The sequence below is a fragment of the Dromiciops gliroides genome, chromosome 1 (genome assembly GCF_019393635.1).
Source record: "Dromiciops gliroides isolate mDroGli1 chromosome 1, mDroGli1.pri, whole genome shotgun sequence".
NCBI lineage: Eukaryota > Metazoa > Chordata > Mammalia > Microbiotheria > Microbiotheriidae > Dromiciops > Dromiciops gliroides.
This window is the reverse complement of record NC_057861.1, coordinates 355,190,253-355,334,431: the sequence shown is the minus strand read 5'-3', so window position 1 is coordinate 355,334,431 and position 144,179 is coordinate 355,190,253. Positions and strand designations below refer to the sequence as shown.

The window sequence follows — 144,179 nt, the reverse complement described above, 5'->3', positions numbered from 1 at the left end:
TTATATATCAGGCCAGCTAGGCCACACAGTGGATAGAGTTCTGAGCCTGAAGTCAGAAAGACTTCTTGAATTCAAATTTGGTTTCTGATATTTATTAGCTGTGTGACACTGGGCAAGTTTCTGTTTGCCTCAGTTATTCATCTGTAAAATAATCTGGAGAAGGCAACCACTATAGTATCGTTGACAAGAAAACCCAAAAATGGATCCATGAAGAGTCAAAAACTGAAACAATGGACCAACAACAAAATTTTATCTACCAGTAAGATTAGTCAGACTCATAAGCTCTACTACCTCTTCATAGATATTCATAGCTCAGTAGCATAAAGTTTCAGTTAAAGAGAAAAAGCAAATGTTATGATAAAAACCAGAACAGTAGACTTTGTCACAAATAATCAGAACAGGAGACAGCTGGTAATTTAATTGCAAAGTCCAGAATAAATAGACTTTATAAATGGTCTATTGATGTCCATCTTTCTCCTAATAGAAGAAACAGTGCTATTCAAGTTTGTGCATGTAAGGAGAACAAATTAATTTTCCAAAAGAAGCATATGCCTAGGGAAGAGGGATAAACTAAAGTATCCATGACATTCTATATCGGTTAGTTATGAAATGGACCACATTGCATACAAAAGTTTCACATAAAACCAAACAAATTTTGGAATGAAGAAATATGGCATTTACAATAATCCAAATATATTTAGATTATTGATAAGTGTTTTTGCTATTCAAATTTTTCAGTTTTTCAATATTGATTTTATCTTTCATTTGTGCATGTCATAGCCAAAACTAAAAAATTATGCTTCAATCTTTATTCATATACCATCAGTTCTTTCTCTGGAGATGGATTGCATTGTTCATAAGTCTGTCAGAGTTGTCTTGGTTCATTGCCTTGCTGAAAACATCTAAGTCATTTATAGCTGATCATCTTACAATATTGTTGTTACTTTATTTCCCATACATTTCAATTTGAATCAGATCATGTAAGTCTTTCCAAGTTTTTCTGATAGTATCTTGCTCATCATTTCTTTTTTTTTCTTTTTTTTTTTTTAGTGAGGCAATTGGGGTTAAGTGACTTGCCCAAGGTCACACAGCTAGTAAATGTTAAGTGTCTGAGGCTGGATTTGAACTCAGGTACTCCTGACTCCAGGGCCGGTGCTCTATCCACTGCGCCACCTAGCTGCCCTGCTCATCATTTCTTATAGCACAATAGTATTCCATCATAATCTCATCCCACAATTTGTTAAGACATTCCCCAATTGATGGGCATCTCCTTAATTTCAAATTCTACTTTTTGTTTTTTAATTTCTTTATGCATACTGACCTAGAAGTGGTATTACTAGGTCAAAGGGCGGGTATGGTTTTATAGCCCTTTGACCGTAGCTTCAAATTGATTTATGGAATTTTTGAATCAGTCTACAACTTTAGCAAGAGTGCATTAATGTTTGATTTTCCCCATATCCCCCACAACATCTGTTATTTCCCTCTGCTGTCCCATAATCCAACCCAATATGTATGAGGCAGTATCCCAGAATTGTTTTGACCTGCATTTCTCCAATCAATAGTGAGTCAGAGCATATTTTTTTTTAATATGGCCATATGTAACTTTGATTATTTCATCAGAAAACGTCATATCTTTTGAACATCTATCATTTAGGGAATGACCATTATTTTAACAAATTTTACTCAGTTCTCTATATTTTTGAGAAATGAGGCCTGTCAGACAAACTTGCTTTATTTTGTCACATTTAATATTGCTAATTCAATTGCTCTCCATCTTATTCCCTCCCCATGAAATTTACTCTACATCCTATCTTCTTTCACCCTGTTCCTCCTCAAAAGTGTTTTGCTTCTAAGTGTTCCTTCCTCCAATCTGCCCTCCCTTCAATCACCCCTACTCTTATCCCCTTCCCCTCCTACTTTCCTTCAGGGTATGGTAGATTACTATACCCAATTGATTGTGTATGTTATTCCCCACTTGAGCCAGTTCTGATTAGAATAAGGTTCACTCACTCCCCAACACCTCTCCCATCTTCCCCTCCACTGTATAAGTTTTTTCCTTGTTTCTTTTATGTGAGATACTTCACCACCATTCCACCTCTCCCTTTCCCTTTCTCCCAGTGCATCCTTGTATTACTTTGTGATATTTTTTAAAGACCTGGCAAAACAATCTGTCAGCACATGGTATGGACTCCCCAGGAGATTTATGAGGGCACATGGCCAAAAATCACACAGATGAGTCATGAGCTGCCCAAGGGAATGCTCATGAAATCTAAATTTTATCTTGAGAGACATAGAAATGTATTTTTCTTTATTTTACACTTTAAAGAGATTAGAGTTCATAGAGGTTTAATGACTGTACCAGTCACTCAGTTAGTAGCTATACCACCAGACCTCCGACTAAGGTCTCTAAACTATTGGTTTTTTCGTTCTTTCAACTATTCCATGCTGTCCAATTCTTCTTTCTGACAGTGCTGAATATCTTCAAAGGATTCTAGATCAGAAATATTTGGAGAAACAACAGAAAGTAGAAGAGGGCAGTCCCTCACATTCACACAGTTCAAATAGTAACTATGTTCCAATTCCTGAAGTCGATAGTTTAATATCACTTAAAACAACTCAACTTAGTCTAATCAAGTTATAGAAATTATTACTAACAAATGCAATCATCCTGTTTTCCTAAATCATTAAAAATAAAGTCATTAATGAAACAAAGTTCTTCTAGTCAGTATTAGAAGGAGGGCAGAACACTGTGGGAATATAGATTAAGAGGATGCTTTAAGTAGAACTTCATCCTTTGCTAGGCTGCTTCTTCTGAGACCATGTTGACTGCTACAGGAGATGGCTGAACTGAATGACAGCCATTTGGCAGGGGTGGGGTGGGGCAAATGGTGTAAAGCAGGAGTTCTTAACCTTTCTGTGTGTCATTGTTCCATCTGTCAGTCTGGAAAAGCCTATGGGCTCTACCTCGAAACAATGTTGTATTAACCTATATTCATAACTCAAGAGAATGCTAAAACCCAAGTTAAGAAGCTATTGGTTAAATTAATCAGATAAGCTTTTACTGATTGATTAATTGAGAAATATTGTGAACTTGGCAGTGTCCACAATTTTTAGTTCTAGTAACTCCAAGTAAGCCCTTGTACTAAGTATTGAGAGTCATTATTTCTTTTACAGAGATTTGAAGATTAATGTATAAAAAGAATGTACTTAAGTTAAAATGTACAATTTAAGCTATAACAATATGATTATTGTCATATATGAATATATGAATATGCAAATAGAATAGTGTCTAATTTAGTAGTACTCTTTTCCTCTTTTTGCTATCTTTATTTCTAAAGGAAGCCATGGATACATGAAATAAACATTTTCTAATCAAACTATAGTTGAGGCACCTAAATGTTGTAATACAGCAGCTAGGCACTATGAAATTGTCAAGCTTTGAGTCAGGAAGACTCACCTTGCTGAGTTCAAATCTGGTCTCAGATCTTTACTAGCTGTGTGATGCTGGACAAGACACTTAACTCTATTTGCCTCGGTTTTCTAATCTATATAATGAGATGGATAGGAAAATGACAAACTATTCCAGTATCTTTGTCAAGAAAATCCTCTAAGATTTATGTACAACTAAAAATGACTCGACAATAACAATAAATATTCTGTTGGATATTTTTACACTCTTTCCATTACAAAATGAAAATGTGCTGCATTGCCTTGATCTAATGAATTAATTGGATAACCTTGTCATGACAACTCAAATAGGCCAGAGATGGGCACCTTATAAGATGAAATTCATCAAATTGGATCAAATTCATCACTAGGCTTGACTTCTGATGCCTCTTCTTGATTCCTTGTTGGTTGTTCATAGCCAGAATTGTTCTTCCATGAGCCATATATTTCTCTCTTGCATCTCTAGGCTATTACCAGAAAGTAGAACACCCTTCATTTCTCTTTATCTTTCAGGATAAAGATGTCCACAGACAATTTTCCTGCTTCATTCACTCCGATTTCAGTAATGGATGACAGGCATCACTTGTCACACAGGCAAGATTCATAGAAGACACGCATCAATCAGCATGTACTTACAAAAGAAAGGGTGAACACTCAGAAACATAAAATCATGAAATGTTTGCAGCTGCAAAAGAGCCCAGATATCACTTAGTCCACTGAGCCCTAGAGAATGTAAGTGACTTGCACATAGCTACAGCAGCTTAGAAAAATTGCAAGGATAAAATCATAGATCTTCTTACTTCCACTGCAGTGTTCTTTTCATTAATGACAAACAATATAAAGCATATTCACAATATATGAAGTAATTATTTTGGCTGGTAATCTCTCAAGGTAACAAAATATATCATTCTGAATGAAATCATAAGGATTTTTGAGAATATATTTCCACCATTAGGACACAGACTCTCCCATCTAAGCACATGCTTTATTTTAGAAGAAATAAACCATTTTGTCTAATATGAAGCAAAACATAGGTAATATAATTGACATATTGATGCTAAGTTGCATGAAACCATTTCCTCTACAAAAAAGAGCAAAATGGAAAAAAAATCAATTTGCATTTAAGATAGAAAATTGTATAGTGAAAAAAAATACTATAGTACCTTAAGTAGTAAAAAAAAAAGTTGTTAAAGGTGCCTTAAGTTGAACACTTTGATAAAATATAGAGCTTGCCTATATCATAAGTCCAAGGGAGAACTAAGACCTGGTTACTCAGCTCATGGAAAATTACCATCTGCTCTAAGGTATTGACATTTGAAAACAATAAAGCATCCTGAACAGATAGAAGCTCTGACATTTTCACACTTCCTCACCTCTTTCCCAATATCCAGCCTGCATGGATTCAGTTAAGACAACTGACACTAAAGTTTGATGCTGATGTTACTTGACTTTTGTTTCAGAAGTCATCTTGTCTGCAAAGGGGAAGGAAAAAAAAATGGAAATCATGACAGCAATTCTCCAGTTTAACCTGAATTACAATTGATCCTTGGAAGAATTTGCTTCATGGTGTTCTAATAAGCAATTACTGAAACTAGAGTGCTTTATTACTAATGGTGAGGTGTACTTCTTACAATCTCATGGAGATTTTAAAGTTGCTAGCCTGTATGTCTTATACTAGCATGCATGAGTGTCCAACATTATACTTAGTAAAAGGGTCATGTCTCTTCTGCTTCCCTCTCAAGCCCCTCAAAATACTTACAGTGTTAGATACTTTGTCTTTTCAATTTAAAACAAAGTTAATAAGAAGTGGTGAATTTATTCTTTTTTTATTTTTGTGAAGGATTAAACATTTCTCTAGAACAACCAAAGTGACAGTTTGCTTTAAAGGAATTTCAGTGCTAACAAAAATCAAATAACCTTCTGAATTGGCATCACTCATATTTAGATTTTAAAAGAAAAATGTATTTCTAACAATAAATTGATAATTCATCTAATTTAAAATAAAAATTGTTCATAGCTTTCATGTTTTAGAGTTAGGAATAGCATCAAAGATATTCACTTATATAGGTGTTCCTTTAAGAATCAGCAATCAATGGGCAGCTAGGTGGTGCAGTGGATAGAGCACCGGCCCTGGAGTCAGGAGTACCTGAGTTAAAATCTGGCCTCAGACACTTAACACTTACTGGCTGTGTGACCCTGGGAAAGTCACTTAACCCCAATTCCCTCACTAAAAAAAAATCAGCAATCAATACACACTTCTCATGTGTCTATGATGTGCTACATTCTGCATTAGGTGTAACAGAACTGTCAAGAGTCTTCAACACTTTTTATCAAAGTCCTTCATACATCATATATGTATATATGCACATACATGTGTATATATAATGTTTTATAAATATTAGAGTGATACATAAATATCTGTTGTCATTATCATCAGACTCATCATTAATAATAATATCTCTGTCTCATCCATTTCAGTGTGAGTCATATATAAATAGTACTGGGGTAAGTTGCTATTTTGCTTTTTATTTGCTTGCTTACTTGCTTGTGTTTATTAAAACTGAGTCTTCTATGTAATCCAAACTGAATGTTCAGAGGCCACTTAAGATCAATCCCAACATTGATTAGCATGAAAACTAGAAACCACTCTGTTTCTTCACCCCTTTCTTTCAGCAGAATGGTTTACTCATACTTGGCTCTCCATTTCCAGTGTTCACCACATTTGTCCTAGAGTTAGTGAATATATGCAATCAGCTTTATCATTACCTCTGTATAGGTAACCTCCAAATTACAGAAAGGCATCAGAATAGAATTTAGTACTGGGTCACAGATGAACAAGTAATTGAAGAAGATCAATCATTACTGATAACTATTTATTTATTTATCTATCATCTATCTATCTATCTATTTAATTGCTTGGCAATAAGTGACTTGCCCAGGTTCACATAGCTAGTGTAAGGTCTAAAATTCTAGTCCCAGAACCCCCCTGTGAAACAGTAAGCAGGGCTATCTACACACACACACACACACACACACACCCACACACACACACACACACAGCTCCAATCTAATTGATTGGTAGCACTGATTGACACAACTAACAGGTGGTAACTTCTGGATGCCAGTCTGACCTTCTGGATGCTAAGTAATATGTGTTCTTTTTTCATGGTGGAGCTTCCCTGCTCAACCTTCTCAACAGGTTGGTAGTGCTCTAATTCTCACACTAGTAAGTGTCAAGTGTCTGAAGTCAGATTTGAACTCAGATCCTCCTGAATCCAGGGCTTTCCAGGTACCCTGAATTTATTCCAGAAAAAATATGTAGTTCACATTATACTGAACAATGATCAAGAAATCCAATGAGAAATTTTAGTAAGTGACTTCTTCTACTCCATAAATGCATCAAAAGTTAGCCAGTAGTCCATGAGAGATACAAATGGGAATAACTAGCAAAGTAGGTGCCAACATTCACGAAAAAGCCCATAGCATCCTGAAATGACCAGAGAAGGGCCAGAGAAATACACACACACACACACACATGTATATATCCTTCATGACTGTCCTGTCTTTTGCCAGCAAGGACTGATAATTACAAAAAACAAACCAAAACAATACCCTGATTAGATATAAAAATATGGAAGTAGAGGTATGGAAGTAGCCACCAGTAACTGGCATGGCAATTGTGGAATAAAGGGCAAATTCTGTAACACCAAATGCAGAACACCCTAGTCATAGGGGGCCCTAAATAACTGATGCTTTAAATGTCAAAGATAGAAGGGAAAGTTAGGGGGAGGATTCAATACAAGAACAAAATAGTCCCTGTAAGACTCTAATCAGAACTGATGCTCCTACTCAAAAGCAAGAGTCAAGAAATACCTAGAAAAGAAAATGTATTTGAATAATATAGTATTATATAAGTTATACTCCAAAAATCCTCATAGAAAAAAATAAGTATTGCTTCAGAACTTTAATTCTCCACAGGTTGTTGAGGGAATTAAGTTAGGGGGAAAAACACCTCCAAGGGGACCCATTCTATTCCTGAGTCATTGAAGGGGAAAAGGAGAAGCAAACAATATGCTAAAATAGAATAGAGGAAGAAGAATGGGCAACTTGCTATTTTTCAAATCTGGAATGCATAAAAAGAAGAATATACAAACATGGAGAATAGGATGGTGATATCAGGCATCAAATGGACCATCTGAAACACACAATGGAAGATTGAAAGCACACACATAAACACATACAGTGTGGGATAGAAATATATCATACTCAACAAAGGGGGTAAAAAGCAAGGATTATGGTGTGGGGAGGCACTTATTATATTACAGGTGTGGTGGTAAATTCTGAGTATTAAAAAAGAAGCAAAAGACTGTCCCTGCTATCAATCAGATAATTTAAAGGAGATAAATATGCACAAATGAGATATCTACAAGAAAATAGGAAATAATTAAATGAGGAAAGGCACTGGAATTAAGAGGGATTGGGAAACATTTTTTCTGTGGAATTTTAGTTGATACTCGAAGGAAGTCAGGAAAGTCAACAGACAGAGATGAAGAGTTAAATAGTGTTCCAAGTATGGGGAGTTTCAAAAAAAATATGCAAGTACAAGAAATGGAGAATCTTGTAAATGAAACAGCAAGGTGAACAAAGTAACCAAATATCAAGTGGCAGAGAGTAAGATGTAAGAAAACAGGGAATGGCGAGGGAGGAGGGATGGGCTAGGTTATAATGGACTTTGAATACAAAGTAAATTTATTTGATCCTGTCAGCAATAGGGAGCTAATGGAATTTATTGAGTGAGGGGCTTTGACAAGGAAGGACCTGTGCTTTAGAAAAAAAAACAAACAATAATTTGTTGGCTGAATGGGGATCAGACTGGGAAGAGATGAACATATTCAAGAAAAAGTATATATCTAAAAATCCAAGAATAGTATATTAAGAAAAACAACTTTGAAAGATGTTTTCAAAAGACTGATGATGAAAATGTTACCCACTTCCTGACAGGTGAGAGACTCAAATTGAATAAAGAGACATCCATTTTTTGACCCAGCCAGATTTTTATCCTTGACAGTACTTATTGGTTGGTTACAAGGGTTTTCTTCCCCCCACCCTTTCTCAGATTTTTTTTTTCTTTTTTCAGTGTACAGAGACTAAAGTGGGAAGGGGTAGCATAAAAAAAAAGGTCCTTGAATTCAGAAGTCAGCAGAGATAAGCAAGAAAGTCTTAAAAGTTAGTTCTGGGATTTGTCATAAATCATATACATGAAATTCAAGTGTTTTAAAAGTTTCAAAAGTAATTTCCTGTCTCTGCATCAGCATGTTTTTTTTTGTCCTTACTCCATCACATAGCTGAATGTATATTAACATTTTAATCTAATAGCAGATACTTGAGCAGATAATGAAACAAACTAACATTTCATAAATGCTACTGAAACCAGTTGCTTGTATTCAGAAGCATTTCAAGACTTATGCAAGGTAGAGGTAAAGTTGTGTGTCTGTGTATGCCTGGCTTTTCTTTTGCAGAAACTCAAGGCTTTAAGGGCAATTTCATTATTCTTCATGAGCATGAATTTTAAATAAAAAACTTTTTTTTATTAGTGGGCTGATTTTACATCTTAATTCATGATTATTAATTTATCACGTGGAGATGATTTTATCAAACTTCTTCATAGTCAAGCTAATTTCATGGTCTATAAATCAATGAGTAAGAAGTCTAGACTGGCTGATTAGCATTGATGAACATTCTGTGTGTAAGATTATATGTGTATTCATACGTGCTCACATTCATGAAACGGAGAGAGGCTGAGACAGAGGGAAAAAAGAGAGACAAAAAGAGAGACAGAAAGATGAGAAAAATGCAAGACGAACAAAAAACATTTCTTTCATTTATTCAGAAAGACAACTTATAAAAGCTCTGAAAATTGTTGCTATTGATGATATTGGTCATTAGGTTTCCATTAGATTTTGCTAACTACTTATTCCCTGCACTTGGACAAGTTGTGGCTTTATGATGCAGTATAACAGAAAAAATATATAAAAGTTAGAATTGTGGCATGAAAGTATATTACCAATGGAAAGCAAGGACTACAAAGATCATCTAGTTAAAATTCTTGGTGAAGAAACTAAGATCCCAAGAAATTAAAGGAGTTTTATAAAGCCATATAGTGGTAGAAGTAGGTCTATGCTTACAGAGGCTCCCAAAATACCACCACAGCACATTACAGATCATATTACACTTATTTTCCATGTAATGATGTGAATTTGTATCCTTGCCTCCATCATTTTATACACATAATGATCAGACTCCAAGATCCAATAAACAAAGCAAAAGTTTAAACTCAGGAGGCAGCTAGGTGGCACAGTAGATAAAGCACCGGTCCTGGATTCAGGAGGACCTGAGTTCAAATTTGACTTCAGACACTTTACACTTATTAACTGTGTGACCTTGGGCAAGTCACTTAACCCTCATTGCCCCCCCCCCAAAAAAAAAAGAGGTTAAACTAGGTGCAATAAATTCTTAATCATTTTGAGAGGAGTCAAGTACTTGGATTATTGCATGAAAGCAAGACCACACAGGAAATATTCTGTGATTGACCGAGAGGTTTATACTACATGAGGTCCTTTGTATAATACAGTAAGCTAATTTAGAAGCTCACAGCACAATAACGTAGTCAGTCTTTGAGACCTTCCAGGATCTTGAGCTCCTTGAGGAGGCAATCCCTAGTAGCTAATTTAAAAGGAAGCCAGGAAGGAAGAGAATGAGTCCAGAAGGAGTTTTTCTCTCTTTCTCTCTGTCTCAGTCTCTGTCTCTCTCTGGCTTGCACCTACCACACCATTGACCATGTCATCAATTCTAGAGATAAGAGGCAGAACAGTGCCAGTAATCTTCAGGATTCTTTAAGGGCATTGACACCCAGAGATTATAAAGAAGAAAGGGCAAGCAGCTAGGTGATACAGTGGATAAAGCACCAGCCCTGGATTCAGGAGGACCTGAGTTCAAATCTGACCTCAGACACTTGACACTTATTAGCTGTGTCACCCTGGGCAAGTCACTTAACCCTCATTGCCCCACCAAAAATAGAAGAAAGAGAATAAGTATTTATATAGCACCTACTAATTATCAGGCACTGTGCTATTATCACTACAACCCTATGAGGTAGCTGCTGTTACAACCCCATTTTATGGTCAAGGATAGTGAGACAAACATAGTGGATGCCCCAGGATCATAGAGTTGTAAAATCTGGCCTATGTTTGAATTGAGATTTTTACACAGGGATTCTTGACTCTAGGCCCAGCACTCTATGCAATACTCTACCTAGCTACCTCCCAAGAGAAGAGAGTTATAACTAATGGTTTCATGAGAAATCTAGAAAAAGAAATAGACTCCCAGTAATGAGAAACTGCAGGTTACCCCTTTACTATGTGTGCCCTACAAGGATGCCTCATCACCTTTTTTATTCTATTGTGCAGAATTCTCCCTATGTATCTATTTGTACGTGTAGGACTGTGCTCTTCTAGATTGGGGGAGGGAGTGGAAACTAATGTAATAACAGTTCTTCCATATATAGTACATTAATAAATATCTTTCCAGGGGCAGCTAGGTGGTGCAGTGGATGAAGCACCAGTCCTGGATTCAGGAGTACCTGAGTTCAGATCCGGCCTCAGACACTTAACACTTACTAGCTGTGTGATCCTGGGCAAGTCACTTAAACCCAATTGCCTGACTAAAAATAAAAATAAATAAATAAATAAACAAACAAACAAACAAATAAATAGATAGATAGATAGATAGATAGTTAAATGAATGAATGAATAAATAAATAAATAAATGAATGAATGAATGAATGAATAAACAAACAAACAAATAAATAAATAAATAAATAAATACCTTTCCTAAAGTCTTCTGGCTGCCTATAAGGAACACACCAGTGGTAAGATATGAAGTAATATTACTAAAAATCCATTGCCCTTGTGGTTTACTTTTAAAAGTTGGAGAAGTAGCTACCCTGTGAGAATGCATGTAGGCAATATCAAGGGGAGTTGGGAAAGTAGCCCCAGAAGGGATGCTACATTCATTTGATGTCCACAGTGGGGGGATAAAATGAAACTGTGTCTATATAGCACAGTCATTTGCAAACAAACTGCATAATTGCTGCTAAACCAGATTTCTCAAGGAATCAACAATGCCAAAAATATAAATCATGAAAAGAACAGATTGCTGTCTAGATGGCTGAATCTAACAGCTGAAAGCAGTTCCCTTTTTAATTCCAACTTTCCTCAGGACAGATGATAAGAATAAGCAAGCATGGTATCCTAGGCTCCTTACTAATGGATAATACTTGTTTTCTATCCAACCATAAAAAGGACAAGAATTAAATAACCTTTCCCTGTAATCTTGACCTTTTTCTAATACCCAAACAAAAGCTAACTCACAGGGTAGATGAAGCTTTCTAGCTGTCTTTATAGTTGACAAAATATTAGTTAATGCATCAGGTAAGTTAGGTGATAGCCCAGTTTGGGATGTATGTTGTTCTAATGGAGAAATGGGTATAAATAATAGGTATCAAAAGGTAGGAAGTAAAGGTTATTCACAGAAAGTGAACTTAGGAAGTATAAAGCCCCAAAATGTATTCATTTGGCCAATAAACATATAACAGTCATATTAGTAATGGGGAAGAGTTTGAGTGGTTCAATCATCTCCATGCTTTTCTTGACCAGAGGTAGTATAGTGATGCAGATCAAAAACTGGGCTGAGCATCACGAAGACTGACATGGGTTCAAGTCCTGCCAGTGATCCACTTAGCTTCTCATTGCCCAAGGAAATTCTCTAAGATTTTAAGTTGTGGAGCAAGTGCCAACATGCATTAGTGGATGGGATCTTCTCTTCAGGAGCTCATTATATTGATGAAATTATCATTCAGATAAAAAAGATTGAACACAGTATAATCTTAAATGCTATAGTATGTGGCAAAATTACTTCTTCAATATGTTTTCTTTAAAAGGTTAATAGATATGTAAATGTACAAATATATCATATAATATCTCAGATTCATGAGAATACTCACATTTTAATAATTTTCATATGTATACATTTATGTAATACATATACATATATTCATGAATATAAAATCAGTGGTGATGATGACACATTGTTATAGTGTTTTAAAGTTGAAAAGTTTTATGACCATTGTGAAGTATAAAATCTAACTGTGTGTCTAAAAATCTAATGTGTGGTCACAAATTAGAAACTCATAGAAGCAGTCTTTGGGGCATTAAGCATTTATTAAAGTATAATAGGGGTTAGTAAAGAGAACACGTGGTGAAAGAAAGAACCTAGATCCATGCACCTCCTGTTCCTATCATGACCTCCAACCTAAAAGAAAAAAACCTCAGTCTCATAAAGCGAAAGCTCCCTGCAGGACCAGAAGAGAAACAGTTCTCACACACAGTTCCAAGCTAATTGGCTGCTAGCATTGATTGACATGACTTACAGGTGGTTCTATGAATAGATGTAATTTCCAGATGCCAGTCAGGTTCCTGAGGCTAGTTGCATGCCTTCTTCTGGGAGAGGTTGTGAAGGGTTTGCCCTGGTTCTCACAATGTGTTTCTTAGCAGGGGGGTGGCACTCTGATTCTCACACCATTCAGAAATCTGATCTAAGTATATGTATTTTTAACTTAAGAAATATTTCTCAATAATTAGAGTTGTCCAAAAGTAAATGGACTGTCTGGATTAAAAAAAAAAAAGTAAGTTTCCCATCAGAATAATTTTTCAAAGGGTGTTTTTTGTTTGTTTGTTTTTTGTTGCTGTTTTTTTGTTTGTTTTTCGGTGGGACAGTGAAGGTTAAGTGACTTGCCCAGGGTCACACAGATAGTAAGTGTCACATGTCTGAAGCTAGATTTGAACTCAGACCCTCCTCAACCCAGGACCAGTGCTTTATCCACTGTGCCACCAAGCTTCCCCCTCAAAAGGTGTTTTTATGAAAAATTGTCAGGGAGATTCCTGCCCAGGTTTGAACTGGATGACATAACTTCTTATTTTTTCTAGCTCTATAAAACAATTTTTAGGTAGTCTGATTGGTATGGCACTGAAAAGGTAAATTAATTTAGGTAGAATTCTCATTTTTATTATATTAGCTCAGCCTATCCATGAGCAATTGATAGTTTTCCAATTATTTAGATCTGATTTTATTTGTGTGAAAAGTGTTTTGTATTTGTGTTCATAAGTTCCTGGGTTTATCTTGGCAGGGAGACTCCCAGATATTTTATATTTTCTACAGTTACTGGAATTTCTCTTTCTATCTCTTTCTGTTGAGCTTTGTTGGTTATGTATAGAAATGCTGAGGATTTATGTGGGTTTATTTATATTCTACAGCTTTGTTCAAGTTGTTATTTGTTTCAAGGAGTTGTTTCATTCAATTCAGCTCACTAGTTTATTTACATCTGATGCTTTTAAAGAATTTTATTCTAAAATGCATCATGGTCTATCATGTCACCACAGAGATTACAATATTTATCAGCAGTCAGTTCCACTCTCCAATAAAATTCAAATTTCAGTAATGCCGGCAAGTTGTAAATATCTACTTTATATAAACAATTAAAAGGCATCAAGTGATTCCATTTTCTGAGCTATAATCTTCGTGGTCAAGATCAAGACATAGGCTACAAATGGACATAAGAATTCAAAGCACTATACAGCAAATTTTATTAAAGGAAATTTATGGAAGCATTTTCTTTACCAGTTTCACTGGTAGAAATTATGTCTAAATAAGAAAGAACATTATGTCCAAATAAGAAAGGCTGACCTGACCCCCAGAATCAATAGCATGAAGAAATGCAGGTGTTTAGCCTAGAGAAAAGATAATTCTAGAGGAACATCATGGCAATTCAAGCATATGAAGACTGCCAAAAGTACCAGAGATTAGAATTGTTTTATTTGTCCCCATAGGGCAGAAGTTGTGAAGGGGCAAATTTAGGCATCGTATCAGGGAATATTTAGATGGCTGCGCTGGTTCAGTCATGTGCACTGCATGCAAGACAGGCACATTCCTATGCTATGGTGAGTTAGCCTCAGGCCAAAGACCTGCTGGATGCCCCCAGCTTTGCTACAGAGATGTATGCAATCGAGACTAGAGGGCTCTTGGAAGGAGATGGCCAAGGAACGCGCCAGATGGAGTTCAGTACTCAGGAGCAGCTTGTGCACAGCTGAGATGGGCCCCCAAGCTCTGGAGGAAGAAAAATGAATGAGACGCAGGAACAGAATAGAGAGCACAGTTTTCTGATGTCCTCCTTGCAGCAGGAGCTGCAGCTCCCGTGTAGGACTGCACAGCCACACTGTGGCCTGTGGCTCTTCAAGGCGCTGATCCATGTTCGTCCTCGACTGGTGGAAGCCTACTACTTTAGAATTAACCAAGAGTGGAATGGACTATCCAGAAAAATGAATGTGTCCTTTTCCTAGGAGGTCTTGAAAAAATTTGGATGAGGAACTTGTCAGATATATTAGAGAAAGAATTATTTTTCAGTTATAGGATGGAATAGATGGGCATTGGAGTCCTTTTTAAATATAAAATTTGAGATGTTACAGACCTTGGAAGAAGAAATTGACTTATGTTCTTCAAGTTCTTTTCCTGAAAATAAATAGAATCATATAACGAGTCCAACATTTCGAGAATACTGTCTTCTTTAAAAGTCACACAAGACATTTTTTAAAGTTTACAAATTGTTCAAATAAATGATGTGAAATTAATTTCTGACATATTTTTGATTTTGTATTTTATGTATGCTATTTTCAGGGTTCTAGAAATAAACTTGAGGGTAAAAGTTTTAAGTATAGTTATGTTGAAGTTGTATCTTGTTCTGGTCTCCCTGACAAGCTCTCTGCTTTATAGAGGGTGGGCCAAAAGTCATGAAAATTAATCATCTCTTTTTTTGTTGTTTTTAATTTACAATACCATCACATCCTATATAGCATATATAGGAAATTAATTTAAATTATGTGTGAAAAATCAAATTTCATAAATGGTGAAAAATAATTTTTTCAAAAGTTATTAAAAAATCAGACCCCTACATGAATTTTGACCAACCCTGTATAATAGTAAGTTTATAAGTAGACAGTATAAAGTAATATCAGGAAGTTAGATTCCAAAGAGGCACCTAAAATCACTAGACTGTCCCATAGATTAAGAGTACAATTTGCAAATTATATCATATGTTAACCATGTTCACATCCTATGACTTTGTCCTAGATCAGAGGAAAATAGCTAGGCCTTGCTGTCAGAACCTTTTTGGTCCTTTAATTTAAAACCTCAGATAAATGACAGAACTTCCCAGTAAGTACAAAAGAACACTAAATGTTGCTGATAACTCTCACATGCTGTGGATATGTTAACAAACTAACTCCAAGGTGGCACAGATAAGAGTCTTTCCCCCACCAAAATTCTATTAAAAATGAGATGTCTAAAGCCAGTCCCTTCCCTGAGCATTCTAGATTCATGCTGCTGAGTGCTGCCAACGATAAGTGATGCTCTGTATTTCTCCCCCTTCCCATTCTTTTCCCCACCATATCTACCTTCCTCCACTACCCCATATATTTGTACTGTGCTATATAAGCTGTACTCTTTCAAGACCCATAGTTTACACATCTTTCCCTCTGGAAAGTTAAAGTTGCCACAATTATTTCCTCCCAGAATTGACTACGCTCCTGTATAAATTCAGGCAGGAATATCTCATATTATATATGATTTTTTTAAAAATCATGTATCATATACAACAAAGAAATGTTGTGTAGTCAAAAGCTTTGGTTTCAAAACACCTTGGTTCTAGGCTTGGTGGTACCACTTAATAGGTATGTCTTAGTCTTTCAGCCAACCACAACTTTTTGTTTTGTGTGTGTGTGTGTGTGTGTGTATGTTTAATCAATAACGAATCATTTTAATTATTTCATGTTGATTAAGAAATTATTGCTATCTACTTTATATTTTTGATTAATGAACCAGGCCAACATTCTATGAGTTTATTAATTGAACTGGGATGGAAGAAGAAGATGGAGGAAGATGAAGAGGAGGAGGAGGAGGAGAAATTATTGTTTATTAAAAAAAAAACCTACATGGGTTATCTTTTGATCCTCATAAAAATGTTCAAGGAAGGAAGGTGCTATTGTTATTTTCATTTTGTAGATTAGGAAACCAAGATAGAAAGAATTAATGTAACTTGCCTCAAATTATACAGTTAATAATTGCCTGAAGCAGGCTTTGAATTCACATCTTCCTGAATCCAAATCTAATATTTCCTTACACAAACATACAGACTCAACCTTCATGCCTTGCTTCTCTTTTCAGCTTTCCATTCCTTGAATGCTACCTCCCATCTCCTGCTTCCCAGTATTTGTTTACCTCATACTTCAGTAATGAAACCTATTCATTATCCCTTCCTCCAACAGCTGTCCAGCTCTAATGATGCTACTCTCATGAAACAGTCCCTTGATGTTTCCCCACTTTGAATTGGAAAAGTAGTTATAGTATCAGGATAAAAATAGTAAACTTTGATTCAGGAAACCTGGGTCTAAGTAATATGTCCTTCCTTGTAAAAGGACTTTGCACCCTTTGGGCCTTAGTTTCTTCACCTGTAAAATTAGTTTTTAGACTTGATGACTTCTAGGGTCCTTTCTTTTTCTGATATTCTGTGACCCCTCATTTAATTTTGTACTTCACTTCTTCAATTACCATTTGTTATCTTGTAATATTTAAATAAACCTTACCTTTATTAATAAAGAATTAACTCCTTGAGAACAACCACCCTTTATTATTCATCTTATTACTTACCATGGTGTAGATAATAATATCATGGACTTGAGAGAAGCTCAAAGAAATTTTTGTTGAATTGAAATTAACTAAAAGCTGAGCTTAAATTTCCTCTTTCTCCATTAGATTCCCCAGAAAACTCCAACAGATACTTATCTGTCTTTATATACTCTGGATTGCATTATTTAACATCATATTCCTCAGTAATGTTACACTCCAAAATGAGACTAAGAATAAGAACATTTTGATAATTTTGCATTTGTTGTTCTTATTGTTTTTCGGGGGCGGGGGGTTGTTGCTGTTTAATTTAAGCCACTACAAGTCAGTAAATTAAATGGAATATTTTCTTCTAAGCAAACCTTGGCATCCAGGGTACAAGATACCATTCAGGGAACAGTTATCTTCAAGCAATTAAAATTCTTTGGCAAGGTCAGATTTAATATTTAATGAGTCAGGTATATTATTCCACTCTATGTTTTCAAAGTTCTTTGGAGTTACTATGTTATTCAAACATATGTTATTCAGGCAAAGTGAGATCCAGATAAAACCCCAAACAGGATTTTATTGTTAATGTACCTATGAGCAAATGGGACACTAAGAATTTATTGCATTTTAATGCAACAAAATGCATATATATTTGTTTTTGTTTTTGTTTGTTTGTTTGGTGAGGCAATTTGGGTTAAGTGATTTGCCTAGGGTCACACAGCTAGTAAGTGTCAAGTGTCTGAGGCCAAATTTGAACTCAGGTCCTCCTGAATCCAGGGCGGGTGCTCTATACACTGTACCACCTAGCTGCCCCAGAACAGGTCTTGGATCATTGTATAGTGAAAATAGTTAAGTCATTCACAGCTGATTATGCTACAATATATTTTTTACTCTGTATATAGTACATTTCACTTTGCATCAGTTCATGTAAGTCTTTCCAGGTTTTTCTGATAGCATCCTGCTCATGATTTCTTATTGCAGAATAATATTTCAACATAATCTCATCCCATAATTTGTTCAGCCATTTCCCAGAAGGTAGGTGTCTCCTCGATTTTGAATTCAACTATTAGGGTTTTTTTTATCTTTATGGAAACATAGGAGCACATCATTTTCGTAGAAACAGTTATCTTCAAGCAATCAAAATTCTTTGGCAAAGTCAGATTTAATATTTAATGAGTCAGGTATATTATTCCACTCTATGTTTTCAAAGTTCTTTGGAGTGACTATGTTATTCAAACATATGTTATTCAGGCAAAGGGAGATCCAGATAAAACCCCAAACAGGATTTTATTGTTAATATTTTCAGAAAATGAATTTTTTAAATGCTTCCTTATTTGTATGATGTTATGATTATGAAAATTACTATTAATTACCTCTTACATAGGGTCTTTATGAATAAGTATAGGAAATGATGCTGGTAATTTCATCAGTATAGGTAATTCTCAGATGAGGAATCTTTATAAATGCCAGTCATCAGCTTCTATGTAATATAGCATTACAGAGATGTCTAGGACACTGAGAAATTGCATGACATGCCAGAATCACACAGTCAGTTAATATCAGAGCTGGGACTTGAATGCAGATCAAGAATAGCTTCCTAAATTCCTGCTACCTAATTGTATTATGTTTTAGAGTAGAATGGTTCTTCAGAATCTCTTAATCTGTCAGATTTATTACAATCTAAGTCAAGGGTTCTTTCTTTTTTTTTTCTTTTTTTTTTTTTTTTTAGTGAGGCAATTGGGGTTAAGTGACTTGCCCAGGGTCACACAGCTAGCAAGTGTTAAGTGTCTGAGGCCGGATTTGAATTCAGGTACTCCTGACTCCAGGACCCGTGCTCTATCCACTGTACCACCTAGCTGCCCTAAAGGTTCTTTCAATGACACTGTGATATTTGAAAACATTGAAAGAAAGCTTTCCTGACATTTTTCTCACTTTCATAAATCCACAATTTTTAAATAATGAAAGTACCTCATTTATTGCTTTGTAGTATACAAATAACTTTTTTTCCAACAACCTTAGAAGGTAAGATTTGTAAGTCATATTTTGATTTCATGGATATGGAAACTAAAAGTCAGATATTAACTGATTAACCAATGTTAACATATAATAAGTTGTATTTTAAGGTAATTTTTCTGAATTGGTTTTATGACTCCCATTTCCTTAAGACATCAAGTCACATCTTTAGCAAGAGTTTGCAGACTTTAGCTGAGACAACAAATTTTAGATCAGATGATTAACTGATTAGTGATGAGAAAATTTCTGGTTCAGGTTTACTACCTTTATTTACTTAAGATGATCATGTCAAGTAACTGGGTATAACTTCTTTTAATGCTGAGTCTGAAAATTCTAACTTTATTCCTATTGTCGACTGACTGGTTATAATATTACCTGATTCAGATCTATCCCTTCAGCTATCCATTCTTTGATGTGATGTTTAAATCTTTAACTTCCCCATCTGTAAAATTCCATTTCATCCAACCTGTTTAATAACTATATCTTATATCTGTTTGGTGAAAACAGCACTTTAGGACCCATAGTGTTGCTTTTGTTTGTCTTGTTCTTATTCCTGTTGTTATCCACCAAACACATTCTTCTTGCCAAGTGGAGAGACATGACGGCCAATGACAATATCTTTTTAGAATATAAGGAGAGTAATGGAAAAACACATGTACCATTGCTTTATAAAATAAGAGAAGGGGTATAGCAAATCTTTAGAAAGTTTGGTATGAGAATCCCTTAAGTCATATAGTCCCAAAAGTATTCCTATATCTGTAAACAGGACCAAAGGGATAGAAAAGAGAGCTGAGGAGTTGCAACTTTGCTTAACTGGATATTCGGTTCCTTTGAGAACACCCTTATTTAAGTCTTATATAATGTACACCTTCCAAAGCCTGGGAAGAGAGAGCCATTTCTATTTTCTTGCTAACAAATTTCCTTCTAAATCTATTTCAGGTTTTTGGATTGGTTTTATTCAACAAAAGAACAGATACTAGATAGATAAATAGAAAGATACATACATACACACATACGCACACATATATACATACATAAGTGTGTGTGTGTGTGTGTGTGTGTGTGGTGTATACAGTGTGTGGGTATATGTAGCCTTTAAAATTTCACCCAGTGAGAAAAAAATCTTTATTGTTTACTAGGTACAAACAAGGTCTAGACATTCTTTTAAATCAATGACATTTCAATCAGATATGACAGGAAGAATGTTTTCATTGGTTTTAGAGCCTTGGGAATACCATGAGAAACCGACATAAATCCAAGAAGCAAGTTTAGAAACCAAGATATTTGAGAAAAAGATAAAAGAGAGGACATTTCAACTAAACCCCCTAAGAAATATTTGCTTGATAGGAAAGCACTTCAACCGCCATCTTAGTGTCACTTGGTCTCTCTCTCTCTCTCTCTCTCTCTCTCTCTCTCTCTCTCTCTCTCTCTCACACACACACACACACACACACACGCACAGTAACACTCACACACCCATATGAATACACATGCAGAGAGCCTGAAAAAATTCCAGAGATCTTTAAAGGTTTAGGGAATTTTGAATTCCCCATATGCCCATGGCAGCATAACAATACAAGACAAGGATATCAATAGGGACTGAAGGCATCATCTAAATGGGCATGCGAGAGAAGACAAAATGAAATGAAGACAATGCTCAAATAGGAGCCCAACAGTATAAAAATACATCACACTTAAAAAGAATATGTATAGAACTCCAGGAAAAGAATTTCCAGGAGCTATCAATTAAGTTAGCTTTCAGTCATATGTTCTCTAGGCTTTAAACAACTTGCCTTTGGATGCTATATGTACCTGTGGGAAGAGCATGTTATACACTTGTGAGACTTATTTTAACAATAAACTTATATACCATGGTAAAACTTGGATCCAAAATTATTAATTTGTGTAATATTTCTTGATAACATTCAAGGAACATGGTGGTCTGGCTTGAGTCAATCAGATCAGAGTACCCTCCCCCTTTATTTTTGTTTTTTGGGTTTTTTTGGGGGGTTTTTTGCAGGGCAATGGGGCTTAAGTGACTTGCCCAGGGTCACACAGCTAGTAAGTGTCAAGTGCCTGAGGCCAGATTTGAACTCAGGTATTCCTGAATCCAGGACATTGTGCTTTATACACTGTGCCACCTAGCTGCCCCTCCCCTCCTTTATTTTTAATCATAAGGAATATAAGATACCACTTGGGAGCTACTCATAATTTAGATAAGCCATTCAGAACTATTACCATGCCTTCAAGATATCTAAGCCGCCTGCTAATACCAAGGTCACACAGGTAGCTAACAGAAGAGCTATTACACAAACTCAATCTTCTAACATCATAAAAATTGTATATTTCCCTTCACTTTATTGAATGCCATGCTTTCTCAGTACCAGTCAAGATGTTAGGCAGGCTGTAACAGTAGATAAACATACCACAAGTAAGGCTTTAGAAAGGATTTTACACATGTTAAAGTATTTCATTCAAGTCAAGAAAGATGAAGTAGGAAAAATGATAGACTTTGGTTCAAAGAATCTTGATTTAAATACTGCTGATATTTAGTGGCCAGATAATGTTTAAGAAATCAAATAACCTTTCTCTGGGCCTAAGTTTCTTCATTTGTAAAATGCAGGGACTAGCCTATATAGTATTCAGTTATCTTCCAGTTCTAAAAAAAAAAAAAAATGATGATATTAACATCTCTGTGAGATAAATTGTCCAAATATTTGCTACCACAAAGAGATCTGCTATAAAATATTTTTGTACAATTCGTTCCTTTTCCCTCTCCTATGATCTCTTTGGAATATAGACCTACCCGTGGTACCACTGGATCAAAAGGTAAGAACAGTCCCATAGCCCTTTGGCCATAGTTCCAAATTGTTCTCCGGAATGGTTGGATCAGGTCACAGATCCGCCAACAATACATTAGTTTTCCATTTTTTCAACATTTATTATATTCCTTTTTTTGTCATGTAAGCCAATCTAATAGGTGTGAGGTGGTACCTCAGAGTTGTTTTAATTTTCTTTTCTCTAATCAATAGTGATTTAGAGCATTTTTTCATATGGCAATAGATAGCTTTGATTTCTTCATCTGAAAACTACTGGTTCATATCCCTTTAACATTTTTCAAGTGTGGAATGACTTAAATTCTTTTAAATTTGATTTAGTTGCCTGTATATTTTAGAAATGAGGCCATTATCAGAAATACTGACTATAAAAATTGTTTCCCAGCTTTCTGCCTCCCTTCTAATTTTGGCAGCATTGCTTCTGTTTGTACAAAACCTTTTTAACTTAATGTAATCAAGCTCATTCTTCTTACATTTCATAATATTCTCTATCTCTTGTTTGGACATAAACTGTTTAACTCTCCATAGATCTGAGATATAAATTACTCCTTCATCTCCTAATTTATCTTTGGTATCAACCTTTATGTCTAAATCTTGTCCTCATTGTGACCTTATTTTTGGTATACAGTGTAAGATGTTGGTCCATGCCTAATTTTTGCCATACTATCTTCCAGTTTTCCCAGACATTTTTGTGAAATACTGAGTCCCTATACCAGAAGCTGAAGTCTTTGGGTTTATCAAATAGTAGATTGCTATATTCATTTGCCACTGTGTCTCCTGTGCCTAACCTATTCCATTGATCCACCATTTTATTTCCTAGCCAGTACCAAATAATTTTGATGACTGATGCTTTATAATATAGATTCAAATTTGGTAAACCTAGCTCACCTTCTTGCGCATTTTTTTCATTAGTTCCCCTGATATTCTTGACTTTTTGTTCTTCCAAATGAATTTTGTAATTTTTTTCTAACTCTATAAAATAAGTTTAGGTATTCTGATTACATTGAACAAGTAAAATAATTTAGGTAGAATTGTCAATTTTCTTATATTAGTTTGGCCTATCCATGAACAATTGATCCTTTTCCGATTACATAGATCTGATTTTATTTGTGTGATACAGGTTTTGTAAGTGTGTTCATACAGTTCCTGGGTTTGTTTTGGCAGGTAGATTCCCAAGTATTTTATATTGTTTATAGTTACTTTAAACAGAATTTCTTTTTCTGTTTCTTGCTGCTGAGGTTTGCTTGTCATTTATAGAAATGCTGATGATTTATGTGGATTTATTTTATATCCTGCAAATTTGCTAAAGTTGTTAATTGTTTCAAGTAGTTTATTAGTTGATTCTCTAGAATTCTCTAAGTATACCATCATATCATTTGCAAAGAGTGAAAGTTTTGTTTCATCCTTGAATACTGTAATTCCTTTAATTGCTTTATTTCTTCCCTTGTTGCTAAAACTAACATTTATAGTACATTATTAAATAGAACAGGTGCTAATGGATATCTCTGTTTCACCCCTGATCTTATTGGGAATGTCTCTAACTTATACCCATTACATATAAAGTATGCTTGTGGTTATAGGTAGATACTACTTATCATTTTAAGTAAAGCTCCACTTATTCCTATGCTCTCTAGTGTTTTTAAAAGGAATGAGTGTTGTATTTTTTCAAATGCTTTCTCTGCATCAATTGAGATAATCATGTGATTTTGTTTAGTTTTGTTATTGATCTGGTTGATAATGATGATAGTTTTCATAATGTTGAACCAGCCTTGAATTCCTGGTAAAAAAAACCACCTGGTCATAGTGTATTATCCTGGTGATCACTTGCTATAAACTCCTTACTAATATTTCATTTAAGATTTTTGCAGTAATATTCATTAGTGAAATTGGTATATAATTGTCTTTCTCTGTTTTGGCTTTGCCTGGTTTAGGTATCAATACCATATTTGTGTCATAAAAGGAATTTGGCCAAATGGCAGAATAAATTGGCCAAATGGAAAAGAGGGTTCAAAAGCTTACTGAGGATAATAATGCCCTAATTTTTTTTAATTGTCCAGAAGGAACCTAACAACTCCATGAAACACCAAGAATCTGTCATGCAGAATAAAAATACTGAGAAAATAGAAGAAAATATGAAATACCTCATTGGGAAGACAATTGCCCTGGAAAATATATTCAGGAGAGATAATCTAAGAATTATTGTACTACCTGAAAGCCATGATCAATAAAAGAGCCTAGACACCATATTCCAGGAAATTATCAAGGAGAACTGCTCTGAAATTGTAGAATCAGAGGATAAAACCATCTTTGAAAGAATTCAAAGAATCACTTCTTGAAAGAGACCCCAAAAGGAAAACTTCAAGAAATATTGTAACCAAACTCCTTAATTATCAGGTGAAGGAGAAAATACTCCAAGCATTGAGAAACAAACAGTTTAAATATCATGGAGCCACAGTCAGGATTGTATAGGACCTTGCACCTTCAACATTAAAGGATCACAAGGGTTGAAATATGTTATTCTGGGAAGGCAAAGGAGCTTGGATTACAACCAATAATCAACTTCCCAGCAAAACTGTGCATTTTCTTGCAGGGGAAAAGATGGACATCCATTTAAATAGGGGATTTCCAAGGTTTCCTGAAAAAAAAAATACAAGAATTGAACAGAAAATTTGATTTCCAAATAAAATACTCAAGAGAAGTATAAGGAGGTAATTGGGGGTGGGGGGTAACAATGAGGTTAAACTGTTTACATCCCTATGAGGGAGGATAATACTTTTAACTCTTGGGATCTGTATCTCTATTAAGGTATTGCTATTAAATTGATTTTGATGTGATGTTATAAAACACTTAAGTGGCAGAATAAAAGGAGACAGGGAGGAGAGGAAGGGAGAGCTTTAATAGGGTTAATGACATCATATGAAGAGGCACAAAAAGAACCCATTACAATAGAGGGAAAGAAGGGAGGGGTGAGCATTGTTTCAACCTTACTCTCATCAGATTTGGTTCAGGGAGGGAACAATATACACTCCCATTTGTATAAAGAAACTTAGCTTCTTTTTACTGTCAGTGCAAGATGGAGGTGCAAATCTCCAAGAAGAAGGAGTTTTTGCTGATGGCATCTTGAAAGCTGAAATTTATGAGTTTCTCACCAGGGAGCTGGCTGAGGGTGGCTATTCTGGGGTGGAGGTGTGAGTTAAGCAAACCAGAACAGAAATCATCATCTTGGCTATCAGGACTCAGAATGTCCTTTGGGGAGAAGGGTCACTAGATTCATGAGCTGACAACTGTAGTGCAGAAGAATTTTGGCTTCCCTGAATGAAGTGTCGAGCTGTACACTAAGAAGGTGGACTCCAGAGCTCTCTGTGCTATTGCTCAGGCTGAGTCCCTGCATTACAAGGTCCTGAGAGGCCTTGCTGTATGGAGAGTGGAGCAAAGGGCTGTGAGGTGGTGATGTCTCATAAACTCAGAGGCCAGAGAGCCAAGTCCATGAAGTTTGTGGATGGCCTTTTGATACACAGTAGAGATCCCATAAACTGCTACATCAACACAGCTGTGTACCACATCCTCTTCAGACAGGGTGTATTAGGAATTAATGTGAAAATCATGTTGCCCTGGGACCCATGTGGCAAGAATGGCCCCAAGAAGCCCCTGCCTGACCATATGAGCATCATAGAGCCCAAGGATGATATTCTTCCTACCATCCCCATAACAGAGCAGAAGAGTGGGAAGGCAGAGTGACCCGCTATTCTCCATCCAGTCCTCGTTTCATAACAGTACTCTGTGACATCTAGAATGGCATGCCCAAAGCTCTTCTGTAAGCATCTTTAATAAGATCTTTTTCAAAACAAACTAAAAGAAACTTAGCTTACTCTTTAAGGAAGCAAAAGGGGAAGGGGAAAAGGGTGGTATTGATAGAAGGGAAGGCAGGAGCAGGGGGGAAAAGGGTAAAGAAAAGGAAGGGCATCTGATAAAAGGGAGGGAAGATTGGGGAAGGCAGTGCTCAGAAGCAAAACACTCCTCAGGAGGAATAGGGTGAAAGAAGGAAAAGTACAAAGGGGAAAAGAGGATGGAAGGAAAGAAACAGTAATCTTAACAGTCAATGCGAATGGGATGGACTCTCCAATAAAACAGAAGCAAATAGCAGAGTGTATTACAAATCAGAATCCTACGATACATTGTTTACAAGAAACACATTTGAAGCAGAGAGATACACAGAGTAAAGGTAAAAAGTTGTAGCAGAGTATATTATGCTTCGGCTAAAGTAAAAATGCAGGGGTAGCAATTATTATCTCAGACAAAGCAAAAGCAAAAATAGATCTAATTGATAGAGAAAAGGAAGGATACTACATCTTGCTAAAAGTTATGATAGATAATGAAATAATACCAGTACTAAACATATATGTACGAAGTGGTATAGAATCCAAATTCTTAGAGAAGTTAAATGAGTTACAAGAGGAAATAGACAGAAAAACTATACTAATGGGGGATCTGAACCTTCCCCTCTCAAAACTGGATAGATCTAACCACAAAATGAATAAGAAAAAAGTCAAAGAGGTGAATAGAATGTTAGAAAAGTTAGATATGATAGATGTCTGGAGAAAATTGAATGGGGATAGAAAGGAATATGCCTTTTTCTCAGTGGTACATATCACATATTCAAAAATTGACCATGCAATAGGAATACAAAATCCTCATAGTCAAATGTAGAAAAACAGAAATAGTAAATGCATCCTTCTCTGATCATAATATAATAAAAAATAACCTGTAATAAAGAGCCATGGAAAGGTAGACTGAAAATTAATTGGAAATTAAGTAAAAGTAGTGTTTTTTGAGAATGCTTTTGGAATAGTTGGACATTCTAGAAGTAAATACTATGCATAGTTATCTGAGCAATTTTATTATTATTCACTTGTTTCTGTTGTTTCTGACTCTACACCAACTCATTTGGGGTTTTCTCTGAGCAAACCTGAAAATTCCATTTCTGCAAAAAACAAAATCCCTGAAAGGAACTGAAGTCAGGAAATCTACAATGCCCGAGAACTCAAAAATGATATCAGTGATTCATCATCTAGGTTTCAGGAAAGGTTCTACCTGTTCTTCCAGCACTGTCCTCTGTTGTTAAATAAATTTCTTTATGAAACATCAGAGTTCCCACTTAATTTTTTCAAACATTGCAATTATTTTAGTCAAAGCTCCTATGATGCCCAGAGGAATGGGTCTGCGGAGAGTCAGAGGCTCTTGTTTAATTAAAATTTAATATTTCTTTGTGGAGCTAAGGATGAATTAGCCCACAGATAGGGGCAATCTGAAATAGCATGTGTCTAGCCTTATGGGAAATCTTATAAGTTTGAGAGGTTCAGAGATCTTGGGTCCATTGATTGAAACTAACTAAGCCCAAGGGAGTTTTCTTCATTGAAAAAGACCACTAACAAAAGGAGGAGTCTAAGCTCCTGTTTTAGCCTGTCATGACATCAGCTATAAGCATCATATTCCTCCTTTCCCCAGGGTGCTGGAGTAGCAGCTTAATAAGAAAAACATATAAGAAAAATAAATTAAATACATTTCATTAGATGTTGGGCTCTCCTAAGACTGAAATTAGCATAGACAGAATATCTGGGTTCAAAGCAGAGGGGGGAGAGACAGACAGACAGACAGAAGGTAAACTGTTTAGACCAAAATGACCTCACTATGTCAGGGTCAATGTACAGCATGCCCCAATGTGGCCCATCAGAACAATATGAGGTCAGAAAGCTCTAGCACATATTAGGGATGATAGTCAATATGAACATTTAGAAGGGAAATATCTCCAAATTTGCACATATCACACTTCTTTTAAGCTACTGCAATTCTACTTTGCAGACCCTTTGATAGCGCAATGATTTCTTGTTTTTTGGATTTATGTTTTATGTACCTAGCATAATAACTTACAGAAATCAGCTATACCAATAAATAGAAAGGCAGATAAGTAGATAGAAGGATAGATAGATAGGTAGGTAGGTAGATAGATAGATAGATAGATAGATAGATAGATAGATAGATAGATTGATAGATTGATAGATAGATAGACTTGATTGATTTTGGATTCAACATTAAGTTTTATTTTCCCTATATTTATACTTTGAATGGAAAGTCCCAATTTGTTTATGTCTCCTTGTCACACTGACTTACTGTAAATGCAGTCCAAGAAGAAAATCATTATATATTTAGAGATGGAAGGGGATTGAAAAGTCAACAAATCTACCTTCTTTTTACAGATGAGGCAATCGAGGCCCAGATAGGTTATGTAATTTATTCAAAATCACATAGGTATTAAGTAATAGACTTAAGATTCATACTCAGGTCCTCTAATTCCAAACCCAGTACTCTTTTACCTGTCTAAATGGTCTTTCCAAATAATGCTGTATTTAAAAATACCTCTTTTAAACTAGCTTGAAATATATGCCCCATTGGGTTTTGAAAAGATCAGGTTCTAATCACTTGTATCTCATTACTAACATATTGCATTCTTTGTGTTTAATAGTAATTCAGAGAATCAAGACTGATAAAATGAAAATAATTAGTTGTAAAATTAGTGAGAAAATAAAATATAAGCAAGTCTCTACATACAAATAACCAGAAGATGATATATAATGCAACTTGACTCTCAAAACACTGGCTAAAACTCAACTTTTTATTATTATTTTTATTTGCTGCTAGTTATTGTTATTGTTTAACAGCTGTACAGAAGACAGTGGGGAAGTAATTGGTTTCTAGAACCTGCCAACTTTATTTCCAGTGAATAGTTACCCACATTATAAAAACAGTTACCATAATTACTTCACCCATGGGTATTCTTATCTAAAAGGTAAAGCAGAATTGTGTTTTCATATTAAGCACTGAAAGAAATGCTGCCAAACCAAAGGTGCCTAAACTGGGGAAAATAATGTATTTTTCTAAATCAGTGGAGCTCAAAATATTTAGTCACCAGGTTCCCACTAAATGTTTGCACAAGTTTAAGTTAAATTATAAAGAACTAACAAAAAAGAAATAAACTTTAATGGAGATAAACTTTTGGGGATTAAAAAAAATGAAAATAATACCTAGGCTTGACTCTTGTCATTAATTTCTTGTTTAATTTCTGGACTGCTCTCAATTCTCTGCTTGACTTCTGGTATCTGTCTTTACATTTAGTCCTAATTTATGTCTTGGTTTCTGGGCCCCAGTTTTTACCTGGCACATACCCATATAACCTGTTCTTATCCCTGATTCATGCCTTTCCTTTCCCCCTTCCCCCATCTCCCAGCCTTCCACTGGCTTTCCTATATTTGGCTACACATCTTGTTTCAAAATTTACTGGCCTTTACTTATCAAATTAAAATATTATTAGGGAATCTAAAATTTTAAGTTTAACATTTTTATTTTGCAGGTTTTTGTTTAACATATTTAAGCTCATTTTGCCCCTAGGCAAAGATTGCACCTTTTATTTAAGATATGATACAATTATTATAATTTACTTATAAATTACATATGTAGTTGAAGTTAATTTGCATGTAATTTAGAATAAATTTTATTTCCTTGGCTTCATTTGTCCAGTGATTTGGACCGTGGCTAACACGGAAGATTTTAAAAGGGGTACATTTGTCAATTTTAGTTTACCTTACTGATAATGTAGGTTAAATTGGATTTTTTATAAATCTAAAGATTAACTATCAGACCTAAAATATCTAGTAATATGTTTTTTCTTTTGATTTAATATATAGCTGCTAAATCTTTCTCCTTATCACTTGTTACATTATTACTGTTGATATGTATATTCCTCCTCACTTTTTTTTTTACTCAATATCAGTGGCTTTGATGATCTGTACCTGATGGTCATTTAATTTGGCTTCTCAAAATATGTTTTCTTATTTTTCTCGTGCCTGTATGTGTGCATGTGCACATGCATATATGTGTGTATTTTTTCCACTTAAGATAGGAATAAGGTTCTTATTTCTTGTTTTGGTGGGGAAAGTACACACACATATGTAAATATGTATTTCTTTAAAATGTCAGCTTTATTGGCATATGGCTGGAAAAAGACTTCCTTTTTTTTCTTTTATTTCTTATATAAGTAAAATGTATGCCTTAACTCAAAATTTCACTTACTACATAGTTTCCTAGCATACATGCTATAACAAATATTTGTCATGGATCAAATTCCCCACAACAGTAATTTGTTAATTATCGTATCTAATATAACATGTGAGGCATTGAAGACCTTATGAAAATACATGTGATTTTCCCAGAGATTCTGCAATCTAGTATGGTAAATAAAGCAAATACAATTATAAACATGAAATGGATGTGAGTTAAAATGTGCTATGGGGATAGATAATTTAACTTACTATACTGATATCTTGCCATTAAAGTTTAAAGCAAACCTGGAACACCCAATTGTGATGTTTTTCACCCCTTGTAGTGAGTATCTTGATTTGCCACTTGTTTCCAACTTTTCAAATGTTCTAGTTCACTAGGGCAACATTTTTTTTCTGGACTCACTCTCCTAAAAGTAGCTACTGTATTTGCCACTCAATGTTCTAGAGTGCATGAGGTATGTGTAGGATTCATGCTTGTCTACTGCTATTGAATCAAAGCCCAACTAGCTCTTAGAGGCCTGTTAACTCACACCTCAGTTCTGTTTACCTATATAAAATCAATTAGCTTTACAAAGAGATATGTACTAACAAGCATTTCCAGCCAAATCCTTTGGGAAATACTCTCTCCTATACTATCTCAGTTTCTACAAGAGTGAGTTCAAAACCACTCGGTTTTTACATAATAATGATCCTACCATGTGCATGTCTTAGATGTGATCTGACTGCAGATTAAGTCCCTTCTTCAACCTTTACTGGTCTGATCCTAGATCATCATTCTTCACTCCAGCAGGCACTGATGAGGCACTAACTGCAATGGTCACCCTAAAACTAAGGTTCTGGAATGCTAAGATTCTAGTATACCTTAATGAAATTTTTTAAATCCCAAGATCAGAAACACAACTACCTTTACCTAAAAAAAGAAAAGAATAGGCAAAAATACCAAAGACCTAGGCCTATTTCTTCTGTCCCAAGAAAGGAGAAGGCTTGTTCTTTTACATAATGGTATCTTAGCAGGTGCTGTGGGGAATAGAGTCAATCCACTAGGAACAGATTACCCAGAAATATCAAGGCAGGGGTTATGGTGGAATCCGACCAAAGGAATTTTAATGCCTCCATATCCATTAAATAAGCTTCCTCTTCAACATGTAGTTAGAAGGTGTAAAACAGTCATAGAACATCTGCTAATGTTCTGTTTTTTCTAAAGTACTTTCCTTACTCATGCCTCTCCCAGAAACAAGTTTTTCAGTGTCCTCCACATGGAAAGATTTTACACTAATTTATATCTAAATATTTTAAGTAACTCTGTGTGTGTGTATCTGTTTGAAGTTGTGTTCATATAGTTTGTCTCTGTGTCTTGGCAGGTAGACGTTTATACAACCTATAGTTATTTGATTTTGTTTAGTTTTTGTTTTTGTTTTAATTTTTTTTTCAGGGCAATGAGGGTTAAGTGACTTGCCTAGGGTCACACAGCTAGTAAGTGTCAAGTGTCTGAGGCCATATTTGAACTCAGTTGCTCCTGAATACAGGGCTGGTACTTTATCCACTGAGCCACCTAACTGCCGGTCAACCTATAGTTATTTGAAATGGAATATCTCACTCTAGCTCTTCCTGCTGGATGTTGTTGGTAACATATAAAAATATTAATGATATGTGTAGGTTCATTTTATTGATCTATAATTTTCTTTATTTTGGTTCTCCCTAGTGTACATATTAAGATCGTATTTATATCATAGAAGGAATTCCTTAGGACCCCTTCTTTTCCTATTTTTTTCAGAGTTTATATAGTATTGAGATTAATTTATCTTTAAGTGTATGATAGAATTCACTTGTAAAAACACTTGATCTGAAACTTTTCTTCTCCCCCACCATGAGGTTCATTTATGGATTTGTTCAACATAATTTTTCTCTTGACAAAAATAAATTCCCAATTTCTTATTTTTGGGGTATACCCCCACATATAATATATATGTGTGTATATAAATATTTATGCATTTGATTTAAAATGTCAGTTTTATTGGCATATGCCTGGACAAAATACTTCCTATTATTTTCTTTTTTCTTATTCCTAAGTGTGAATTCACCTTTTGCATTTTTTAGTCTAGTAATTTGGTTTTCTCCTTTTATTTAACATTAATTAGGCTAATAACATGTGTATTTTAAAGCCCTTAGTTTTGCTATCAATTTTGTAAATATATCCTTTGTTTTTTGGGATTTCTATTTTGTTATTGATTTTTAAAAATTTATTGATTTGATAGTGTTTGTTTTGTTTTTAGTTGCATAGCCAATTAATTGAACTATTCTTTCTCTCTTGCATTATGAAATTGTTTGGAATCTTAAATATTGTTCTAGGTGGTGCTTTCCCTAAATACCCCAAATCATAATATATTGTCTCATTGTTGCTATTACTGTCAATGAAATTATTTACTATTTCCCCATTTTCAGGATCAAGATATTTAAAATTCAATTAAATTTTAACATCTCCTGAAAAGGCCCTTTGTATAACATTATTTTTATTGTATTATGGTGTCTGCTTTTAAAAATAATGATTAGGAGTTTTTTAGTTCCTGATATATGATCAGTTTTTGTGAAGGTCCAATTTACAGCTCTAAACAAGCATATTCCTTGCTATTTTATTTGAATATTATCCAAGGGTATATCATATCTAACTCTTCTAAGGTTATTTTCAGTTCTTTAATTCCCTTTATTGTTGTAGTCTTGGTTAGCTTTATTTAGCTCTGACTGTGGCAAATTGAGTTCTTCCACTATTATAGTGGAAATTATTATATCTTTTTATATAATAATTTAAATGCTATGTATAATAATGTTTTTGATTGATATTAATTAATTATAACTTTTTATACCACCACCCCACTTCCTCTACTCCTTTTGAGATTCAATTTACATATTATCACCCCCCATTATTATAAAGTTTTTGAGGATAGGGACTATCTTTTTGTTTTTATTTATATTCCCAGTTCTCAGCACTGTTTCTTGCACAAATATGCATTTAATATGTATTTATTTTATTGTACTGTATTGGTAAAATTTTCCCATTTTGTTCATTGTTCATTGTTTTAAAATTAAAACAAAAACTAAAACTAAACAAAATCAAATAACTATAGGTTTATAAATGTCTACCTGCCAAGACACAGAGACAAACTATATGAATACAACTTCAAACAGATACACACAAATTTTCCCATTTTGTTCATTGTTCATTCACATCCAAACCTATTTTCATTTTGAATTTGTTTATTTAGAAATATTTTCAATGTGATCAATCATGTTTTGTTAATGATTCTGTCATTGTTCTGTATTCTCTTGGCATTTAGCAGGAGTTTGGATTTCATAAGCAATTGATTCATTTTGTCATGTATTGATAAACTAACTTTATATTTTCTTTGAAGATTTATCTATCAGGATATCTCTGATTAATGCACTTTCTGATTAGTATACTTTCTATTTAAATTTTATATCCTACTAATTTTTGTATTTTTATTTTTATTTATAGAATAAAACCAGAATTTATTTATGATTTTCCTTGAAACTTTTGTTTCACCCTTTATATGTTTTCTCAACCCTTTCCTTCTGACTCCTTCTCTTTGGATGATGGTTCCACTCCCAAATCTAGCCCCTCCTTTATATCTCCAGAGGGACTGAAAGAGCAGTTATTCCTTTTTATATGGTTTTCTGGATTTAATCTGAAGCTTTAGAGGCTCTTAACACATGCTTAGACCTCAGTAATCTGGTAGCTTTGCCTTTCCTCCAAAACTACATGTACCTTTCTAGGGTAGGAGGAAATCCCATGATGTTCCCTATGCATGGACCTGTGAGTTAGATTGTATCCATGCCATGGGTGCATAAAAGGTGGTGAGAGAGGAATGCTGAATGAACACCGGAAGAAATAGAGTTATCTTTTGTTAATGCATTGTAATGCCAAATTCTCTCTCCTTTATCTTGTGGAGAATTGCTCTATATATGTATTTTTTTTTGTAATTGCTTTATATGTGGCACATAATTCCTTCTTTTGAAATGTTAAGGAGTTAATAGTTCTGAAGACATGATCTTTTTTATTCATATGATCAGGGAGCCTTATTGTCAGAGATTTGGAATTCATTTACATATAACTAATAAATGGTTCTATGATAGTAGATAAATTCCACAAGTAAAAATGTTTAAAGAGAAAGAAAGAACTGAACAGTTAACATGCAGGAATATCTCTGTTTAGCAAGCATAAAGACTAAATAGTCTAAAGGGTAGAAAAGGAAAAATGGTCAAGGAATCAAGAGGAGAAATAGAATAAGCTAACACCCTGGAGGGTAATAGACGAAAGATTTTAAAAAGCTCATCAGTGCCAAATGATAATAGCTATGAAAACAGGTTGAAAAATGAAATATAACTCTAAATCATGTGGTACTGATAAACTGTCAGAGCTCAGAGGAGACCAATAGCATTTGTACAACTCAGAAAAGGCTGTAGGAAAGAGGAGGTTGGACTTAAAGAATAGGTATGTATGACAGAGAAAGAAGAACAAACTAAATCTGTCTGAAGACAATGGCATGAATCCAATGCCCTTTTGAGGACTTTTTAGATATTACTCTTTGATCCAATAGGAGGACCTTGTAAAAATAGAATAGATTTCAAACTAAGTATTCTAACAAAATATACATTTTCTCTTGTAACTTCATTGTCCAAATATATGTTAAGCATAACAACATGGGAACTGTCCTTTCATTTCACCTCAAAGGATTCTATTTTTAGTTTTCTGTATCTGCTTAATTGATCCATATCAATCAAAGTACGGACAAAAGTCATCCACATGACCCACTTGTTTTGCCAGGAGCTGATCCTTTATACACTGAATTACCCAGAGTTACTTGGAACTATCTGTTCCATTTCTTCTCATTCCTCTGTTTCCTGAAACATTTCTATTTCATTTCTGAGAACTCAGTAATCCTCACACCATAGAAACATCATTTAAGAAGAAACTGATTCTGGGGCAGCTAGATGGCGCAGTGGATAGAGCACCGGCCCTGGACTCAGGAGTACCTGAGTTCAAATCTGGCCTTAGACACTTAACACTTACTAGCTGTGTGACCCTGGGCAAGTCACTTAACCCCTATTGCCTCACTAAAAAAAGAAGAAGAAGAAGAAGAAACTGATTCCTTTGGGATCCTGAGAGGAAAAAAATAGATGGATGGATAGATAGATAGATAGATTTCTATGTCTCACCATCTCCTCCCTGAATTTTAGCTTTTAGCTCCCATGGTCACATATCAACTCATTGTTTTTAATGATTTAATCCTTTAGTCCTCCTGATGACATTTATTCTGTAGAATTTTAGCTGGACAACTTGAAACTATCTCATAATGATTTTGTTCTTTATTTTTTGGTTTCCAGTTTCATATTAATCAGATTATTATCTTCTTATCCGCACAGGGTATCTCCCAGTGGCCCTAATTCTAATTGCTTCATTTACTATCTTTATCAGAACTAAAAAAAAGATGTTGATGTTAACATGCTATTCATTATGACTACACACTTTGAAGGTGAATATAACCTGATATTATAAGACTGCTATTATAAATTTCAGACCGTGAATTGTAAAAACAAGACAATAAGCTAAAATATTGTTAAAGTAAATAAATCTCATAGCATTAATGTTACTATATTTCTTAAGGAATTCTGAAATTCTTAAAAGATGTTGAACATTGGTCTCTAGAGAGGAAGACATTGCTTCCAGCTGTAAAACAAATGTGGATCAAAAATAGGTCAGCTGCTTCACACCATCTGGAAAATACCTGTGAGCTCAACATGGAAGAAGTATTTCTAGGAAAGATTAGACAGACATCATTCCTTTCAAACCTGATAAAGACTACCATTCAGGTTATCAACTACAATTTTAAAGAATGAAGAAAACCATGTAGAATAGATTTTGCTTGTCTTTTAAAAAATAATTACTATTTAATTAGCACTCCATCATAATTGGATAATCGAAAAATGCATTTGTTTGTTGCACTTTTCTGACAAACATTTCCCTCCTTATCAGATTAGAAGGTCTAGTTGTGTAAGTGTCTGTTGTCTTCTCTTGTTTTCTATAAGAATATTCAAGAGAAAATAAAGTAAGATTATCTTAAATTAACCACATAGTGGTTAAAATAATATGGTTTTTCAATTCAAGAAATTATTTAAGTTATTCTTTTCAACAAATTATTATTGCAAGGCCCTTTGCTATACACTATTTATAGGGAGATGAAAACCCGCAAAATTCTTGCTCTCCATGAACTTACAGTCCACATGGAAATTATGTAGAGCAGGGACTGTTGATCAAATTCTGCCTTTAACCTTTACTATTATTAGATAGGTCCATTTTCTTTCCCAAGCCTCAGTTTCTTCATCTTAAAAATGAAGGAGGTGGTTTCTGAAGTCACTTCCAATTCAAGATACACAATCACACTCTGATTACTATGGACATCATTTTTTTCTTCTGCATTAGTCTTGTTGTAAAAGAACCAGAACTAAATGGAAAAACCCAAATAAAGAAAAACAAATAAAGTAGAAACAGTACAGTTCAATCTGCATCCAGATTCCACAGTTCTTTTTTTTTTTTTCTGGATGTGGAGAGCATTGTCCATCACGAGTTCTTTGGAATTATCTTGGATCAATTTATTGCTGAGAACAATTAAATTTATCACAGTTGATAATCACAATATTTTTGATACTGTGTACAATGCTATATTGTTTCTGTTCATTTTACTCAGCAGCAGTTCATGTAAGTATTTCCAATTTTTTTCTGAAATCTGGATGATCATGGTTTCTTACAGTAACATAGTATTCCATTATATTAATATACCAGAACTTGTTTAGCCATTTCACAATTGATGGGCATGCCCTCAATTTCAATTCTTTGCCACCACAAAAAGAGCTGCTATAAATATTTTTCTACATGTGGGTCCTTTTTCCTTTTCTATGATGTATTTTGGATAAAGACCTAATGGTGGTATAACTGGGTCAAAGGGTGTGCACAGTTCTGTAGCACTTTGGGCATAGTTCCAGATTGATCTCCAGAATGGTTGGATTGGTTCATAGTTCCACCAACAATGAATTAGTGTTTCCATTTTTCCACAACTGCTCCAACACTTATTATTTTCCTTTTTTGTCATATTAGCCATTCTAATAGGCATGAGGTAGTACCTCAGAATAGTTTTAATTTGCATTTCTTTAATTAATAGTGATTTCGAGAATTTTGTCAAAAGGAATAGATAGCTTTGATGTCTTCATCTGAAAACTGCCTGTTATTTGTTACTGGCTAAGAAATAGAGTGGAGGATTAATGGAATAGATTAGGTACAGGAGAAAGAGTAGTAAATTACTTTAGTAATATCCTTTCTGATAAATCCATAAACTCCAGCTTCTGGGATAGGAACTCAATATTTGACAAAAAACTGCTGGGAAAACTGGAAGATAGTATGGCAGAAACTAGGCTTATACCAACATCATACACCTTATACTAAAATAAGGTCAAAATGGGTACATGATTTAGACATAAGGTGATACCATAGGTAAATTAGGAGAGGAAGGAATAGTTTACCTCTCAGATCTTTGGAAAGGAGAACAGTTTATGACCAAACAAGAGATAGAGAATATTATGAAATTCAAGATGGATGACTTTGATTATATTAAATTGAAAAGTTTTTTATAGAAACAGAAGCCATTGCATTCATCCAAAATTAGAAGGGAGGCAGAAAGCTGGGAAACAATTTTTATAGCCAGTATTTCTGATAAAGGCTTCATTTCTAAAATAAATAGGGAACTAAATCAAATTTAAAAGAAACCAATTCATTCTCCAATTGAGAAATAAATGGTCATAGGATATGAACAGGTAGTTTTCTGATGAAGAAGTCAAAGCTATGTATTGTCATATGAAAAAATGCTCTAAATCACTATTGACTAGAGAAATGCAAATAAAAAAAAAACAACTCTCAGGTACCACCTAACACCTATCCGATTGGCTAATATGACAAAAAAGGAAAATGATAAATGTTGGAGAAGCTGTGAAAAAATTGGAACACTAATACATTGTTGGTGGAGCTGTGAACTGATCCAACCATTCTGGAGAGCAATTTGGAATTAAGCCCAAAGGGCTATAAATCTGTACATACCCTTTGACCCAGCAATGCCACTGTTGGATCCTTTCCCCAAAGAGATCATAAAAAAGGGAAAGGGACCCATATATACAAAAAATATGTAAAGCTGCTCTTTTTGGGGTGGCAAGGAATTGGAAATTAAGGGGATGTCCATCAATTGGGGAATGGCTAAACAGGGTATGGAATACTATTATGCTGTAAGAAACAATGTGCAAGTGGATTTCAGTGAAACCTGCAAGGACTTACATAAAATGATGCTGAGTGAGATGAGCAGAATCAGGAGAACATTGTACACAGTATCAACAACATTATATATTGCTCAACAGTGATAGTCTTGATTCTTCTCAGCAATACAATGGCCCAAGATCATTCCAAAAGGACTCATGATGGGGGCAGTTAGGTGGTGCAATGGATAGAGCACTGGCCCTGGATTCAGGAGTACCTGAGTTCAAATCCGGCCTCAGACACTTAATACTTACTATCAGTGTGATCCTGGGCAAGTCACTTAACCCCAAATGCCTCTTAAAAAAAAAAAGAAAGAAAAAAAAAAAAGGACTCATGATAGAAAATGCAATCCAAACCCAGGAAAAAAGAATTGTAGAATCTAGCTGCAGATTGAACCATACAATTTCTATTGTTTTTCTTGTTGTTGTTTATCATTTTTGATTTTTTTTCCTTTTTGCTCTGATTCTTCTTTCATAGGATGACTAATGCAGAAATATATTTAATGTGATTGTACATAAATAACCTATATCAGATTACTTGCTTTCTTGGGGAGGGTGCAGGGAGAGGAGGGAGGGAGAAAAATTTGAAATTTGAAATCTTATAAAAACAAATGTTGAAAACTATCTCTACATGTAACTGGAGAATAATAAAATACTTTTATAGAAAAAAAACCTGCCTATTCATATTCTTTGACCGTTTCTCAATTGGGGAATGACGTGTATTCTTATAAGTTTGATTTAGTTCACTATATATTTTAGAAATTAGGCCTATATCAGAAATACTGGCTATAAAAATTCTTTCCCAACTTTTTGCTTCCCTCCTCATTTTGGCTGCATTGCTTCTGTTGGGGCAAAAACGTTTTAATTAAATGTTATCAAAATCATCCACTTTGTATTTTATAATATTCTCTATCACTTATTTAGACATAAATTCTTCTCCTTTCCATAGGTCTGAGAGGTAAACTATCCCTTCCTTTCCTAATGAACCTATAATATTACCCTTTATTTTTAAATCATGTAGCCATTTGACCTGATTTTGGTATATGGTGTAAGACATTGGTCTATTCCTAGTTTATGCCATACTATCTTCCAGTTTTCCCAGCAGTTTTTGTCAAATACTGAGTTCCTATCCCAGAAGCTGGAGTCTTTGAGACTATCAAACAGCAGATTATTAAAGTCATTTACTACTGTGTCTCCTGTGCCTAACCTATTCCATTAATGTACCACTCTATTTCTTAGCCAGTACCAAATAGTTTTGATGATTTCCAATTTATATTGTAGCTTCAGATTTGGCATAGTTAGTCCACCTTCTATGCATTTTTTTGTCATTAGTTCCCTTGATATTCTTGACCTGTTATTTTTTCTAGCACTGTAAAATATTTTTCAATAGTCTGATTGGTATGGTACTGAATAAGTAAATTAATTTTGGTGGAATTGTCATTTTGATTGTATTAGCTCGGCCTATACTTGAGCAAATGAAAGTTTTCCAGTTGTTTAGATCTGACTTTGTGTGTTTTGTGTGTGTGTGTGTGTGTGTGTGTGTGTGTGTATGTGAAGTGTTTTGTAATTGTGGTCATTGAGTTCCTGTATTTGTCTTGGCAGGTAGACTCCCAAATATTTTATATTGTGTCCTCTTACTTTAAATGGAATTTATCTTTCTAACTCTTTCTGCTGAGCTTTGTTGGTCATGTATAGAAATGCTGATGATTTATGTGGATTTATTTTATATCCTGCAACTTTGCTAAAGTTGTTAATTAGTTCAATTAATTTTTAAGTTAATTCTCTAGAATTCTCTAAGTATACCATCATAGCATCAGCAAAGACTGGTAGTTTTGTTTCCTCCTTGCCTATTCTAATTCCTTTAATTGCTTTTTTCTTCTCTTATTGCTAAAGCTAATATTTCTAGTACAATATTAAATAATAGAGGTGATAATGAACATACCTGTTTCAACTCTGAGCTTATTGGGAATGCCTCTAACAAATCCCCATTACATATAAAGTTTGTTGATGGTTTTAAGTAGATACTTCTTATCATTTCAAGGAAAGCTCCATTTATCCCTTGCTCTCCAATGTTTTTAATAGGAATGAGTGCTGTATTTTGTCAAATGCCTTTTCTCCATCTTTTGATATAATCATATGTTTTTGGTTAGTTTTGTTATTGATGTGGCTGATTATGTAGATAGTTTTCCTAAAGTTGAACCAGTCCTGCATTCCAGGTATAAATGCCACTTGATCATAGTGAATTTTCCTGGTTATGAATTGCTGTAATCTCTTTGCTAATATTTTATTCAAGATTTTTGCACTGAAATTCATTAGAGAAATTAGTCTATAATTTTCTTTCTCTGTTTTGGCTATGCCTGGTTTAAGTATCAATACGATATTTGTGTCACAAAAGAGATTGTTGTAGAAATCCATTTATTTTTTCAAATATTTTATACAGTGTTGGAATTAATTATTCTTTAAATTCTTTAAATGTTTGTAAGAATTCACTTATAAACCCATCTGACCCTGGATATTTTTTCTTAGGGAATTCATTGACAGGTTCTTCAATTTCTTTTTCTAAAATGTATTTATTTAAGGATTTTATTTCCTCTTCATTTAATCAGTGCATTTCATATAGATTGTCAAATTTTGGGCATACAGTTGGGCAAAACATCTCCTAATTATTGCTTTAATTTCCACTTCATTGGTGGTAAATCTACCACTTTATTTTTGATACTGATAATTTTCTTTCTTCTTCTTCTTCTTTTTTTTCTTTTTGCTGGGCAACTGGGGTTAAGTGACTTGCCCAGGGTCACACACCTAGTAAGTGTCAAGTGTCTGAGGTCAGATTTGAACTCAGGTACTCCTGAGTCCAGGACCAGTGCTCTATCCACTGCTCCACCTAGCTGCCCCTTCCTTTTTATAATCAAATTAACCAAAGGTTTATATATTTCTTTGAATTTTCCATAGAACCATCTCTTAGTTTTATTTATTAATTCTATAGTTTTCTTACTTTCTATTTTGTTAATCTCTCCTTTTATTTTCAGAATTTCTAATTTATATTTAATAATGCATTTTTAATTTGTTCTTTTTCTAGCTTTTTAGATGTTTGCCCAATTCATTGATATTCTCTTTATTTTATTCATGTAAGTATTTCCAGATAGAAAATTTCTCCTGGGAAATGGTTTTCCTGTATCTCATAGGTTTTATTATGTTGTCTCATGGTTGTCATTCTCTTGGATGAAGTTTTTGATTGTTTCTTTGATTTGTTGTTTGTCCCACTCATTTTTTGGGATGTGATTATTTAGTTTCCAATTAATTTTGATCTGTCTTTCCATGGATTTTTATCACATGTAATTTTTGTTTCATCATGATCTGAGAAGGATACATCAACTATTTAGGCCTTTCTACATTTGACTCAGAGGTTTTTGTGCCCTAATACATGGTTAATTTTTATACACGTGCCATGTACTCTTCATGAAAAGACATATTCCTTTCTATCCCCATTCAATTTTCTCCAGACAGCTATCATATCTAACTTTTCTAACATTTTATTCCCCTCTTTAACTTCTTTCTAATTTTTGTTTTTGGGGGTTAGATTCATCCAATTCTGAGAGGGGAATGTTCAGATCCCCCATTAGTATACTTTTGCTGTCTATTTCCTCATGTAACTCATTTAACTTCTCCTCTAAGAATCTGGATCCCATACCACTTGATGCATGTATGTTTGGGATTGATATTACTTCATTGCCTATGATATATTTTAGCAAGATGTAGTTTACTTCCTTATCTCTTTAATTAGATGTATTTTCACTCTTTCTTTGTCTGAGATAAAGCTTGCTACTTCTGCTTTGTTTGTATGTTTGTTTGTTTTTTACTTCAGGGAAAGCATAATATATTCTGCTCCAACCTTTTACCTTTACTATTTGTGTATCTTTCTGCTTCAAATATGTTTCTTATAAACAACATATTTTAGGATTCTGGTTTTTAATAAACTCTGCTATTTGCTTCTGTTTTATGGGAGAGTTCATCCCATTCACATTCACAGTTATGATTTCTCTCTATTTCCCCCTATCCTATTTCCCTCTTTGTATATTTTATTCCTTTTTTCTCCCTATTCCCCCTCACCAGCATTTTGCTTCTGAATCCTGCCTCCCCTAATTTGCCCTCCCTTTTATCTGCTCCCCTCCCTTTTCTTTACCCTTTCCTCCTCTGTTTCTGCCCTCCCTTCTATAAGTCCCCCCATTTCTCCTTACCCTTTTACTGCCCTAAAGGGAAAGCTAAATTTCTTTATCCAAATGATTGTATACATTATTCCCTCTCTGAACCAAATCTAATGAGAATACGGTTGAAACAATGCTCACCCATCCTTCTTTTCCTCTGTTGTGATAGTTGTTTTCCTTTGTGCCACTTCATAAAATGTAATTACCCCATTCTACTTCCCCTTTCCTTTTCTTATGATATACTCCTTTTTTCACTTAATTTTCTTTATATCATCACATCAAAGAAAATTTATACCTATACCCTCTCTCTAAACTCCTTCTATATGCCCCCAATAGAGATACAGATCTCAAAAGTTATAAGCATTATCTTCCCATGTAGTATATACAAAATTCAACTTTATTGAATGTTTTTTTTTCCTGTTTACCTTTTTATATTTCTCTTGCATCTTAAAATTGAAGATCAGACTTTCTATTCATTTCTGGTATTTTCTCCAGGAAACTTTGAAAGCCCCCTATTTTATTGAATGTCCATCTTTTCCCCTGAAAGAGAATATTCAGTTTTGCTGGATAGTTGATTCTTGGTTTCAGTCCAAACTCCTTTTCCTTCCAGAATATCATATTCCAAGCTTCCTAATCCTTTAATGTCGAAGCAGATCCTCTGCAATCCTGACTATGGCTCCATGATATTTAAATTGTTTCTTTCTGGGTGCTTTCAGTATTTTCTCCTTCACCTGATAAGTCTGGAATTTGGCTATAATATTCCTTGGAGTTTTCCTTTTGGGGTGTCTTTCAGGATGTGATTGGTGTATTCTTCCAATGATTATTTTATCCTCTGATATCTAATATCTCAGAAATTTTCCTTGATAATTTCCAGGTATATTGTGTCTAGACCCTTTTATATCATGGCTTTTAGGTAGCCCAATGATTTTTAGTTTCTCTCTCCTGTTTCTATTTTCCAGATCAATTGTACTTATGATGAGGTATTTCATATTTTTTTCTATTTGTTCATTTTTTTTATTCTGTTTAACTAATCCCTGCTGTCTCATGGACTCCTTAACTTCCATCTGCCCAATTCTAATTTTTGAGGCATTATTTCTTCAGGAATCTTTTGCACTTCTTTTTCCATTCTATCAATTGTTTTCCCCATTTGTCCAATTGTATTTTTAAGGAATTGTTTTCTTCAGTTAATTTTTCTGCTTCCTTTTCCAAGCTGTTGATTCTTTTTTCATAATATTCTTGTGTAATTTAACTTCTCTTATTTCCTTTCCAATTTTTCTTCTACCTCACTCATTTGTTTTGTTGTTGTTTGTTTGTTTTGTTTTGTTTTTTGGTGAGGCAATTGGGGTTAAGTGACTTGCCAAGGGTGACACAGCTAGTAAGTGTCAAATGTCTGAGGCCAGATTTGAACTCAGGTACTCCTGACTCTAGGGCCAGTGGTCTATCCACTGTGCCACCTAGCTGATCCCTCATTTGTTTTTAAAATACCTTTTTGAGCTCTTCCAAGAAGGATTTTTGGTCTTGAGACCAATTCATCAACCCCATTGAGGTTTCCCATGTAGGCATTTTGAGAGTACTGTCATCATCTTAATTTGTGTTTTGGTCTTCCCTATTGACACAGAAGGTCTTAACTGTAAGGGCCCTTTTCTGTTTTTTAATCATATTATGTCTTATTTTTTAAAGTTGAGGTCTGCTCCTGGGGCACAGGGGCCATGGTCACAAGATTCTTGTGCTGGGGGGTCAGGTCACTGGCTTTCTGCTCTGAGGCCTCTGTGGTGTGTATATTCATCATCACCCTAGACCTGCTCCCTGTGCTGAGATGGCTTCGCCTGGTTGTGCCTGTCCTATGAGTGGTTCTCTAGCTAGCAGTTAGTCCTCTCAGCTGGTGGCTCTCACAACTGACCTGCTGTGCTACCAGCCTGCTGAGCCAAGATCAAGTTGCCTCAGTTGCTATGCTCTTTACAGAAGACTCCTGCTGATTTTCCCAGACCCCTCCATGTTGAGCTGTGCTGCCTTCCCCTTTTGCCTATGTGAGACAAACCTTTCCTGAAGTCTTCTAAATTATCTTAAGTTGAAAATATTGTGTTGCTATGTCTTTTTGCAGGTTCTCTCATTTCAGAATCTATTTAGAGGCTTGATTTAATGTTTTTTGAGGGAAACTCAGGAGAGCTCAGGAAAGTTCCTGGCTTCTCTCTGCCATCTTGGCTCTGCCCTTCTATGGACATCCTATTGAAGAGATGAGGTCAAAGTCTATGTAATCATTAAATGCTACTGGATCTAGTTAAAGATTGTGTGCAAGCTATTTCAAGCATAAAACAAATTAAACTTGATAAAATATGATTCAAAGATACTGTGTTCTATGTATTATATGTGATATCAAAGAACTGCATATTATTTCTATCTTCAAAAAGCATACATCATTGGAATACAAACTGCTACCTCATACAATAATATAGAGACAATGCCAAAATTTTCATTTTGGTGGATAAATTGAAAGTCTGAGTAAAGAAACATAAATAGGGAAGCTTAATTCAAATTAGTAGTGGGATGAATCAGCAAAAAGAAGTGGCATGGTTTCCTTATTACATTTTATTCTTCCCTTATCAGACATCATACGGAATTTTGCATTCATTTCCAGGCCTCATACTTTACTATCATTGTTGGATGCAGAGTGTTCAGAAAAGGGTGGATAGTTCTTTGAAGGGCATATATTCAAAAGAGTATTTGTTGAAGGACTTGGGCATCTTTTACTTGGTGAATAGATGACACAGGTGGGAAAGCAAGAGTAGTCTCCCTGTATTTGAAGAATTATTTTTTTTGGTTCTCTTTTTTTGTTTTCGTTTTTGTGGGCTTTTTGGTGTGTTTTTTTTTTGCTTTTGTTTTGTTTTGTTTTGTTTTTTTCAGGGCAATGAGGGTTAAGTGACTTGCCCAGGGTCACACAGATAGTAAGTGTCAAATGTCTGAGGCCAGATTTGAAATCAGGACTTCCTGAATTCAGGGCCAGTGCTTTATCCACCTAGCTGCTCCTGGATAATTATATTTTTAGGATGGTTATTAGACTTGTTCAATTTGCCTCCACAGAAGAGAAAAAGAAACAAAGTAGAAAATTACAAAAATAATCATTTAGACTCAATATCATCAGATATTTCAAATAATTAGAGCTTCCCAAAGTAATGTGTCCTTCCTGCAAAAGGTGGTGGGTCCCCTCTCTGGAGGTTTTCAAGTAGAGACTAGACTTTCATTTGGCTGTTGGGTTCTAGGAAGATACTTTTTCATATATGAATTGAACTAGATGTCCACTGGCATCTGATTCAACTCTGATATTCTTTGGTTCTGTGATTCACTGGGACACTTCCATCTTGGGAACAATTTAGAGTGGCTTCTCTCCCTTGGTCTTCCAGCAAGAAGTGGGGAGGGAAGATGATAGAGTGAATTTTTCTTTACTCTCCTCAAGAGGCAAAGGTGGGTTACAGAAGAAGCACACAGCATCCTGATCAAGATCTTGGAAATCTGTCTGCCTTATTCTTTCTTTTCCATTTTTTTTTATTAGCAAAAATTGCCAACTAGCAATTCTGAGAAATGTATGTTTTTGTCTGTAAAAGAACCTTGTGGACTGAGAGATCATGAATTTGGTATTTAGGAAAGAGCAAAGGAGAATTATTTTTTCCCATAACAACATGGTTCTCTGAGAGGGAAGGAACCATCCTGTGACTGAATGATAAAAGAAAACCTTTTCCTGCCTGGCAGATCTCAGAAGATGCAGGTCTGAGGTAAATGTTCAGTTTTTGTCCACCGTAGGACTATTTACTTTGAGATAGGAGCACTATAAATATAATGGACTAGTTGATTGAGTGTTTCATATGTCCTGAGTTTATTCAAGTTTTGGTTTGCATCTTTTGCATCTTATGGATTTTCAATGGGGGACAAAATAAATGACTATGTTATATCTGATATCCATATTGTAGGCTAAATAAGTTCCTAGGAAAAGATCATTTTGCTTTCATTCAGGCAGACTTTAAACGTGATTTATATATAAGCAATATTCTAGACATTTTACTCTTCAACTATTCTTCTGCTTTGCTTCAACTCCACAGAACAAGTTAGTCTACCCCACCTCTAATCTCACCACTATGTTCTTAACTCAAACCTTGACTGAAATCACCTCCCTCAACCTCCTTTTCCCTCTAATTGGAAGGATGAATGGTGGTGTACCAAACTCTTTCCAAAGTCATTCTTTACAGAGGTTAGAAACTAGACTTTTTGGCCCACTCTTTTCTGAACCTGTTGCTATTCCTTGTTCAAACTCCAATAAAACAAAATGTTCCCTTTCACCTACACACATTCTTTCCTGACTCATTTTTTGCATTGTGTTCCTCTATTAGATTCTAAGGCCAGCTAGGTGTGCAGTGGCTAGGCCCAGGAGTCAGGGAGACCTAAGTTCAAATATGCCCCAATATAATTACCAGCTGTGTGAGGCCTGGACAGTCATTAACACTGTTTTGCCTCCTTTTCCTCATCTACAAAATGAGCTGGGGAAGGAAATAGCAACCCATTCTAATATCTTCACCAAGAAAACCCCAAGTGGGGTCACTATGGGTCAAACATGTCTAAATAGACTGAGGAACAAAAATTACAATGTAAACTCCTTGACGGCAGGTACTGTCTTAAAAAAAAAATTCTACCCCCAGTACTGATCACATTGTCTGACACATAGTGGAGGCTAGATAATTTATATTTTATAATGGAGGCACAGACATCAAATAACTGCTCTCTTAGTCAGGCCCACATAAGTTGAAACCTGGTTCTGTCTGAACACAGTCACTTATAGAGGACCCTGGGAAATGGGATACATATAAAATGAGGAAATCAAGACCAAAATCTTTAATGTGAAGCATTTAGGGAAACACAAGAAACTCTTGGTTCTCTTAGAGTCTTAAGTGTGAGGGTCCCCTTGGGGGAAAAGGTAATGGTCTTTGATCATTTCTGCTGTCTGAAAAAGGTGGAAGTGGGGCAGGAGGGAGCGGGGTGGAATTTTAATTTTCCTCCTCCACTTCCAGCCATCAATCTATGGGGCTTCTGATTCTTTGGTACTGCCAGCCAGTCTATCAGTATACCTAGGCAAGACAAGAATAACTTTCATCTTTCTGGGCTGTATTCCAGTAGAAGTAAGGAGGTAGAATACTGATGAGCCCTTATTTCGTCTTTCCTGAGTGTCCTTTCTTTAGTCTTCCCCTCTTTTCTTCAGTATCTCAGTTACCAGTCTTTGCCATCAGCGTTGCAATCCTTGTAGAGATATTTTGTTTTCCCAATTAACTGAAGTAATAAGGTTGTGAAAAAGTGGGTATTACCTTTCTATATTAGATTTTACTCTGCAAATACAGAAAGCTTTTTGTCTTTTTTCTTCTATCCTTTTCTTTCCTTCTTCATTTTTCTTTTTTATGAGACTGGGTTTCTAAATATTCCCTAAACTAGAAGTACCCTTCTTTGCCAATAGTCCTAAATCCACTGTTCATTTGCCCAAAATGGGCTCCTGCTCCATTGCTGACACCGAGTTATTCACCTTTCCTTAGCAAGACTAGTCCTTCCCCCCCCCCACAACCCCAATATGCACACATAATCCAGGGGATTATTGCATTGCTGCTAGATTTAGGAAGATATCCTTTGTATAAGCTCAGAACTTTCAAGCCTAAGTAATCCAACTAATCTCAAACTACCCAGGAGAAAGGCGATAAGCATGCACCAGTATGCCCAGAACTACATTTGGCTTTGCCTTTTTATAGATGAAAAGGTAAAATAAATAGAAGCAAATTGTAATACTTGACCCAAGAAGCAAATTGTGGAATGTCAGTTAACATGAGTCATTACTAAATTAATTTATTAAAATTATAATTTCATGCCTGGAAGAATCTTTCTATCTGAACATTTTTTTTCATTAAATGAGTTAATATTAAGTGTATGGACCTAAGTACTATTGGTACTTTATATATTAAGTATGCAGTCCAGATAAACCCAGTCACATCAATGTCAGTACATCAATTTAAGGAAATTATTCGTTCTTTCTGCAAAATATATAACCTTTCAGAGCAATATGCTTGATATTCCATAAAGCTTCCAAGATATATCTAGTTGTATATTTAAACAGCCAATGAGAAAGAGATTCATTGATTCATGATGATATTCAGAGACCCATAAGAAAACACATTAAATAGGGACATGTTTCACTTGTCTATGTGACACTAAATGACCTGTCAGAGCCAAAAGTCAGCTTGTTTATCCATAACATTCTATAATGAACACTGTTTGTTACTTAATTTTAACCTTAAAAAATGGCACCAACCAATTTGATGATTCAGGTGAAGGGAATTCATGTTAATCATATGGTCCTCCCCTACCCCACCCTCAACACATCTTTCATATCATGTTTTGCTCCAAATAGTCTAGCTATGTTGTCACATCCTAAGTATGTAGTAATATGGTTACATCTGAGTATAGAACTAAAATTGAGAAATGCTTGTGTTCTAAAGTTATAATAAAAACATGATATTATAATGGAGGTACCTTAATGGTGAGAAAACTGACTGCAGACCAGAATTCAAATCCTGCCTCTAACATATACTGACTATGTGACTCTGTGAATGTCATTTAGATTAATCATGGTCTCAGACAACTCTCCCAACTTATGTGGTGCATCAGGTTGCTGACACATTGGTAGAGTTTTTACAGCAGGAATTTCCAAGCCTGAAAAAAAATCACAAGTTTCTACCAAATATATGTATAGATATTGACATCTATATATCCATCCACCTATCTATGTATATGAATATGAATATAGATATGCATATATCTATGTATATAAATATGCTTACCTAAGTATGTATATGTGTATGTATATGTATAAGTGATGATATGCATAAGGGACTAGAGATATAATATTTGCCTCAGGTCTGTGTTTTGTCTTTTGTCAGAAATTAATGGTGAGGAATATTTATATCTGTACCTATATTATATAATTGATACATATGTCTATACATATATATGTGTGTGCATGAAGATACATATACATACACATTTGTATGTGTATATGTATGTGTGTGTATATACACGTACAAACATACACACACATATCTATATCTATATCTATATCTATATCTATATCTATATTCTATATCTATATCTATATCTATATCTATATCTACTATCTATATCTATATCTATATCTATATCTATATCTATATCTATATCTATATCTATATCTATATCTATATCTATATCTATATCTATATCTATATCTATCTATCTATATATATATATTTGGAGAGTGAAAGGAGCAGAGATGGGAAGTGGGGAATAAGGAAGGAAATGGATTGGTATATTTGTTGGAATAAGAACTCTCAGATAAGGGAACTCTCCTTAACAAGCAATCATTAAACTTTACTAAATTTCTACTGTGTAGAGGTACAATGCTAAATATTGGGGATACAAAAGATGTAAAAGTTTCTGCCCTCATGGAGCTTACATTCTAATATGTACATACATGCAAATAGATATTTACAAAGCAAGCTATATACAGGATATATAGGAAATAACAGAGAAAAGAATAAAGAGGTATTAGGAAATACTTTTTGTTGAAGATAGGATTTTAGTGTGGTCTTAAAGGAAGCTGGAGAGGTCAATAGACAGTAGAAGAGGAAAAATTATTAAATCACTTGGAATAGCCAGAGAATATACCCAGAGACAAGAGATTGAGTTTTCTTGTTTGTGAAACAGCCAGAAGATCAGTGTTATCAGATCATAGAGTACCTGTCATGGAGTCAGGTTTTAAAACTGGGAAATGTAGGAATTTGACTAAGTTATGCAGGGCTTTAAATGCCAACCAGTGTATTTTGTATTTGATCCTGAAGATAACAGGGAGTTGCTGGAGTTTATTGAGTGGAGTGAGGGATGTCACAATGACACCTGTACTTTAGAAAAAAAAATTAATGTCTGAATGGAGGATGGATTTTGTGTAATAGAAATTTGAGGCAGTTAGATGCATCCATCACATATTGTAATAATCTGACCATGAGGGTGATAAGGGTTGCAATATGGTGGTGGCAGTGTCAGACGAGAGAATGGAGAATATAAGAGAGATGTTACAAAGGTGAAATTGACAAGTCTTGGCAACAGATAGGATATGGAGGGAAGAGAGGACATGAATCCAGAATGAATCTAAGTTGGGAGTCTAAAGGAAATAGCCATAGAAAGGAAATCACAGTACTTGAAGTATTAAATCCAAAATAGCCCTCTGTCTGGCCAATATTCTTTAAAATTGAGCATCAATATATAAAAACTAATCTAAAATTAGAAGACATTTATAATTTGTACTTTTATTCAACTGATCACCTACTTGAATACTGATGCAAATATTTTTTTCTACTTCTTAATTGTGTCCTCTCCTGCTATAAATATTTATTTAAAAATTAAAGAAAAATAGCCCTGATATTTTTGAGTGTTAGTGAGATCAATGAAACAATTATTCTCTGATCACTTACTATATTACTAAGTGTTCCAAAAGCTGGAGATAAAAAAAAGGAAAATCAAAAACAGCCTCTGACTTCAAAATGCACATAATCTTCAGAGAGGTATAATATTTACACGTATATGTCAGGTTAATACAGAAGCTATGTAAGGGTAACCTTAGGAAGGATAGCCATTATCAGGAGATATGGGAGAAATCTCCTGCAGCAGAAGACATTTAAACAGAATGTTAATATGTTAGGGGACTCTAAAAGGCAGAAATAGCCAAGGAGCATTTGAAGGCCCAGTTGGTGGTGTGTTGTGTTTTCTGTGTATATATGTATGTGTATATGTATGTGCTTATGTATATATACACATATGACTATATACACACATATAAATATGCATACATATATGCACATACATATATGTATGTATATGTGTGTGGGACCTGAAGAATCAGTTTAATCAATTTTAAAACATATGGATGTTCTTCCATATAGCATATCCTTTCCCACATGACACCTAGCATCATGCACAAACATTCAATATACATACTGAAGTTACAACACTCTTCATTCACCATCAGTATGGATTTGTATTATCCATTATATTCCCAAATCACCAAAGTGATAGGGAGATATGGTAAGCATGGAATTAAAATCCCACTTGATGTAATGAATACTAGTAATGACAGCTGGCTCACATAGGTTTTCTATTCAATAATTTTTTCCCAATATGCTTTATTCTAGACAAGTAAGCTAACTAGCCATAGATAATATTTAGATGTTATTTATTCCTCTGTATATCATTAATTTTAATAATTTAGAAACAAGTAATCAAATGGTTTAATCTAGATAGAAAAGTATTACTGTTTCCTCAGAGAACTGTTGTAATCATCAAAATACATAAAAACTTTGCAATTAACTAAAGCTTTAAATTTGAATTATACTTAATTGATATTTAAGGTAGTGCTATTATATACTTAATTTAACCTTTGATTTTGATAGGAAATCACTGACTTCTTTCAGAAACAACATTTAACAAGATGATCCTGGTGCAATATATTATTAAACTTAAGAAAAAAAAAACATAGCAGCTCAAAGTGTATTCCCTGAAAGGTGGGATTGAGTTAAACAAATAGATTGTGATAAACTTATACCCAACACAGTCAGTGACACTACTAAATCTGCTTCTGATAGATAATATTCCACCAGGAGAAAAATGGTAATACTAGAGCCAAGACAAACTTGTTTCCTATGCAAATACACATTAACACTCAATCTAGTTCCCAAATATAAACACAGCTCTTAAAATTTTAAAAAGGTGCAAAGTAAATGAAGAGAAAAGAGATCCTTATTTCTAGATATAAATATTAAATTTTGATTTTTATAGTCAGTAGTATAGTCTCTCCTGGAGCAAAATATACATTTTAATATGCTCCTGCTGGAAAAGTCTAATGATGATCTTAATATATATTATATAGCTATGTCTTATTAATATATGTTAGACACAGTATAGAAAGTCATTGGGCAAAATAGTATCTTATGAAATAAGTTGAGTCAGTAGAGTGTATTGGTTTAAATTTTTTAGACATCTGAGGGTCTCTGATGCAGGTGTCATTGCTGCCTATGGTTAAAGATCACAATGTTTATAATGTGTTTACCCTTCCTAAAGCTAGATTGTGAATGCCATTCTCTCCAGCCCTGAGTACTTCTTCTGGTCTTATCCTTATTCCATTATTTTCCTTCCTTCCAAATATTGACTCTACCATTAACTAGTTTAATTCATATTGTTCTCACTGAATCTTTGTCGCCCTTATTCTATCACAGCTCATGCCTTGCAAACACCAACAATATACTCCTGCCAAGATGACTTCTTAATCAGGCAGAAGAACTCTAAATCTCTCCTCATTTCCTCCAACAGATATCTTAACTACAGACCTGATTTTAAATAATCAAGAAATCCAATTAGAAACTTCAGTGAATTCTTCAATTCTAGAGCTGAACCAAAAAAACAAAACAAAACAAAAAAAAACAAAAAGGGAAGAGGACTGGATGCATAAGGGGATCAGGCTGCACAACTGTACAGGTCCTGACAATGGGTATGCTCTTATCAGGACAAAGAGGACAAGAGATGAGCCCTACTTGTGTAGCTTGAATCTGTCTCCTGATCCTCCAAGAGATGAGTATCCCTTAAGAAACATACATAGTGAAGAAACAATAAGCAGGAGGATTTCAGAGAAGCCTGGGAAGAACCTGCATGAACTGATGATGAGTGAGATGGTTGATCAACTGTGATAGACTAGATTCTTCTCACCAATACAAGAGTACAAGAAAGTTCCAAAGGATTCATGATGGAAAAGGCTCTCCAAATCCAGGAAAAAAAAACTGTGGAATATGGATGCTGATTGAACCATTATTATTTCTTTTCTTTTTGGAGCTGTTGTTTTTCCTTTTTTTGAGGTTTTTCCTTTTTTGCTCTGATTCTTCTATTATAACACGACTAATGCAGAAATATTGTGGGGACCAATTTTTAATTGGGAGTGTTAGCTGAACAGCCGAATATTGGGGCAAGGAAGGAGACTGGCAACCTTCCTAAAAACAAACATTATTTATTTAACAGAACTTAAAAAAAAACACAAACAGGATCAGTAGGATCAAGGTAAAGGAAATAAAATGGGGAAAAAGGGAAATTATACAACCTGAAAAAATACCACCACCCAAGAATCAGCTGAGAATACACAGCCCTGCTTCTGTCACCTTTCAGCTTCCAGCTAGAAATGACGATTTCTCCTCCCCCCCTCCCAGATAACCCCAGCAGCCCCCAACCAATGAGCTGGCTGCTCTGACAGTCACATGACTGCCCTCACTCTGCTTTCCATCATTATAATTTTGCCAGGCTCACATAGGCGTCAGTGAGTGGTGATGACATGAGGTGCCAGTGCCACGGGGATGGCTACAACAGTGGGTGGAGGCACTGTGCCATTTGTGGAGCCCTAAAGGTCAGTGCGTGGGCCAAGGTTTTTTTTTTTTGTAATTCTAGCCAAAAGATGGAGTCATAAAACCTCAAATAACAATTAATTCTTTTACAATATGTTTAATGTTTATATACTATATATGTATGTATGTATGTGTATATATATACACACACCACATACATACACACCCATATATATGTATATGTATAACCTATATCAGATTACCAGCTGTCTAAAGGAGGGGGGGGGGAGGAGAAAACTTTGAAATTGGAAATCTTATTAAAACAAATGTTAAAAACCTATCTCTACATGTAACTGGAAAATAATAAAATACTTTTATTAAAAAAGAAACATACATAGTTGGGCCCTTCTATGGTGGCACAGTGTATAAAGAACAGGCCCTGGATTCCGAAGGACCTGAGTGTTCAAATTTGGCCTCAGCACTTGACACTTCCTAGATGTGTGACCCTACACAAGTCACTTAACCCACATTCCCTTGAAAAAAAAAGATACATACATAGTCATCAGAAAGATCCAGGATGGGGACTTCAGAAATCCTGGAAAGTGGAAGTATGGTATATCAATGTTCAAAGGCACACCTGGGGGTCACACTTTTGCTTCAGTCAATCGGTAAGCATTTCATCAGTGATTACTATGTGACAGGCACTGTGTTAATTCCTTAGGGATACAAAAATATGTGAAAAAGATGGTCCCTGTACTCAGGGCATTGTCCCAGGATTCAGGAGGAACTGAGTTCAAAGCTGGCCTCAGATACTTGACACTTACTAGCTGTGTGACCCTGGGCAAGTCAGTAACCCCAATTGCCTCACAAAAAAAAATTAAAAGATATAAAAACTAACCTGAAAATATATTAAGGAAAGATAATTTAAGAAACATTGTGCTCCTAAAGTAAATGGACACTATATTTCAAGGAGTCATGAATAAAATTATGCCAGATTAGTTAGAACCAAAGGGCAAAATTAAGATAAGAAAGAATTCCCACTATTTGAGGCTTAAAAGAGCCCTAAATATCAAGTCCAATAATGTCATAGTTAGTATCCAGAATTTACAAATGAAAGAATAATTGTTGCAAGAATCCAGAATGAAGCAGGAAACTACCTCAAAACTATGATAAAGAAATATTAGACCTAGAAACTCTTATTAAAAACCAGATATCTTAGACTACTATATTCAAAAGGGGCTTTAAAAGAAGAATAGCTTACCTTGAAAAAAAAAACTGAATATAAGCCTATAGTGGGATTTAATCATTTAATGTGATAGAAAATATATTGAAATCCAATCATTACTTTTTTTTGAAATTCAATTAATGAAAAATCAAAAGCAAATAGAAAGGAAGGAATGGAAGAACAAGGATAAACACAAGAAGAACAAGAACAAGAAGAGAATAAGAAGAGGAAGAAGAACAAGAGGGAAGCAAGAACAAGAAAAGGAGGAGAAGGAGGAAGATGAGATGAATGGCAGGATGACTAGGAGGATGAGGTAAGTGGAGTATGTATTGGAGAGAGGGATGGAGGCATGTAAGAATGTCTCTTAAGTGGACAAAGGATAAATGCATATACATCCGTGATCAATTTGTTAAAGTAAATATACTTGCTCAACAGAGGAGAAAGCTGGGATTAGGGGGGCGGTTAACAGAGAGGATAATAGTATGGCAAGAATAGACAGAATAAAGCTAATTCCTCATTCTAAAGTTCAACAGTTCATAACATTAGAAAAGACGGGATTCTAATAATATCTTGAATTGCTGCTTAGACAATTAAAAATATTTCCAAACATTGTGGCATATAAATGTAAAAGAACATTTACACCATAATTTATTTTTAAATCACAAAAATTTATTATGAATAATGCCCCCCAAATTATTAAACTACCTATTCTTCTGACCCAGCAATACCACTACTTGTTATAAGTAATAATATCAGGGAAAAAAGGAAAAGAACCCATATGTTCTGTTTTGATAGTGAGTGTTTTATTATTTTCCAGTTACATATAAGTATAATTTTTCAACATTTGTTTTTATAGAATTTTAGTTCCAAATTTTTCTCCCACCCTCCTTCCCTCCCGCCTCCCAAGACAGAAAGAAATCTAATTTAGGTTATATATGATGCAATCACAGTAGAAATATTCTGTATTAGTCATATTGTGAAAGAAGAGTCAGAGTACAAGGGAAAAAACATCAAAAAAGAAGGAAAAAACAGCCCAAAAGTAGAAAGAGTATGGTTCAATCAGCATTCAGTAACCCACAGTTCTGGATGTTAACATTTTCTGTCATGAAGTTCTTTGAAATTGTTTTGGACCATTGGTATTGCTAAAAAGAGCCAAGTCTATCAACATTGTTCACCACACAATGTTGCTGTTACTGTGTACAATAATCTCCTGGTTCTGCTCCTCTCAGTCAGTATCAGTTTATTTAATTCCTTCCAGGTTTCTGTGAACTCCTCCTGCTCTTCATTACTTTTCAATTGTACTTCTTAAACTTCTGTGTCTAAATTTTCTCCCTCCCTATGAAATCCAGCAATTCAAAATAATATGTGATAGATATGTTCAGTTAAGTAAAAACTTTTGGCCTAGTCTGTTATTTAAGGTGATATTTTCATCAGTATTTTTTTTATGTCTCCTTACCCAGCTCATGACCCCTTTTTCATGATTTTTCTTGCATCATTCTCACTTATTTTTTCCATTTTTTCCTCTACCTCTCTTACTTTATTTTCTTTTGTTGTTGTTTACTTTTGTTTGTTCTTTAGTTTTGTTTTGGTTTTTTGCAGCAGGGCAATGAGGATTAAATGACTTGGCCAGGGTCACACAGCTAAGGTAGTTCCATAAGAGTCTGAGGCTGAATTTGAACTCAGGTCCTCCTGAATGCCAGGTCCAGTTCTTTATCTATAGCACCACCTAGCTGGCCTCTCTTACTTTATTTTCAAAGTCCCTTTTTGAGCCTTTCTATGTAATGTGACCATTTCACATTTTCAATGTAATCTTTAGATATAGGAGGTTTGACTTTTTTATCTTCTTCTGAGTGCTGCATGATTATCGTCCTTGTCAACATAGAAACTTTCTATAGTCACCATTTTTTTCTGTTTGCTCATTTTACATACTATTTATTGGACTTTGTAACTGTTTGTTAAAGTAGGGCACTGCTTCCAGGGTGGATTTCCAGAGTGGAGGTGCTACTGTCCAAGCTTCAGGGGGTTTGTGCTGCTGTTTTCAGGATAATTTCTAGGAATTTATAAGATTTTAGTTTTTCCAAGGTGGTACATTAAGGAGAGTTATGTTTACTACTCTAATGGCCCTGTTCTCTTTCTGCAAGCAAACACAAGCCTACTTTCTGCCTGAACTCTATGAATACAGTTCCACTCCATTGTGGCCACAAAGTTCCAGGGTGCTTGTGTTCCCCCTCAGTCTAGGACCAACACCCAAGACTGTGACTTGGTTCTGAGTATGACCAAAACAATGGAGTGCTGCCTCAGTGCAAGCAAAGAGATCCTTGGTAATCTTCTGGACAATTGTTCAACCCCCTTAGTGTCTGTGGGATGGGGTTCCAAAAGCAGTTGCCCCTGCTGATGATTCAGAAGCCCCCAAGGCCTGCTCCTGGTTTTCTGAGGTTGGGTCTGGGTCTGCACTCAGGCTGGTCTGTGTTGACATGGTCAATGCTGGATTGTCCTGCACTCTCACCCCATTATAAGTGACCTTTCCTGCCAACCTTCTAAGTTGTCTTTGTCTGGAAAATTATTTCACTGTCTTTTGTGGGGTCTGCTGCTCAAGGAATTGTTTTATGGCATTATTTGAATGTATGGAGGGTCTTAGGAAGAGCTCAGGTGAGTCATTACCTTTCCTCCACCATATTAGCTCCAAGATAAGCCCAGCCACATCAATGTCAGTACATCAGTTTAATTAAATTCCTCTTTCTTTCTGGAAAATATGTAACCTTGCAGAGCAATATGCTTGATATTCCATAAAAGCTTCCAAGGTATATCTAGTTGGTTCCTTCAGGAAGAATAGGCAAACTGAATGCTGTGAGTAATGTAACATCTGTCACTTTTGTGAATAAAAAATTAGCCTGTAACCACAAGATGGATAGAGACAAACAATCCACTGAACAGCAGATCAAGAAATTGAGACACTGCAGGGCTTCCTTTCATTCTTTTTAAGCTTCCCCTGTATCCAGTGGATATCCAGAGAAGATTAGAGTAATTATGGAATAAGAAATAAAAGTTGGTCCTGGGTTCAAATTCTTATTGTTTTATTCTGTCACTGAATAATCTTGGTTTAAGACATTTCTCCTGTTACTGTAGCATTATTTTCCTCTGTAGAATTAATAATGATAGATTAGATGCTTCTCTTTTAGCTCTGAATGCCTATCATCCAGTGGAGAGTGAACTATGCTGCTAAAAAAATTAGAAGCTCTCTAGACAGAAAAACTGTTAAGTATTCATAAAATTAGAAAGCCTTAGAAAGAAATGAGTGTGCTTAATCTAAAAATAAATATGAAGGTAGCCTAAGGAGGATGAAGCGTGAGGTATGAGAAGGTCCTGAAAGCATGCTGTGGGCAAGAAAAAACAAAGAGTAGAGTTGTATAAAAACAAGTGTTTAGGTAAGTGGATCCTTTTATTTTTTTTTTGAAATTTTAATTAGGTAGTGATTTTATGCCCAATCCAAATTTGTTTCATGTTTCTTTCTTCTGTACAAAACAGTACATGAGTTTGTCATATATAGCGAATAGACGTTAAGAATAGATTTCAAGTTAATAAAGATGCAGACTTTTTGTATAAAACACGAATAGAAAGTGTTAGTATCATATAAAAAGGAAATTATAATCTTTTTTCTTCCTTCTAAGCTCAGGTCAAATAATAGCATAGATGTGAGTGTTTACCTAATGATCCTATCCAGTAGGGTCACTTCCAAATTATCTGTTATTTACTTTATATGTACGTCTTTATGTATATTCCTTTTCTTCATAGAATATAAGTTCAATGAAGGCAGAGACTTATTTTTTTTTTGTCTTTCCTAGAATAGTGCTGCTTACTTTTGTAGTTCCTTAATTTAAATGTTAGTTGATTAGTTTGCTTGATTAATATCCTATTATTTAGGATAGGATTAATATCCTATTATTTCAATTCACTTGATATTCAGCAGTCCAAAGGCATGAAGTAGAAGAACTCAATATTCTACCATAAGTTGGATTTATTCCCATAATTCTAAGGTAATAACCAAAGCATCATGAATAGTATTGGTCTGAGAGGAGCCATCTTTATTTTGCTGAGGAAGGCGGTCTGAGGGAAATAAATTCTGGTAATAGTAAAAGGAAAAAATGAAATTGTTACATTCATATGACATTTGTATGGATCATTTCTTTGGGAGGATAGGTAAAGCGCTGGCAGGTATTATCATAGTCTCATTTTGCAGACTGACATGGTCATGGCAGAACCAATTACTTCAACCTCTGCAACATTTGGGATATATAGGTTTCAGTAATAAAGGGCCTTAATATTGAAGAAAACTTCACTGCTAACAAGAATAAAAGAAAAGGAATATTTTCTTGATCTTTTGAGCTTCCAAAAAGGGGAACATCATACTGTGATTTCCAAAGAATATTAATATTCTTATAGACCCAATCTATTTGCAGTCAATAAAATTCATGGGAAATTATTTCCAGACATATTCCATGGGGGTATCATTTTCTGACACACCCAGTAAAGTTTTGTGGTTTATTGTTGTTTGTTGTTTCTGATAAGACAACACCTCACGCCATATAGGGCACTACTCTGATACCTATTGGTATTTTTTTACTATATTTAGTAATGGGTTAGCAATTTATATGGATTTCTTGCAATCATTATCAATAAAATTGAAACAATGAGTGAGAATGTGGTGCTGTATGAAGCTAATGCATTCAAGTCAAATATTTTACTGAAAAGGGGGAGCTGAATGGACTCCAGTTTTGAATAATTTTTGTGCTTGTATGAACTGATTTAATTTTTCTCCCATTTTTTTCCTACTCTTGTGGTTGGGCATGATCATATTCTTTTGAACATTTTAAGCTTCCCTTCCAAAATCCCTAAAGCTATCACTGAAAGATCATAGGATAATAGTCATCAAGCCATGAGCTCCATCCAATCATTTCACAGATGAGAAAACAGGCAAATTTTGTGTAATAAAACTAAGAACATTGACTTCATAGGGTTATTCCTTCTCCTACTAACATTTTGATATGTTTGATATCTGATTAGAATTAACATGAAATACAGAGCATAGGAACAGAAGGAGAAAACAGAACTGATATTTATATACACTTTATGGCTCCAAAGCTTTTTACATAAAATTGATTTTAGAATTTGAAGGAATCCCAGCAAGCAGCTATTGCAACCCAAACACAAAATGAAATGCCCAAGAATGGAAGCCACTTTCACTGGCTTACAATTTGAAGAATTTCTTCTATTCTTTAAAAAAAAATGTGGGGGGAAGATAACATCTTTCTCCATTCCTGTAATACTTTTTCAATTCTACTTGTCTGTTTTACATATGATTTTCACTGACTAAGCAATTATTTCTCCTAGTGAAGATACATTATTTAATTTGATTCCTACAATAATCCTATAAGCAGACAGGGAAATCAGATATTTTTTATCATTTCTATTTTTCAGATGAAAAAGAAGAAGCTTTAGGAAGATTCAATAGCAAGGGCAATGGAAATATAATTTCAATTGACTAGTTATGTGATACTGAAAAATTACTTCGATTACTTGAGTCTCAGGTTCTTCATATCCAAAGTGAGTGAGTTGGACTAGATTATCCCTAAAGTTCCTTCCACTAATAACCACTTATGGCAGTATATGTGGCATGTGTATGATTGTCAAAGTAGAAATAAAGCAATCTGGGGGAAAAGAGATCATTTCATCTTAAAGGTTGTAATACTTGAAAAGAAATCTGTAATTTTTTTCATAGGAACATTAGATTTGGGGAAAATTATTTTACATACATTATAAAAATATATAATGATAATTTTATGCCCTAAAAGTCTACAGAAGATGTCTATTGAGTATTGATAATAAAATTCTAATGATGTAAACAGAAACCAGAAAAGGGGGCTATATTAAAATAATGGTGTGGTTTCATATAATTAACATAATTAAATTCAATTTTTAAAAGACATACATGTAAGATGGAATTAAGGACACATAACTGAGAAAGATTTTTTTTAATTGCACAGTCATGTAAATGTGAAGACCATTATCTCTACGAATGAGCTATGGGTGGCAATAAATGTTAAGGAAATATAAACTTATTTTTTTACACATGTTGTGACTTGATGAAAAGGAAGATCAATGTAGGTATTCATTAGAATGAATTGGATATGGGGGCAGCTAGGTGGCACAGTGGAGAGAGCACCAGCCCTGGAGTCAGGAGGACCTGAGTTTAAATCCGGCCTCAGACATTTAACACTTACTAGCTGTGTGACCTTAGGCAAGTCACTTAATCCCAGTTGTCTCACCAAAAAAAAAATAATAATTGGATTTTTAATATACAATAAAGAGAAGGCTAAACTTTTCAATCTTTCATTGTTTCTAATGTATGTTTCTGATGTATTGTTTCTGATGGGCTGAGAATAGAACAAAGAGAATTAAAAGGCAATCATAACCCAAGATAAATGAGTAGATTTTAAAGATGGACCTAGTAAACTGAGGTGTTTTGTCTACAAGATAGATCTCATGACACTGAAAGATAAGGCAAGTAGGACTATTGATCTGCTTTCTATTATCTTTAGAAAATCATGAGGATAAGAAAGGCACTGCATTACTAGAGATTGTCATATATTGATCGTATATTCAAAAAGAGGGTAGAGTCTGCAAACTGTCTTCCAAGCTTGATACTAATTCCTTAAAAAATAGGCTTTATCAGAGTTCAAATCTGGCCTCAGACACTTACTAGCTGTGTGACCCTGGGCAAGTCACTTTACCCCAATTGCCTCACCAAAAAAAAAAAAATCAACCATATTAATAAATGAGTCACCATGATGTAGTTGATTAAGAGGTAGCCTAATACCAAGGAATACCTGGATTCAAAGAACCTGTGGCATAACCTGACTGTGTGACTCTGGACAAATCACTTAAGCTTTCAATATCCTATTTAATTCTCAGTGATTTAACTGGCAGAGAAGGTGCTGATCTGAAAGGGAGTTCCTAATATCAATTAAATTAGAGTTCATCACTGTCTTTATCCCTATTAGTAAATGGATGTGTGAACATTTAGACATAAATAGTGATCACTAAGAGTGAGATGGTATTTATCCAAGTAAGCTTTTGCAAGAATAATTTCATTTTTGACAAAATTACTAGACTGGTAGTTTAGGAAAATTTCATAGACTTATTATACCTAGATCTTATCAAAGAATTAACATATATATTCATAACAACTTTGAGAAAAAAAGAAATAGACCACATGAAAATATTATAAGATGGACTCAATTCAACTAATGATCCATCCCAAGGAGTAATGATTAATGGATTCAGGTCATTTTTCAAGGAAGTCTCTGGTTGGGTGTCCCAGGATTATGTCCTTGGTATCTATTCTGTTTATCTTTTTTATATTAATTGGATCAAAACATTGATAGAAAGTATCAAATTCACAAAAGCTGGGAAATATATCTAATCACTAAAGCATCTATTTAGTAACTAGTATATGCCAGAAACTGAGCTATTTCGTATAGCTTCTTTTTTTTTTTTTTTTTTGGTGAGGCAATTGGGGTTAAGTGACTTGCCCAGGATCAAACAGCTAATAAGTGTCAAGTGTCTGAGGCCGGATTTGAACTCAGGTACTCCTGACTCCAGGGCCTGTGCTCTATCCACTGCACCACGTAGTTGCCCTCATATAGTTTCTAATGTACTGAATGACTAAATTCAGGAGGCTAATGAACTTGACTGACTGCAAATACTCATCAATCTAATTCTTGCTTTTCAATCATTTCCAATCATGTCAAACTCTTAATGAACTAATGTTTGGGCTTTCTTGGCAAACATACTGAAGTGGCTTGCCATTTTTTTTTCATCTCATTTTATGGATGAGGAAACTGAGGCTAATGGGGTTAAATGACTTAACTAGAGTCTCACAACTAGGAAGAGTATAAGGTCAGATTTGAACTCAGAAAGATGTGTATTTCTGGCTCCAGACCCCGAACTCTATCCACTGGGCCACGTAGCTGCCTTGATGAATCTAATAAGATGAGATTTATTTAAATAATTTTATATATCTATGATCTCCTTGATGTTGTGGTGCCAATCATGGTACAAATTACAACTTATTCATACCTTCTCATCCTGTGGAAACTTTTTATCATATGCTCCACGAACACACCTACAAGACTGCCTTGTAGTAATTTAGCAATAAGGGACTTAACTTTGTATCATTCTGATTGTCCATTCCTTGTTCCCACTATATGATTGGCCTTTTTTGATCATATATCTTTTTTTCCTTTTTTTTTGCAGAAATCATTTAGACCTTATTTCTTTTTCTTTCTTTCTTTCCTTTTTCTTTCTTTGCAGGGCAATGAGGGTTAAGTGACTTGCCCAGGGTCACACAGCTAGTTAGTGTCAAGTGCCTGAGACTAGATTTGAACACAGGTTCTCGTGAATTCAGGGCCAGTGCTTCATCCATGGGGCCCCTTAGCTGCCCCCTAGACACTTTTTAAATGTAAGTTGTCATTGGCTATATTTTGTTGGCTTTTTACACTGACCACCTTGTTCTATTTTAACCCATGTGTGACCAAGAATTGTAATTCTTTTGAGCTTATGTTACTGAATGTACCATATAACTAGAAGAATATTAGTAGGGAATGATTTTTTTTCAAGATGAAGTTTTGAATTCTTCGAAAACATTTAAAATTTCCCAAATGTGATTCATCCTGTTCACTTCCTTTTTTTCCCCACTTCTCTACTCATTTCATTGTGTACCTGCAGTGTCTGCTAAAGTTATATGTCATAATAAACCAACTCAATGGACTGGCCAAGATATATTCATTTATGAACAATCTGTATAGACAAATATATTAGTTTTAGAGGTAGTACTTTTCATCTATTTGGTTTTATTTTTATTGTACTTAGACTTAACAAATTTAAGTAATTAAGTATATACCTTATATAAGAACTGGAAATTCCTAGGGCTTGGTGCAATCAGAATAATGTTATCCACAAGGTGGATTATTCAGAGGCCATTAATATCTAATGGGAATTCTTTTTATTTTGAGACTCTGAACTGGCTATACTCCAATGGCATTGATCAACATGAAACTTCCTGTTAAAAGTCTCACATATTAATAAGCAAACATCAAAGAAAGTTATTTTGGGGGGGGCTACATATACATCCTTTTTGTTTTGTTTTGTTTTTGCAGGGCAATGAGGGTTAAGTGACTTGCCCAGGGTCACACAGCTAGTTAAGTATCAAGTGTCTGTGGCTGGATTTGAACTCAGGCCCTCGTGAATCCAAGGCCAGTGCTTTATCCACTGCACCACCTAGTTGCCCCGTACATATACATCTTGAATGATTTTTTAGCATTTTGGTGAGACATACTTTATTGAGTGGGAACATTTAAAGAAGCATTTTGCTGTACCGAAAATAATGATCATTTTCCAACCAGAGATGGCTTGGAAGGATGGAACTGCTGTTGTGAGGCAAGAGTGGAGCCCAACCCCACAGTCACCCTGACACAGATCCAGGCCCATGAAGGCATCACCAGAAAAAGAGAGCCCCAGAGACTCTGAATTAGCTGCAGTGCCAGTGTCATCTAGAACAAAACTCACAGTCTGGTGAGAGGGCTGAGCCCTGGCAGGGGGGAGACAACAGGGGTCTCTGCTGGTGCTGAGGTACCAAGAGGTAGACTTGAGTAGCAGTGGCCCAGGTGTGGGAGGGGCACAGGGTTGTCAGAGCTGACAACCACAGCACACAAAGCTGGTTGATTAGTAAGTGGATCTGGGGTCATCTACAGACCAGGGAATAGTCTCAAAGACCTTAATCTCCTCAGAGTTGGCTCAAGGAAGGAATAATATACACACTCAATTGGATGGAGTAATCTCTCTAACCCTGCAGGAAAATAGGAGGGGAAGGGGATAAAAAGAGAGGGGCAAAAGAGGGCAGATTTGGGGAGGGGCAGACAGAAGCAATTCCCTTTTGAAGAGGGATAGGGTGAAAGAAGATAGATAAAAGAGTAAATATCATGGAGAAGGAAAGAGGATGGAGGGAAACAGTTAACAATAGTAATCATGAAAAAGAGAAAAGGGGGGAAATTGTACAAAAGGTATTTATAGCAACTCTTTCTGGTGGCTATGAATTGGGAATCAAAGGAATGTGCTTCAATTGAGGAATGACTGTAGAAGCTGTGGTGGTATATGATTGTAGTTGTGAGAAAATAATGGGATTTGGCAGATACTCAAAGGCCTACCTGCGAGATTAATACTAAACTTGATTGAATTAATGAGAGTGATTGACTTTGCTTGAATAGCACTACTTCGTCAAGATTAATTAGATTGCCAACCACACCTGGCTAGCCCTTAAGGAGGTATTGTTCTCAGAAGCTAAGGACTTTGAAATTTCAATCAAGACCTACCTTCAGTCCCCCAGGTGAACCAATGTGATTTGGATGAGGCACTACCATGTCAGCTTGAAGCCTTGTGTCAGGACTAGCCTCTGTTTCCAGACCCTATAAAAACGCTTCCACACTCAGTCTGAGAAGCCGTTCATGGGTTGAAGCAGGCTCCTGGTGGAGGACTAGAGGAAGGAACCAGACCACACTGGAACAATAGGCTAGATGGGCCTTTTCTTAACTTTTCTAAACTCCACATGTTTTCCTTTTTACTAATACCCAGTATAATTAATAAGTGCTTAATGCCAAAAACTGGTGCTAAAGGTGCTAATTTAAGGTGACACACATTTAGATTTTAAACACATAGAGGAATGGTATTGTGCTATAGGAAAATGACAAACAGGATGATCCCAGAAAAAACCTGGAAAGATTATGAACTGATGTATAGTGGAAATGAGCAGAACTGAGGAGAATATTTTGTCTAGTGACAGCTGTATTGTTCAATGAGCAATTGTGAATGACTTAACTACTTGCAGCAATACAATGTATTCAAGAGAATATTACTGATACAAAAGTGTAGCATACAGAACCCAGAGAATGATATACACAGTAACAGCAATATTTTCTATGAGAAACTGAATGATTTAGATTTTCACAATAATGCTATGATCCAAGACAATCCTGAAGGACTGATGATGAAAACATACTATCCATCTTCAGAGAAAAAAACTGATATTATTTGAATACAGAATGAAACATGATATTTTTCACATTCTTTCATTTGATTTCTTTTATTTAAGACTTCTTGTAGCAAAATGAATAATATAGATATATATTACATGGCTATATATGTTTTAGTCTCTATTTCAGGGAAATTGGGAGAGGAACCTAGGATTTATAATCAAAACTTTAAAAAATATTTTAATTATGTTTAACACTGTTAACTAGGGGAAAAATCAAAGAATATTGGCTCTTATGAAAAAATCAATTTTTATTATTCTCCTCTTTTATTCACATTCAAGTTCAATATTATTCCTCTTCTTAAACCTTTCATAAAATTTATTTTCCTTATTACAAATGTGAAAATTATAGAAAATTGTTATATGATAAGAAACTACAATTTAGGAATTATTTGTTACACGTGGCCCTATTTATTGTTGCAAAAATATTCTAAGATTCTACCTTTCTTGTTTGTACATCTTTCAAATGGGGGATACTCTCAGTGTTCATATTTTCTGTACACTGCTGAATGAATTGACTTTGTTTATATATAGTTTTGTCTAGCTGTTCTTCCCCACCCTTTGTTTCCCTCCAGTGTCATTTCTACTTCATTTAGGAGCACATTCAGGACTAAGATTTTAGACTCTAAATACGAGAAATATTGTTAGACATATTTCCTTTTGTTTTCATTGATTCCTATTTCGCCAGTTTCCTTTTTGATATTCTTTGTAACCTCTAGCTCAACTGACTGTCATATCAAAGTTTCTTTAAACTTGCTTTTGCCTCTCCCACTTCATGTTTGTTTTATGAATCAGCATTTGTCTTCCACTATTATTCTTTATAACTTTAAGCAGAAAATTTATATGTCAACAGTATTTTTCTACATCACTTTTGTCTCCCTGCCTGGCAAGAAAACCATATGTTTTATTTTGTAAGATGCTACCTAAGCTGGTTAGACTATTTGTGATTTTTGTGCCAATTGCTTTTTTATTAGTTACATTTCTATAGAAAATAGTGAGAGGACTATGTTGACACCTGATCCATTATCCATTCTTACTTCTTAAAAGAGCAATGTCTTCTTTTCTGGGTAAGTCAGATTTGAGCTGCTTTATTTGAATTCATTAATTTGTCATTTTATCCATTCTTCCTATTTTTTTTACTATAAAATGTATTTTCATTATTTTCAACAGCAAAAATCTGTGTTCTCTCCCTTCCAACTATCTCCCCTCCTATGAAAAAAAAAGAAAGAAAAGCAAAACATCTGGTACAAACATACATAATCTAGAAAAAAAATTAGTTTTGTCCACATACATTTTTAAAAGGTATTGTAATACTCTGTGCCTCTACTTTTCAATGAGGAAGTAGGTAGAACGTTTCATCATTAATTCACTAGAACATTGATTAATAATCATCAGGCTGCTCCCTGAATTTGACATAACATTTTGTCTTTACAGCATTGTTGTCACTCTATAAGTTGTTCTTTTGTTCTGCTCATTTCACTCTGAATCATTTCATGAGTCTTACCAGGTAATCTAAAATCATCCTTTCAACTAAGTAGCACAATTCCATTCTATCACATTACATACCATAAGTTATTCAATCATTCCCTAATTGATATGTAGCCCTTCAGTTTTCAAGTCTTTTCACTTTGAAAATATTATATTCTATTCATAATATATGCATACACACATGTATTTGCATATATATACATATATGCATATATACATTCTGACACACATATACTTCGTATTTGTTTATCTTAGGACAAATTCTAATATTTCTGCATTACCTTGCATCTGATGCCTGGAACGGGGTGGTGAGTAACAGATCCCTGTGCTAGAATGTTCTGTGAGGTATGCTTCTAACTAGAAAACTATCCCACATGTTCACTGACCTCTCTCTCTCTCTCTCTCTCTCTCTCTCTCTCTCTCTCTCTCTCTCTCTCTTTCTTTCTCTCCCTTATGCTGACTGACCTGAGTTGGGAGAAATGACTCTTTCTTTACATTTTGATTTCCCCTTAAGAATTTAGTCTAATACATTTTCTAGATTTCTTTGATGAACTTGGAGGAAAAGGCATTGGAGCTGTTTGTGCTTCTTTCTGATATTTCACTCTCAAGTCTGTCTCCCTTTCACTCCTAATTTGGTACTGATTTTGATTTTTTTCCCCAAGAAGATGCTGATATAACTGTGAAGAAAGGTAATGCAGAAATATCTCTCAATTAGTTAATGGATTATTTTCTTGATTGTAAAATATAATTATAATATTGTTCAGTGATCATCTTAATTTGATACCTTTCTAACTTCTTAAATAAATACAATGTATAGAGATGAGAATCCTGTGTTTTGTTTTTTTAATCTCAGTACTATTTTATCTTTTCCAGTACATGTAAAGATAGTTTTCAACATATGTTTTTATAAGGTCTTTGAGTTCCAAATTATTTTCCCTAAATCCCTAGCCCCCACCCCAAATGGCAGGTAATCTGATATAGGTTATATATGTACAATCACTTTAAACATATTTCCATATAGTCATATTATGAAAGAAAAATCAGAACAAAAGAGAAAACCTCGAGAAAGGAAAAAAAGACGGCAGGCTAGGTGGCACAGTGGATAAAGCATAAGCCCCTGGATTCAGGAGGATCTGAGTCTCAAATCCAGCTCAGACATTTGACACTTACTAGTGGTATATGACCCTGGGTAGTCACCTTAACCCTCATTGCCTTGCCAAAAAAGTAAAAATATTATGGTTCAATCTGCATTTAGATTCCATAGTTCTTTTTCTGGATGTGGATAACATTTTCCATCATGGGTCTTTCGGTATCTATCTTTGATCATTGTATTGCTGAGAACATCTAAGTCTGATCATCACACAATATTGCTGTTACTGTGCACAATGTTCTCCTGGTTCTGCTCACTTCACTCAGCATCAGTCCACCTGTGTTTTTAAGTCTTTGAGGAATTAACTGTCGTTTGATTCAAATCTTTGATCTTTTTTTTTAGTGGCACTTATATATCAAGTTTTTTACAATAATTTTCTCTAACCTCCATTTGCCATTAAATTAACGGATAATTAGAGTTTTATTGAATTTACTTTTCAGGAGTATTTACCATTTTCTTCATCAAATTTATTCATTTCCCTTTCTGGGCAAATTATCTCGGGCATAGAAGTCCCAAGTACCTACAAACAAGGAAGCCTTTGTGGTTGTGTTCATCATCTTCATCATGATCATGACAAGATTGTTCTGAGATGCCTTTTTGAAACCTTCCTTATTTTGAAGCAAAATGACTGAATAATAATTAATAATGATGAAATATGACTTTATATAACACCTAATTTGCCAGGCACTGTGCTAAGTATTTTACAATTATTTTCTCATTTGATTATCACAACAACCTAGGACCTAAGTGTTATTATTATCCCCATTTTTCTTATGAGGAAACCAAGGCAGAGATTTTGATCCTAAATATGTGTTATAGTTTAAAAATGAAAGAAAGTAATAGAAAGCACAGTATTCCCTTATCAGAAGAGGGGTATAATAGTGCAATCCTATTAGTCTAATCCCCTTTCCTCTAATGGTATGTTGCGTGTCATAGGGATAAAGACCAGGGCATCTATGAATGTACCTCCATAAAAAGGGGCAAGGATTTTGAGAGATGAGCCAAATATGGAGAAGGAGGAGGATCTAGAAACTATAGTAAACTAGAAACAGAAGCAGGAGCTAATGCGAATTCACAAAAATATAAACCAAGCTCTTACTGACAGTTAACTTACTATTTTGAAGCATGGTCTTGAATATTCTTTTCCCATCCCAAACTATCTGTTGTTATTGGCTATACCCCCTTTTCAAAGCAGAATAACCTTTCACTACTGGAGTAGCTATATCATGTAATGGGGCAGGTAGGTTGCACAGTAGATAGAATTCCTAGCCTTGAGGCAGTAAGACATCATCTTGAGTTCAAATATAGCCTGAGACACATGAATTGTGTGACTCTAGACAAGTAACTTAACCTTGTTTGCATCAGTTTCTCATCTGAAAAATGAGCTGGAGAAGGAAATGGCAAACCATTCCAGTATCTTTCCCAAGAAAACACTAAATGTGGTCATGCACAGTAAAAATTGACTGAAAAATAACTGAACAAGATACTGGCTTATAGCCATTAGCTACCTATGTGACATTGGGATGACCATTTAAACTTACAAGGTTTCAAATACCTCATTTAAAAAAAAAAGAGAGAATTTGCTTGGAGTAGAAAATTTGAAAACTATTTTTAGCTCTTATATTTTATAATTTTCCTCAGTTTAGTTTAGTCACCTGTAAAATAATGATGTCTTATTCCATTTATAATAGCCATAAAAAGGCAACAACAAATTAACAAATTACTAACAAATAATTAACCAATTATTTTATTGACTTACAATATCATCTACATCATTTTTATTTTGTTATTCATTGCTTATTGGACCTGGTACTTTCTGACTCTTTACTTAAAGAAAGCGTTGTTATATATAGGCATGAGGCTCCTGTGTTTGAATCAAACCTTTGACTTTTTTTAATATGTGTGTCACCAAAAAACAAAACAAAAATTTGTGCCAGAATAAAATGACATAAGAATTCTATCATCTTTGGCACTAATGTAGGTGGGCATAGTAAACTTTGAAATGAAACATCCTTATACTTCTTTCCTTATTTTCTTTTTTTTTGGGGGGGGAGGGCAATGACTGTTAAGTGACTTGCCCAGGGTCACACAGCTAGTGTCAAGTGTCTGAAGCTGGATTTGAACTCAGGTCCTCCTGAATCCAAGGCCATTGCTTTATCCACTGTGTCACCTAGCTGCCCCCTATACTTATTTCTACTCACTTTTTCATCACCCTGGTTGAAGAGTAGGGAACAGTCATTTAATAAATACCTACTATGTCCTAAGCACTGAGCTAATCACTTTAAAATATTGTTGCTTTTGACCCTCATAATAAGCCTGGGAAATAGGTGCTATATTAATTCCATTTTCCAGTTAACAGAACTGATACAGGAGCTAAGTAGCTTGCCTAGTAACAGATGGCTTATTAGTATCCAAGACTATATTTGAACTTAGATCTTCCTGATATCTGTAGCATCACCTAGCTGATGAAAGCTTTCATCACATGGAGTATTTCAGCAGTTACTCAGTTGATCTTTTTGTCTCAACCCAAATGGTGACTGCTGGATTATGACTGCAGTGGTTGGTTTCTGCTGTTTATTTTTTAATGAGATAATTAATGATCTTCCTGTATTTAAGATTGAGAAGATTGAGCTGGATAGGATGATGGAGTTATTCTCAGAATCCCTAGAGCATAGAAGAATGGTCTGGAACCATTAGATAATTTCCTTTAATATCTGGATAAAGGAATATATACAGATAGAAAAATCTAAAAGATTATGAGCTTACTAAATTATAGTGGTTGAGGGAGGGACAGTGGGCTTCTGGAAATAACAGTAGAGAGAAAGGAACATTCCTATTCCTTCTATTCCAATATTTAAAGGATTATGAAAAGAAACAAACAAACAACAACAACCAAACAAGTAAACCAGTGATGGAAAGAAAGGTCAAGGGTATAGTATGTTCTGGAGAATGCAGGTCTCTATAAATGCCAGAAGGTAGAGCAAGAGAAAAGAAATTAGTCTAAGGAAAGTTTGCATACAATAGAATAGCAGTTGCTGAAGGAACAATGGAAGGGAACAGCCAAGATGGTTAGAGATGAGAGGAGGGTGATGGTAGCTGCAGAGATGTGTGCTTTTCAATCAAACTCTTGTTGAATTTGTATCACTAGATTTAGAAAATTAATCTAAGAGAATTCACTAGTTAAGGGATGGGCAATATAGTATCTTTTGTTTGAGGCTTCCATTAGCCAGACCAGATTTAACATGGCTGAAGACAGAGTTTGTTTCTCTTCAAGTACTGAATTGTATATTGCCCTGATCATTCTAGAAGAGCTCTTGACTCATCCTGAGATGAGTCTTCCTCGTGAAGGATGTTATATCTAAATCCCTAGCCTTAGTCCAGCCCAGCAAAAGAAGCTTTGTCTCCACTCCAGTCATGAGGATATTGTTGTGTCAGGACAGAGTAATCATAGTGATAATCCGTGGGGATTTTGACAAGAAAACTTCTAATGGATAAGGAAGTGAGAAGCTTCCCTGATTCTGATTTTATTTATTCTATATTTCGGACCTGTACTTGTTCAACCATGCCCTTGATATATGGAATATTAAACTTCATCTTCTAATGCAAACCTTACTCTGAATAAATGAAGAAATCAAGGAAAAGAGAAATTAAATGATGGCAAAAGTTGCAGTTTGTGATAAAGGTCTAATACAAGTATTCTTTTTATAATTTCAGGCTGACTTCTTGTAACATTTCTAGTAACTTTTTTTTTTTCAGATAATGTATCAGTGTTTTAGTTTTTAAACTTTAACTATCCCATAAGCTAATAGAAGAATTCAAGCCAGATTGGAACAGCCATCTACACTTAAGATTTTTTATGCTAAGCATGCTATAATTATAATTTACTGTAGTTGTCAATTTGTATTATTATAGCCAGTACTTCCTGCTATTTAATTTTATTTTACTGATTATATTACTGAAAAAGCACTTAAAATAAAATTGCATAGTTTGAATTTGAATGCCCCTAAAACAGATTTATAATGACTGTCAAATAGTCATTTTTGATATGTCATGACTTCTAAATTTCGAGTGAATTTCATTTAATGGTGTAAAAAATAGCTTCTTTATGAGAACTTCAGTCCCCATTTCAAGTGATTATCTTACGTTACTTTCCAGGAAGTTTTTCTTAAACTCCAATATGTTGTTCAGTATACATTTATTTTTGAGGGGGCTATGACATGATTATGAAATGATGATAGTCTTTTAATTTTCCTATGCTTATTTGATTAAATCTTTTAAGTTCTACTAAAATTAAGAGTTCAAAATGTTAGTCTTTATTTGCATTCTATTCCAGGGTTAATTTACCTGTTCCATAATCCATTCCAAAACATGCTTTTTTATTTTTAATAAATAATGCTGAGAAGAATATAATAATATATCATTTTTATATGGTGGTAGTTGTAAACCCCAATTGCATTCATTATCTCATTTGATGAAGGAAGGCAAGAGATATAATTTTATAGACAGTTTTCTTCACTGAACTGTTAGCTGATCTCTGGACATAGGAAGACAGATAACACACTTATTTATTCATTAATTATTCAACAAACATATTTTACTTGAACAAAATTTGCAGGGCACTGTCTTAGGTATTCTGAAAACAAGGATAAATAATATATGGATTCTACCTCATAGAATTTGCAAAATTTTAATATTTTAGTTGTGATTTATTTTTATTATTTTCACATGATTAAGAACATTTTTTCCCTAGTTAGAAGGTTATTGAGCTGACTGAAACCTGTACCATAGGATATGAAATTTTACTTAAGGTTTTAAACATCTCTCAGGTAAAAGGACTGAGGAAGGAACCCAAATATTCCCTAGCCACCCCCCATCCACCCAACATGAAAACTAGATTTAGTATAATCTGTAGTATAATTTGTATCTCACTTTAGTTTACTTGTAGAATCTGTTTAGCTAGGCTTGCTTCCTTAGGAGATTTATAAGTTAATGATTCTGGTTAACTAAGTTTGTTCAAAGTTTCTGACATTGAAGGAAACATGAAATTATGAGTCTTTTTGTTTTACTTTAATAGCCTAAAAAGATGTATGGAATTACAGTATGTAGATGAAATATATTTGTTGATCTGATATAATTTTTTATATAAACAGCTTTAACAAAATCTTAATTGGGATTCAGTATTATTTTCTAAGTCCTGAACCTTTTCTTAAGTATAATAAAATCTAAGTTTCTACTTCTATGATTGCTGATGTGTGGTAGAACTTTTTGAGTAGCAGTTATCTACCACTTGAACTCAAAAAGAAGATAATTCTCCCATATCATTAAAATGATGTTATTTTTCTTGTAGATATATGATTTGAAATTACATATTCTAATGTGTATGAACTGAAGGAGAAAACTAATCATGTGGAATCAAGGCTATGTGAGGGAGGAAAGGAGGAAAAGAGGGGAGAAAACTGATTGAGGGAGGAATAGGAGGGATAGAGTTCCATACTTTCTTTGGTTGCTTGTCTAATCTGTTTCACTGATCTTTTAAAAAATAACCAGGAAAAATTTTAATGATACTTTATATGCATTACTATTCATTTTCCTTCCTCAAAAGAAGAAAATATTTCTACTGATATTATAGAAATTTTATTTTCCCAAATGATTTTTGGTATTATTTTGTCTAGCTTTGTATCACCACACCACCAGTAGTTTGGTTAGCATAGCACTAAATCTGCAAATCAATTTAGCTTGTATTTTAATTTGATTATTGTTGGCTTAATCCATGATTGATAGATTTCCCACAAATTTCATGTCTACCTATTTCTGTTAATATTCATTTACAATTATGATTTTTAAAGTCTCACACATTTGTATGCTGTATTTATTTTGAATGAGACTTCTATTACTCTTTTTAAATATTGCTGTGTAAATATGGTAATGATTTATATGGGTTTATTTGTTATTCTTCTTTATATAATCAATTGTATCTCTTTTTTGCTGATTCTCTAGGGGTTTATAAAGAAAATTATCACATCATCTTGAGCTCAGTATGGGTTTTTTTATCCTCTTTCTTAGGAGTTTATGGTTTTAAATTATTTCTCATAACTTTGTTGTCTCTGGTAGCATTTATGACAGGTATTCAATAAAAATATAATTTATTAAGCAGCTATAATGTGCCAGACACTGTATTATGTGTTTGAGACAAATATAATTAATTAAATAATCACTACTTACAAAGAGTTTACATACTAGAATTAATAGTAAATATAAGCAATATACTTCCTTTACCTCCATATTTATTGTGGAATCTACTATTTTCTTATTACAAATAATGCTTGCTTTGGGCAAGATAATATACATGTATGACATACATGTGTGTGCATACCTTTTTCATGGTTATTCTTCTTATAGATGTATATTTTTAAAGATTTATTTTTGCTTTTTTAATATAAGTATTTGATTTCTAAGAGATGTAATCTTGAAAATGGTTGTTACATCCCACCACCCAATATTAAATTATCCTTGCATACTTGGTATAAATCTTGTGAAGATGTAGTGAATATTTATTGGCTATACTATTATAGTCTTTTTCTAGGACTTTAAAAATTCCTAATGACATGCATTATTTTATTTGTATGTTATTCTTTTTTAAAATCTATCCCTCCTTAAGTACTAGAATTACATTTGTAGATTTTAAACATCACATCTCACTAAAGAAGAAGAATACTTTCTTTACAATTATTATTATGGAGAATGAGGACCCCCTATCTCATTCAGGCTAAAATTGAAGAGGCCACTTACAGAAATGAACTCATAGTTGATGCTATGGAAGATTATCTGCTTTGCTTCTGAGCCAGCTTAGTTCAGTCTTCCTACATAGCCTGGTTTCCATGCTCCATACTTCCTTCATTCCAGAACTCTTAATATTGATGCTAGAATTACAGTGAACACAAAAGAATTTAGCACCCCACAACCCTAACTCAGTACATTTCCACTCCCACAGTCAGCTCAAGAAATCCATCCACTGTAGCCTCCCCAGCAACAGGAATTACAGCTCTAAGATGGATCAGGAAAGGCCTTAGAGCTCCCCACACAATCCCTCCAAACACCTCCAAAGAATGACATAGGACAATTCCTAGAGCAGAAGAAACCAAAAAAGGACAGGGTGAGATCATTTCCAGACAAAGATGGCTTAGAAGGTCAGCAGGAAAGGTCTGTTGTACCAGGATGTGAGTGGATCCTATATCTGGGCTGAACCAACACAGATCCAGCTCTAGGCAGGCTGCACCAGAGACAGAGACCTCTAGGGCTTCTGAATCAGCTTGCCCAGGTGACTTGCCCAGGGTCACACAGCTCATAATTGTTAAGTGTCTGAGTCTGGATTTGAACTCAGGTCCTCCTGAATCCAGGGCCAGTGCTCTATCCACTGCACCACGTAGCTACCCCCAGGAGCCCACTTTAAGAAGGAGTGAAAGGAGTGAAAAGTCAAGAAATAGGCTAAAAAAATGAGGACTATTCAAAGTTCCTTTGGTGACAAGAAGGATCAAAATACACCCTCACAAGAAGATAACAAAGTCAAAGCTCCTACATCCAAAGCTTTCAAGAAAAATATGAATTGGTCTCAGGCCATAGAAGAGCTCAAAAAGGACTCTGAAGATAAAGGAAGAGATGTAGGGGGGAAATGGAAAAAGAAATGAGAAAGGTGCAGGAAAGTCATGAAAAAAAAAAGTGAAGAGTTTGCAAAAGTCAAACTGAAAACCTCTCTAGAGAAATTAGAGCGATGCTTGAAAGTCATGAGAAAAAAAGCATCAACAGCTTGAAAAACCAAATCGAACAGCTCTCTGGAGAAAATAATTGCTTAAGAATTACGATTGAACAAATGGAAGCTCAGGACTTTATGAGAAATCAAGAAATAATAAAGCAAATCCAAATGAATGAAAAAACAAAGGGCAATGTGAAATATCTCCTTGGAAAAACATCTGACATGGAAAATAGATCCAAGATAGATAATTTCAAAATCATTGGACTACCTAAAAACCATGATCAAAAAAAAGCTTAGACATCATTTTCAAAGAGCTTGTCAGGGAGAATTGCCTTGATATTCTAGAAGCAGAAGGTAAAATAGAAATTGAAAGAATCTGCCAATCACTTCCTGAAAGAGATTCCAAAATGAAACCTCCCAGGAATATTATAGCCAAATTCCAGAGCTCTCAGGCCAAGAGAAAATATTGCAAGGAGCCAGTAAAAAGCAATTCAATTACTGTGGAGCCACAGTCAGAAAAACACAAGATCTAGCAGTGTCTACATTAAAGCATCAGAGGGCATGGAATATGATATTCCAAAGGGCAAAGAAACTGAGATTAAAACCAAAAATTACCTACCCAGCAAACTGAATATAATCTTTCTGGGGGAAAATGGCACTTCATTGGAAAAAAGGATTTTCAGGCATTGTTGATTAAAAGACCTGTAATTAATAGAAAATTTGAATAGCAAATACAAAAACCTAGAGAAGCATAAAAAGGTAAACAGGAAAAAGAAATTATGAGGGATGTTAAAACGTTAAACTGTTTACATTCCTACATGGGAAGATGGTACTTCTAACTCATAAGAACATTCTCATTATTAGGGCAACTGAAAGCAATTAATTTGGAGAGAGGGCACAGGTGGGAATTCATTGTGAAAGGATGATATCTGTAATGCATTTATTGTTTGTTTATCATTTTTTGTGGGGCAGTCAGGGTTGGGGCATGCTCAGGGTTATGTAGTTGGGGAGTGTCTTATGTCTGAGGCCAGATTTGGGCTCAGATCCTCCTGGGTCCAGGGCTGGTGCTTTGTCCACTGTATCACCTAGCTTCTCCATGAGGACATCTTTAAAATAAAATTAAGGGGTGAAAGTATTTCACTGGGATAAAGGGAAAGGGTGAGGTGGAATGGAGCAAAGTATCTCACATAAAAGAAGCAAGAAAAAGCTTATGGAGTAGAAGGGAAGATGGGGAAGGAGCAGGTGGCTGAATGAGCCTTACTCTCATCAGAATTGATTCAAAGAGGGAATAACATACATAAATATATCTTGCCCTGCAGGGAAGTGGGAGGGGAAGGAGATAAGGGGGTAGGGGTGAAGAAGGGGTACAGGCAGTCCGAAGCAAAATACTCTTGAGAGGGGATAGGGTAAAAGAAGATAGAAAATAGAGTAAATAACATGGGTAGCAAATGGGATGGAGGGAGAAACACAGTTAGCAATAGTTACTGGGGAAAAAAATTGAAGCAGAGCCAAGAGCAATGTAAGATGAGGATGATGATGATGTTGATGATGTTGTAGTTGATGGTGATGGTGGTGGTGGTGGTGGAAACAATGAATATGATAATGGTACTTACTTTGCTGGGCTATTGTGAAGAAAATTCTTTCTCAGGCATAAGGTACTTGTGCATAAGAGGATGCACTTGTAGAAAAATTACGTAATCTTGTTTACTTGTATTCATGTCTCCATAATTTAGCACAATTGCTGGAGCATAATAATTGTTTGAGGAATGTTCTATACTCCTTTGTAGCAGAGGTAATTGAATATGAGTACTATGGGACTCAGGGAAACATCTTTTTTCAAAAAAGTAAACTCAGAACCAAAATAAACAAACAACAACAACAAATCAGAGCTATGAGACAATGTAAATAGAGACTATATTAAAATATAATTATTCCTTTCCTTACTGGGTCAGGTTACAAAGGTAAGTTTGATTAATTCTATCTTAAAGGATGTCTTCTCTGTCTTAGACATCTCTTCCCAACATAGGACATTGTGAAAAGATTAACCATTGAGAAATGTATTATCACAGAGAAAAAAAAAAGCACACCTGACCTTTAGCAACTCCTGTGACACCTCAGATTTGTACACTTCTCCAATATATATCCTGCCACAGAATGCCACTGATTGTCTAACCTAAGAAAAACCAAAAAACAAAACGAAACTACAAATTTTGTAGTATAAGAAGCTAAAGCTGCTAATAGCCAAAGCAATCTTCCACTTGAACTCCAAAAGAAGATAATTTTCCCATATAATTTAACAATGATGTTATTTTTCTTATAGATGTTTGATTTAAAATTATATATTCCAATATGTATGAACTGAAAGAGAAAACTAATATTCATGTGGAATCAAGCCTACGTGAGGGAGGAAAGGAGAGAGAGGGGAGAAAACTGATTGAGGGAGTCTACTAACCTTATGACAACTCACCCCACTCATCTTGCGGACCTTATAATGGGTTAAATACTCCCTGGGCTCTCATAAATCTGATAGGAGTTTATTAACATTTTTTTTACTAGGTGTCATGGACAACTCTGTCAGTCTAGTGAAGCTTATAGACCCCCTCTCAGAATAATGTTTTTAGATACGCAAGGAAAAACAAATAAAATTGCAAAGGAAACCAATTATAATGGAATGCACTTAATATTTGTTTTGTAGGTGGTAATAGACTTCAGAATACAAGCCTTTAATCAAAACAATTCTTAAGATACTAATCTTTTTTTTTTTTTTCAGGCACTGTATACAACAAGATTTATTTACTTTTTTTTGCCCTAGTTGGCATTTCTTTTTTTGAGGTCCATGCCTACAAAATTCAATAATAGTGATAACATTATTCAAACCCCTAAGATCTTCAAATTCATTTCCAAGCCATTCCCAAGTCTTTATATATTTTATAAATATGTCTTATTTAGATTCTTCCTAGTAATATTAGGAATCATAAGACATGGGTAGCAATTATTCAATTTAATAAGTCTTTGCAGGCTTTTTTGGGGGGTACATCATGGATGCTTGTTCCAGGAAAACAAAATAAATGTCTATCAGATCAAAAAATGTATTTTTTCTATACTCCTCAGTAGGAAATCACTAGCAAACACTACTTCCTCTTATTCCACTGACACTTGAACTGTTAGCACCTATAAATGCATATCATGTTTCTGTTACTTACTTTAAAAAATCACATTTAGATTTCTGTAGACATTTATGTACCCACCTATCAACAAATAATGACTTTTAACACATACAAGCCTAAAAACTAGTCCATTTGTTTTTGACAATATCAAATCATGTGGAAATTTTACTAAGGTTGGAAAGTGCTTCATACAGCCCACTGCTCATAAAGATAGTTCAGAATACAATCAGCTCCACTCTTTTCCTAGAGCTATAAAGGATACATTTATAAGCTTTTGACAGATATGCATAAATAATATACTGCATTTAACCATGTACCTGTGCTGTCAACTGCAGTTTCAACAAAGTGTGCACACAGTTTGAATGTTAAGACATTTGCCGCTGTAGATAGAAATGTGATCAGTTATATTCAAGTATAGGCCTACCAAATGACACTTGTGATGTGTGAAATTAACAGAATAGTTAAATATCATGTCAAAGAGAGAAATAATTTTAGGCACAAGTGTGGCAGAAACATTTTTTTAAAAAAATAAATATAACATTATTCTAAATCCAAGCATTTCTAGCTTAGATAGAGAAACATTGAAAGTGACATACTACTTACCATACCCTTAGGCATATATCTCTCTACTACAAGAAAATTTGAGGTAACATTTATAGGAATGCTGAATATGATTTAAAAAATCACAATATGTTAGAAATACAGATTTTGGAAGAACAATAGTAATTTAATCTTTTACTAAAACTAAAGCTTGTTGACTCCCCTGAGTTATTGAGAGAGTATTCTCCCAGTGACCCATAAGTTAATACTTTTTGGATGGAAAAATGGACCAGCTGAAACATGTTGCTGTTCAGGCATTTTTTTTAGTCTTGATGACTTTTCATGACACTTTTTAAAAATTTTGGCAAAGATACTAGAGTGGTTTGCCATTTCATTCTCCAGGACACTTTACAGATGAGGAAATTGAGGCAAACAGGTTTAGGTGACTTGCCCATGTTTAAAGCTTTTAAGTGTGTGAGGTCATATTTGAACTCAGGAAGATGAGTCTTTTTGACCCCAGATCAGGTCTTTTATCCACTGTGTTACCTAGCTCCCCAGATAGAACATGTCTTAGTAACTTCAGGGAAATGGAGAATGAAATGATCTTAACTAGACAAAAATTAAATTTGATTGCTATCTTTAATCCTTATTTCTGTGGTGGCTTTTGTCCATTTGTGCTTCAAACTTCCCTAAATGGAAAAGTCTGGAAAGCATTTTGGGCTAGACAGTTATTTTTCAATATTTTTAAACTAGTAAAGAATATTTTGAATATGATCCTACAATGTGAATAGTTATTTTTATTTGCTACAGGTTTATTTGCTATGCCCTATGTGATTTCAATTTTACTGAGATTTGGTGGGAATTTGGTTATATAACCTGAGTGAGTCTTTCCTCTTTATAGGATAGCAATCAGGAGAGTCAGTTTGAAATTTAAATATTATCACCCTAGATTGACAATATTTAGTGGGGTATATAGATAAGATAGTGCTGATCCCAGTGCCTTGCACATAGGAGTTGTTAGATAAATGTTTATTTAATTATTGATCAATTGATTGATTGATAGATATCCTGGTGGCCTTCTGATACCAATTTTCTGCTACCTTCCTAAGAAGAAACAGTCTACCCTGGAGAAAGGTGGAATGAGGAATTAACTTGTACGTACAAAAGGGAACTTGAACCCACTCAGAAAAGGGGAAGTCTTAACAAAAAAATGGGATTTAAGCTCAACAAAAGAGAGGAGAAGTTAAAGTCTAACAACTTACTAATAAGAGCTAGCTTATTTAAGTTTAATAATTCATAAAAAGCCTTAGCTAAAATCAAGTCTGATTATATTTATTAAATACATTTTTCTTTTTGCATTTCTTAATATGATACATGTGATAATGTGATAAGATTATATATATATATATATACATACAGATATACACATATATAATATGTACACACAAATATAGATATATAACTGTGTGTTTATAATTCACATATGGGTGGGAAGAAAATATGTCATATTACATACATGCCTGAGTACACAGTCTCATCTATGGGATTCTGGCTATGTGACCCTATGCAAGTGATTACTTTGTGCTCCAGGCAAATCTTCAAGTCTAGACTTTACAGAGGAGGTGCTATTCTGCATTTCTAGAGGTAGTTTACTATACTGATTAAATTACAGGTTCAGTTCTTATATATTTTTAATTTCTCTCTCTCTCTCTCTTTCTCAAATATTCTTTCTAGAGGAATAGAAGGCTCCACGGTAATGTGTAAACAAATACACAGACATATATACTTCTTCTTTTCCAAGGTGGAGGGGAAAATGCTGCCTACCTGCCATGTCTACCATTGTATGTGTTTATGTAGTACATTTGGTGTTAAAGTGTAAACTTATTTTGTGTTTGTGAGTATATATGTGTTTATGTGCATACCGAGCTGGAGGAAAAAAAAAAGGTGCCATGATACCCTCAACCAGGAGAAAGATAGTTTCAACTATCTCTCTCTCTCTCTCTCTCTCTCTCTCTCTCTCTCTCTCTCTCTCTCTCTCTCTCTCTCTCACACACACACACACACACACACACACACAAACACACACATACACACACATATGCATGCATCACCTACTTTTATAAGATATGCATGGATCCACTCAGGCATGCATATGTGTACATATCTTTGAGTAAAAGGTTGGAAGTAATTTAATGTGGCATAGCACAGAAAGCACCCCTTCACTTTAGACTCATATTTAAATTGTTTCATTCTTTTTTTTTTTTAATGAGGCAATTGGGATTAAGTGACTTGCCTAGGGTCACACAGCTAGTAAGTGTTAAGTGTCTGAGGCCGGATTTGAACTCACGTCCTCCTTCAGGGCCGGTGCTTTAAACACTGTGCCACCTAGCTGCCCCAAATTGTTTCATCCTTTTTCAAAGTTTCTTTCAAAATATGAGCTGAGTTCATCCTCAATAATTTGTCATGGCAAGACACACAAGCCCTTGATGATTATTTGCTTCCAATTTTGCAGCATTGTATTTTACATTGAAAATCAAATCATGATCAGAACAGTTTCCATGAAAATTACGTTTCTAGGATTATCTGACTATTTGAGAGTGCCTTCCAAGTCCCCAAGCACAAGGCTAGCTAATGACACCAATTTGAAAGGTGAGAACCCTGGCAAATACTTAACCTTTTACTACCTAGAAATATTTTAAAAAGACTATAGGGAATTTGTTTTGAACAGTAGTTTTGCCTATGAGCTATATCATAAATTGAGTAAAAAGGCAAACAATGATTATTATAAACTCAAACTCTCTCCCTATAACTATAGCCAAATGGAGTGGTACTTCTTGATTTGTCTATTACAATTATTCTACTACATCTATTTGGCTGTTTAGCAAGAATCTGAAATATATTTCCTGACATATACAACCCTTTCTACACAACAAAAGTGGGACTACCAAACATTTTCTATTCATCTTATTGAATCAAAATCCACTAGATCAAAGTAAAACACAGAGGAAGATGGACTCAAAATATTAAAAAAAAACTGTATTTTAGTGTCATGGGTTCACTTTGCCATCCTATTTATTTTAGACATATGAAAACAAGAAAACAATATATACAATAACTACTACAATGCAAATGGAAAGAACAATGTCTTTTAGCAGCAAGTAGAATAATTCCTCCAATAGACAAGTAGTCAAAGGATATGAACAGATCTCAAAAAAATGCTCCAAATGACTAAAAACTGCAAATAAAAATCCTCAGGTTTAGTCTCATTACTTACAAATTGTTAAGATAAAAAAAATTACTAAAATGTACATTTCTTTTAATATAGAGAATCTGATGTTAGATTTAGACCTCAAGGAGATCTAGAAGAAGGTCATCATATACATCAAATAGTTATACCAGCACTTTTATTACAGAAAAAGAATTAGAAGCAAAGAAGACTGAGGAATAACTAAATAAATTCTGGACATGAGCAATAAGAAATGACAAATACGATGAATATAGAGAAGTATAAGAAGGATTACAGGAAGTAATATAGAACAAAGTAAGGGAAATAAAATACATACAGAGACACATGTGCATGCATGCTTGCACGCACAAACACACACACCAAAAACGTAAATAGAAATAACAACTATGAAAATAAAATCAAAAGTCAATGTTTCTAGATTAAAATGGCGGGGAGGGGTGGAGCCAAGATGATGGAGGAAAGGTAGTGATTTGTCTGAACTCTTCCTAATACCCCTCCATGACCTTCAAATAATGCCATAAAACAATTCCTTGAGCAGCAGACCCCACAAAAAGACAGTGAAATAATTTTCCAGACAAAGACAACTTAGAAGGTTGGCAGGAAAGGTCACTTATACTGGGGTGAGAGTGCAGGACAATCCAGCATTGGCCATGTCAACACAGACCCAGCCTGAGTGCAGACCCAGACCCAACCTCAGAAAACCAGGAGCAGGCCTTGGGGGCTTCTGAATCATCAGCAGGGGCAACTGCTTTTGGAACTCATCCCACAGACACTAAGGGGGTTGAACAATTGTCCAGAAGATTACAAGGATCTCTTTGCTTGCACTGAGGCAGAACTCCATTGTTTTGGTCATACTCAGAACCAAGTCACAGTCTTGGGTGTTGGTCCTAGATTGTGGGGGAGCACAAGCACCCTGGAACTTGTGGCCACAATGGAGTGGAACTGTATTCATAGATTCAGGGCAGAAAAGTAGGCTTGTGTTTGCTTGCAGAAAGAAAACAGGCCATTAGAGTAGTAAACATAACTCTCCTTAAATTATACCACCTTGGAAAAACTAAAATCTTATAAATTCCTAGAAATATTCCTGAAAACAGCAGCACAAACCCCCTGAAGCTTGGGACAGTGCATCCTCCAACCTGAAAGCAGTGCCCCACTTTAACAGTTAAAAGTCAATAAATAGTCTGTTAAAATGAGCAAACGGAAAAAAAATGGTGACCATAGAAAGTTTCTGTGTTGACAAGGGAGATCAAAATGCACCCTCAGAAGAAGATAACAAAGTCAAAGGTCCTATATCTAAAGATTCCATGAAAAATGTGAAATGGACTAATTCCATAGAAAGGCTCAAAAAGTACTTTGAAAATAAAGTAAGAGGGGTCAGCTAGGTGGTACAGCAGATAAAGAATTGGCTCTGGATTCAGGAGGACCTGAGTTCAAATTCAGCCTCAGACTCTTGTCACTACCTAGCTGTGTGACCCTGGGCAAGTCATTTAATTCTCATTGCCCTACAAAGACAAAACTAAACAAAACAAAAGAACAAACAAACAAAATAACAACAACAACAACAACAACAACAAAAGGAAATTAAGAGAGGTAGAGTAAAAAAATGGAAAAATAAATGAGAATGATGCAAGATAATCATGAAAAAAAGTCATGAGCTGGGTAAAGGAGACATAAAAAAATACTGATGAAAATAACACCTTAAAAAACAGACCATCTCAGGGCAGCTAGGTGGCACAATGGGTAAAGTGCTGGCCCTAGATTCAGGAGTACCTGAGTTCAAATCCGACCTCAGACACCTGACACTTACTAGCTGTGTGACCCTGGGCAAGTCACTTAACCCCCCTCATTGCCCCACAAAATAAATGAATGAGGCAAAGAATGCATTGAAAAGGCAAATTGGCCAAATGGAAAAGGAGGTACAAAAGCTCTCTGATGAAAATAAATCTTTTAAAAATTAGTATCAAGCAAATGGAAGGTAAGGATTTTAATGAAACAAGACTCCATAAAACAAAAGCAAAAGAATGTAAAACATAGAAGGCAGTGTGTAATATGTCATTGGAAAAACAACAAACCTTGAAAATAGATCTAGGAGCAATAATTTGAAAATCATTGGACTACCTGAAAGCCATGATCAAACAAAGAGCCTAAACATCATCTTCCAAGAAATTGTCAGGGAAAAATTCCCTTTTATTCTAGAACCAGAAGGTGAAATATAAATTGAAAGAATACACCTAGGGGGCAGATAGTTGACGCAGTGGATAGAGCATGGGCCCTGGAGTCAGGAGTACCTGAGTTCAAATCCAGCGTCAGACACTTAACACTTACTACCTGTGTAACCCTGGGCAAGTCACTTAACCCCAATTGCCTCACTTAAAAAAAAATACACCAATCACTGCATGGAAGAGATCCTAAAAAGAAAACACCAAAGAATATTATAGCCAATTTCCAGAGCTCCCAGGTCACAAGCTGCCAGAAATAAATAATTCAAGTACTGTGGAGCAACAGTCATGATGATACAAGATTTACTAGCTTCTACATTAAAGTATTGGAGGGCTTGGACTATGATTTTTTGCAGGGAAAAGGAACTTGAATTACAACCAAGATTCTGAGCATAATCTAAGCATAATCCTTCTGGGAAAAAAACAGGATAAAAAGGTGAACAGGAAAAAGAAATTATAAAGGATATTATGATGAACTCCCTTTATTTTTAGTAAGCTTAATCTATAAGGAATTAATTGTGATTTGGGGTTTTCATAACCTTATCTTTGCTTTATTATGGTCAGATCAAAATAAATGTAAACTTGAGAAGCCTAAGAGAGGATGGGTATGTACTTTCAGAGATAATTGAACAAATAAGAGGAACTCTGACCACAGTGAACCTTTATTGAAACTAAGTTAACTATGCCTTTCTCTAATAGCTTTCCCACACCCACATAGGTTTGGCTAGATTATAATGGGGACAGCCCATGTGGGTGTGCTGAGCCAATTGGAGACTCAGCATGGCTAAGGACCACCCCTCCCCTTCCTATGGAAAAATCAGTTAGTTACAGTTGAGATGCGGTTAGGGGGAGTTAGAAAACATTAGGAATAAAGGCAGTTAAAGAGGGTTCTGAGGGAAATGGGGAAGGAAGGCAGACGCTGCTATTAAGGTGAGCCACCCAATTAATTCTTCCTATACTAAATTTGGCCCTTGCAAATCACAAGTTCTTTAAAAGTTCCACACTAGTGAGCAAGATCAATTAGGATTGTCATGAGGTGTAAAGTTGGAGGAAATGTTCACATTTGATCCTTGATCAATGAGGAACAAATCAGTCAAAAACTAGAACGAAAACTGCAAGGGTACTTCATTGCACTTGATATACATGCTTACTAGAGGTCCTGAAAATCACTATTTGTTATTTTCCTTTGATTTTCAGTGGAACAAAATGTATTGCATCATCTTAGGACCTAGACAGAATAAAATGTATTTTACAACTATTTTAATACTATCAATGTTTCTTTATAGAGATGATTTCTTTTTCTAAAAATGAAATGCTACAATGGGACTGATCAGACTAACAGATGAGTAGTGAATCACTGAATTTGTTGTATGAATGAGTTTTTCCATGAATTCCTCAAGTCACATATTAAAGAAAAATAGAGGAAATGAGTACAGGAATGGAAAATGCCATTTATGAGTGGAATTTAAGTTAACATTGAAAAATGTACATTTCAATGCCTAGGGACCAAAGGAAGAGATAGGTGGGATGGGGAGCCCGAAATCTAGTTTCACCTGATGCCCATCTTTCTGAGCTCCAAACTGTCCCAAGCCCTTCTTTTGGTATGGACTTAGAGAGGAGAGAGGCTCTGCTTGGTTCCCCAACAAGGCTCTCTGTATACTTTAATATATAAAGTATCAATAGTACTTAGGTCCACATACTTAATATTAACTCATTTAATGAAAAACTTGTCCAAATAGAAAGATTCTTAAAACTTGGTTCCTTATTTCTTAAGGTAACTAAACATTTTATCAAAACATTATTGGATTGAGAGCAGAAAGGAACCTTGGGGATCATCTAATATCATCCCTTAATTTTACAAAAGAGGAAAATTAGGTCAAGAGTGGTGACTTGCAAAATACGATACAATCAGTCATCAGCAGAGCAAAGACATGAAGGCTCTGAATTGTTCTCCCTTCAGATCTAGTGGGTTTTATTTTGTTGTAGTTCCTTTTTTTTGTATTGCAACAATATTTTTTTGTTGACCTCACCTATTTTAAACTATCAAAATAAACAGAACATGTTGCAAGTAATTATATATAGGAGTGTCCAGACAGTCTCATTATTCTATTTAGCCTTTTTACAATAATATAGAGACAAATCAAAAATACGTATCCTCATTTTAGCATAAGGAAAATATTTTTGTTATTTTTAATATGCAATTCTTCTGCCTATGATGAAAGAGGTGTTTAATAATTATAAGGTATGCAAAAATATGATGTTTTAGTGTAAAATGAAGATTTGTTTGAATAGAAATGCAATATTTATTGGGGAAAAGGAAATAGATTACAAATCAAAACATTGCAATGGACATTTTTCAATGTTAACTTAAATTCCACTCATAAATGGCACTTTCCATTCCTAAGCAATCATTTCCTCTATTTTTTCATTATCTGATGAGGAATTCATGGAAAAAACTCATTCATACAACAAATTCAGTGATTCAGTATTCACCTATTAGTCTGATCAGTCCCATTGTACCATTTCTTTTTTGGAAAAAGACATCATCTCTGTAAAGACATATTGATAGTGTTAAAATAATTGTAAAATAAATTTTATTCTGTCTAGGTCCTAACCTGATGCAATACATTTTGTCCCACTGAAAATCAAAGGAAAATAAGAGATAGTGATTTTCAGGACCTCTAGTAATCATGTATATCAAGTGCAATAAAGAACCCATGCAGTTTTCATTCTAGTTTATGACTGATTTGTTCCTCATTGATTGAGGATCAAATGTGAACATTTCCTCCAACTTCACACCTCATGACAATCCTAATTGATGCTGATCACTAGTATGGAACTTTTAAAGAACTTGTTGATTAAGGTTACTAAGAAATGAAGGGAGTTCATTGTTGTTCTCCAATACTCCCAAGGGTGGGAACAAATAGCTCCTTCATACAAGGAAGCTAAGGGTAAAATAAAAGCAGCAGGAAAAACTCAGCTTATTGGATTGTTCTCAACCTTTTACAGCAGACTAGAGTAAAAGTACTGTCTGCAATGTGAATCTCCATTATTAAAGCTGACACTACCACTAAAGGATATTTTTATTGCACTCCTTTACACTTCATTGCATTGTGCTTCTTATTATGCAATCATGGAAATGGTGTATTTATTGTTTGTTTTTGTTTTGTTTCTACCCTATGAATTAAATTACTATAAATTCATTTTTAAATTAATGCAAGATATTCTATGTTCGAATAACTTTAATTATACTATTAAACCATTAGGATATCTATCTATCTATAAAATTAAGATGAAAAGTATTTTTTGCCATATTGTGTTTCCACACCTGGGTAAACTTTTCTACCTTTGTGACCTTGAACAAATTACTTAATTTCAGATTAACCTTCATTATTTTTATTTTCTTAATCACCAAAATGGGACAGTTGGATTAGATGACTGTTGAGGTCCATTGTCATTCTTAAATTCTGTGCCTAGATGACCTTTAATATTCCTTTGAGCTTTAAAGGTATGATTCTATAATCCTATGAACCAGATTATTCCCAAATTTGAGTTATTCTCTAAAAGAAAATTAGGTATTTGAAAAAATATTCATTCAAGAATGATTCAATATCACAACAAAATAATTTTCATTATCATATTTGATCATATAATACATTATTTTAATTTAAATTTTAAAATGTATTTCTATAACTTGTTTTCTCCTAGGAGCATATGATTTGATGTTAGATTTAACATTTTTAAAGAATACATTAGTAAATGTGCTTACCTCCAGGTGGAAGTGAAGTTCATTGAGTCAGTCATATTTTTTTAATTACCCCATATGAAAATGAATTTCCATTTTGAAAGATAACTTATTTTATTTAAAAAACATTATTCTAAATTAAGACATGTTTCTTTTTGAGTGTGACATATATTCATGTAGATCATTGTTCTAGATTTTCCAGTTTATTATATACAATCTTCACTTTTTATTCATGAATTATGAATTTCACTATCTTCTCCTAAAATAAAAGTAAGAAATGCCAATAACATTTTAGAAAGTGAATGAACAAAACTTACCCTTTATAATATGGTTATTATCACCAGGGATTCTATTTCATAAAATCAAGATATCAAGCCCTCACTAATTCTGCCACTCTGTTGTTTAGCTCAATAGTCAAGCCACTTGAATAAGTTCAGAAAACAAAACTTAAGATAACTTTTAAATTGTTTAGTCAATTGATTTCTTCTTTTTTTAAATTTAAAAAATCTCAATATTTATTCTATTATGATAGACATTGGAGTAGTTTGGACAGAATTCTGGCCTTGGAATAAGAGAAAACCGAGTTCAAGATAGTCAAATATTAGTTGTATAATTTTGGCAAATTTGCTTAATCTTTCATTGCCCCCAGGGAACTTTAATTTTTATAATAATGAACATTTTTTATTTAAAGTTTTAAATTCCTAATTTTATCCCTCTCTCCTTCAATCCCTCTGAGGTGGTAAGCAATTAGATATAGGTTATGCACATGTGATTATGTAAAACATCACCATATTAGTCATTTTGTACAAGAAAACTTGGATAAAAGACAAACATGAAAGAAAATAAAGAATAGCATACTTCAGTCTGTGTTCAATCAATATAAGTTCTTTCTTTGGAAATTGATAGTATGCTTCATTATTAGTCCTTTGGGATTATCCTTGATCATTGTATTGCTATGGATAGTAAAATCATTTACAATTATTCATTAAACAATATTGCTATCACTGTGCTCAACATTCTCCTGGGTCTTATCAGTTTGCTATACATTAGTTCATATAAGTCTTTCCCAGTCAACTTTCTAAGACACTAAATTTTAAAGCAGGTACCCATCTGCATTGGTTGAGGAAGTTTCTACAAGAACTGTATACCAGTGAAGCCACATGTATAGTAAAAACTGATTAAACTATTATTCATAGGCAAATAACTTCACTGGGAAATTATTGTTATTAAAAAAAGAGTCTCTTTTCAAAGGGAGGAGTTCAGACTTATTTAAAGTACAATTCAACTATATGTATTGTAATCAGTACTCCTCCTTTCTGTTACTGATAACAGTTCCCTGCTTCTTTGTAATAATTTTTCAAAATATCTATATTGATGGAATAATTTAAATGGGATTTTTACTAAGTACATGGAATAATTTGAATAGTATGCATATTTGCCCTGCTTCTTTTATCCTATGTGAATTGCTAGGCAAATGTATATTTTAGTAGTTTGAATCTCAATTAATAGACCCTGAATAATTTTGGGCATTGATGGAAACAGGATAAAACAGAAACATCTGGAAATCTTATTTTCTATTGAGAATACTTCTAATCAGATTTTGTTCAAGGTAGACTCTCTGGCCATGTCAAATACCTCTTGTAGAAACATCTTCCTCTTTCATGCCTTGCTTGATACTGATAATTGGAAGAATGAAGCTAAATCTATGGCTGAAAAAAATCAATATGGGTGCTAAACGAAATGAGTAGAAGGAAGAGACCATTGTACACAGTAAGAACAACATTGTGTGATGATCAATTTTTATAGACTTAGCTCTCCTCAGAAATATAATGTCTCAAGGTAATGCCACAATACTCATGATGGAAAATGTTCTCCAAATCCAGAAAAAGAAATATGGAGTCTGAATGCATATTGAAGCAAATTATTTTCACTTTTTTTGTTTGTTTGTTTACTTCTTTCTTGTGTTTTTTTCCTTTTGTTCTGATTCTTCTGTCACAACATGACTAATATGGAAATACATTGAACATGATTGCTATGTATAATCTATATCAAATTGCTTGCTGACTTTAAGAGGGGATGGGGTAAAAGGAAGGAAGAAATTTGGAACTCAAAATCTTATAAAAATGAATGTTGAAAACTATCTTTACATGTAACTGGGAAAAATAAATACCATTTTAAAATTCAATCTAATAATGATATTGTCTATGGTAGTTTCCATTATTTTTGGAGAATACCATAGTTTCAGACATTGCATGATAAATAGAACTGAAATATACAAAATAAGTGCTATATGATACCCATAGAGGAATGTCATTGCTGAATAAGAAGTTCGAGAATGCTTGTAGGTAGCACAAAAGTTTGTCTTCAAAGAAAATGAATGGGCAGCATTCCAAGTTTGATGTACAGTGCCTTATTTATTCATCTGGCCTGACCAGAACACTTGCAATAATCAAGATTGGTTTGATGAAAATTATGGGGAAATTCAAAAGCTTCTAAACTAAAAAGGAGAACTCCACAGATTTAGAGGCAGGATTATTTGTCCATCTCTATAAAGGACATGTTTAACTCCATCAAAAGTAAAATGCAATCAAAACTTAGATTCAGGATTCTTGGCTCAAAAAGAAGACAGATGAAATTCAGTGTTACTCTGGTAGTAGCAATCCAAAGTGATTTTATGATCCCCTGAAAGCTATCTAAGGGCCAAAGACATATGGTACATCTCAACTATTCAGTGCTCATTGAACCACATTGATTAAAGATAAAGACATGACCCTGGAGTCTGGACACTGAATATTTCACAGTGGTCTTAACAGAACATCCTTAATCAAGGGTGAAGTCATGGACTATATACCTAATTTTGAAGTCATTCCTTCTCTAGCCAAACTTCTGAGTGAAGAAGAGGTTTTAAATGACATTGTATTACTCTCATGTGTCAAAGTGCCTGGTGCTGATTCTATTCCAGGTGAAATTTACAAGGCTGGCATTCCACTGCTCATACAAAATTTAACAGAAATTATCTGGCATATATGGCAAGAGTAATTATCTCCCAGGAGTTCACAGATGCCTTCATTGTCCATATATATAAAGGGAAGTGAAATAGATTGCATAGTGATAATCACAGTGGGGGGGGTCTCTCTCTTAGTCATTGTTGGCAAGATTCTTGTGAGAGTCCTTCCTAATAGGTTGATGCTTCACCCGGAAGACAGTCATTAACCTGAGAATTCATGTGGCTTCAAAAGACGCAAGGAATAATTGATAGAGTGTTTGCTGCTCAACAACTCGAAGAGAAATGCCAGGAAAAGAACAGAAGTCTATATAAAAAGTTCATCAATCTGATAAAGTTCTTTGATATTTCATTCATGAAGATTTGTCAAAAATTATGGAAAATTTTGTTTCCAAAAGAATATAATCGATATTGTATGTCAGTTTCATGATGGCATGCTTGCACAAGTTCTGGGTAAAGGACAATGCTATTGCAGTTTCCCAGTCACCATTGGAGTGAAGCAGCACTGAATGCTTGCTCCTGTGCATTTTAGCACAATGTTTTCTGCAATATTTTCAGATGCCTTCAACAAGGAGGAAAACAACAGCAAGGTTACCAGACTGATGGTAAAACATTTAACTTGAAAAGACTCTAAGCCAAAGTTAAACAGGAGTGAGAGTTGGTGCATGAATTTCTGTTTATAAATGATTATGCATTTAATTCAACCTCTGAGTCTAAGATACAACAAATTATGAACCAATTCTCTGCCACTTGTTCTAATTTTGGCCTAATAATTAATTCAAAAATAAACAGAAGTTTTCTACCAGCAAGCACTGCATCATCCATATGTAGAAACATTGGTTAATGTAGGTGGAAAAATTTTGAATGTTGTAGGTAAGTTTTCTTACCTTAGTATACTTTCCTGGAATGTACACATAGATGTTGAGGATGATGCATGTGTTTCCATTTAGCTCAGTGTTTGGGAGGCATTGAACAAAAGTGTGGGGGAGAAGAGGTACTAGTCTGCCTAGCTATGTCACCCTGGGCAAGTCACTTAACCCTCATTGCCCTGCAAAAAATGAAATAAAATAAAATAAATGGATTTAAAAACAGTATTTATGCATAATTTAGGAAAAATATTGTTTTAAAAGAGAAATATGTATAGGTTTTTTCTTTGATTATACTTTATAGGTAATCCAATGATTTTGAAATTCTTTCTCTTCAATCTATTTTAGGTCAGTTGTTTTTCCTATAAGATAGTTCACATTATCTTTATTTTTTATTTTGTAAAACTTTGTTTTATTGTTTTTTGTTTATTTCTAATGGTATCATTAATTTCTCTTGGACTATTCTGATTTTTAAAGAATTATTTTCTTAAGTGAGCTTTTGTAACTCTTTTTTTTTCTTTTGGCCCTATTCTGCTGTTTGAGGATTTATTGTCATACTGCTGTTTTCAAAGCTTGCTTTGAAGGGGTTGGAAATTTTTGTTGTTTCTAAGGTGTTGGGATCTGGAGAGAGGTGAGGTCACCACTCTCTTGGTCTGTACTTTGCTCCTTTTCTAAAGAGGACCCCTGATCCCTTGGGATTGCAATCAATATTTTTTCTTAGGGTCCTCAGTCCCCTGGGACTTGAAGTGATAAGGATCCCACTTCCTCTTGACTGAAAATGCCCCTCTCCACCCTTCAACTATGACCTAGCAGTGGGTAGAGGCAATGGAGTTGTCAAAAGAATTTGATTCTGCTCCTAGCACTAGTGAATAAACTCTTGGTAGTCACTTTTTATCGTTTGTTAGGTCCCCTTACCTTCTCTGGTTTGGGAGCTCCCAAGTTGCTTCTGCTTTGTAGCCACCATCTAGTCCTGCTACTGTTATTTCATCCACTAGGGTTCCTAGCAAGCCTCCACCACCATGTCACATACCTATTTTTTCTGACCTACCAAGTTGTCTTTGACTGGGATAATGTCTCGCTCTGACTTTTTGTTGATGCTAGCACTCCAGAATTAATTTTAATGCATTGTTTTCAAACTTTTTGGTGGGGAATGTTGGCAGAGCTCAACTGAGCTCTTTCTCTACACTTGCATCTTGGTTTATCCACAAACATCATTCTCACTCTTGAAAATCAGATCAGATTCCATGAATTCCAATTTTCCCAGGTATGCATATCTTTCTCCTAAATTCTAGTCCTGCATTGCCAACTACCTTTTGGATATCTATGATGGACATTGTAAAGCAACTTTCAAATAACTATGTACAAAACAGTACTAATTATCATCCCCACCAAACCTTGCCCTGTTCCAAACTTCCCTTTTATTGACCAAGTCACTATTATCTTTCCAATCACCAATATTCACCTATGCATTCAATAAGTTGTCAAATATCATATCTATCTCTAGTTAATTTTCTATTTCACTTTACACAGAGTTTTCCAAAATATCTCTTTGGAGCAGAGAAGACATAGTAGAGGTATTTAGTACTGCACTCTGTTCAACAGATATGTCCTAACTTTATACACACACACACACACACACACACATACATACATACACCTTAAACCCAGGCATCAATTTTCAAAAGGATTCGTTTCTGGGGCAGCTAGATGGTGCAGTGGATAGGGCACCGGCCCTGGAGTCAGGAGTACCTGAGTTCAAATCTGGCCTCAGACACTTAACACTTACCAGCTGTGTGACCCTGGGCAAGTCACTTAACCCCAATTGCCTCACTAAAAAAAAAAATTAAAAAAAAGGATTTGTTTCTGACAAAGAATAATTTTCTCAAGATGCTACTACTGCTCAGAATCCATCCCCTAAATAGAATGTATTGAAATTAAAGTCCTATGTAGACAAAGCCTCAGATGCAAAGGAATATCATTCATTCATGAGTGAAAAGGAATTCCCAATCTATCAAGAAAAAAATGTTCAAATGCTTGCTTAAAAAAAAAGAAATGATACTTTGGTTAATTTCACAGAGTAATATTATTCAGCAGCTCTAAGGAACTGAAACGACTGACTTAATTGCTTCAGAAATAAATGTTTCATTCTATCCTTAGGCTTTTACATAAAGGAAAAGTGCTGGGGAAAAGAGAGAGCTAAAAAACATAAAGGATAAAGGACTGCACATATTTAATTAAAACAAAGAAGAAAAACTGATACTTTACCCTGAGTGTTCATGAGACTTTACCCCACAGGGATGACCAGTTTTATGTAACTGGAACTCAGTTTCTTTATTTTATCCCCTCTCATATTAGGATTAAATTGTTCCTTAGAAGCTCCAGAGCTTTAAAAATACACACATCATCACTTCAATGCTGTTTTTTCTAATATTTTTAAAACACCATGTGTACTAGGCACTGTACATGTCATAGAGAAAAACACATGAACCCGAGTCTGCATTGAATTTAGTATGTAGCAGGGAACTGTTCTTCATTTTGGCTAGACCCCCTGCTATCCAATGGGAAAGCATTTGCCAAATATCTACTTCCATCATTTTTTTTCCTTGTTTTATGAGTTGTGTGCTGTCATTAATATCATGTTTTCTTTTGTGTACACAGGGGAGAGCAGTGGCAAGTAAAAAAGAAAGCCAAGGAAGGCAGGAAAAGGAGGAAAAGGGAAGAGGGTATAAAAGAGTAAACATCTTATACTTGTGCATCTTTGTATTCGATTTTTAAGTGTGTATGTTTCAGAACACCATTCTGATAATACTGCTACTTTCTTATTTAATGTAATGATTGCTTTTTCTGTGTTTTAATAGAATTTAGTTACTTTTTGAAAAATTTTATCACACATATTTCTGATGTACTCAGAGATCGACTTCATTCAATCCTACAGCATTTACTAATGGTTTATTATGGGCTAGGGACTCCCAATTAGAGGACAGTACTGCAGAGAAGGAGCTTGTACTTTCTGTGCGAGGAACTAGGAGAATAGTAAACTTCCCATGTAAGGAGGCTGCTGGGTCTCTGAGCAGAGCACTTAGTTTGCCTTTCTATTATGATATTCAAGGCAAAGTTTAAATCCTAAAGTTGAGAAATTGGCCCCTCTCAGTCAGCTTCAATTTACTCAAATTCATTCACAAATGTTAAAGTAGTACAAGTGTCCTTGGTGATCTGCATAGTTAGAGGAAATTTCATTACCAAGTAGCTTCTTCTATTGAAAAACCTACTGTATTGAACAGAAAAAAACAAACAGGAATTTAAGGTAAGCAAGGAACAAATCGATGTTTCAGTGTTGGTTTGAACAGAGGTCAGAAATGCTTCCTCTCGGTGATAACTATTTCCATTGAGTCCTCAAAGAGAGTAAAGACAAGTGAGATTTTAGCCTTTGCCCAACTTAGCTCAGATCCCAGTGGGTCCATCTCTGTACTGTAGGCTCTGCAGCAAGAATCTTCAAATCCAACAGCAAAAGATTCTAAGTCAGCCTGGCTCATAGCAAAGAAATACAAAAAGCAAATACTGGCTGCCAGTTGGCAAATGATAAGAAGTGATTAGTTAAAGTGCCAGGAGATATTTCAACTCTAAGAGCTGTGAAACCTGCTGCTATTTGAAGCAGCTTCTGTCTGTGACAAAGAATGAAGTGTTTCCAGAATCACTAACCTACCAGTCCAGGAATCCTAAACTCTATCCCTTCTCTGTACCATCAATCCAGGTTAAGGGGTTTTGTAGAATCTTGCTGGTGGGCCTCTCAGCCTATTTAGTACTTTCTGGCAGCATAATTTAGATATGAAATAGAGAAAACTGGATTTAGAGCTAAGAGGATCTGGAGTGAAATGCCGATTCTGCTCTGTATCACACCATATAACTTTGGGCAAGTCACTTGATCTGTCCACACTTCACTTTCACCCTTTGTAAAATTTGGTGGTTAGAGCATATGATTACTAATATCCACTCTAACTCTATATTCAAAAGCTTATACATCAACAAGCATTTTAAAGAGCCTACCTTGTACCAGGCACTGTGCTAGACACTCCTGAAATGAATACAAAATATCCTGTTACAAGGAGAGAGAATCAGGGCCAAAATTCATGAAAGAAAAATTAGGAAGTCAGCATGTTGGTTTCAGAAGGTAGCAGGGCTACAGTGGGGGGGGGGGGAAGGGGAACAATTATGATGGGTATCTGGATATTTTGGTTCTATTCTCATCTCTGCTACTTGTTATATGATAATGGTAAAATCATTTATATTCTTTTCACTTTGGGTCCCTCCTCCCTATAAAATGAAGGTATTTTGGTTGAGGATCTCAAAGGTTCCTTCTGGCTCTAAGATTTTTACCTGACTAGTTACATTTTCTTCCTTACCATAAAAAAACTGATATTCTCATGCTATTCCCTTGATACCAAATGAAACACTCTTTATAGCATTCCCCCATCTCCAAAGATATTCCTATCTGGCTAGCACCTCCATCTCTGTCCCATCACCCACTCTCCTAATAAAATCTATAGAGTTCACCATTCCCTAACAGCTTTCCTTTCCATTAGTTATGTCTTAGGTTAATCAAATGTATATGTAAAAGGGGTCATGGCAATCAATATTAGCACAACCTTTCAACTCTGTTAAACTAAAGAGTTACAGGAGGGGGCAGCTAGGTGGTGCAGTGGAAAAAGCACCAGCCTTGGATTCAGGAGTACCTGAGTTCAAATCCAGCCTCAGACACTTGACACTTACTAGCTGTGTGACCCTGGGCAAGTCACTTAACCCCCATTGCCCTGCAAAAAAAAAAACAAAACAAAAAACAAAACAAAACAAAACAAAAGAATTACAGGGCCAGATGAGTAGCTATGCTACAGGTAGAGAAGTAAAATATCATGATGTTTCTAAAACCACGAAGGAAATGAGCGTCAAGATACAAGGAGTAGTGGCAGCTAGTTGGCACAGTGTATAGAGCACTGGCCCTGGAGTCAGGAACACCTGAGTTCAAATACAGCCTCAGATACTTGACACTTATTATCTGTGTGACCCTGGGTAAGTCACTTAACCCCAATTGCCTCACCAAAAAAACAAAAAATAAATCCAAAGTATAGTGATAAGTTATAGTGTTTCAGGATTGTCGAGAATAATCAGGGTTATCTTTTCTATATTTGGTCTTATATTCTTATACTATTAACATCTAACTCAAGTCTTTCACAACTCTCAAGTTGTACATGATGCTAAAGAAACAGATGGGAGTTACAGGATACAAGAAAAAGAGCATGGTATCGGAAGCTATAACCAAGCTAGTGGCCCAAATTTTAGTCAATCTATCAATCGACAATTTATCAATCTTTCAATATGATGCACATTTTAAACACCTCCTATATCCTAGGCTAATCTTGCTTCTACTATTAATAGATATGTAGACTTGGATGAGTAATCTTAAGCCTCCTGTTTTCATTTTCTTCAGCTTTCAAAAGAGTGAATTGAGCTAGACAGTGAATAACACCCCACCTAGCTCAAATATACTCTGTATAGTTAGTAGAATGAGTTATAAGGTTTTAGCTGGATATTTAATTTCACATAAACATAGACAATAAAAATAGAATACACTAATTAAATTTTTATATAAGGGAGAACTGTAAGATTTCTATGGATGACAATAATAGAAATAGTTGTAGATCAAACAAAAATGTCTTAGAGAGAGCTGACCTAGTTCAGAAGAGCAAACTATAAAATAGGAAGGTAAATAATTAATATGGCTAAGGTTAAACAGTTATTAAGAGCTCTTCAGTGTGTGAAGTCATGTCCTTTACATCTAAATACAGAACTCTTTTCAATACAGAGAAAAATTAGCATGTTTAGCAGGTCTAGTCTATTAGATATCAGTGGTTTCAGTGGTGTCTGACTTCATGACCCCATTTGGGATTTTCTTATTAAAGATACTGGAGAGGTTTGCCCTTTTCTCATCTAGCTAATCTTAAAGATGAAGAAACTGAGGCAAATATGGTTAAGTGACCTGCCTATGGTGACACAGCTAGTAAGTTTCTGAGATTTGAATTTAGGGAATTGTGTTTTCCTGACTCCAGGCTGGGTGCTCTGTCCACTATACCACCTACCTGCCCAAGATATCAAATAGTTTTCTCTTCCTCTTTGGTTCAATGGGTAGAGTTAAAGGTTGCCATTACTTTGCTTGTAACTTTTTTCTTGATATTATTGGGTAAAAATAATGAATTGTACTCTTTTTTATCTTTAAATATTCTGACTTTATTGATAGAGTAGATCTACAGTAGAGATATTAAGGAGTTCCAAGAAATTCCTTTATTGTATCAAGGCCTGAAGTATATCTTGCTGATGTGTGCATATACCTTAACTATATGTGGGTTTAACTTTCTCATTTTTTAATCATTTAAAAGGGCTTCACAGGAAGAGGAAAATACAGCCTCTAGGGTGTTCTGATTAACTTATATCCAAGTGAAGAGAAAATAAAAACAAAAACCATTTTCACTCTTCTAAATGGTTGGGAAGTCATTAAAATATACTAAAGGTATGAAGTGAGTGGTTATTTTGAAAACATATACAAGGACAAAATGAGACACTAAGCAAAGTACATGTACTGTAGTAATGAGACTCTGAACAAATACAGTGAATCCTGATCAAGGTGGAATTTTTCATTTTGCTTTGATTAGAATCACTAAATTGTTGTCCTTCCTATCCCTAGAGTCTAATTGGAATAATATGTCTTTATTTACTGCAAAGATGAAATTGTCAGTGATTTCCCCCATCTGGAATGGAGAAAGAGGGGAAAAATAAATGAAGAGTTTAAAAATACTCTGATTAAGATCCTTATGAGTAATGAAGTGGGCAAAAGTTAGGTTGAAAGTCAAATTTTCTGAATCATCCAATTGTAAAACATTTAAGAATTAGTTCTAACATTATCATTTTGTTTCAACTCTAGGGATTTACTGACCTCAGTACTTGATTTTTACCAATAATAGGTTTTCTTGACTCCAGGTTTTCAATGCTTTCCATTGTGACACACTGGCTTATGAATTCTCTAAATAACACCCCTCTATTAACCCCCTGACAAGAAATCATATGAGCCCAATTTGAGGGTTTCTAGTGATAGTGACAAGGAACCCACTACCTTCAGAGGCATTACATTATGTTTCTGGACAACTATAATTATCAGGAACTTCTTCGTTTTGTTCAATAAAAATGTGACTCCCTTTAACTTTCTCCCTTTGGTTCTACTTCTGCCTTCTAGAGTTAAGTAAAAACTCTCCTATGTGTCAATTTTTCAGATACTTAAAGAGAGTAATCACATTGATTCTATTTTCTCTTTTATATGATGAACAACTTCATTTATTCTAAAAAATAAATCAGGATGTCATTTAAAATTTTTAACCATTTTGATTATTTTATTCTTAAACTATAAATTTTATCAATAGAATTCCTAAAATATGGTAGCCAATACTGAATATGATATATAAAATGTGGTCTTACCAAAACCAAGAATAGGAGGACCATCATTATGCACTATTTTGTAAACTACAATTCTTTTTCCCCCTTTTTTAAGGATCAATGAGGGTTAAGTGACATGCCCAGGGTCACACAGCTAGTAAGTGTCAAGTGTCTGAGGTCAGATTTGAACTCAGGTCCTCCTGAATCCAGGGTTGGTGCTTTATCCACTGTGCCACCTAGCTGCTACCCATTTCTTTTAATAAAACCTAACAATATGTTAACTTTTTGCAAACCTCCATCTCTTAGTCTTTACTTATGAGAAGGGTGTTTAGGGTACTCAGGGAAGACTAGTATCTCTGATGTGGAGACTTGCCGAAACATTTTCAGAGTTGACCACCCACCTTTGATTCACCAAGTACTCAAGTGTGGCTCCAAGAAGCTGTAGGATGTGCAGCAGCCACCCCTCAGTAAATCATCTAAGCAGATGGACTAAACCATTGTGTGGGTAATTTCTAAGCTTCAAATCCCACAGTGTGTTAGGGACAATGTAGTGTCAGTGTATGAATACTTTTCCCAATGGAATGGGTAGATGAGAACAGTTTGTTCCAACAGTCATGAACACAATAGAAATAAGTGCCAGGGAGTGCTAAAAACTTGGTTAGGCATCAAAAATGTTAAGTTCATCCACTGCATTCTGGACAATTGCCAGTCATCTTGACTTTTTTCCTATCACTGGAATTTGATGATTCAAGGAAGAGAGTGAGATTGATGACTTTGTGTAATTCTTGCTCACTTAAATCAAATTCAAGACATCACTCATGATATAATTGGTCCTCTTCAAAAATGAAGAACCAACAGCAACTTAAAATAAGCTTCAGTTCATTCAAATTCTATTTAGTTTCCATATGATTAAAAGTCTCATCACCCATCATTCATATTCATTTTATACTTGTTCAGTTGATTTTTTGAACCCTAGTTTAACATTTTACATTTATCCCAATGAAATATAATATTGAAAGGCAGCAATGTTATCATTGTAGATAGAAAATTTGCCTCAAAGTCAGATCTATATTAATGTCCCACCTCTGACAGTTAGATACTAAATGTGTGATACTGGATAAGTCTCAACTTCCCAATGCTCTGGGCACCTCTCTTAGACTACACATTGCAGAAAAATTGAAAACCTAGTTTATTTGAAGACATTGACTTATATGAGTTCACTTTATCTCTATCCCTAAATTTAATTTTATCAGATGTTTATTTATTCCAGCCTGTTGATATCATTTAAAATTTCAATGTTATTCCTACAACAAATAAACTATCAATATTGGTTTTATAAAATAAAATTTAATATTTCATCTTTGTTTTTCCCAAAGTTATTATTTTTTCAACAAAGGTAAGTCAGTGAGCTGCAGTATCCTTGAACAATCCCCTGTCCAGAATAATATAAAAACAATTAAGCCCCATTGAGCCAGTTTGATCAGTTTCTGAAAACTGAAGCATGATGACATCATGACTAGAGGGCTAGGCCTGGAGTTAGGAAGAACTTAGTTTAAATTTGGCCTCAAACACTTAGTAGCTTTGTGACTAACCCTGGAAAAGTCACTTAACCTCTGTCTGATTATGTTTCCTCAACTGCAAAATTGAAATCATAACACCTATTTCCCAGAGTTGATACAAGGATCCAATGAGATAATATGTTTAAAACACAATACAGAATCTGGCATATAGTTAATACTTGATAAATATGCATTTATTTTCCTTCTTTTCCCTATATTGCTTCCCATTCCTAATTTTGATTTTTCTATAGAGTTATAAAAAGAGATTGTCAAAAGCCTTGCTGAAATGCAAATATTTTAAATATGCAACATTTCATACTAGTTTAGTACTTTTTGGGTTCTTTACCATGTATTTCAAGAATTTCTCACAATGTTTTTGAAACTTTGCTAGTGATGTTGATGAAGAAAACTATTCAATATGAGTTAATATTATTGGGTATTGGCAGACACTAGGTAGAAATTTGTTTTTAAAATGTTATTGTGGATGGTCTTTGGTTGCATTTCAATTATTGAGATATGAAGAACAGATTTTTATTGTGTTATTTTTATATCTCATTCATTTATGAATCAGTTCCTCCCATTTATCCCCTCCCCCAATATGCCTAGTTGGGTCATTCCTTATAACAAGGACTGAAGAAAAAAACAAGTTTTTATATTCTTAGTCTTTCCATGTATGCTTTTTTGTAGTCAGGATAGGTAGATAGGTAGATGATTCAGATGGATAGATGGATGGATGGATGGATGGAGAGATAGATAGATAGATAGATAGATAGATAGATAGATAGATAGATAGATAGATAGATATTCTTGGAATATTCTTGTGCTATAAGAATTTACAAACAGGATGATTTCAGAAAGGCCTGGAAAGGCATATATGAACTGATGTATAATCAAGTGAGCAGAACCAAAACAACACTGTGCACAATGACAGCAATATATTGTTTGATGAAGAACTGTGAATGACTTAGCTATTCTCATCAATAAAACGATCTAAGACTAATGATGAAGCATACTATCCACCTTGCGAGAAAGAACTGATATTGACTGAACAGAATGAAGCATGCTTTTTTTAAACTTTCCTTCAATTTTTCTTTTATTTGAGCCTTATTATACAAAATGACTAATATGGTAATGTTTTACATAATTGTACATGTATAACTTGTATGATTGCTTACCATCTGAAGGAGTGGGGAAGGGAGGAAAGGATCAAATCTGCAACTCACATACCTTTCTAGTCTTCTTACACTTTACATCCTATCTTGTACTCTGCAATACAGTGAAACTGGACTCCTGACTGTTCTTCAAATAAGACAAGCCATATAATAGTTCATGCTGTTCTCCACACATAAAATATTCTCTCTCCTCAACTCTACCTCATGAGTACCCTTGCTTTCTTCAAGTCCTAGGTTAAAATATCACGGTCTACAGGAAACCTTTCCCGCTCCCTTTTAAATTCTAGTGGTTTTCCTCTCAAATATCTCCTGTCTATTCTGCATTTAGTTTATCAATAGTTGTTTTCATGCTGTCTCCCCCATTAGATTGTGAACTTCTCAAGGGGAGGGATGGTTTGTTACTCTTTCTTTATCCCCAATGTGTGTCTGACATATAGGCAATAAGCAATTATTTAGTGCTTACTAACTCACTGATTAATGACCAAAAAACTAAAAGAGAAAATATTTTTATTCTGTGTCCCCTTCTTGAAATTCTTGAACATTAAAATTATTGGTCCTGGTTTTCTTCCTTATCTTCAAACAGAGTTAAATATATACGCATTTCTCTTAAGGATCATCTAGGACAAAAGTGTCATTTTATAAAGACAGAATTGTGATTCAAATATACATATTTGCATACATATATATGTATACATATGCATGCATGTATATACATACACATAGATATGTGTACATGCTCAGGGAGAGAGAGAGACATAACAGCTAGTTGTAATGTTGCAAAAAGAGCCCTAGATTAAGACATTGGTGTCATAGATTTGAGTCTTAATTCTGCTATTTAGTAAATATGGATGGACCTTAGCCAAACTGTTTTAAGTTCTTGCAAATACAGTTTGAAATTCAGCAGCAAAAAGAAAAAAACAAACTCGTAATTGTTTTGTTGTAGAGAACGTGTAAATTAGAAAATGCTAAATGTAAAGTTTTTAATCTTTATCCATAAAGTACAATCTAGATATAAGCTAGTGATAATTTATATCATAAAGCAAATTATATAAATTAAAGTGTTTATTAATATTATTTACTTAAATGTAATTGTTTGTTGTATTGGTCTTTTCATCCATTACAACTTTTCTCTGATCTCAAAATATGGGCATATAAATTATTTTATACTTTAATTTGGAATCATTTTGCATACTTAAATGGCCTGATAATTTCATTGTCATCCTAAGTAATTATGGGTAATACATCTTAGACACAGTATTACATTTTTAATAGTATTTATGATTTTTAGAGTTGGGTCACACACTAATATGGTAATTCTGATATGGAGAAAAATGAAGCTTTTAAATGCAATTACTCATGCATTGGTTTCTTTGAAAAAACTAACATGGAGAACATGTGTCTTACTTAGGTATCAGAATGTGCTATGTGTCATCTTAAGCCATACAATAAAATAAAATATATCATTTGCCAAATTTATAATTTTCATCATATTTTAATCCTGGATTTGACAATCTATTGATTTTACCTTGACTTTATGTTTTGAAGATTTAAAAGCAAGGTTCAGTGTGCTAATCTGAAAATAGGCTAGTCACATGACTGAATGCAATTTAAATATATTCTGAAATGAGCTGAAAAGGTTGAATCAATTTAAAGCAAGTCTTATTCTTACAATTCTCAATAGCATAGAGGTGATCTGAAGTTGTCAAAGGCTATGAAAACACAAATTCTAGTCTTTTATCATTAACTGGAACATTTTCTAGCATGAGCTCAATGAGAGAAAGCATTTTTGTTGTCAAAGATCAGGGTAGCTTTTTGATAGTGTTAGCAAAAGATTTGGCTGAATAATGATAAATTTCTTTAGGAATCCATCAGGTCCCAAGGATCATCTACTGTGTTTTAGAGGGGTTATGATGAGTGCTATTTCTAGAACAAAATACACATTTTGAGAAAATCACAAATTTTTAAAGCATTTAAGTAAGCTTTGGTAAGTTCCCACAACACCCTACTATTTCCTTCCATGATAAGGTTAAACACATATATTTAAAGAAATTGGGGGGGGGGGAATGATTCACCCATTTAGTCATTTTTATCAATATAAATTATTTTTTTCCAATGAAAATTACTATATACCCTATAGCTTGAGGTTAGCTACATTAACCAATTTATTGCCAATATGTGTAATCTATCCCCTTCTAAAATAATTTTAAAATTGACAAGTTTTCCTTCTTATTAAAGGAGAATTATCATGTAACATTGGACAACTCAGGTAACCTCTTTGAGCCTCAGTTTCCTAATCAGTATGATAAAGTTATTATACCAGATTACTCCTAATGTCTTTTACATGTCTGCCATTCTACAAACAATTTTAAATTGGCCCAGTGTTTTAGTATTCTCTTGGGACAAGCACAGAAATAATCCTCCAGACTAAATAGAGTACAGTGGCATTTTGCCTTAAAAGCACTGGCACTGTAATAGTAAATCATTTTTAATAATAGAGGTTACATTCCAGGATATTTTTTGTTTAAAAAAGAGAAGTCATCTCATGCAAGGAAAATTTGACATGCAAATGAATGCACAAACCTCATTGAGAATGCAAGTGTAATCCATTTTGAATGCTAACCCAGACTTTTTTTTTTCAATGTTAGAGAAATCTATGAAATTGTCTAATGATTGATTTTTCCTTTTTTTTTCATTTTTTCTGAATAGGAATGATGAAATATTCAAGTAATTTATGACATATTTATATAGTCTCTGAAGTCTACTTTTGCATCAATTCAGATCTGCATTGCAGTGCAAGAGGAAAGAACGTCATTCTGCCATTTGAATTGCATCTACATAAAAGTTTAAAGAGAAAAACAGACATTTAGGAACATTATTACACAGATATCAAAATTCTCATAATAACATTTAATGTGAGACAACTTGATGGTTACCAGGGTCCAACATAATCTATGATCCTAAAAAGAAGAAAGGATGCAGGATTTGGAACCAAAGAAACAGAGTTCAAATCCATCCCTGCCAGTGGTTACATGTATAACCCTGGGAAAATCTCTTAACCACTTCAAGCCTCGTTTTTTTCAACAGTAAATTGTGGAACTTGATAGTTTCTAAAATTCCTTTTACTTCCATAAATGTAGGAACTTATGTTCTTTAATAAAAAAATTATGTTAACCATAAATTATTACAAATTCTGAATCTCTCCCTTCTTTATATTTTTAAGTAAAAAGATTTCTGTATCCTATGTATAAAATGTATGTCCATTATTATATGAATACTTATTTCTGTAACTGAAAGAAGATAACAGACAATAAAATCATAGATATGTGGAACATGATTTTAAGAGCCCTTTCCTTGAAACTTTTGTACTTTCTTCCCTGATGACATTGCACTAGCCTTATTCTTTTCCTTTCTTTTTCTATTACTCTTTCTCTACAATTAGCCACTCTTTCATTCCCTGTACCTTATATTAGTACAATTCACCATTATTTTGTCTTTGGTTCTTTTCTCTCTTCCTTGGAGTCTTCAGGTAACACATTTGAGCCTTCAATATATGTGTGCACGACCACTTTAATATATACACATTTATACACATGTACATATATAAATATACATATATATATACATATATATACACATACACATGTACATGATCCATCTGACTCTCTTAGCCTGAATTTCAGTATGATATTTCTAATTGTTTCTGATTTGCAAATAGAAATCTCCATGTGATCACCAATCATGGTGACACTTTAAATTCAATGCATTTATAACCAAATATTCTTATTTTATTTTAAAATTGTCATTTTTTATTTCTATTAATTTTATCATCATTCTTTTAATAACCCAAATTTAAAGCACTGAAGTGGCCTTTAGATGCATCTCCCATGCTCCCTATATCCAATCAATTTTCTATTCTTTTCACTGAGATCTTCTAAAAATGTTTACCTTCTGGCTTTCCTTTAAATTTCAATGTCTTTGTACAAATTTAGACACTATTTACTGCCTATGGCATTCTTATAGTAGTAGTAGTAATAGTAGTAGCAATAGAAGTAGCAGCAGCAACAGAAGTAGTAGCAGCAGCAGCACCAGCAGTAGCAGCATCAGCAGTAGTGCTGGTGGTAGTATTGGTAGTAGTACTGGTAGTTATAATGATAGTACTGGTGGTAGTGATAGTAGAGGTCAAAGTAATAACAATAACCACAATAATAATAGTTATTATTAATTTTTCAAATGTCCTACACTTGGCTGTTTCTATTTTTTATGTTATTCCTTCTGCCTAAATCACCTTCCCCACCTGTCTTCATACATTCATATCTTAACAATGTTTCCTTGTTCAAAGAAAAGGTGACCTCTTGCAAGATGTCTAATTTCTCAACCAAGAAGATCATTATTATTATTTGACTGACTTCCTATAAAATCTTGTAATCTACTTGTAGAATTACATACTTCTTTAAATTAATGATATCCATACATGTGACTTATGTGCTCTATTTTAAGCTCTTGGAGGACAGGTAGTATAACTTATTGAACCTTTTTTCTCCCCCTTGGCATTTATAGCATGATATTTTCTGCAATATCAGTATGACATGTCAGCATACCCCATCCTTTTCACTACCAGGGACCAAGACACTGAAGAGCAAATGGAGGAGTTTTCTGCATACTATGACCAACTCATTACTATCATCTCCTTTACTCACAGTAATTAATCAACAAATATCTTCTGAATGAATGCTAAACTGAGTACATGAAGGAGACAGAAAAATGACACTAATCACCATTGTCATATGCATACTACTATTAGACCTGTACTATGACAATTATAGTACATATTATCTGCCTAAAAATTAATTAGTTGCTTGCTATATTATGAGATTCCATTCAATTCCATTGAATATATACTTGGGAAAGAGTGAAACAACAATAAGGGAGATATAAATGCAATCCACACTAGTCTGGGAAGATTTTCTATAAGGTTCACAGGGTGGTTCCCACTTAATACAGTAAAGCTAAACTACTGAATGATTAGGAAAAATCATAGCTAGTAATGCTTTCCCCGTTCCAATTATGACCATGGAATCATCCACAACTACCATTTTACATGTTCTCATTGTAAAATGAGAGAATTCATGTTGTAAAAGATCTTTGATGAACTACACTTTTATCAAGGATATTCTTGAGAACATGGGAATGAAGAACAGACAAGCTTTCACAACTTTCTACAGCAAAACCACATTTTCACAGTCAGAGTTAAGGGTCTAAAGTCTATGTGATTGTTGACAAGAGCCAGCTTTCAGAGGTAACTTCTAACTCCTCTATTCTATATTTTTATGAGAAAATCATATAAGCTAGAAGTAAGGGAAGACTATGGTTCATGTGAAGAGGAATATATGACTAGAAGTATGAAGCTGTGAATGTACATGGTTTCCTTAAGTTAATGTTGCAGATACCTGCAACCCTGTGACTAAGGTAAAGACACTACACTAAGAAATAGGAGGGAAATGGGATAGTTCCTGAATTTGGGGAGCAAGATTTTACTGAGTATAATATGATTTTATTAAAGGATGATCTCCAACCAAATGAAATTCCATATTTTTCTTTTATTTCAAAATTTAATGATAAAGGCTGTATTCCAATAAATTTCATATATTTTTGTAGCACATATTTAATTTAATTCATAAGGCAAAAAGGACATGGCACCAATTAAAAACAGTTCCTACCTTTAAACTAATTTTTAAAGGATTTTATTATTTTCCAGTTACATAAAAGGATAGATTTCAACATCTGTTTTCATAGGATTTTTAGTTCCAAATTTTTTTCTCCCACTCTCCCTTCCCCTCCCACCTCCCCAATATGGAAAGCAGTCTGATATAGGCTGTAAATGTACATATTTCTTCGTTATTCATCTTGTGAAAGAAGAATTAGAGCACAAGGGAAAAACTTTGAAATAGAAGGGAAAAAAAACAGCCCTAAAGTAGAAATAGTATGGTTCAATCTGTATTCATAATTCACAGTTCTTTTTTTCTGGATGTTGAAAACATTTTTTATCATGAGTTCTTTGAAACTGTTTTGGATCTTTTCTTTGTTGCAAAGAGCCAAGTCTATGATCATTGCTCATCACACAATGTTGCTGTTACTGAGTAAAATGTTCTTCTGGTTCTGCTCCTCTCAGCAGCATCAGTTCATGTAAGACCTTCCAGGTTTCTCTGAACTCCTCCTGCTCATTGTTTTTTACAGCACAATAGTATTCCATTACATTCATAAACCACAACTTGTTTAGCCACTCCCCTATTGATGGACATTCCCTTGATTTCTAGTTCTTTGCCACCACAAAGAGTGCTGCTTTAAATATTTTTGTACATGTGGATCCTTTTCCCTTTTTTATGGTCTCTTTGGGATACAGACCCAGCAGGGGTACCGCTGGGTCAAAGGGTATGAACAGTCCCATAGCTCTTTGAGCATAGTTCCAATTTGCTCTCCAGAATGGTTGGATCACTTCACAGCTCCACCAACAATGCATTAGTGTTACAATTTTTTCCACAACTTCTTCAACAATTATTATTTTCCTTTTTTTGTCATATAAGCCAATCTTATAGGTGTGAGGTGGTACCTGAGAGTTGTTTTAATTTGCATTTCTCTGATCAATAGTGATTTAGAGCATTTTTAATATGGCAATAGGTAGCTTTGACTTCATCAGAAAACTGCCTGTTCATATCCTTTGACCATTTCTCAATTGGGAAATGGCTTGGATGCTAATAAATTTGCTTTAGTTCCCTATATATTTTAGAAATGAGGCCCTTATCAGAAATGGTGGCTGTAAAAATTGTTTCTGAATTTTCTGCCTCCCTTCTGATTTTGTCTGCATTGCTTCTGTTTGTACAAAAACTTTTTTAGTTTAATGGAATCAAAAGCACATATAATTTGAAAAGAATTTGATTTGTCATTACTGGAGAATTATTTTCTAACCATATGACAGTTCCGCCCCCCCAAAAAAATTTAAAGAGGCATGAGGCATTTTCTTTCCATGTTTGACATGTATTTAGTGCTTCCTAGTGCTTCTTCTCTCTCTCTCTCTCTCTGCATGTGCATATATTAAATATCTCTATCAATCTATTGATCTATCAATCATCTGTCTATCTACCTACCTAAATTTAACTAGAAAATTGAGTTGACCATTTTTGCATTTGCTCCTATTTTCTCTTTCATATCCTTCAGGTTCGTCAAGGTATCCCTGTAGGAATGCAGGAATATGTGAGAGGCCCCAGTTGTTTAAATAAAGCCCAATGGTTCTTTAAGTATGCACACTCAAATTTCCATTTTTTTATTATGCAAAAAGACTACATATAACTCTAAATATTTATAAATTAACTCTAAAACAATCTAGATATCTCAATCCTGTACTAGTTGTTTTCAATGAAATTATTTTAAGCCAATGTTTCACCCGTGGCCCTCCAAACTCTAATCATACACAAATCTGATCTAATTCTTCAACCTCACAGGTTTTTTTAAAACTTTCTTTCTCTATTTATATCCTGATTCCGCCCTAATTTTTCAGAAGTATCTCAGGAAATGTAAACTTCTTAAATCCTGTCCAAATATCAAATTAATAAGGTATGGAACATAGAAGCCATTCATCATGTTTTTCACAAAGAACAAAAAATTCAGAATGAGCCATAGTTCAACCAAGGGTTCAAGAAGACTTCCTATTCTGCTGGGTCCCATCTTCCCCCATATAGCTGTCATCAAAACATCCTCCCAGTTCCTTAACCTTGAAATATAACCTTAATATTTGCTCAAACTGCAATTATTCTAAATAAGTTCTTCATTTTTTCTTTTCTATACTATTGTAAGATTCTTCTGATTGTTCTTCTTGTCAGCAGTCTAATTCATCCCTATATAAACTTTATGTCACTCATTTTTTTTCTAACACATAATTCTGATGATTTCATTCAAAAAGCTGTGATGGTTCCCCAATGCCTAGTAAATAAATATATACTCTTGATACTGGCATTGAGAGTCCTCAGCAATTGGCATCCAAACTACATTAATATGTTTATCTCATATATATTTTAATATAATCTATGTTCAAATAAATGAACTTAACTGAATTCTTCATTCTTAGCTCTTTCCCAGGCAGGAGGATCTGAGTTCAAATCTGGCCTCAGACACTTGATACTTACTAGCTGTGTGACCCGGAGCAAGTAACTTAAAACTCATTGCCCCACAAATAAATAAAATAACATAAAATATTTTTTTTAAATGACATTATATTTAAACTGATAATTCTACATGATGTTTAATTTAAAATAACTTAAAGATAATACTTTTTAAGCAATTTATAAAAACAAATTTTTTAAAGATTTAGGTATGCCTTTCCTCTTTAATCTTTAAACAGTCTAATATCAGCTTTTTTCTAATGATTACAATTGTCCTTAAATTTTACCTTAATGCTACAAACCCTCTGACATCTTATCGGAAGATTCTAGGTTTACTAAATATTAATCCAGTTCTTTCTGTATTTATTTCTTGATGGTCAAAGAGGCATCTGCTTGCTTCTCAGCCTAATTTAAACTACTAGCATTTTTTTTTGTTTTTTTTCTTTTCTCCTTCATCTCAACCTATCTTCAGGTCATATACAAACCCTCTTCCTTTCTTCTCCAGATGCCTCTTCATTTTCATGACAACTCTCTCTCTGTCTCTCTGTTTCTCTGTCTCTCTGTTTCTCTGTCTGTCTCTGTCTCCCTGTCTATCTCTCCCTCCCTCACTCTCTCCTACCTCCCTCTCCAAGAACCCCCCCCACCAAAATAATTCCACAAAATCTTATTACATCCCCTTCCATCTGGGTATATATATATATATGGCAATGGGGGTTAGGTGACTTGCCTAGGGTCACATACCTAGTAAATGTCTGAGTCTGGGTTTGAACTCAGGTCCTCCTGAATCCAAGGCTGGTGACTTATCCACTGCACCACCTAGCCGCCCCTCCATCTGGCTATCTTAAAGGCTATTTATACGTTCTCCCCCTCCTGGGGGATTAAAGGGTTTTTTTTGTTGTTTGTTTGGTTTTTTTTGTAAATAATTTTCCTTCCATTCCTTGAAAAGAAAACACATCGAACCCACTCTTTCTTGGACCATTTTTATCACTCCATATCTAATGAAATTTACTTAGCAATCCTACTTAGCTTCTCAGTTTCCTTAAGATACAATTACAAAGATTTTAAAGATAAAGATACTTCCAAACATAAGAGAAATTGAATAGTAAATTAAGCAGAATTTAAATTACTTCTGTAGCATATACTTTAGCCCAATTTTGCTACCATCTTTGCTTACCAATTATTCCTAATTTTATATATATGTATGTGTGTGTATAAACAAATGCATATGTGTATATGTACTATATTGTGCACATATACATATATACATGTGCATATATGTGTATTCATGTATATGTGTATTGTGCACATTGTGTATATGTATGTATGTGTGTATATATACATATGCATATACATATATATGCAAAACTATCATTCTGAAGTGGTCTCTATATGTAGGTATCTATGACTCTCAACAGAGATCTTCCTCTCCTATTTATAAACTGTTCAGTGAAGAGAAGCAAGGAGAAGATTCAAGTGATCTGGGCCAGCAAAAGAAATCAAATTTCAATTTCAATCTTCAATAATATAAATGACATTAGCCTTGCCCTAATATAAATCCATTCCATTGAAGGCTATAACCAAATACCATGGATTCCTCTGCCCTTCCTTACAGGATGGGGTGCTGGCATGAAATTGAGGAACTTCAAATAATGTAGAAGCAAGAAAGGCACACATTCAAGAATTTTCCCAAGAAAACAAAATCATCACTCCAATCAAGCCAGCCCTGCACTAGGAGCTTTGTTAGACCTTTGAATGGCTCATACTTCCTTTGTGACACAAATTGGTGAGATACATTTAACAGCCAAGAAAAGCAAGAGTTCCTTAGAACTCTAGATGCCAAGAAACTCATTCTTGTTTCGGTGCAAGTGTAAAAAAAAGTCTCAATTTTACAGTAATTCAATCTTGTGATGCCTTTTGTAAATTGCCAAGTGGTGGAAAGGAGGTTTTGTTACACTGAAAAAGTTCCACATGTAAAAGGAACATAAGGAAGCCTTCATTGAACTACTGGTGTTCTGCTTCCTAAGGTACAGAAAGTCAAATTATTGATGTATTCAGTAAAGATGATAATTTGGGTAGTTTACAAGACATTCAAAGAAGATCAGGAAGAGGAAGCAATAATGGCAATTAAAAAATATGCATGATTTCACTTTCAGCAGGCAAAACTTCATTACGGTATATTATATTTGAAAGCATACTGTGATGGTATGGACTGAAATAAAATTATTCTAGAAAACTGAATATTTTCAAATCATTATTATATCATGTGATTAAATGAAGTTTATCATTGATTATCAGAAAACAGTTTTAGGACCTTACCTTCTTATTAAAACTAATGGCTAGGGACAGCTAGGTGGCACAGTGGATAAAGCACTGGCCCTGGATTCAGGAGGACCTGAGTTCAAATCCAGATTCAAACACTTGACACTTACTAGCTGTGTGACCTTGGGCAAGTCACTTAACCCTCATTTCCCTGCAAAAAAACAAACAAAAAAACCTAATGACAAAACTGTGGGACACATACCAAATTGAATTGTATACTGAGTAAGTAAACTTGGCAATGTCTAGATTCCTCCTGATTTGAACTTCTCAAACAAAATTCAACCAATCAATAAACTTTTTTTAAAGCACTGACCAAGTATAAGGCATTGTGCCAAGTACTGGGGAATCAAAAAATATACCAAAAAAGAGTTTTTACCCTCAAGGAGCTTAAGACCAAATTGGGGAGACAACCTGCAAACAAATATATAAAACACAAGCTATAAAAGAGACAATTGGAAATAATAAACAGAGAGAATTCATCTTCTCCTTTAAGGCTCAACCCATTAAACAACTTCTCCATGAAGTGTCCACTAATCCACTTCTAGCTATTACTGCTTTGAGCTTCTAAAATTGACTTAGTTTTTACTTATCTCTAAAGATGTTTCTTCCCAGTAGTGGAATGTAAATATCTTCAGGTTAGGGAGTATGTTGGATTTTATCTAAGTTCAAAGCCTGATTAACTTGATATAGGAACTGTTTTACTTAAAGTTTTCAACTAATGTGTACATTATTTTTGTTTGTTGTTGGTGGTGGTGTTTGTTTGTTTGTTTTTGGTGGGGCAATGAGGGTTAAGTGACTTGCCCAGGGTCACACAGCTAGTAAGTGTCAAGTGTCTGAGGCTGGATTTGAATTCAGGTACTCCTGAATCCAGGGCAGGTGCTTTATCCACTGTGCCACCTAGCTGCCCCTAGCCATTAGTTTTAATAAGAAGGTAAGGTCCTAAAACTGTTTTCTGCCCCCTGAATATTGGTTTTAGAGGATTACCCAAGTCTTAGGACTTTTAAAGGATGTGCCTGTGGCCATAAAGCTGCTAAATGTTGTAGTGGTATTCTTCCTTCCCATCCTTATCTTCTGGGGCAAAGGCTCTTAAACTGGAATCTGTGAGCATGGATGGAACAGCTCACTTCTGCATTTTCAATACTCTCTCATTAAAATTTGATATTTCCTTTATTTAAAAAAAAAATCTGTGAAGAGCTGTAAATCTAGGCTTCACTAGAGTTCCAAAGAAATAGTTAATTAATCATCCTGAATCTCAATAAACATTGATTAAGCACCTGCTATGTTCAAGGTACTGTGCTAAGCAACATAACATGAGTAAGCAATTTTGTATATAATAGGTCTTTAATCAATAATTAATTTTAATTAAACTGAATTAATTATACATCTGAGTTTGTGACTGTATGTGTAAACACCCACATATATGCATGTCTATATATGTATATGTATGCTATCTATACATGTGACACACATATATGTGTCTGCATATTTGCATATATTCATACATGGATATGTATATACATACACATATATACTACTTTTTTCTATGAAATATGACCAAAGATATTATTTGCAAGGTTTCCAGGGAGATGTTTTCACTGTATAGAACAAAATGGATGCCTTCAAGAAATACTGATTCACTGAAGCTTTATTAAAGCATGGTATGCTTAAGATTATGCAGAGGAAAAAAAAAAACAATATATAACTCTATAAAACACTAATCTGGGTTCTTGAAAGTGGGAAGTCACTTCAGCTAGCCAGAAATTACTGCCAATAACTTCTAGGCTGATGTGTCAGTTTCTCAAAGGAAGTAATATCATTTCTAAAACTAACATTACAGGCAGGAATCATGTCTTCAATACTTTTGGATGAAGCTCAGAAAAGAAGAGCAGTTCTTCTGGCATGACTTCCTAGAGGGAGTAAATGGCTATGTTTTAAAAAGTGACCATGAATTTGGGTGCATCTTTAAAACAAGAAAGACAATTAAAAAGCAGTCAAGAAGTGACAGCAATTCTTCAGAGAAATGGGGTGGTAGTAATCGCAGAGAGTGCCAGAAACCAGGAAAGCCAACATAAGGAGAAAGAAATGAAACATATTGGTAGAGAAGGAAAAAATAGACATCATGTCTTACAATTGCTTCTGTGGAATACAAAGAGACAGAAGTGAACTATGAACCTTAGGGATTCAAGGAAAACTTGATGAATCTACATTCAATATAAGTTTAATATAGGCATTTCATTCTCAAGATCAATCTTAAAGAATTGCAATTAAATATAATCCTATCTGTCTCCCTCTGAATGTACTATACAAAGGTTATTTCTTTATCTGTTGACCTCTTTTTGTCTGGGGTTTTGATAGAATTAATTTCATAACTTTCATTGAGTGGCTCAAAAAAGTATTTCTTTCAGCCTTTACTTTTAAAAAAGTCTTACTTTGCTCCAAGCTTTAGTATGCGACAATGGAAAGTGTGCTGAGCTTTTAAGTAGGAAATTCTGAGTTCAGAGTTTATCTCTTGTCACTACCTATGTGATCTTGGGTGAGTCATTTAATTGCTTTGGGCATGTTTCTTAATGTGTAAAATGATGGTGTTGGACTGGATGGTCACTGAGGACCCTTCCTCCTCTAAATCTCTGGTATTATCACATCTAAATGATTTATCATTTCCATATTTGACTTTATTTTTCAGGCTCTCAAAAACTCTTCTGCTTACCTCATTTGAATGTTCCTTTTGAAGTGAAATTATAATTTCACATATTACCATTTTTACACAGTAAGATAACTGGAAAAGGGCTAAACAACTGTATCTACTGAATTACACTTAACATTAAACAAACAAAAATATATCTTTTCAAACACTTTCTTTTAATCTATTCTAATGAAAGTATACACCAAGCTGAGAATAGATTCTGTTCCAAAGCAGCAAAAGCTTCGGAAAGTATTTCCTTCATTCATTGCAAAATAATCATGGACTCACTCTATTTGGAGTGAAATATGTTCCTTTTCACATCTTTACAGACCCTCAAGTACAAAATTACTCAATTTCATTTGGGTGGAAGTAGAGAAGTTATCTAGTCCCACTTTTATCAGTAAAAAAACATCTTTATTATAACATACTTGGCAGTTGTCCATCTAAACCAACTTCAGTTTCTGGTTTTTGATTTTTGTTTTTCAGATAAGGAAACTGAGGCCCAAGGAGGTTGTTATTTGCCCTCCTGAGAAGTACTGTTTGAAAAATTATTTTACTTATGAAAGGATGCATAACGTTGATTTGTTTTGCATCTCTAATAATTAAAAGAATGCAATGTCAATTTTTTCTTTGCATGCAACAAAATTAATTGATCTTGTTATATCAGAGGATATATAGAAATACATTTACTCACCAATTTAATCATATACACATACAAATAAATGACTATACAGCTGCATCCTGATTAGTGGGAATAATTAGTTAATGTCCTCTTTCTTTTTCTTCTGAAAATGAGGCAAGAATCCAATGGGAAAAGGGTGATCCCCTGTCTCTCACTCAGTCAATCAAATGTGGCTATGAGCACATATCTACCCTTATGTCCTTGTCTTCATTATCTCCTGATTTCATATGAATGAATATTTCAGGATGGAGGTGTCTAGATGACCCTGTAAATTTTGAAAATTAAGATGTCTCATCAAACATCCCATCACCACTCATCTTAGGAAAAACATCCACAATGGGAGGAGAGAGTTAAACCAAAGACAAATGGTAATGTGAAATTCACCCAAAGAAATGCCATATCATGGAGTGTGACCCATTGTAGAAGATACTACTGGCTATAGATTTAACAGTCATAGACCCACAAAGTCAGTCAGTCAATAAACATTTATTAAACATATTGTATGTGCCAGGTATAGTACTAAGCATGGGAACACCAAAAAGAGCAAAAGACAAAAACCTCTGTTCTAAAGAAGCTCACAGTTGAATGGGAGAGACACCATGCAAACAACTATGTACAAATTATGTACAGGATAAGTTGGTATAATCAACAGAGATAAGGCATTGGAATTAAAGGGGATTGATAAAGGCTGGTATTTTACCTAGAAGTTTAAGGAAGCCAGAGAAGCCAGGAGGTAAAGATGAGGTGAGAAATCATTCCAAATATGTGATGAAGCCAGTGAAAATGCCGAGAGTCAGGGGAGTATATTTTCTAAAGAAATAGCAAGGAGGCAGGTATCACTTGATTCCAGAGTATATGGCAGGGGTACGGGGATGTGTAGGGTAAAAGAAGACAAGAAAGGTAGAGGAGGGAAGTTATGAAAATCTTTGACAAACATAGTATTTTATATTTGATCTTAGAGGTAATGGAACCATTGGAGTAGATTTAGTAGGGAAAGATGACATGGTCATATCTGCACTTTAGGAAGATCCCTTTAACAGGGGAATGGAGAATGGATTGGAGTTAAGGAAAATTGTGGCAGACAGACTGAACAACATGCTATATATAATCTGGGCATAAGATGGTGGGGTTGTATACCAAGTTGGCATATAGTATCAAAATTAGAAATTATAGCTATTATTAATTTTTATTATTAATCTCCATGTGGATGATTTACATATCCGACTTCCAAGGTCTAATGTCTCTGATGACCACGAGTCTCTCCTTTCCAATTGTCAACTGAGCATTTCAAACTGGATATTTCATAGATATTTTGATTCAACATGCTCCAAACTGAGCTCATTCTCTTTCTTCCCAAACCCCCCGCCCCCATTCCTAACTTCCCTATTATTTTTTTTTGTGGGGCAATAGGGGTTAAGTGACTTGCCCAGGGTCACACAGCTAGTAAGTGTCAAGTGTCTGAGGCCGGATTTGAACTCAGGTACTCCTGAATACAGGTCCAGTGCTTTATCCACTGCACCACCTAACTGCCCCCACTTCCCGATTATTTATGAGGATACCCCAATCCTACCAGTAACTCAGTCTTGAAACCTAGATGTAATCCTCAACTCCTCACTCTCTTTCACTGCCTTATATCCAATCCATTGCCAAAATGTGATTGATTTTAGCTTCATAATACCTCTCCTTTTTGTTCCCTTCTTTTTTCTATTACTGCCACCAATCTGGCATACATCCTCACGACCTTAGACCCAGACAATTATAATAGCTTACCAGTGGGTCTGTTTGCTCACAATGAAGCTCAGAGACAGATGCTATTATTTTGTCTTATTTTACAGATGAGAAAAGGGAGGCAAATAGATTAAAGGGCTTGCCCAAAGTTGTACAGAGTTTAGTCTGGATATGAACTTAGGTTTTACTTACTCCAGACTCAATAATCTATCCACTATACCTATTAGCTCCCCATGTTAATTGAATCCATGGGAACTGATTAAATTATCAAATGAAATAGTATGGGAGAAAGAGAGGAAGAGGTCACAGGACAGAGCTTTTTGGGACACCCATGGTTAGCAGGCATCAAATGAACAGAGATCCAAGAAAGGAGGCTTCAAAAGAATGGCCAGATAGAAAGAAAACTGGGAGAAGAGCAGTGTCATAAAAATCTAGAGAGGAGAGTATCAAGAAAAATATAATAAAAATGTCAAAGGCTGCAGAGAGTTATATACAGAGCTATAACTAAGGGGAACTTTGGGAGGATTTCATGAATATAGAAAAGGATTTATGCATATTTGGTATGACTCCTTGCAAATGTTCTTTCTACATGTATGTCTGCCTGACTACCATTGTACCCTCAATTTAAGCACACTTTTTCCCAGGAAGGGCAGTATACACCTAGTTTGGAGAAAAAATGTTTTGTGCCAACTGTTCTTACCATGTATTCTTAGCAAATACATGTTCTAAAAGTTGATAGAGATTGTATAGTTGTTCAATATTGCCCCTGGAACCTGAGAGGAATAGTAGTAGTCATAGTAGCAGGAGCAGTAGAAGGAGGAGGAGGAGGAGGAGGAGGGGGTGAGAAGGGGGTGAGAAGAGGGTGAGAAGGAGGACCAGGAGCTGTAGTAGTTCTTGGTAGTGGTGGAGTAGTTGTCAGGAGCAGCAGCAGCTGCTGAAGCTCTCTGGTCTCCCAACCTGACAGCTCAGTTGCAAGTATTTGGTTTCTTCATTTGCTTGCTTTAAAGGTTTAGAAAGGGAGAATGAATAGGCATTAGAAACTAAGTGATATAGAGTGATGGAAAAGAAAGGTCAAAGACTACTAATATTTTAATCTGAATGACTAGAAGTATAATCTTCCCTTCAGAAGTAAGCAGAAAAAGGAAAGGTAGGAGGGGATATTGAAAATAATGAAGTTGGTTTTAGGTTTCACTTGAGACACTGGTGGGATATCTAAATAAGAATTTCCAATAGGCTGCTCAGAGAAAATCAACAGGAACTCAGGAAAAAAAATGGGATAGAAATATAGATTTTTTATTAAGTTTCCAACATGAAAGCTATAGTTAAATCTTTGACAGTGGAATGAGTTATCTTAGCAAGTGAATAATGAGAAAAGAGTGAAGAAACGTGATGTTTAAAATTTAATGTGGGTCCTAACCTGTCCCCCAGTTTGGGAGGTGTGTGTGTGGGGGGGGAACTAGCTAAAATTTACTGATAAATTCAGCAATTTTAGACCCAAGGATTTATTAAAGAGTAAAGACAACACATAGGATCCCATAATGCCAGAAAATTCTATCTACTTTCTATCTACTTTCCTCTCGTTCTCTGTCTGCCTTTTCTCTGTCTCCCACCAAGCTGAAGTCCCAAATGAAAAGAGGGATCCTCCTTTCCTAGCAGCCCACGTGAAGTTCTGCCATCAAGCTGATGTCCCTAAGGAAAAGAGACAGATCCTCGGTAGCTTCTCCCAGAAGCTCTCTGTGAAATAGGAAGCAGGGTTGTCCACACACAGAGCTCCAAGCTAATTGGCGGGTAGCTTTGGTTGGCATGACTACAGGCAGTTCTATAGACATAACTTCAGGATCCCATGTCACATGAGGATGCCAAGTCACATGCTTTCTCCTTAGGGAGAAGCTCTGATTCTCACACTAAATAGCCATAGAAAAAGATTTCAGTTGCTATCACACTATGGACTTTGAATTCAACTGTACCAATTATCTCATTTTGTTTGAGCATGGCAATTATAAATTCAAGGTCATAGATTTGTTATACATCGTAGGGACCAATTTTTAATTGGGAAGTTTTAGCTATGCGGCTCACCACAATATTGGTGCAAGGAAGGTGACTGACAGCCTTCCTCAAAACAGAACAGGATTTTTTTACAAGAACAAACTTAAAAAACACAAGCAAAATCAGGAGAATTAGGAGGAAGGAAATAAAATGGGGAGAGGGAAACGATACAACCTGACTAAACACCACGGCTCAGGAATCAGCTGAGAACACACATGGCTGTGTCCTGTTGCCTTCCACCTTTAAGATAGAATGGTGGATCTGCTCTTTTCTTCTTCCCAGCAGATCCCAGGGTGGCCACACACATCCCTGAGCCAATTGTCTGACAGCCCTGTCACATGACTGCCCTCACTGGGCTTCCAGTCATTATAATTTTGCCAGGTCCACATAGCGTTGGCGAATAGTGATGATGTGAGGTGCCAGTAACATGGTGATGGTTACAACCAGTGGGTGGAGTACCATGCTGTTTGTGGAGGCTCTGCACCTGAGCCCCAGGCCAGTGCACGTGCCGGGATTTTTTTAATTCTAACCAAAAGATGGGGTCATAAAAACCTCAAATAACAATTAATTCTTTATGACATATAGGCCAATTGAATTTGTCCTTTTGTATAGCCTTTCATTATTAAAACAACAACTTGATGGTCCTGCCTATATGGACAGCTGCTGCTTTTGACTATCTGTTGAGCTTATGAGGTTGTGGATTTCAGTCATGTTATTTTGTTTAAGAATATAAATTGAAGGAAGGGAAAGGAAAGATAAAAATTAACAAGGAAAAGAATATATATAGTGCTCACAAGATACAAGTCTTTCTTTAAGCAAGCAAACCATAGCACCACAGTAATGAAATTTGGGTACAAATAGCCTATAAAGTATCAGCTTGAAAGCCCTATCCTATCAGCCAAATGAAGTTCCCTAAAATACAGAATTTGAACAGAACTGCTTTATTCACTCCTGGACTGCTGCAAACCATCTGCTTTTCAAGCCAGCCCTGCCCAAGCATAGTGCCAGCTTGCTAATGACCATCATTTTAGAGTAGATGGCCCAATGCAAATCCATCATCAATATGGGAAGAAGAAATCAGCACAGCTTCCTATTGACACAGTGAGAAGTTTATTATTCAGATATGAATAATAACAATTTATATTTAGTAGTCATGAAAATAAAATAGGTTAACAGGTCCTAAATATATCAAGATACACAGTTGAAAGGAATTTAGGTAGCAGACATAAAATAAATTACATACATTATCTCCCTCTTCCTATTTTTTCTATTTGATTGTTTTGGTACTTTTTTGGTAATAAATCAACATGCCTTATGTGGAAAGATGAATATTTTCTCTTATTAAGCTAATGGAAATAAACATAAAAATGTATCTATAAAATATAAGGGCTCATATTTTGCCAATTCAAGTGGTAAAATAATCAAGAATAAAACCAATTTGTGAAAGAAAGTTTAATTTCAAAGTGGAGTTAAGATGTTCAATACCAGCTTCAATTTATATATTCTTTATAAATATTAAACCCAAGCAAATAATGAAATATAGAATATCTGTGAACATTCCTGGCAAAAAAAATGAACAAATTTTATAGCAAAGGAATCATAGTCTAAATGTATATCTTCATTTCATGAATTTGTTTTTTTAGTGAGGCAATTGGGGTTAAGTGACTTGCCCAGGGTCACACAGCTAGTAGTTATTAAGTGTCTGAGGCCGGATTTGAACTCAGGTACTCCTGATTCCAGGGCAGGTGCTCTATCCACTGCACCATCTAGCTGCCCCTGCATTTCACCATCTAGCTGCCCCTGCATTTCATGAAATTTTCAAGAAATGTTGGAAAATTAATTCTTGTGCAATTTACAACATTGCAAAGTCTACAAAACAAAGGGTAAATATACACAATATGCATGGAAGCAATAATTCTTGTTAATAGATCTAATCATTCAATACATCATTTACAGAATCAATTAAATATAATTTATTTTCTAAAACTAAGGTATTCGAGATGAATTTTGACATTTCACTTAATGTCATGTGATATGAAACATTTGCCTTGTCTTCGATTTTGATTCTTCAAAGATCCCTATACGGTAAAGAGCCATCTTTTTTCATTCCACAAACTAAAATTTATGTCCAGGGCTATCCACAATCTGAGGAGTTAAAGAAACCATCCAACATTCTTAGTTACACCAAATTATATGAATTGGAGCGTAGTATTACATATTCAGGTTTTCAAATTTACATTTCCTTAAAGTTGCTGAAAGGATGATTGGATGGGCTCCATACTATGTGATGTCATTATCAATAATTAACAGTTCTTTGGAAAACATTTAATTCAAAGGGAAAGGAGAGTATTTTATTCCTAAGAGTTTAGTAGGATGTGTCGGTCACTGCTGCAATGTCACTCTCATAGTTAAGAAACATTAGCAGTTCAGTACACTTTTAATATATGGCCTATTTAACAATCAATCTGTTCTAACTCTTTGATCAAGTCCAGCATAGTCAAAGGCTGAAATTACTGTTAAGCTAATATATCTTTAATTATAATTAGCATTTAGTGTTAATAGGAAGGCACATTACAAAGTGATTTTATTTTCTTTACAGACCCACAAAATTGTACCTGCAGAGGTCTGTACGGCTACTTTTGACCCAAGCCTTAATTAAGATCTCCAGTGAATAGATGCAATTCATTTGAATAGGAATGAGAATTCATAGAAGACATGTAATGCAGCAAGACTCAAATATAAAATGTAGGATGACACAAAAATCCCCTGTGATTCAGACCCTTGGGAAATAGCTAATAAAAGTACCACATGTGAATGTAGCAGATAATGGGATGAGATAACTTGCCAGAAGTTCAGAAAGGCCTCTGGATGCTACAATGTCCGATTCACCTAATATCACTACTGATTCCAGTGATCCATGTGAAAGGTATGGTGTAGAATGCTCGGTGCCAACAACTTGATATGGGGGAAAGGCAAACAACAATATTCCCCAATATGTAGCTTTGCTTTGAGAAAGGAGAAACCTGACTCCCAGTAGCATACACAAGCTAAAAACACAACCACGGTCATCCAAATGTTGGAAGAAGTTTGAAGGAATACAGTAGATAGGAGACTTGGTGGTGGAAGAAAGAGGACCCAAGTAGGAAGATGGCAAAGGAATTGGACCTTGGACGTATGGCAACCTAGTCACTTAGAAAAAAATAAGACCAGTCACAAGATGTGTGGACCAACCCTAGGAAGAAACATTTTCTCATATCATGCAATTCTGGGACAAAGTTCTGTTTGTCCTAGCCCGGAGTTGTATATCCATTGCTATTTAACTATACTCATTTTGTATCATATTGTGATGTGTAAAATTAAATGTGCTGGCCCTATTACTGTCTCTAGTGTAGGGAAAATTAGCTGGGTTGCCTAAATAGGGCTACTGATAAATTATAGCCTACTGTACCAGTTTGGGGGCATTAAGCATTTATTAAAGTATATTAAATATTAGCAAAGAGAGAACACATGGAGTTTAGAAGCCCTACATAGCTAGCACAAGGTGCTGCCACCACCTCAGAGTCTCAGGCCCCCAAAAGAGGTAGTTCCTGTGCCTGTGAGTGTGGAAGCTACCTGCAGTCAGGAAGAAAAGTGGTCCCTACATACTGCTCCGAGCTAATTGGCTGGTAGCATTCAAGTCCACTGACTGACATGACATGAAGGTGGTCTTAAGTTAGTTAACTTCCTTTAGTTAGTTAGGAACGTTGATGTACATTTCCTTTGAAATTCCCCTGACTCTGGGTTGGCCCTACAAAATCAGCCAGAGATCCTGTGTGTGTGTGTGTGTGTGTGTGTGTGTGTGTGTGTGTGTGTGTGTGTGTGTGTGTGTGTGTGTGTGATGGGGGGTGGGGTCTGAGTCCCCAAAATCCCATTATTTTCTCACAAAACCCCTCTGCTTTGTTAAGAGACAGGGTTTCGGCGGCTAGGTGATGCAGTGGATAAAGCACCAGCCCTGGATTCAGGAGTATCTGAGTTCAAATCTGGCCTCAGACACTTGACACTTACTAGCTGTGTGACTCTGGGCAAGTCACTTAACCCCCATTGCCCCACTTAAAAATAAAAAGAGACAGGGTTTCCTTAAATGAAGCAATGAATATGACAAAATACTTATAAAGGAGTTCTATGATGACTATAAGGGGAATGAAAAGGGAGAAAAGAAATTGAAGGATTAATTGACAAAACTTTAATATTCTGCATTCATAGCTGGTCAAAAAAACCAAGATGCCTTGATATATTTTGTCTTACTATAAGCACAAGAATATATTTTATCACATTCATGTAATAATTGTATCTCAAATCATAGTTCTATGTTCAAATTTTTAAATAATGTAAAATTTTTATTTTAAAATTCTTTTAACATGATGGGAACATGCAAATAAGCATGTTAATGATGAAGTAAAACCGTGAAAGTAGTGACATGCTATTTTTTTTAATTTTTATTTTGGTGAGGCAATTGGGGTTAAGTGACTTGCCCAGGGTCACACAGCTAGTAAGTGTCCGAGGCCGGATTTGAACTCAGGTACTCCTGAATCCAGGGCCAATGCTTATCCACTGCACCATCTAGCTGCCCCAAGTAGTGACATGTTAATGAACATGAGGATAGATAAAATTGTATAGTATCAGATCAATGTGCAATCAATCAACATGCATAGAATCACTATGTTAAGATTAGAAACTTCATTGTCTAAGAATGTGCTTAATTCCCAAGGCTAGCTTTGGCTAAATAAATTACGAGGGTATGATTCCCACATTGCATGTTATCCACCAGGGAGAAGAGAAGAAAAATGTACTGTATTATTTCATTAAGTCATATTGATTTCCAACATTTTTTTGCAATTTGACAGTTCAAGTTATTTTGTTTTGATTATACTGAGTTTTTAGAATGCATCCTTCTTTAAAATATGTACATTTACATTGTTCCCAGAACCTGTTGTCATCCTCAAGAAACCAATGTTCTTTAAAAAAATATATATGGCAAAAATACAAAATGAATAGAAATTTACAATATATATATTTAAGCGGAACTGAAAAGTTAGGTACTTACTGTTCAAAATTGGGTTGATTCTCCCTCTCACCAGAAGTGATCACCTGTTTCACACTACATCCGTTTTTGGATACTGATGACACTTTCCCACTCAATTCTGTGAATCCTCCAGAAAAGGGAATTCTCATAGTGAATGACAAGACCTCAACTGTAATAATAAATTGGAGCACAGAAGCTTCTGATGTATTCCATATTGCTGTCATATTCCAATCCAATATAATAAACACTTATTAAGTTGCTATGTGCAAGATGTTATGCTAGGAAAACACCATTAACAGAAAGGAAAGGATAAATAACATCTGTCCTCAAGGAACTTAAATTTATACTCCTAACAATACTTAGCATTACATCTATGGTTCTTAACCCCCCACCAAGTTCTCTTGTGGAAAGTCTCACAAAAGTGGCCTATTTAGTAACCCATGTACACAATGTTTTCTATATTTTTATTATGTTTTATTGTATCTTTAAGAAAAGCTAGAATTGTCAATGATGTATTTTTTCCACAATCTTCCTCTCTCCCCTAGTGTTGCCAACTAACCTCAAAGACATAAGTAACATCAAGTATTCTATCATAGCTTTTCCAAATCCAGGTTCATCTACATCTCATGTTTATAAATCAAAATAACTTTGTGGAGGCTCATTTCTTACATGACTACTTACAACTATTATTTACGGCTTCTGACTTTATGCTTAAGGATTCTGTATGTGTGCCTGACATCTTATGCTGGGTACTCTCCTTCATACTCTCCCATCTCATAAAGCTGGAGATAGAATAACCATATTTTTTGTTCTCTTGTGCCACTTGTAAACATTTTCTAGATTACGACCACTTGACTGCCTCTACTTTGAAATTCATGCCAGATAACTATAACTTTTCCCAATCTTTATTGCCGTCACTTCCCTTGGACACCCATACCCATACACACCTTCTTCTATGATCTGGGGACCTGTATTGAAATCTTACCTATCCAAGTTCCTATGATTATACTTAAGAAATATCAGCATCTACGCTGATGAAAATTTACCAATCTTCACAGGAGCATCAATTTCTGTAACACTCACCTTTTTTTCTAAAACCATTTGCCAAAGTGCACACAGTTTACCTTTCACTTTCAATCACTCAATAACTCCCCTACTTCATGAATTTGACCTTTAAGTGCTTTTCCAAGAGAACTATCCTTGCTTTTTGTACTTTTTCAATTACCTGACTCCTGTCCACCTTGTTTTAATATTTAGATCCTTGAATCAACCTTATTCTTACAGTCTACGAGTCTGATAATAGATTTGCTTCCCTCTTATTCAGTTTGTAGGCCATGCTTAGTCTCACTATAAGTGACTCCTCTACTTTGTAATCCTTTTGCATCTGTGCCATTCTTATTCTATTAACCATCACCCCTAAGTAATTCATATAGGGGCAGCTAGGTGGCAGAGTGGATAGAGCACCAGCCCTGGAGTCAGGAGTACCTGAGTTCAAATCTGGCCTCAGACACTTGACACTTACTAGCAATGTGACACTGGGAAAGTCACTTAACCCCCATTGCCCCACAAGAATGAATGAATGAATACATAAATAGATAGATAGATAGATTAATTAATTAATTAATAGATAAATAGATAAATGAATGAATGAATAAATAGATAGATAAATAAATAAATGAATGAATGAATAAACAAATAGACAAATAAATGAATGAATGAATAAATAAATAAATAAACAAATCAATCAGTCAATCATATAAACTATTCCCTCTATTTCTATATGTGAGATGCTAGGAACTACTAGGAGAAATACTTAATGTTGATTAAGTCCACTACTAATCCTTTTCCTCTAACTTCATCAGGAGACTCCCTGCTTCACAGAAAACTCCCTTTCATTCCTTATTAGGTAAAGTTATCCAAAATGTTTATGTGAAAAAATTATTATTAATGACCAATATCTTGGGGAGATTCAGCATTCCCTTTCTTCCAAAGTCCTGATTAGCCAGCCACATACCCAGTCCAAAATCCTTCTTGATGATATCAAATTGACTCCCTTCAATCATGGTCAGGCCTATCCAGTCTTGCAATGAATTGACTCTAGGGTAAAGCTCATTATGTTCTACTAAAGTTTGGTGTGAGACAGATTTTTTTCATCTAAGTAGGAAAGCCTCTCTGTCCAAGGAGAGGTCACTCAGCCCACCTATTGAAAATGATAAACATTCTTTGAATGCATAACCCAAGACTGGGGGTGGTCTGGTATAGCCCTTCCTTTTAATATAGCCTACCTCCAAATTACATTAATCATTTAGATTTGATTGCTGTTTGATGAACCACCTGCTGTTTCAAGGATATATAACCTGTGAGCCCCACCAAAATGAGGGTCTTTGGTATGATAGAGATGGCCAATAACCATCATTTTATTAATAACCTGCTGACCTTACTAATGAAATGATTGAATTAACAGGTAACTATGTCTCTCATAACTTGAAGTGTAACAGCTGTTACAAATTTTTTCTCTTCTCAAACCACAATTCTGTTCTTTTTCTCTTATCTTAGTTGATGACGTTACCTCATACATTGCTAAAAAGAAAATGAGGTTTTCTGATATATAATAACTGAAGTACTATAAATTAGTTGTTGATTCCACCAATGTTTTATTCCTCTATAGTTTTAGGAAGAAGACTTATCTAGTCTACTCATTTAAAAATAAAAGAGTCTTCATTTCTGTCCAGAATACCATCCCCTTGTTTATCTTCCTGGCCTGCCCCATCAATCACAATTTCAATCATAAATTTTAAGTGAAAAATTATTTATTGAGTGATGTACATATAAAATGAATGAAATAATGCATAATCACAAATAGTTTATATTTAAATTGGAAGAAAATACCCCTTCTCTTTTAAATTTCTCTATTTGTCAGTCTGTCTCTCATGCAAAATATCTTGGATTTTTTATGGCATTTTCATTATTCAAAAGATAAAATGGTCAAGGGGATTGATATTTTTGACCATATTGGCCAACAAAAAAAGTATTGAGTGATAAGGTGGATACAATTTAAAAAAAAGAAAAAGAAAAGAAAATGGAGGTCAGGAAGGGAGTGGGGGCAGTCAGAAGCAAAACTTATGAGGAAGAATAGAGTAAAAGAAGATAGAAAAAAGAGTAAATATCATGGGAAGGGAATAGGATGGAAGGAAATAGTTATGATGATTGATTATAATGGCAAAATGTATGGTACCTACTTTGCTGGGCTATTGAGATGAAAATTCTTTGTCAAGTTGAAGGTACTGTATAAAGGATATGATGAAGAGGATACTATCAGAAAATCCTGGAAGACCTACATAAACTGAAGCAGAGTGAAATGCACTATATATTAAAAAAAAACAGCAATAGTGTAAGATGATCTGCTGGGAAGGACATGGTTATTTTCAGCAATAATCCAATATAACTCTGAAGGACTTATGAAAATTGTAATCCATCTACAGAGAAAATACTGATGGTATCTGAAAACAGATTGAAGCAAAAAATTTTTTGGAAAATTCCTTAATCTGAAGTTTTGTTTTTGTCCGTTTTCTCTCAAAACCTGGCTAATGTTGATATGTTTTCCACTATTGCTCATGTATAACTTATGTTGAATTGCTTGAGTTCTTGGGGGTGAGGGTGGGGGTGGGAAGGAAAGGAGGAAGAGAAGTTGGAAAACAAAATTTTAAAAAATTGAAAAAATTAAAGTTCCTGTAAAAATATCTAGCAGTTTTATTAGAAGAGTCCACCTAAAGAGGTGTCCAATAGGGTCGAAGATGAGAGACAATACAACAAAAGCAACCAAAACAAAGTAATAATATCAATGACTGCATTAAGAAAGATATAGTATTGGGGGCAGCTATTTGGCACAGTGGATAAAGCACCGGCCCTGGATTCAGGAGGACCTGGGTTTAAATCTGGCGTCAGACACTCGGCACTTCCTAGCTGTGTGACCCTTAGCAAGTCATTTAACCCTCATTGCCCCACCCCATCCCCAAAAATAAAAATTTAAATTAAAAAAATATATATATATATATATATACACACACATATAGTCTGAAGGAGAAGGAGGGAAAGCGAAGTTGGCAGACAGAAACCAGGTAGTTGCCTGAGTTCTCCCATGTTTCCCTCAAAAACAAAATTAAATCATGCCTCACCCGAATCTGGAATTGCAGAAACTACAAAAATACAGAGAGACACAATCCTCATACTTGATATAATTTAGAAAATTTCAGGAAAGGTCTATCTCACCTGGTCAAAAGGGGAGGGTGGCTCAGCACAGCTCGACTGAACTGGCAGCTCAATGAACTCAGCAGCATCTCAAATACTGCTGCAGCTCAACACAGCTGCAGCTCAACACAGATGAGAGTGGAGGAGCAAAGATTGCTGCAGCTGAAAGCAGTAAGAAGCTTGCACCAATGAACCCTGTGTCCCAGGAGTAGACTTCAACTTTATAAGTTTAAAAATAGGCTACAGTATGAGTAAGAAGCAAAAAAAGAGGTGCAGCTAAGTGGCACAGTGGATAAAGCACTATCCCTGGATTCAGGAGGACCTGAGTTCAAATCCAGCCTCAGACACTTGACCCTTTCTAACTGTGAGACCCTGGGCAAGTCACTTAGCCCTCATTGCCCTGCAAAAACAAAAACAAAAAACAAAACAAACTAACAAACAAAAAGAAACAAACAAGGACCCTTACCACTTACAGCTTCTATGATGAAAGGGAAGAAAAAAACACAGACTCAGATAAGTTTGTAAAAATGCCTACAATTGAAGACTCAAGAGGGGAAATGATCTTGTCTTAAGACCAAAAAGTTTTCTTTGAAGAGCTCAAAAATAATTTTATTAAAAAATTAGAATGGTAGACAAAAAACTTGAAAAAAAAGCACAAAAATTGAATGAAGAAAACAATTACTTAAGAAAATTCAATTGGTCAAATGGGAGAAAAAAATGGCCAAATGGAAAAGTGCAAAAGCTTACTAAAGTAAATAATACCCTAAAAATTAAACCTGGACAGATGGAAGATAATAACTACATGAGACACCAAGTATCTGTCAAGCATAATTAAAACTAAAAAAATAGGAGAAAATGTGAAATATCTAATTGGGAAAAACAACTGACTTAGAAAATAGATCCAGGAGATATAATGTGGACTAGCAGAAAGTCATGATCAAGAAAAGAATTTAGACACCATATTCTAGGACGTTATCAAGGAGAACTGCCCTGAAATTGTAGAATCATAGGATAAAATCATCATTGAAAGAATCCATAGAATCACCTCCTGAAAGACCCCAAAAGGAAAACTTCAAGGAATATTGTAGACAAACTACAGAATTATTGGGTGAAGTAGAAAATAATCCAAACAGCCAGAAAGAAACAATGTAAATACCATGGAGCCACAGTCAGGATTGTACAGGGCCTGGCAGCTTCAACATTAAAGATCACAGGGCTTGTAATATGATATTCCTGGAAGGCAATAGAGCTTGGCTTACAACCTATAATCAACTAACCAGCAAAAGTAAGCAGTCTCTTTCAGGGGAAAGATGGACATTCAATAAAATAGGTGAATTCCAAGGTTTCCTGAAAAAAAAAAACAGAACTGAACAGAAAAATTTGATCTCTAAATATAAGACTATATAGAACTATATAGACGTACTATAAAGATGTACACGGCCAAGTTACTCCCCAATTGAAAAATGGTCAAAGGATGTGAACAGGCAGTTTTCTGATGAAGAAGTCAAAGCTATTTATTACCATATTAAAAAATGCTCTAAATCACTATTTATTAGAGAAATGCAAATTAAAACAACTTTGAGATACCACCTCACACCTATCAGATTGGCTAATATGACAAAGAAAGAAAATAATAAATGTCGGAGAAGCTGTGGAAAAAATTGGAACACTAATGCATTGTTGGTGGAGCTGTGAAGTGATCCAATCGTTCCTAGAGAGCAATTTGGAACTATACCCAAAGGGCTATCAGACTGTTCATACCTGTTGACACAGTGGTACCACTGCTAAGTCTGTACCCCAAAGAGACTATAGAAAAGAGAAAAGGACACACACATACAAAAATATTTATAGCAGCTCTCTTTCTGGTGACAAATAATTGTAAATTGAGGGAATGCCCATCAATAGCGGAATGGCTAAATAAATTGTGGTATATTAATGTAATGGAATACTATTGTGCTGTAAGATACGATGAGCAGGAGGAGTTCAGAGAAACCTGAGAGGACTTACAATGGATGCTGATGGAGAGGAGCAGAACCAGGCAAACATTGTACACAATAACAGCAACATGGTGTGATGAAAAATTGGGGATAGACTTTGCTCTTCTCAGCAATGCAACAGTACAAAACAGTTTCAAAGAACTCATGATAGAAAATGTTCTCAACATCCAGAAAAAAGAATTGTAAATTATGAATGCAGATTGAATCATACTGGTTCTACTTTTGGACTTTTAAAATTTTCCTTTTTGTTTGAGGTTTTCCCTTTGTGCTCTGATTCTTCTTTCACAAGATGACTAATGTAGAAATATGTTTGATTTGACTGTACATATACAACCTATACCAGACTGCTTTCCATCTTGAGGAAGAGGGAGGGCAGGGAGGGGAGGAGAAAATAAAAATTTGGAACTAAAAATCCAGTGCAAACCAATGTTGAAAACTATCTTTATATGTAATTGGAAAATAATAAAATATATTTTTTAAAAGTCATAAATGAGAAGGGGTGTGGGGGAAGGTTATTCAATGAGGTTAAACTGCTTGCATCCCTAAGAATGAGGATAATACCTTTAACTCTTGGGATCTGTATCTCTATTAAGGTATTGTTATTAAATTGACTTTGATGTGATGATATAAAGAAATTTAAGGGGCAGAATAAAAAGAAACTAGGAGGAGGATAGGAAGGGGGAGGTGGAATGGTGTTAATTACATCCTATGAAGAGGCACAAAAGAACCCATTACAATACAGAGATAGAAGGGAGGGATGATCTTTGTTTCAACCTTACTCTCATCTGGTTTGGTTCAGAGATGAAATGACATATACTCGCATTTGTATAAAGAAACTTAGCTATCTCTTTAAGGAAGCAAAGGGAGAAGGGGGGAAAGGTGGTATTAATAGAAGGGAGGGCAGAAGCAGGAGAAAAGCAGGGAAAGAAAAGGAAGTGTGACTAATAAAAGGGAGGACAGATTGAGGGAGGCAGTGGTCAGAAGCAAAACATTGGTCAGGAGGATTAGTGTGAAAGAAGGGAAAAAGAATAAAAGCAAAGGTGAAAAGAGGATAGAGTGGAAGAAACAGTAATCTTAACTGTGAATGTGAATGGGATGAACTCTCCCATAAAATAGAAACAAAGAGCAGAGTTTAGTAAAAAACAGAATTCTACAATATGTTGTTTACAAGAAACACATTTGAAGCAGAGATATACACAAAGAGTAAAGGTAAAAGATTGGAGCAGAATATTTTAGCTTCAGCTGCATTCCTCTCTCACCCTTTAATTTTATTTAAAAAAACTTTTAAAGATATCATCCCTTCATATTCTACTCACTCCTGTGCTCTCTGTCTAAATATCCTCCATTTAGTTGCCCTAATAAAGAAAAAGTTCTTATGAGTTATAAGTATCATCATCCCATGTAGGAATGTAAACAGTTCAAGCTTTTTATATTACTTATGGTTTCTTTGTCCTTTTTACCTTTTTATGCTTCTCTAGAGTCTTGTTTTTTACAATCAAATTTTCTATTCAGCTCAGGTCTTTGCATCAAGAATGCCTGAAAGTCCTCTCTCTCATTGAATTCCCATTTTTCCCCTAATGGATTTTACATAGTTTTGCAGGGTTGGTGATTCTTGGTTCCTTTGCCCTCAAGAATATCCTATTTCAAAGCCACCGATCCTTTTATGTATAAGCTATTAAATATTGTGTTATCCTAACTGGTGGCTCCATAATACTTGAATTGTTAATTTTTGGCTGCTTGAAATATTTTCTCCTGGATCTGGGAGTTCTGGAATTTGGCTATAATATTCCTGGGGGTTGTCATTTTAGGATCTCGTTCATGAGATGATTGGCAGATTCTTTCAATTTCTATTTTACCTTCTGGTTCTAGAATATTAGGGCACTTTTCTCTGACAATTGCTTGGAAGATGATGTCTAGGGTTTTTTGTTTTGTTTTGTTTTGTTTTGTTTTTAATCATGGCTCTCAGGTACTGCAATAATTTTGAAATTACCTCTCCTGGATCTATTTTCCAAGTCATTTGTTTTTCCAAGAAGATATTTCACATTGCCTCTTGTTTTTCCATTCTTTTGGTTTTGCTTTATAGTTTCTTGATTTCTCATAAAGGCATTAGTTTCCATTTGCTCAATTCTAATTGTTAAGGAGTTATTTTCTTCAGAGAACTTTAGTACCTCCTTTTCCACTTGGCCAAATCAGCTTCTAAAGACATATTTTTCCTCATTGTCTTTTTGTACCTCTTTTTACCATTTGGCCCAGTCTGGTTTTTTAAGGTGTTATTTTCTTCAGTTTGTGTGTGTGTGTCTCCTTTACCAAGTTGTTGACTTTTTTTCATGATTTTATTGCATCACTCTCATTTCTCTTTCAATATTTTCCCCTACCTCTCTTACTTTATTTTCAAAGTCTGTTTGAGCCCATCTATGGCCTGAGACCAATTCATATTTTTGTTGGATGCTTTGGATGTAGGATCTGTTACTTTGTTATCTTCTGAGTGTGTATTTTGATCATCCTTGTCACCATAGAAATTTTGTAGGGGCAGCATTTTTTTTCTGTTGGCTCATTTTAACAAAATATTTCTTGACTTTTAATTCTTTTAATTAAAGCGGGGCACTGCTTCCAGGGTGCAGGATGCACTGTCCCAAGATTCAGTGGGTTTGTGCAGCTGTTTTCAGAGATACTTATAGGGATATGTAAGTATTTAGTTCTATCAAGTTGGTATGATTTAAGGAAAGGTATGCTTACCACTCTCCTGGCCTGTGCTCTGGTCTGCAAGCAACCCCTGGCCTGCTTTTCTGCCTTGGAACTATGAATAGAATCTCCCTCCACTATGGCTGCAAGCTCCAGTGTGCTTGTGCTCCTCCCTCACCTGGGACCCAAGACTGTGACCTGGATCTGAGAATGGGCAACACAGTTTTACCTCAGTGCTAGCAATGAAATATCTGTAATCTTCTGGCCAATTGTTGGACTCCCTTACCCTCTGTGGGTTGAGTTCCCTAAGTAGTTTTTGCTGCTGCTGCTACTGATTCACTGGCTCTCAATGCCTGATCCAGGTTTGCTGGGAATAGGAATGGTCACCCTGGCATGACCAAACTTTCCTGCTGACCTACTAAGTTGTCTTTTGCTTGAGAATTATTTCCCCCTGTCTTTTTGTAGGTTCTGTTGCTCCAGCAATTGTATTTTGGTGTTATTTGAAGGTATTTGGAGGGGTCTTTGGGAGAGCTGAGGCAAGTCACTGTCTTTCCTCTGCCATCTTATCTCTGTCACCAATATCTGAGGGCATTTGTATATGAATATGACATGGACACTAGGTGGCTTTGATCTCCCTTCAAACTCTGATATTCCATTATTCTTTTGAATCAGAGTCTACTATGCACTATTAAGAAGGATGTGTATGTGTGTGTGTGTGTGTGTGTGTGTGTGTGTGTGTGTGTGTGTGTGTGTGTGTGTGTATACTACAGGTTCTTTTTCATGCTCATTCCTCTGATGATTTCTCCCATTTATATTATGATGGAATAAAAATGTCTCAATAAGGCAGCTAGTGGCATGTTATGTATGAGGATATTTCACTTAAGGTAATTTCATTATATGAAACTTTGCACCAAAGGAATAAATCATTTTAATCTAACTCTTAATAATTCTTAATAAGCCAATGCATTTCTAAAGATACTAAACAAATATCTATATAGTATTTATTTCCCCAACACTGCTTCAGGTAGTAATGAATTTAATCATATTTATTAGATGGCTTTTAACCCATCATTTTAAAATTGAATTCCCTGTCCTTGGCACTCCAATCCTCTTTACATAGGAATCCAGTGTCTATCTTTTGTGAGTCATGAAGATTAATTAAATTGTTCCAAAGTATGAAAATTTAAACATCTATACTGTTTTAATACTTTTAAACAGTATTAATTATAGTAATTACTTGGAAGTCAGAAAACAAGGGCACATTTTGTTCAATTATTTTAGGTAGAAAACTTAAATATGAACAAATGGATTTCTCATAAGTCTGATTGTTGTAAACGGGTCTAAGGATTTCCAATTTTCCCCCTACTGTTTAGTAATTTAACAAAGGAGAGGTTACTATGGCAACCAAAAATAGCAAAAGACAATGTGAATGATTAGTAATTGAATCACAGACCTTCAGAAATAGAAAAGATTTTAGAGATCATTTAGTCTGACCTCCACATTTTATACATGGGGAAACTAAGGCCTAGATAACAGAAATGATTTAGTGGCTGAGTGTTAAGTACATAATATATGGATATCTTTTTTTCTTTTTCAAAGAAAACTTTCACTTTACTTTTTCCCCTTTATATCACCATCATTATCCTGTCAAACATTCTGGACTAAATCTTTCAACAAGTAAAAACAATGTGATAAAATAATGGAATTTGGTAGATGCCCAGGGGCCCCACCTGATTGATTTAATATTGTTTGAATTGGGTGAGAATGAGAAACTGACTAAGTACCTACTTAAGGATGATTGGATGGAGGCAACACCTGGCTAGCCATGAGTGATCTGTTGCTGTACTACTGATGTCAGCAAGAGACCACTCTCAACCAATCAGCTTGAAGTAACTTCCCTTTGGGGGAGGGAGAGAAGAACTAGGAAGTGGATGCCCACTCATAGAACAACTCTCTTTTTGGTGAGGAGGAATCAGCATGGTGGCAGATGAAGAATGGGGGGGGGGGGCCTCTTAGTCATTCAGACACCAGCTTGGTGGTGAGAGATTTCATGTGGACTGCTAGGAAAGAAAATTGCTTTCTTTCTCTCTCGCTACACCAAATTAGATCTGAGCTAGGATTTCCATGCTATAAGGAATCTGTTCTCAATCTCTCTTCATTAATTTATAATATATATTTTAATAAATCTTTAAAAGCCTAAACTCTTGCTGAATTTATCAGTGATTTTTGCCAGCTTCCCCATAAAACTGGCGGGGGGCAGATTAGAACCCACAGTTTAGATTTTAAACAATACAACAATTAAGTAGAATTACCTTATGTACTGAGTAGCTCTAAAAACATATACAATCATCTGTCCTAGTCCCACCTTTCTATGCCTTAAGAGGGGTGGTAAGCTTTATTATCTCTTCTCTAGGACCTTTATTATCTTTTCCATTACTCAGCATTTAACTTCCTTTCAGTTTTTTTTATGTTTTTGTTGTTTTTCATTTAAATTACAGTGATTATCTGTTCTCATGATTCTAATTTTTGTTCTCTATCATTTCATGAAAATTTTGTCATATTTCTCTAAATCCTTCATGTTTGTCAATTCTTATTGTACAAAAAGTTTCCATCACATAAAGTTTATAACCATATTGCAGTCAATGAGCACATATTTTGTGGTGGTTTTTTGTTTGTTTGTTTGTTTTGCTACCGCAAAGAGTCCAGCTCCAAATATTTTTGCATATCCTAGAATTTTATTTCTGTCTTTGACTTTCTTTGGAGTTATTGTAATGATGATGGTGATGTTGATGAGGCTTGTTATTACTCTTAGCATTGAGGTAGTACTTTATATTTTGCAAAGTTCCTTCCTAATATCTCTCTATTCTCCTCAAAATAAGTCTAGGAAGTAGGTGCCATGGTAATCCCTATTTTGAAGATGAGGAAACTAAGTCATGTTCTGATTGTGACTTGTCCAGGGTTGCACAGCTTGTAAATGTCTGAGCCCAGATTTCAACTCAGACATACTTGATTCTAGACCCTACACTCTATCAACCACATCCGTAGCTGCCTCAATCCTTAGCAATTGCTCAATAATGAGTTTGTTTAGTCATGAGTGCATGAGCACAAAAGTCACTTTTTTGCATAATTCCAAATTGAATTAGAGAATAGTTCTACCATTTTATAGTCACATAATCAGTATACCTGTCTTCCCACAGGTACTGCAATAGTTGTTATTCCTATATTTTGTCATTTTATTCACCAATTTCTATAATTTGAGGTAAAACCACAGTTTTTTTCAATGTATATAATCTATAAGTGATTTGGTACATGCTTTCATACAGTCCCTTATACATTATACTCTTCTAATGAAAATTTTGTCGATTTCATTTTGCTACATCCTTAGTAAGGAATAGTTCTTAGAATGAAAGATGTTTAACAATTCCTAACACACATTAGGTTTCTGACTTATAGGTGATTTTTTGTTGTAAATATTCTAAACTGTCATTTTTCTTCTGATTATGATTTCATTTATTTTATCAACACAAAAACTTTTAAAAGAAAATTATCTAGTAAAATTGTCTAATGTGTCTTAATGTTTTTCCTTATGGCTTGTTTTCTTAAGAATTTTAACATTTTCTATATTTCTGATAGTTACTTGACCTCAGTCTTTTCTTGGTATTTATGATGTGACCTCTTACTGTCTGCATTTTGAGCTTTTTGTGGCATACAGTGTAAGATCATCTTCCAAACTTGATTTCTGCCATATCACATTAAAATTTACCCAGTGTCAGGGGCTGCTAGGAGGCACAGTAGATAAAGAACTGGCCCTGGATTCAGGAGGACCTGAGTTCAAGTCTGGCCTCACACACTTGAAACTTACTAGCTATGTGACCCTGGGCAAGTCACTTAACCCTCATTGCCTATACACACACACACACACACATATGTGTATATGCATATACACACACATACATATATATACATATGTATATATGTGTGTGTGTGTGTTTATATATATATATATATATATATATATATATATATATATATATATATATATATAATAAAATAAAAATTCCCCAGTGTTTTGTTTGTTCGTTTTATCAAAGAAGGTATCATTCCCGTACTAAGTGATGTTATTCAATTTATGAATACTAGGCAATTTCAATTGCTTTTAGCAATGTGCTCCATGATCAACTTTTTTTAACCATTAAAAATGAATTTTGATGAGCATTGCTTTATAATTTCCTCTGCAATTTATTAATGTTCTATCCCCTTCCTTAACCCCTTTCCCCTATTTTTCCTTAAAAGTCTATCACTTTTATTCCTCTAAATAAATTTAGTACTTTTTGTAGAATTCCAAAAGTTTCCTCTTTGTAATTTTCTTGACTTTAGTACTAATGACATTCTTATCACATTGACACTGCCTAACCATGATCAGTGTATTTCTCTGCAAGTAGTTTTCTCTGTTTACTTCAGTAAGAGATTTTAGAGCTGAATTTATATAACACTGTATGTACCTCTGTAAACTAAGTACCGATTTTTGTAAACATATTTGAAAATCCATAATAGCATTATTCATTAAAACCAATCACATCTATAATAATTACTTCATAGTCTTCATTTTCATAATTGAAATAAATGCTCATCAATTTGTAATACATTTTTGTCTGAGCTTAAATGGAGATAGCTTTAATTGAATTTTTTTTAAGTGAGGCAATTAGGGTTAAGTAACTTGCCCAGGGTCACACAGCCAGCAAGTATTAAGCATCTGAGGTCAGATTTGAACTCAGGTACTCCTGACTCCAGGGCTGGTGCTCTATCCACTGTGCCACCTAGCTGCCCCTTTAATTGGAATTTAAAACCAGTTTCCCTCCAGGTGAGCAATCAAAGAAGATATGACCCACTTAAATGCTATGCATTTTCCAGAAAATAAATTTCACCTTTTATTTCATCTATTTAGGAGTTCCCTAACATGCATCTCATTGCTTAATTTTTGGCCAGTTCTTAAAAGAAATGGAGATCATGTGCTTACATTCGTTACTCCTAGGTCTTCCTAGATCCAAGCCTGCTCTATATCTCCTCTGCCATCCTCTGTCATCCTGGGCAAGGCACTTAACCTTTCTATGATGTACCCAGCACTTAAGGTTATAAATTGCAGAGAAGGTATTATTTTGCAATGGTAGAAGTTCCTCACCAGGAGTTCCCTATACCCATTCAATCACCAGGACTTTCCCCATCCCAAACTTTAGGTTCCTTAATTCCAATGGCATCTAATGCATGCACCATCTTTTGTTTTCATTGGAGATTGCTGAAAATACATTGGATTATTTCATGTAATTCATTATAATAAACTTTTTTGATAGGATGTATTTTTTCCTAATACAGAAACAATGAAATAATCCAGTAAATGCGGTGGACAGGAGAGACAATTCAGGCTGAATGAGAGTCAGGGGCAGCCATGTCAGAATAACTCTGAGGTAAAAAAGGAAAAGAAGAATCTACTAATCTTTTTGGCTCAGTGTTTAAACTGTTCCGGGTTGAAAAGCACATGCTTTTCAGATGAGTCTCTATCTCTCTTGTGAGCTCAGAACTCAGAACTCATCCCAGCACTTCTCTCCTCCACTTGGACATGCCGGACTGGGCTATGTCCTCTGCAGCTGAACAATGTTAAGCTGGTAGAAAGCTCAGGATCCTGGAGGGGTGCTCACATTCTGCCTTTCATTATTTTTTTCTCTGCTGCATATAGTTATCATTGCCAATGCAAAAGTAAAAATGAGGTTATTAATAAAATCCCAGGAATGCTTGAGGTTGTGTAAGTCAAACGTGTAAATTTTGAGGATTGACTATATATACATATATGTGTATACATGTATATGTGTAGATATGTAGATAGACAGTAAATAGAAGGATAGATAGATAGACCGACCAACCGACAGACATTCATTCAACATATTTAGGAATTCCCCCAATAGTTGAATGCAAAATTGATTTCCAGTTTTTAATTCTTTTGTTATTGTTGTTTCAATAAAGAGGATCATAAATCTAGAGCTCCAAGGAGCCTTAGAGACCATCCACTTCTACCCTTTCATTTTCATGATGTTAAGTTAAGCCTCAGGGAAGATGAGTAACTTTCCTGATGTTACAAGGTAGGAAGCAGCAGAGAAAAAAAAAAACTGCACAAGCCACTTAACCTTACATTTCACAAAAAACTATTTATACTGATTAGTCTTGTCTTTCTGTTAATACTCTTCTTAGGGGATAAAACTAAAAGTGGAATAACTGGGTAAAAGCATTTGAAAATTTATGTGACTTTTATGGTATAATCCCATGCTAATTTCCCAAATGGTCAAACTGTTCTACCAGCAGTGAATTAACATACCAGGTTTCCCACATCCCTGCCAACACTGAATTTTTCATCTTTTATGTTCTGTACTGGTTTGATGCATCCATGGAAACTGACTGGCATTATGGGCACTTGACTGACATGGACTGTGGAGTTTGTCCAACTGTGGTCTTAGACTAGCTATTTATGGGAAAAATGGATTGCATTTTAGCAGCAGGGTGCTTAAGTTGCCACTGCTTTATCATTTATACCAGGAAAGTCATAAACAGTGTGTGCAGAATACTTTAATTAATGCATACTGATGTGAAACTTCAAATGTTATGACAGTTCTGGGGGCCTAAAGCATCAAGAACAGATAGAAAAATATGCAGAGGAATTAGAAACATAGTTGATGTTTTTAAAGTAAGATACTATGTCAGGTAAATGGATCATAGATTTAAAACTGGAAAGGTTTGGAGAGCTCCTCTAGTTTCAATGTGTAATTCAAAACATGAATAGCCTGACCCAGAGAGACCACGTTTTGCTCATGATCACCTGGGCTATATGTAATAGAGCATCAGTGTGAAAGCAATTTGTGAGGAAAGGATTGTCAGAGGAAGAGACCTATCAAACTTTTATCAAGTGCCTCCTGTGTGCATAGTATTATGTATATAGTATGCACAATGATGCATGATTCTAGATGAACTTTGGGCTATGTAATCATAGCAACAACTCTCTAATAAGAAGAGAAGACACATATACATTCAATTGCACAAATAGTAAATGCTTAATACATGGTGCAAATAATGGGCTCCATGGGGTCTGAGGGGATAAGGGTCATTTCTACAAGATTAGATGTAGAAAAAGGATCAGGCAAGCCTTCATATGGAAGATGATATTTAATAGTTTTATATTATCATATATTTTTTGTTGCAAGGTTTAGATGAAACACATCTAAGACCAGCCCCCTCATTTTACAGATGAGAAAATGAGGCTCAGAGAGAGTAAGTGACTTGTCTAGAGTCAAACAGGTAATAAGAGTCTGAAGCTGGAATTGAATTAGTCTTCCAAAATCCATATACAGAACTCTACCCACTATACACCTAAATAGGTAGTAAATGAGAGAGTAAAAATGTAAACCTGCAGTTAGGGCCTTTCATTCCAAATGTGAAATTTTTTACTCTAAAAGATAATAGGAATTCATCAAGGAAGGAGGTAGTGAGCACATGCTGGGAATAAAGAATAGATTGAGGAGGCAGCTATGTGGCACAGTGAATAAAACACTGGCCCTGGATTCAGGAGGACCTGAGTTAAAAAATCTAGTCTCAGACAGACACTTGACACTTACTAGCTGTGTGACCCTGGACAAGTTACTTAACCCTTGTTGCCCCGCAAAAAAAAAAAAAAAAAAAAATAGACGATGTGAAAACACAAAGGAAGGAGAGGTTGTGAACAGTGTGAGGAAGGGGCAAAACAGATTATGAAGCCTGGAATATCATGAGATCAATTCTGGAAGCATAAAGTGATGGCAAATTATGCAGTGGCTTGAATGTCAGGTAAATGAGTTTTTTTCTCTTTATTTTTTTTTTTTTGCAGGGCAGTGGGGGTTAAGTGACTTGCCCAGGGTCACACAGCTAGTAAGTGTCAAGTGTCTGAGGCCGGATTTTAACTCAGGTCATCCAGATTCCAGGGCTGGTGCTTTATCCACTGCGCCACCTAGCTGCCCCAGGTCAATGAGTTTTTGTTGTATTTGGTAACCAGTATGGAGCAATTGTAAGATGTTAAATAGAAGAATGACCTAACTAAATCTATTCATGATGAAGTTTGGGAGATAACTGAGCAAAGATCTGCGTGGAAAGACTGTGGAAACTAAGAGTTCTGTTAGGAGGCTATTGACATAATATCGGTGGGTGGAAATGAGTTTTAATATTATTATGGTGACAACGGGGATAAAGAAAACAGGACAAATGCCAGAAATATTACTAATTAAGTCTAAAATAGAAACAGACCCAAACCATGTTATCTCCTATTAATATTTCTTTCTTATAAGGGAATAAGTTCCCTGTCATCAGGGGTGTTTAAAAAAGGGTAAAACAACTACTTCTCTGGGATTCTCAAGAATCATGCTTCAGATATGCATCTATGTAATGTAGTAGATAGAATTCTAGAAATGGATTCTAGAAGATTTAAATCAAAATCCAGCTTGAGATACTTACTAACCAGGTGACCCTGGGCTAGCCTTAAAATTAAAAAGTTCAAAATTATATAATATTATAAAAATGGAGGTTTTAAATTACAAAAGTTCAAAAGATCATGATTAT

General features: G+C 34.8%; 1 pseudogene; it reads left to right on the top strand.

The window, feature by feature from the left end:
- The first annotated feature begins 25,149 nt into the window (after window positions 1-25,149).
- Window positions 25,150-25,814, top strand: LOC122735408 (annotated as a pseudogene).
- Window positions 25,815-144,179: the final 118,365 nt, after the last annotated feature.